The 117,694-nt window shown below is 62.8% G+C and overlaps 5 protein-coding genes across 10 annotated transcripts; 2 read left to right on the top strand and 3 right to left on the bottom strand.

Moving 5' to 3' along the window:
• Window positions 1-10,436: 10,436 nt before the first annotated feature.
• FAM76A (family with sequence similarity 76 member A) lies at window positions 10,437-25,559 on the bottom strand. 2 transcript variants are annotated; one of them, XM_068417783.1, is made up of 10 exons: window positions 25,465-25,559; window positions 24,205-24,269; window positions 23,335-23,389; window positions 22,624-22,776; window positions 21,580-21,737; window positions 20,997-21,083; window positions 20,211-20,342; window positions 15,537-15,672; window positions 14,972-15,073; window positions 10,437-12,489 (listed from the first exon to the last, which is right to left on the bottom strand). In XM_068417783.1, the coding sequence occupies exons 1-10, from the start codon at window positions 25,543-25,545 to the stop codon at window positions 12,403-12,405; spliced, it is 1,056 nt and encodes a 351-aa protein (XP_068273884.1). In that variant the 5' UTR covers window positions 25,546-25,559; the 3' UTR covers window positions 10,437-12,402. The 2 variants fall into 2 exon arrangements, with proteins under 2 accessions (XP_068273884.1, XP_068273885.1); XM_068417784.1 differs by lacking the exon at window positions 20,211-20,342.
• Window positions 25,560-31,670: 6,111 nt separating this feature from the next.
• On the bottom strand, window positions 31,671-36,632 carry LOC137673272 (digestive cysteine proteinase 1-like). Its single transcript, XM_068417985.1, has 11 exons — window positions 36,584-36,632; window positions 35,983-36,042; window positions 35,605-35,697; window positions 35,245-35,417; window positions 34,723-34,963; window positions 33,600-33,801; window positions 33,313-33,506; window positions 33,035-33,126; window positions 32,787-32,948; window positions 32,357-32,546; window positions 31,671-31,858 (listed from the first exon to the last, which is right to left on the bottom strand). Exons 1-11 carry the CDS (start codon window positions 36,630-36,632, stop codon window positions 31,671-31,673), a joined length of 1,644 nt encoding a protein of 547 aa, XP_068274086.1.
• A 1,447-nt stretch (window positions 36,633-38,079) lies between these two features.
• Window positions 38,080-45,933, bottom strand: LOC137673247 (digestive cysteine proteinase 1-like). Of its 2 annotated transcripts, none has more exons than XM_068417954.1 (12): window positions 45,867-45,933; window positions 45,394-45,483; window positions 42,204-42,263; window positions 41,914-42,006; window positions 41,624-41,796; window positions 40,723-40,966; window positions 40,451-40,646; window positions 40,136-40,329; window positions 39,653-39,744; window positions 39,405-39,566; window positions 38,633-38,822; window positions 38,080-38,446 (listed from the first exon to the last, which is right to left on the bottom strand). In XM_068417954.1, the coding sequence occupies exons 1-12, from the start codon at window positions 45,880-45,882 to the stop codon at window positions 38,259-38,261; spliced, it is 1,698 nt and encodes a 565-aa protein (XP_068274055.1). In that variant the 5' UTR covers window positions 45,883-45,933; the 3' UTR covers window positions 38,080-38,258. The 2 variants fall into 2 exon arrangements, with proteins under 2 accessions (XP_068274055.1, XP_068274056.1); XM_068417955.1 differs by having other exon boundaries at window positions 45,394-45,524; window positions 45,867-45,912.
• Window positions 45,934-46,020: 87 nt separating this feature from the next.
• Window positions 46,021-56,908, top strand: FGR (FGR proto-oncogene, Src family tyrosine kinase). 3 transcript variants are annotated; one of them, XM_068417772.1, is made up of 13 exons: window positions 46,021-46,213; window positions 50,376-50,436; window positions 50,704-50,941; window positions 51,024-51,126; window positions 51,371-51,469; window positions 51,854-51,957; window positions 52,036-52,185; window positions 52,779-52,943; window positions 54,129-54,308; window positions 54,439-54,515; window positions 54,591-54,744; window positions 55,775-55,906; window positions 56,114-56,908. In XM_068417772.1, the coding sequence occupies exons 3-13, from the start codon at window positions 50,716-50,718 to the stop codon at window positions 56,320-56,322; spliced, it is 1,599 nt and encodes a 532-aa protein (XP_068273873.1). In that variant the 5' UTR covers window positions 46,021-46,213; window positions 50,376-50,436; window positions 50,704-50,715; the 3' UTR covers window positions 56,323-56,908. The 3 variants fall into 3 exon arrangements, with proteins under 3 accessions (XP_068273873.1, XP_068273872.1, XP_068273871.1); XM_068417771.1 differs by lacking the exon at window positions 52,779-52,943 and adding an exon at window positions 53,318-53,473 and having other exon boundaries at window positions 50,376-50,941; XM_068417770.1 differs by having other exon boundaries at window positions 50,376-50,941.
• Window positions 56,909-61,836: 4,928 nt separating this feature from the next.
• AHDC1 (AT-hook DNA binding motif containing 1) lies at window positions 61,837-114,054 on the top strand. Of its 2 annotated transcripts, XM_068417963.1 has the most exons (7): window positions 61,837-61,855; window positions 62,182-62,302; window positions 105,336-105,498; window positions 106,414-106,454; window positions 106,850-111,925; window positions 112,041-112,662; window positions 113,454-114,054. In XM_068417963.1, the coding sequence occupies exon 5, from the start codon at window positions 106,927-106,929 to the stop codon at window positions 111,880-111,882; it is 4,956 nt and encodes a 1,651-aa protein (XP_068274064.1). In that variant the 5' UTR covers window positions 61,837-61,855; window positions 62,182-62,302; window positions 105,336-105,498; window positions 106,414-106,454; window positions 106,850-106,926; the 3' UTR covers window positions 111,883-111,925; window positions 112,041-112,662; window positions 113,454-114,054. The 2 variants fall into 2 exon arrangements, with proteins under 2 accessions (XP_068274064.1, XP_068274063.1); XM_068417962.1 differs by lacking the exon at window positions 61,837-61,855 and having other exon boundaries at window positions 62,127-62,302.
• Window positions 114,055-117,694: the final 3,640 nt, after the last annotated feature.

Below are 117,694 nucleotides of genomic sequence, written 5' to 3'. Positions count from 1 at the left end.
GCCACCAGTGGGACCAGCATGGTGGCACTGGAAGGGGCCATGGCCACCACCAGCATCAATACGGTGCCCGTGGTCCCTGCTAACCCCTCCCTGGGGCATAAAACACCAATAAAATCTCCACCAGGTTATTTTTTTCCTCCCCAAATCCGTTAACGGATTTGGGGAGGAAAAAAATAACCTGGTGGAGAAACGAGCCCCCCCGGTTCCAGGGTACCTGCTGCTCCCCACGCTCCAGGCACAGGGTTCAGCTCATTTTTTGACCCCCCCAAGCTCCATCTCCCCCCAGCTCCCCAGGGAAGAGCGTTTCCACACCGTATTTTCCCCAAGCAGATATTTTTCTCCTCTCTGCTGGCAGCTGGGGGCTGGCTGCACCCAACCGAGGTGCAATAACAGGGATGCCACAAGCAGGAGACCCCCCCAGAGCACACCAGGACCCTCCATGCCCATGGGGACCCCTCCCAAAGCCAGTCCCCAGAGCTGAAACGCTGCAGCAGAGCCCAAATCCTCCCCCCGTCCCACTTTTGCACCGCAGCATCCCACGAGGGGAAATTTCTCCTCTTGCATCACAGCAGCACCCACAGGTGCCAACCGCAGACAGGGCAGGGGTGGGGGGACACACAGCACCCAAAACACCTACAGAGAACCCAGAACCTGGTTTGGGGCTTGGAAAAAAAAGGGTGGAGAAGGGTTTGAGTGATCCCAGCCCTGGGAGGGAGGTGAGGGGAAGAGGGAAGGTGGTGCAGGGTCCCCCAAAAACCAGGGGGGAGCACGGAGATGGTGCAGCGGTGGCAGAAAGGGCGCTTGGCAGACGCCTGCCCACAGCTTTGCTTCCTCCAACCCACGCTTCAGATACAGGTGCTGGTGGCAGCACCCACTGCCCGGTGCTGGGAGGTGCTCAGGACCCCGGCTCCAGCGGGGGAAGCACCAGCCCCCTCTCCTCATGCCCTGCAGAAGTCCCCCCGGCTCCCTCCGTTAGCCGGGGTGTCACCTCGGCTTGGTCACCTCCACAGGGACTTGTGCGTGGGAGCTCAGCCCCAAATGTGCAGGCAGGATGCGAGCCCAGGGGCCGGGTCTGCGAGCCCAGGGGCCGGGCAGGCTCTGAGCACCCCCCGGGATGCCCACGACCACCCTGCTCCATCCCACGGCTGAACCGACCCAAGCGGGCGCAGCACCAGGGAGCACCTGCGAGGGGTCCCGTCACCAAGGCAAGTCCCAGTGACCCCCATTGCCCCCTCCCCGCATCACCGCCCTCCACCCACGGGTGACAAAGGCTCCCCGGGGTGGGCAGGGCACAGAGCCAGCGCGGGAAACCCACGGCATCAACCGTTAATGAGGGGGAAGCTCAAAGGGCAGCTCTGCCCCCAACCCTGCACCCCGTCCCTGTGCTCAGCACCCAGCACCACGCTCCCGGCCTCCTGCGACCCTGCGGCGAGGTGGCAGCGAGGGTCCTGCTGCTGGGAGTCACCGGTGGGAGATGGGACGTGCCCCAAAGGGATGGTGGCAGCAGGAGGAGGGTGCCCCAACACACACAACCGGGGGTGCTGGCAGCAGGATGGCACGTCCCACTCCCCAGCCGTGGGGCAACGGGGCAGGGAGCCACTTCTCCCAGGGGTCTTTTCCATGGTGCCCCAGGAAGGGATGAGCCCCAGGGCTGTCACCCAGTGTTACCGGGAGAGACCCCCGAGAGCTAGAGCCAGGCTCCAGCACCTTCTCCCGAGCAGGGATGGCACGAGGTGACCACGCAGCGGCTGCACCCACAGCTCCAGCTGCTCCGAGCACCCGGGATGCTCCTGCCCCGAGTCACCGCAGAAGCGAGATGGGGGGTGACAGTGGGAGCAGGCTGGTGCCAGCGCTGCTCCGGGTGCTGAGCTCAGCGTTGACTCACGGTTTGGGGAGAAAGAGCTGCTTTGGTGCTCCAAGAGGCTCCCCGGGAGGGGACAGCAACGGAGAGACCCCGGCAGGCCAAGCCAGGGGACGCAGACGGCGAGACTTCCAACGCGGTGACAGCTCAGGGTGACCTTTGAAGGTGCATTTTAATCATCCCTACGCAGAGGCTCGTCATGTTTTGCTGCATTAAGCAATTCTCAGGGGCACCGCAGTTAACCCTCGCCGCGCCGCCACCGGGCGGGGGATCACCTCCTGCTTCTGCTGATGGGGAAACTGAGGCACGGAGGCGACGCTCTGACCTGCGCCAGCCACGCAACCTGCTCCCAGGCTCCAGGCAGCACAGGGCGGGCGGAGGGGCTCAACGGAGACACTGGGAGAAGGAGTTAATCCCCCGGGAGGGGGAAGAGCGAGCCTCCCCCCTGCACTGGTGCCAGTGCTTAGTCAGGTGTTGGAAAACCATTCCCGATAAGGCGAGGTTAAACAAACACCACCGCAGCCGCCCGGCAGAGCGGGTTTGCCCCCCGTAACCGTGCCCCTGCCAAAAACCTGCTGGGAGGCTGTCCCGAGGGGCAAGAGCAGCGCCGGGGCTCGGCCCCGCTGACGCATGGAGCCGACACACGAGTGCCACCCCCTTGGCACAAACCATCCCCGCTGCAACCCCACAGCCCGACCCGCACCCCGAAAGCAAACCCGGGTGCCACCACGCTCCAGCAAGGAGGGCACCGGGATCCCCAGCTCCCCCCCTGCCTCCTCCTGCAAACCCGAAGGGGTTTTATGGAGAAGAGCGGAGCAAACCCCGCTGCCACAGCATGCAGGAACGAAGCCCGGGTGTAAAAAGAGTTTCAGTGGTACCTGCTAGACACCACTGACACCCCCACCACCGCCGTCCTTCCCCCAGCCTGCTTCCAAGCACCAGTTTCAGGCTCCAGCTCACGCCAGGACAAGCTCCCCCTCAGTGCAGCTCTCCGGGGTTTTTCCCAGCCGCCGTCTTGGGGTTTCCAGCTTCCAGCCCGTGTCAGGAGGAACCGTCCCCGCAGCTACGCCGAGGTGGCACAGCTATTTGGGGAGCCAGCAAGCAAAGCCCCAAGCTGCAGAGCAATCCCGCTGTCCCTGGGGAAAGCTGAGGGCAGGGGAGCGCAGGAGCAAGACGAAAAACTGCAAATGGGTTTTTTTCGGAGGGGAAAATAGGTCTTACAAATAGAGGCAATTCCCGACTTCTCAGGACATTGGGGGACTGGAGTTGCAGATGGGTGGGATTGCCTGGGAGGGACAGGGAGGTCCTGCAAAGCCCCACGGACAGCTCGGGACTCCGGTTTCACACGCTGGAGCCCAAACGCGAGAGGTTTCCCAGACCTCTGGGTTCACGGGGACATCACAGAGACCCCACGCCCGGCCCGGGAACGGCACTACGAGCCAAAGGACTGTACGGAGGCCCCCAGCCTCCTGCCAGCTCCGCAGCCACCCACCCCAGAGGGCACATCCCACCGCCAGCCCCTGCCTCAGTTTCCCTTCGCCTCCTGGCCCAGCTCCACAGGCAGGACCCCTGCCCGGCTCCCGCACACACCGCAGCTCCTGGAGGGCTCAGGAGACCCCAGGATCTCCCCATCCACCACCCCAGCGTCCCCTGCCAGGGCAGGGCCACCCCATCCCCAGCAGCCCTGGGTGTGGGGGGGCTCCCAGCACCCCAGCCTGCACCCACCCCCCAGCCCCCCGGCTTCCCCCCGCCCGGGGAGGGGGCAGCGATGCACACCGGGGGCTGCCGAGCCCCGAGCCCAGCCCTTACCTCGCCGCCCCGGCCCTCCCGCAGCCCCGGGAGCCCAGCACGGCAGCGAGGGGGCGGCCCCGGCCCCTCGGTCCCCCCCGCACCCCCCGGGCTCCGGCGCGGCCCCGCCGCCCCCCGCCTTCATAGCGCGGCGCCGGGAGGGAGGGGCCGGGGTAGCCCCGCCCCCGCACATTCTGGACCAATGGCAACGAGGGGGCGTGGCCAACGCCCATTCGTTAGCCAATAGGGAGCGGCGGCGCGGGGGCTGCTGGGGGTTGTAGTTCGCTGCGGATACGGGGGGGCTGCGCTGGGACCCCCGGGAGCGGGGCCGAGACCCCCCGGGCGGGACCCCCGGGAGCGGGGCCGAGACCCCCCGGGCGTGCAGCAGCGGGACCCCCCGCCCGCAGCCACGCACCCCGCGGGCGGTGCCGGCTCAGGGGAGCGCCGTGGGGGGGGTCCCACCCTCCGAGCATCCCCCACTCCAGGAGGGAGCCCGGGGTCCCTCTGCACAGCCCCGCTGCAGCACCGTCCCGACCCGTAACCGCTCACCCTCGGTAAGCAGGGGTACGGCGGTGGGGGGCACAGGAACGGGATCTCTCCCCCCAAGGGCACAAGGACTCACGGAAAACGTCCCCTGGGCCAAAGGGAACAGAAACCCGATGGCGAAGGCAGGCGAGGAGCCTGCACGCACTTACGGGCAGCGGCGTGGGTCCCAAATCACTGAGCTGCCCTGGGCTTCCCTCGTGCAGAGCCTGTCCCGTGGCTCCGTGTGCCCACGAGCAACCGCCGCGTCCCCCCTCTTGCCACCCCGCTGCACCCCGAGCCTCCCCCCAGCTTTGCAGGGAGCGGGTTGATTAACCCAGCACAGGAGAACCCAGAGAGCTGCAGAGCAGCTTTCCCCTCCCTTCCTCTGCACGGCGTACGGCCCTGTGCCCCTTTGAATAATAAACATCAAACCCAATAAAAGAAGGTGAAAAAAAACCCCACCCCACAAGCACGGGCGGCCCCAGACATCGGCGCTGCTGACAGCCGGGTGCTGCTGACAGCCTGCACGTGGCAAAGTCCAGCGAAGGGGAGTCGCTGCACACACAACTCGGCTTTTGCCTGGCACCAGCCTCATCCAGCTCCGGTCCTGAGCTCCCACCAGCTAAAAAAACACATCAGTGCACCTCGGCAGCGCAGTGCCGGCGGCACAGCCGAGGGCTGGCACACCACGGCACGCTCGCAGCTGCACCAGAGAGGACACAACGTGTTTTGAATGCCCCCCAATCAGCTGCTCCTTGTCCTTGTCCCCTTTCAGGGGTGTTTCGGAAGCTGTTTCAGCCCTTGTCACCCCAGCCCAGCTCCATCCCCTGCTCCTTCGGCCCCGTCACACCCCGCAGAGAGGCCCAGAGCTGCCTTACACGGGGCAAGAGCCGAGATGCTGCCTGGTCCCCGAGCAGCACCTGAGGCCAGAGCTCTGAGCACGTCAGCCTGGAGACAAAAAGCCGTCTCTTGCTTTGCAGCAGCGAAGGCAACACGGTGTAAGCAAAGCAGAGAGGGGAAAAATGCCTCTGTTCTCCCCTTTCTGCCCCCCAGGAAGCTCTGGGACAGGCTGAGGTGGAGCTGGGGACACCAGGGCTGTGGGTGTGCGCCAGGTGATGGTCCAGCTGGAAACATGGGCTGGAGATGCTGCTGCCAAATGGTTAATATAAAAATATCCCATCGCAGCCGGTTTGGGCTGTCACAGCATCTCCCCTCGCTGACACCAGCCCGGAGGTGACCCGCCACCACCCCGAGCTGCCAGGGGCTTGCACCCTCCCGTGCTGCGTGCCAGAAACGGGCGATACCAGGCAGTATCTCCAGCATCTCAAACCCTTTTGTCACACAAGCCTCACCCAAAAGCACTTGAGGTCTCACCTTTTGTCCTGGTTTGAGCTCAGCAGCACTCGGTCTTCCAGGGAATACAACTGCAGTCACAGGGGTTTACCTGGGCGCACAGCAGCGTTGGGGCCAGGCTCCTTACAATATTCATCAGAAAAAAAGGTGGCAAAGGATGTAGAAGAAGATAAATGATTTGCTTTGCTTTATGTTGAGATCAAAGACTTTAGGCCTAGATAAAAATTAATAAGGAAACAATCCCACAGGTGCTCAGAAAGTCTGAGAACCACATGGCAACCACAACGCTGCTCATTGAGCCCTTGTACAGCCCCCTCCAGGGCTGGCTTAAAACCCAGCTAAGTTAATCAGTAGTTTCTTAGAAATTTAGAGATAACAAAAGATAATTGTCTGGAAAATAAGGATTTATCAAAAGAGCATGAGACTATAGAGGTAGAAAACCGCTCAGCTTAGGCCTACATTGTGGTGTGTAATTAATAGAACATCCTGAAGCCTTCTTAAAATTCAAGGGTAAAACTATCTGCGTGTACAGAAGATGAACAAGGAGATAAGTGACCAAGGCCACCCTGAAGACTTCAAAGCCAGAATGATGAAGTGGAACAGAATGACAAGAACCAGCTGAGACAGGAGATTGTGGTGGATTTTTAACAAGACGAGAAGATTCTGGAAGCATTTGTGGAAAAGTACTAAAGACTTTATACCTTAGGTAATGCGTTATGAAAAGTATATAAGGTATAGAGGTTTTGTTAATCACCATTCACTGCAAACCTGGAGACCTGGACTCTGCCAATTTTCTTTAGCAAAGGAAAGGCAAAATTTCCTCGAGAGAAGAATCACAGAATCACAGAATCAACCAGGTTGGAAGAGCCCTCTGGGATCATCGAGTCCAACCATTGCCCTGACACCACCATGGCAACTAGACCAGGGCACTAAGTGCCATGTCCAGGCTTTCCTTAAACCCCTCCAGAGATGGTGACTCCACCACCTCCCTGGGCAGCCCCTTCCAATGGCTAATGACCCTTGCTGAGAAGAAATGCTTCCTAATGTCCAACCTGACCCTCCCCTGGCCAAGCTTGAGGCTGTGTCCTCTTGTCCTATCGCTGGTTGCCTGGGAGAAGAGGCCGACTCCCACCCCGCTACACCCTCCCTTCAGGTAGTTGTAGACTGCACTAAGGTCACCTCTGAGCCTCCTCTTCTCCAGGCTAAACACCCCCAGCTCCCTCAGCCGTTCCTCGGAGGTCAGACCCTCCAGACCCTTCACCACCTTGGTCGCCCTCCTCTGGACTCGCTCCAACACCTCACCTCAGGAAACCATGAGCTGAACTCAAACACCCCGTTTCCAGAAACACCAGTCCTGGGAAACATGGAACAGCTCAGTAATGATGTAGGGCTGGACAGTGCTCTCGTTATCAGGACGCTGACTGTGCAGTCTGCTGCTTTAGTAACGGTGTGCTGCAGAACAAGAAGGCAGGGCCGATCGCTTGTGATGCGTCATCTTAGAGCAAACAGCCTTCTCCGGCCGCCTGGTCCTCCCCAGCCCAGTTTTTTTGGCCCTGAGGACAAAGGGCAGCAGCACAGACCACACAGGGACTCTCTGCAGGGAGCCCCTGGGGCACCCGGAGCAGCCAAGACCTGCACTGGTGTTTGTTTCCTTTCCCTACACACTCCGCTCCTGTCCCAAGATCGGGGAGGTGGGTTGTCACCACGGCTGGTCACCCCACACCTCCCTGCTAACAGCCTCCAGTGGGAAAACCCTCCAGCACCTGGTCTTGGTGGGCTGGGAGAAGGAAGCCCGGCGTGTTTGTGGGGTGGAGACGGGAATCCCTCCGCGGAGGGCAGGTAATTCCCGACGTGGTCCTCAGCACTGCGGCACCTCGCGGGAGAAGAGGAGCTGCAAACGCTCAGCACCTCACTCCGTCGGGGGTTTGGGGCTTCAGCAGCATAAACATGTTAGAAACAATGGTTTGTACTGGTTTGTACTGGTGAATGATCCTCATTGTTCCGGAGCCTCTGGGAATAGCAGCAGGAGGGAGCTGCTACCCCTGTGTGCTCCAGCAGCAGGGACTGAACACTGGTCTGGCACTGGTAAGGGTGGGGGTTACAGCCACGCCGCCTTTGGACTCCTGGACCTTCAGGGATCTCCTCGGGCAAGCGAAGGGCAGCTGAGCTTCCTTCATGGAAACCTTGTGAAAAAGGGAAAAGCTCCACCCCAAAGGACCAGGTCTCACCCCCTTAGCCGGTGGCCGAGCTCAGCAGGCAACACTGAACATTTCCCACCCCTAAAACCCCCCGGGGCTCCCCGTTGCCTCCGAAGCCCCCACCGCTCTCCCCGCAGGTTGGCAAGGAGCCCGGTCTCCTGGTTTCACTTCCCAACCCAGCTCATCCTCCTGCCCTTCCTTCCCTCATCTCCCGAACACTCGTGCTCACCTCTCCTGGCTCAGCTACAAACACAAGCTACTAAAGCTTTAAAGGATTTTAAGATCCTTTGTGGTTTTGGGGTTGGTTTTTTTTTTTAAGACAATCTTCCAGCCTGCTGGCCCCAGGGCGTGGGGCCTGAGCCAGCGCTCCCAGCAAGCCCCAGCAATTAGGGAGGGATGGAGGGAGCGTGTTTGGGGGTAATTACCAGCTGGTGAAGTCGGTTCCCTTCTGCTGCGGGTACACGCCGTCAGGCTGCAGAAGAGTTTATAGTCATTTGCGTACTAAAGCTCCAGGTCGTGGCCAGGGGGCCTGCAAGTTTGGAAATGAGAGATTTAATTCAAGTAATTACTTAAAAAAAATAAATAAAATCTCATCTTCTTGGTTAGTAGATCTCAGGAAAGAGATTTTCATTTTGCCCTGAAAACCCAACCACCTCCAGCTCCCCAGGTGAGCACTGTGGAAACTCTGAGCTTCTGCATCTTGAGGAGGGATTGCTGCTGGAAGCAGGCAAGGGGCAGCCAAACATCTGCTCACCCAAAACGAGCGGGATGGGGAAAAACACTGACCAAAAATCTGCAAGTTTCATTTTTGACCTTGGTTTCAGTACTGGCAGGTGGCTGAGGTCAGTATGTAACATCCAAGTGCGTTCAGTTACTGTCAAAACCATATTTTCTTAACGATTTGAAATAGAAATAAAGCAATCACAACCCAAAATAAATTAAAAAAAAAAAAATATATATCCTTCTGCAAACATTCAAACTGCTTTCAAAGCAGTGGATAAACCACAGAGAGAAGGAAGGGTGTGCTGGCAAGATAAAGGCAGGAGCCAGATATTTTTTTACTCAAAATCTGGCTGGGAATTGCAAAAATTGCCCACAAGCCGTTTGAAATCCTCCCTGCAGCCCTGCCGGGGCAGAGCCCGAGCGGCCCCTCGGCGGCACAGGGGGTGGCACACGAAGCTCCCCGGCTGGCTCCGGCTCTACCCGCTGGGTCGAGCCCAGCCCTTGGCAGGTCAGCTCTGGTTTATCTCCCTCCCTGCTGTGAACGAGGACACTTGGGCCCGATCCAGGGCAGGGCAGGGTCTGTGCTGCGCTCAGCAGAGATAAAGCGCCCCATAAACGCTGAACGCCGCTGGCACGCCGGCGGCACCGGCAGGGGAAGAGGTGCCAAGCTCACCAAAGGCACGGGGCGAGCCTTGCACTTGGCAGGCTGCGAGCTTGAGATTTTAGGCGCCTTCATCTGAAAAGGAGCCTGAGGAGGAAAGACGAGGAGCTGCCCGAGGCCACAGCTGCAACGCTCAGCTCAGGGAGCCTCCACGCCAGCCGGCACCAAGGACACCACGCTGGTTTTGTGCCCTCTCCGTGGGCATCCCCAGCAGCCGGGGCCTGGGTGGAGGGGACTAGCGCAGATTTTTGGTCTGCCTCAGCACAGGCATCACCCTGAGCCGCAGAACCCAGCGAGGCTGCGATGGCTTCAGTGCTTCAAGCAGGACATCCCTCCCTCACCGGGGCTCTCAGGTGGGTCAGGGATGAAACCCCTGACCAGCGCACAGGGGTGAGGAGCCAGAGAGGCTGGAAGAATAACAAAGAGGTTGGAAGAATAACAAAGAAATTGGAAAAATAACAAAGAGGTTGGAAGAACAACACCAATGAAAAATATTTCATAGAAGCTGTTTTTCTTCCCCGCATTTAACCATGAATTTGGGTATTTGTCACAACCGAAGATTCCCAGAAAAATGGCTGTTTTCTATGTGCAACTCCAGGCTTTGAAAAATATAATATGGGAAGGTTATTCTGAGCTGGAAAAGGTGTTGTGGTGTTGTGGTTTGCCTTTTCCCAGCCTGCACGACAGGCAGCGCTCTGGGAACCGGCGTTCAAGGACACGGCAGGTCCTGTGCCCTGCGGGAGGGGAGCTCTGCACCCACAGCACCCGAGGAGAGCACGACACGCTCGACGAGGGCTCCCACGAGGACGGGGCGGCATTTCCAAATGGAAACCTCCAGAGAGTTTTTCCCTGCCAAATTTCTGCTGGAAAATTAGAAGCTTTAAAAAAAATTAAACTTGTTTTTCGGCCAGAGTCACAGCTGAGATAAGGGGAAGACTTCAGAGACACAAGTGGTGTTTACTCACCCCGTTTGCATCTGTATCTTAAAAGAAAGAACCCCCTTTATCCTCTCCTCTGTTTCCTGCCAAGAGCGGATTGTTTCTGTGCTCTGTCTTCATTCATGTGGTTGGGGAAGAAAAGAAAGAATAGATCTGGTCGGATACAGCCGGATGGGTCCTGGGAAGCTGGATGTAACCAAGGAACGAGGATCTTAGCAACAGGCTTGATTGGGAGGATTTAAAGATAGAAACAAAAGTAGGAGCGAAGCAACCAAGAGAAAAACACCATCTCCTTCCCAAAGCACCAGACCCCGAAGCGGCACAACCACTGCAGGCAGCTGCCAGCAGGAGATAAATCAGTTCCAGGCACAGAAAGATGCTTTGGTTGCTTATTTTTTTTTTCTCTCTAAGGCAAATAGAAAGTATCAGAGACAGATGTGAAATTTTTAAAACACTTTTTACAGTCGTCGGTTTTGTACAAATCAAAAGCATCCCTTTTAAAATCTCCATTATTACAAACATACAAAGGAACGATGTTATTACTACAAATCATCAGCTACTCAACTGCGTGATCAATTTATCACAATTAAAAAAAAAACGTTAATAGTATACACAGGGCCTTTCTCCCTCTGTTTATTTCTGTGTTTTGAGGGAAGCGAAAAAGCAAAGCCCTCAGTTAAAAAAAACATCCCACCAATGCACCTCATTTTCTAAAAACATGTGAAGTATAAAATTAGGTATTTTCCTGCTGTCACACCCTGGCAAAGTGTAACAACTTTTTTTTTTCCTTTTTCTTGTTTTCACGTCAGAAGTCTCTTAAAAAAAAGAAAAAAAGAACAAAAACCCCCACATGGCAGAGTGTCTGATGCTGCAGTGTGCTCCTTCCATGCTGGAAGCCAACATCATCAAAAAAAAGTGCCTTTGAGTAAAGTCATCTTTAGTAACAACAAAAAAAGGATGAAAAAAAAAATATCACAATCTCTAGTTAAAAGCTTAATAAAAACCCTGACAGAGCAGCCGGCCCTGCATCAAAAAGGACTATTTCTCCTCTTCCCTACCTACCTTCAGCGCAGCTCTAAGGTTGCACCCCTAAACTCCTCCGCCCCGAGGGTCTCCAAACCCTGAGATGTTTCTTCACGCCCTGGAGCTCGGTGTCGGGATGCCAAGGAGCTGCACTGCTGCCAGCCGGGAGCTGGGCGGTGTTTTCCTTCCCCCCTCGCAGCAGTCAAGTGGTTTTTATCCGTCCTCCTCACGCCAAAGCCTGAGCCTGGGGAGCGCCCAGCCCAGCCGGCCTCGCTGGAAGGGTCGGTGGTCTCGGTGCTGTTTCCGAGAAGCGCGTCCCTGTTACAGGGAACTTTCATAGCCCTTTTGTTCTGCTGGCTTTTCATCAGCAGTGAGAGATGTCCCTAGAGAGCCCCAAGAAACACTCCCTGGCTCGAGTTGCTGCCTGAGTAAGCGCTTCCCTGGAGCCAATCTGGCCCCTACTTGTGCCTCTGGAAGGCAGTTACGGGGCAGGGAAAGGGGGAGAAGAGGGCGAGCTCGATCCAGGGACTGAGGGGAGCAGAGGAAACAGCCAAGCCTTGAACTCTCCTCGTGTAAAGAAATGGAGTAAGAGACGCTTGGTCACACCAAGCTGCAGAAGTCATCAAAGTCCCAAAGGCCACCAAGTAACCAGGGCATAAGGGAGGGGGGGGATATGGGGTGGGTTTGGGTCTGTGTCATTACACTCTGGCTCCCAACCCAAAAGCTATCATAACAAAACAAGAAAACACAAAACCAGGCAGTTTGTTTTGCCAAGTTGACACAGAAAAGAAAAAGAATAAAAACAAAACAAAAAACTTCCAAGATAAATACATAGCCCCCATTCTGGAAGCATCTTCAAAAAGCTGGATCAACCGTTCTCAGCAGTGGCACAACCTTCCAGTAACATCTGTTGGGCTGGTGATTTATCGGCTTCCTTTTGAAGAGGGAACAGTTCAAGAAAAATCAGGCTCCCACCAGACGCAGCTCCCGCCTTATCTGCGTAACAACTGGCCACGGCTATTGCCTCACAGCAGCAGGCTGGGAACCAGCACGAAGTCTTTAATGCAGCAGGTTCCTGTTTGCTTATAGAAAGGGCTGGCAGTGGTAGGAACCGGTTAGGAAAAAACCTCTTCCAGAAAGCAGTGCTTCAGGGGGGGATTTGGGATGGCTGGGACCTCTCCCCGTGGCTCACCGTGACACAGAGCAGTATTCCATCGAGTCCACGGCGGTGGGGTAGCGACAACACTGAGGTTTTGGCTTCCAGCGAGCAGACAGGGCCTCCTAGAGTCCTTGGCTAACGCTGGGGAAAGCTCCCAGAGTGGGGGCTTGGTTTTAAGGGGAGGTTATTGCTCCCGACTTCTCAGGCTTTTTGCCCTTTGATAGGGCAGCTGCTTGCTTCAGGAGTTCTCTGTTCTTGGCCTGGAAACACAGTGAAAATGGGTATTTAATGGCACGGATCATCATCAGTTCTCGGGATCCTAGAATTGCCCAGAGAGAAGCTGCTGGCATCCTGCACGCAGAGGAAAAAGGTCAGTGTTGCTGTGCGGCAGCACAGCACGAGCTCCAGTCTGGCAGCTCATCTCTAACCCCCTAGAAAGGGCTCCTCCCATCCCGTCCCCCTCGTGTCCCCCCGCTGTAACCGAGAAGTGGGCTGAAAGTTAACAGCTTCCACGGCGAAAGGTGACAAACGTGCAACTCACACTAAACCAGCCAAGGACACCCCCAAGGTCAGCGGGACAGGCTTTCCTTCCTTCCCCTTCCACCAGCCGCCGTGCTTTGACAGCGGGAGAAGCGGCGGAGTAAAACTCTGCTGAGTCAAGCTCCCATCCTGACTCTTGTTTTAGCGAGTTGAAGACCAGCTTCCCCTACCCCACACTCCCACTGGTATCAAAAAAGCAGGGTGGAGCAGCTCAAGGTTCTCCAGCTTTCCTTCACCCTTGGTTTCTCCACATGCCACCCACATTTTACCAGGATTCAGCTCTGTACTGACCCTGCATCCCTACCAGGAGCTTTCCAAACCCATCAGAGCACCAACACGTAACAGCTTATAGTCTCCTCGGTTTGCATTGAATTAAAAATCATGGCAGCTTATGAACAAGGCTCTCTAGCGCCTTTTAGCAAACTTCTGAGCCCACTCTCCTCTGTAGTAAATCACACTACAGCAGTAGCATAAGGGGCAGAACCCCTGTGAAGCCAGACACAGCTCTTCTGCATTGGTTTCCCGTCAATTAATGAATATGCAAAAGGTTATTAGAGGAATTAAACCCTCTGCTCTAGTGCTGCTGGAAGAATACAGGCACCCCTGCTTCCCCCCATGAAAAGACAAGACAAAATAATAAAAACCAAGGGCACGTGCAAAGAGTGAATCAGATGAACACTTCAAGGCACCTACAATACACTGAGAAGATTGGAACTTTTATTTTGGAATCAGTGAAGGAAGTTTCCAGAGCCTCAGTCAATACCAGCTGAAGTAAAACACTTGGACACCAGAGAGAACGAGTTCAGGGCAGTCCCAGTTAAGTAGAGACCAGCACAGCGGGCGACTCTCCACCAGGAGAGGCAGGTGGCTGCGGGCAAACCCGCTCCTGGATCTGACCCTCTTTCTTTTCAGAACTGAGCAAGTTTAAGGCTGTTGGAAGACGTCTAACAGCATTCAAGGCAGACATTCGCCTTGAGCAGCAGCAGGGTACGCTGTTCCCAGGCACACCGAGTGTGCCCTGCCTTGGGAAACCACTGCAAGGAGCGGGGTCATCTCCCAGTTAGCCCTTGACCCCACGGCCAAGGCTGTCAAGGGAACTAAAAAAGCAGTGGTTTGTGCTAATGGAAAGTTGTCTGTTCAGAACTGGAGTAAACACCAGCTCATTCTCTGCAGGCACCCAAAGCTACGAGACAGAAACAGCGCTGGGCTGACACAGGCAGCGCGGGAGCACTAAAGCAGAGCAGGGACAGAAGGCTCTGGCTGTCATCAGTCCCTCAAACCCAAACCACCAGTGCCTCCGAGCTCACGAGGAGCGGGACGGGCACCCAGCCCTGGGCACACCACACACAGATATTCCAGCCTTCACACAGGCTTACAGCGCTAGAGGGTGTGCATTGGGAAGGGGATCTCACAGGCACCAGCTTTCTGACAGCAGCTGTGGTCTCCAAAACCTGTCTTCCACCCTGATAATTAACTTGGGTGTGTGCTGATGGAGGAGGGGCTGTTTTGAGAACAAGCCTTTTGTCTTGTCCCCTCCCATTTCTCATGGCTACAGCTTTAGATCATTATAAACCCCAGAGCCATTAAAGGGTGCAAAGTTCATTTCTGTGTCTGGTTTCTTCCCTGTAACCAGCTCCCCTCTGACCCGATCTCAGAGTGAATTCATGCTGATTGTCTGCCTGGCGTTTCCATGGCCATGACAAGAATCCTGCTCTCCCTGTTCCCTCGAGCTCAGGGCCTTCTTTATTTGGACTACAGAGATGCAGTGCTAAAGGAACTGCCAACTGTCTCTGGAGCTTTGTTCTCTCTGGTTACTGGTCACATAAATCACATTAAGAGCTACGTGGTGCAGGGAGCTGACAGAGGTTCTGCAGTCTGGAGAAAGGGGTTCAAACCTGATTTTGGCAGTAGGTAAAATGAACGTGATGGCTCCCGACTACTCCAACACAGCACTTCACAATACAGTAAGTCTGAGCCCGAGTAGAGAGCAGCAAGGAGGATACAAGTAGGGGTTTTGATGCACTGCAGCCTGGTGCAGAGCTGGGGAGGGGACTGCCTGGCAGAGCAGAGAGGCTGGAGGACAGGGCTGAGAAGCGTTAAGATCTGTGTGTGCAGAAGCTCACGGGGTGTTCTGATCAGGAGTGTCCTCAGTCACTCCTGGGTACAGCCCAGCTCAGCAAATTAAAACAAAAATGCTGTCACCTGTAACTGCTCCATGACCTCCTTGTGCATCTTCTCCATTTGGTTCATCTTTGCCCTCATCTGCGACTCCTGGTACTGCAGGTCAGCTTTCAGCTCGGTGATCTGCAGATAAACCAGCAAGGAGCAAGTGAACTGGAAGAAGAAATGAATGCCTTCACCCCAGATGCATCCTGCCACAGAAAATGCCTCTGCAGAAGTTGTGTGAGACTGGATGAGTTCAGGAATGTGCTGGGGTGTGAGCACAACGAGACCAGAACCGTCTCACTGAGCAGCACAGAGAAGCAGGAGAGGCCAGGGCTGTCTTTCTGCACAGAGCAGCGTGGTTTTTCTCAGTCTTGCCCCGACACGGAGGTCTCTGAGACAGTGGTCAGAAAACGACCCTTTCTGAAATGAGATCTCCTGGGCGGGTCCAGAAAGCCTCTGCAACTCTGGAAAGGAGGCAGCCTGGAAACAGCCAGAAACTCTCTTGCTCACTCCAAGATAAAAAGCCAAACTCTACTGGAGCGTGATCTGTGTGAACATGTCAGCATGCTGGGGAGGGAAGCAAGCAAGCCAAGGGCTGTACCTTCTTCTCCTTCTCCAAAATCATCTGATCTTTCTGGTGCAGCATCTTTTTTAAAGTAGCTACTTCCTCCTTCAGCTGGGCAATGATAACAAAGTGGTCAGTGCCAGGGGAGTCCAGGGCGAGGTCTGGAGAAAAACTGCAACAAAGAAGAGGGAAAGACTCTCATCATGACCCCTCCTCTTCACTGAGGCAGGGAAACTCCCACACAGATGGCACTCGAAGGAGAATAGGAATCATTTTGTGACACACAACGTGTCCTCCAAACACTCCTTGAATGCAGGTGTTACCTGTATCCCTGCCCTGGATGCCACAGGGAATTTGGGAAACACATGGTGTGACAGGCAACGGGGATTACGTGTGATATATCGAGGAGTGTTACTGCATGATCAGCACGGACACAGGACTCCTACGGGTGACCATCAGCAACCATTCAGACAGCAAGGATCCCTTTTTGAACCAAAGGGTCGAGGACAGCGATCAGAGAGCTAATGAAACTTCATACAACCACTTAGGAACTCTCTTTGCTCACAGGCAGTCTTTGGATGCACAGCAAAACTTTTCCCTAAATGTAAACAAACATTCTGGCAAGGAAGGAACACGAAACAAATAACCTCAAGTTAAACAAACAAAGCAAAGGCAGACACCTAGATTAAAGCCAGCACTGTGGTCAGCAGGGAAAAGGGGTAAAAAGACACACTGGATTTTTGTATTTTGATTCCACCATGATACAGCAATTTAGGAAGAAGCTTCATTACTACTTCAGAGCAAGAAAAACTCTCTCCAGGAAGACAGAGAACTAGCTGAGCACACCACCTGTACACCACCAGGTACTCTAAACCTAAGCAACCAGCTGAAAACCTAGCTGGACATAAGTCACTCCCCTGCACGGGTAATTCACAGAACTCCCTAAAAGACACCCAGTGATCTGGGCAGCCACGCACAGTCTTGCACTACAGGAATATTTCAGATCATAAGATACGATAAGCTGCAGCCACAGGCCCAGGGAGCTCACCTGATCTTTGCCTGCCTTCTGTTCCTCACCGCTGTAATGGTAACCTCAATTTTTATCTCTTGGTGCCAAAAGGGCAACACACTCCTGGCCACACACACCTGGAATTGCTGTATAAGAATTTAACAGTAATCAGGCAACAAAGCTTTAGCTAGAAGATTACGTCAAGTCTGGCTGTTATCAGACAGCACTGCTGCTATAAAGATAAATAGCCAGAGTTACCCAAAGCCTGACATTTTATTAAAGCCTCCAGAGTAGGTCAACACATGCCCTAAAGCCTGTGTTCAGCTCTAGAGCTGGGAGCTGCAGCAGACTGGGGAAGGCATGGTCTGAACTGGGATCACTGCCTCTCTCAAGTACGCTGCCACCTCCGTGCTTCCAGCCCCCCCTCCATACACTGAGGCAGAGGGTACCAGCTGCTCACCTCACACAGGCGTCTCCTCTAATGCCTGGAAATCATCAATTTTCTAATTAAAAGCACAGTCTGCATTGATTGGACTGGTTAGCAAGGGTGTGGTAGAAGAAAAGGTTCTTTCCACCACTGTGCTGGTGATCTACAGAGGGAAACTAAGCAGCGGCAGCTTCGCAGATCTGGAAGTCACAGGGTAGCCCTGCAGCACTGGGAGAGAAAGCCTGGCGAAGGAAAACTCAGAACGGGGGGTCTGCAGGAGACAGCCCGCAGTGGAAGAGTCGTGCTTGGTTAAAACATGCTGACAGCAGAGACCACACCAGGAGATGTGGCAGGTCTTTGGGTACACTGGATCTATTTGTCATGTTGGGCAGCTCTCGAGTGCAGAAGAGGTTCATACACGCACGATAGCGGAGAATACCTGCATTTAAAAACCATCTCCCCAGGTAGAGGCTGTGCAAGATGATGGTGGGTGCTCCAGCACCCTTCCGTGTGCTAGCATGTTATGAACAGTAGCTTTCATTTCCCACTCAGTGCAAATAAGCTGGGGAGGAGAGGAAAAAAAAAAAAGCAGCCTCCACAGAGAAAAAAAAGCTTCCTTACTGATTCCCTCTGGCTAAAAACAAACTCTGGCTTACACCACTCCTTTGTCCAGGCAAGCTTCCCTCCTGCCACGTCTAGGATTCCATGTCCTGGGGTGATAAAGAGTGCCAGGAGATGCTCACATTTCCCTGAGCTGCTCCAGCAGGAAAAACTCCCTCCTGGGCAGCTCCTGTTGCGAGCACACTGAGGAGCAGGGAAGGTGAGAGCTGGCCCTGCCACCCATGGGGGAGAGGGGACAGGAGGGCCACCAGCCTTCCAGGAGCCACTCTTGCACTCAGCAGAGCCATTCCCCGACCCCAGCGTTTCCTGGGCCTCCTCCTGCCCCTGGGATCTGCACCCACAAGTGGGGAACGGTGGGCTCAGAGTGCCCAGGCTTCCCCTCCTGTCAAGGACATGAGCACAGGCAGGTATTTTCCTGTCCAGTTGCTGCAAAATGCACCTTCAAAGGTGTCAAGGTGCTAATTAAAGAAGCAGCTTTTTTTTTTTCCCCTCTTCTAATTTTTTTTTGAGTGACAAGTTAGTAATGAAAGGTTTCTCTCTTTAACCCTGCACTAAGGAAGCAGCCTGAGACTCCAAAATTAGAAGGAAAACTGCCAAATACAAGTCGCTCCATTCCTTTAACAAACAGATGAAGAATTAAAACAACCAAGCAAACAAAAAAAAAAGCCATTTCCCCTACAAATAAACTCCACACCCAGGATCCCAGCCCCTTGGGACACGTCAGGGGGCCACGTGCTCTCCATGTCTGAGCAGCCTATGCCTCTAATTACAGAGGATTGATGAGCTCCTGATGCTTTCAATGGAGACAGAAGAAAACACAGAGCTCCTCCAAAGACACCTGCCTCTACTGAGTGGAAAAGAAACCAAAATGACTGCCTTAAACTCCTGTTAAATGGCTGAAATTAGGCAAAACAAATGGCAAGCTTAAAGATTTTGCTATTCAAGTCAGGCTAGCATAAGGAGGGACAAACCAGGCTGACCAAACCAGCAGCCAAGTTTCACCTTCGATAAAAATATCCCCCACGTGCAAAAATCCATCCAGACCAACAGGAACCAGCATCAGAACTTATACTTCCCCTACCACCACCTACAGCAGGCGCAGCTCAGCCCAAGGCCCAGCATTTTAAGCGTACGCCAGCTCCTCACAGACCTCACCCCGAACAAACCATTGAACGCCACCCATTAAGTGCCCACTGGAAATTGCTCAGTCTCCATATCACAGCCATTGGGAGCAACATCCACTCCAAAATATGTAATCAAAAATCATCCAGAGGGAACTCAGGAAGACATGGTAGAGGAATTCCTACTGTATCAACAAAGGAGCAACAATTTCAGAGCAGCTGGACCCTGGTGGGGGTGCTGCCAAAGTCAACCGAGTTCAGGAATGCCCAAATTTTGCCCAGCTGAAGGCTGGCCAGAGCCAAGACACGCTGTACAGAAAGCTGTGACTGATCTCAGCAGTAAAGAGGTGCTGGCTGGGTGTCACCCCACTCCAGACCACGCTGATGAGGAAAGCAAGCCTTGCATTGCAGCAGACCCTAACTCCACACTCAGGCTGTGACCCAGACTCTAGGTTGACTCTAGGGAGGACAATCTGGTAGAAAATGGTGCAAGAAGGGAGGTTTTGGGGGATTCATCCTCACAAAAAAAAACCCCAGCAACTCCAAAAACACACTTAATGAACCACCATTATTATTCTACTCAAGAAATGTAGCCATGTGTCTATTTAAGGTAGCTGCAGCTTGCTTTTTCTACAAGCACGTTGCTGGAGCTCTTCAGTACATGCTAAAATTACACACTGTTTGCTACTGGGATTTATCAAAAAAAAGTCTGTGGCAAGGACCACAGCCTCGGCAGGAGCCACACATCTGACACAAGGGCAGGCAGAAACGAAAGCATTTGATTCCCCTAATACATGCTTCCGTTTTGCAAACAAATGGCTGAGCAACTCATGCCAGAGCATGAACTTGTTGCTTCTTGGATAATTTCAAGCCAGCAGGAGTGTTACAATGAGTTGTTAGGTCTCAGCTCAGGCTTTTGTGAGAACATAAAAATACCTGGTACTGCCCTACAGCCCGGAGAGCAGCCTCAGGAGGTGAGCAGGAGCCTTAAGAGGGCTCCAGAGGGAAAGCTGCAGCAGTACTCATGGGCTGCACCAGTTCTAGCAGGGATCTGTCTCCAGTCTCTCCTCTGGCTCCACCAGCACTAAAGGCAGTCAGATGAATTCTCTGACCGCTCCGTGCTCTGCCACAAGCTCCCAAGCCACAGTTAATCCTTACATTTTCCCAACTTTTAACTGAAAACACCTTTCAGATGATAAATGGTCTTTTAGACCACTCTGTGGGAATCACTGCCTTACAAAATCATTTAAGTTCTATCTCCCATCGTAGCATTTCAGATACTATTGACACCTTGTCAATGTTTCTATAGGAGAGATGTGATCTGTGATCTCAAAGACATTCAAGGTAGATAGTGATCAATTAATTACCAGTGGCTTTAACAGACCCTGTGGCACTAATGAGCCTGCACTCTGCTCTGTGCTCCCAATTCACCACTGTTTGGAAAAAGATCCATGTACAGGGGACAGTTTCCATGTGTGAGGCAGGTCCCAGGGAGGGAGGGCAACAGGGGAGAAAACAACAGGTAATCTCACTTCAGGATGTCAGTGCCTTGAGAAACAGGACAATGGTGGGCACCGAGACTCTGTTGGGAAGCAACCCACTGCGCCAACGTGGACGGGGCACTCTGGGTAGGGGGACAAAGCATCTCGGGAGAGGAAGGAACGCTGAGAATCAGAGAGGAAAGGCAGGAATGAAAATATGCATGTACAAGACTGTCAAAAAATAAAAATCTATCTCAATCTGTTTCTGCTAGTGACTCCCATTCTGATACACATGCAGCTGGCGTAAAGATAATCCAGCACAAACTGTGACAGCAGAATGGGACTGGATGCTTTCAAGCAGAGCTGTCTGATTGCTTGTCCCTCCTGCAGAAGGCAGGAGGGGAAATGGGAGGTGGGTCTTGAGCCTCTCCTCTCAGGCTGTCTCCCTGCAGACCAGTCTGATAGCCCCAAAAGCACAAAACCTGCAGACCTCGACTCTACAGGGCAGCCAACAGCCCCCCTTCTCCCTGGAACTGCAGACAGGGGATAAAGCTGATCTGGCTGCAGTTTTTCTGACTGTTGGGGAGCTCAGCCAACAAGCAGATTCTACTCCAGCAGGTACAGGCACTAGGTATTATCTTCCTCTTCAAACCTCTCTCTAAATGCCAAGTAAGACTGGCCTGCGGGTTCTGGAAAGCTGCTAACGCAGCCCCTCAAGGTCCCAAATCCCTGCTCTAGCATAAGAGCTTCCTGCTACTCACACAGAACTCTGTCTTATATAAACTTAGCAAACAAGACTGCCCCCCCCCCGCCAATTGCCCCATGTCACAGGCTCACCTGTCACCATTGGCAGATATGGCATCAAACTTGGCTTTCTTCTTTGGGATTTCGTTCTGAATAGAAGAGGTGGATAAGGTTTTCTGGCTAGAAAAACGAGGAAATTGTATGTCAGACCCTGAATGACTTGCAGTCTGAGACAGAGAAGCAGATAAATCTTCCCACCCACTTTGAACCTATTAAAACAAGATTTCCTAGTGCAAGAATGATAAAAAATTCATTCCCTGAAGAGACTAAAAATAAACAGAAAACAATGCGTCAGTCAGAGCAGTAGGTGGGTGAACAACTCACCCTTAAAATCTACATTTCAATCATTACATTTTACAAACGCAATTTAGCTTTAATTGTGTACAAGTTCAGTAAGTCAAATCACTAAGAAGCACTGTTGGACTACAAGCCTACGCCACAACAGTGGGGTTTGCAAACTAGCAAAGCCTGACTTAGCCAGATTCTCTTGAACAACTGCCAAAACCCCTCACCAAGGTACCGAGGCCCCAGGCATTCCTCCCAGTTATTACACCTAAGGAGCGTGGAGCAGCCAGGCACCCTGTTTGCTCACCCTGCACAACAGGGTGCAGGTTACCTGTTGTAGTGGCTGCCGCTGCTGAGCCTGCTGTACTGTTCTTTCTCTTGCAGGCTTGCCCGGGAAGAGCTGCTCAGGTGTTTGCACTGCTCTTTGGTCTTCTGTAGGACCCGTTTATAGGATAACGTGCATAACCAGCACAGCAGCTTGCCATCCACCTGGAATACGAGTGAGAAAGAGAGGGGGAGAAGTTGTGGTCTTGCTTCCTGCCCACAAACCAAACACAGAGAAGACAAGAAGCACCTTCAGGCTTAAGATGACATATGAACAAGCAGCGACTCAAAAAGGATCCCTTGAATGCGTGGAAAGGGTAAGAAGTGCATCTGGCATGGCTGGTGCTCTGCAGACAGTACTTACGAATAGTAGCTGATCTATCCTAACTACAGCCTCTGCCAGGCTTTGCTCACAGACCATTTTATAGCACCCCTTCACCAGGCCAGGCTACCTCCAGCGGGGCTGCTGTCAAAGCAACACCAAGGAATGGTACGTGACAGGGTAGTAGTCACTGAAGACCAAAGCAGCAAGGGTCTCTGCTCGAGGAGGATCAGCAGGAGGACAGGGATTATCAGGGCAGCATCCCAAACGAACAATAGATGTTTAGAGCCTGCAGGAAGCAGGCCTTCGAACTACAGACCTCATGTTGTTTAAGCAAAGGGTGCGCAGAAGCCATGGAATGGGTTTCCTGGTGGACGTATGACACTTCCAGCTCCTCAGGCTACGGCACAAATATGCTTCCCCATCCCTCTCCCTGAGCAGGCACCTCACATTTCACTCGGAGGCCCCCTCTCCTTTGCCAGCCCACAAAAACCCTGAGGCCACAAAACCCAAGATCTTTCTCAATGGGTCTGGCAAAGGAGCAGAGGAGCTCAGAGATCAAGCAGCTCCAAAACACAGCTCCCAGAGCAAAGCTCAGCTCCAGAAAAAACCTTTATAACCACGAGACACCCCCTTTTGAAGTGCTAGAGAATACGTGAAGGAGATGGACGGACAATCACTGTAACCAGCCCTTTCACCTTCTCAGCCTCCTTTTACAGAGATACTCACCTTCTTTCTGTCATCCTTCCGGTCAAACGCACACTGCTGCTTGCACTGCTCACACGAGTGGGGGGGTCCATACTTCTTTTCAGAGTTTGTGCAACGCTGGCACTTGTTTCCAATAAACGCTGCTATAATGTTGCAGTACTGGCAGGGTTTGGGCTTTAAGAAACAAGAACAACTGATACAGCAGTGCCTTCTAAGTATGTTAATACTCTTTCCCCCTTTTCCCCATCACTTCCAAACTTTTATTTCCCCGTTCCAATCGTAATGCTGATCCAGGAGACACAACTACATTTGGACCCCTGGTCTCTAGTGAAGTGTATTTAGCCACGGCACCCAGACCACTTATCAAGTGCTATGGAATCTTCAGAAAATGTATAACACCAAAATAGAAACAATCAAAATCTCTTTTTCAGATTTCAGACAAGCAGGAAAGAAAGTTTTCTCACTGCTTCCTGCAGCAATCTGTTTGTGTAAGCATGCTCTTGTTTTGATTGGATAGTGAGCAGTTCGTTTCCTGGCCTAAAAGGATGCAGAGCTGCTCTTTTCTGTACTAAAAGAAAAGGTAAAAGCTTCATGCTTGAGGGACCCATGTATTATTGATCAGTCATGCTATTACAACAGAGCCAGCCCATAAACTGCTCTGGGATTCAGCAGGATAAAGACAAGAGAGATGAAAGGAAAAGAGGCTGGTGAGAACGAGCCCCACTCACTCACTGTGCCATAGAGCTTCACGTTCTGCGCACACTTCTTGCATATTGTGTTGGTTTTGCTGTTAAAAAGAAGCAGAGATCATTCTATTAACACTTCCCCGAAGAAAATTAAACCTCTGTGGTTAGGATCGTGTCTCCCCTAGGCTCCATCTCTACTGGCGAGACTGTATTCATCTTCACCAGGGACTCAGATATCAAAGTGCATTTCCTATCCCCAGCTGGTTGAGGATAATTTGCCAAAAAGTGGTATTACTAGGAGGGATCTTTTAATTAAGGCATTCCCAGGTGACACCATTTTTTTGTCCTCACAAATACAGGAGTCTGATCCCCGGCTAATTGGCAGCAGGCGTGATTCAGCACCGGTGACAGCCTCAGTTCTGGAGAAGGTCTGCTCTGGATGACGAGGTTAAGGCAGGTCAGGACAGAGGTGTATTTTTGTCCAACAAACACAGGGAAGAACAGCCCACACGATGCCCGCACGCACCTACCGGGTTTACCAACCCTTCCTCTGTAAGCTACATAACTTGCAAAAAGACAAAAGCACAGCTAAAGGAAACACACTAAGGAATGATTTTTGGATACTAGAAATCAGGTAAGAGAAAAACCCGTGGGAAGATGCACCCAGATCCTTCACTGGAAGATGCATCTGAGCACTGACGAAAAATAAAAGCCAAGCAAAAAGTACAAATATAAGGAGACTGCCAAGGCACATCAACTCGCCCAGCAGATGAAGAAGGGCAGAGGTCCCCCAAGTCTTCCACGGCAACAATCGACAGGTTAAGGCTCAGCCATCAAAGGTGTGGAAATGTTATAGTTCCCCCGGTGAGTCTGTTCTGAAGAAAACACTGGTGTCCCCAGCTCAGCGGGCATTTACCTTTCCTGCTGGAATTCGGTCCTGCAGTAAGTGCATTTAACGATGGGATGTGCAATCCGGCACTCCTGCAACAACAGAAGCCTTGGGTGAGATGTGGTGCTTCTCCCGCACACCGGTTCCCAAAATCCCAGATCACCTGCTGACCTCTGCTCCCACCACATGCACACACACCCGTCAAACTCCAAACATTTCTCCCCTGTACAGTCACGCTGCTCTTACAAGGGCCGAGAGCAGAGGAAGGGTGACAGGAATGGCATGTGTCACAGGTGACCCAGAAGGAAACTGAGATTCGTAACGAGGGTTTGTTTGTGCCCGACGCCCACAGACAAGGGTCACGGCAGTTAGCCTCACCTCCCAGGGGAGGAACACAGAGTCCTGCCACAGTTATTCACACCTCTGCCCTCCCCAAGCTTCCTGTGCCCAGAGTGCCTCCAGCCCTGCCCTCCTCTCACCCCACGCCTCGGAGGTTCCCCTGTGCTCACCTGCTTTGTCCCATCTGCCTCGGCAATCCCAAGCTACTCCATTTCTTGCCCCTCATTCCCCATCTCATCCCTGATCTCATTCTTATCCACCCAAACTACCCCACCCACCCAGACTGTCCCCCAAGACCCACCTCCCTCCTTCAGGATACCATAAGGCCTCCCCCAAACCCTCCCAAACACCCCAGCAGCCCCCAAACACCCCAGGCCTCTCCCCTTGCTCACAGCCTCCCTCACAAACAGCTCTTCAGTTGCCCTCAGGCCTTCCCTCATCAACAGCACCCACCTCCCCCCAATGGCCCCATGACTCCCTCTCCAACACCCTCCAAATACCCCCAGCTCCCCCCAAACAGCCTTCAGTGCCCCCAGGTCCCCCTGACAAACAGCTCCCCTATTACCCCCCCAACACCCAGGCTCTACCAGCTGCCCCCAGCCCCTCAAACCCCCCTAAATGCTCCCAGGACCTCACCCACACAGCCCTCAACTGCCCACCTCGTACCTTCAGGCCCCAAATAACCACCCCGAGGCCTCAGCCTCCCTAGATGCCCCTAGAGCCTCCCCATAAACAGCCCCCCAATTACTCCCAGTCCCCGGGAGTAATTTTAAGCCCCCAGCCCTATCCCAAACACCCCCTGCCCACCCTCCCTCCCTCACAAACCGCTCTCCGGTCAGCCCTTGCCCGCCTCACGCATCTCCCTCACAGACAGCCCCCCCCCCGCCCCAGGCCCCTTCCCCGAAGCGTCCCCGCCGGCTGCCCCGGGCCCCGCCGGCCGCCCCAGACCTTGCAGAGCTGCTGGCCCTGGCTGAGAGCCTCGAAGGGGAAGCGCTGGTGGCACTTGGTGCAGGCGTAGAGCGCCGCCATCCCGCCGCCCCGCTGACAGGCGCAGCCCAGCCCGCCCAAGCCGCCCGTCTCCGCCCCCTCCCGCCGCTCCGCTCTCCCCATTGGCCAGATGACGCGTCACTCACGCCTCGGTCGCTTCTCATTGATCAATGCAGCCGTCACTCCGGGGAGGGGGCGGAGCGGGGCCTCCCCCCCCCTCTCCGCGGGCGTTGGGGAAGCGTTGACGTCCGGCTGCGCGCGCCGCCGTGATGCACCCGCCCCCCCCGCGTGACGCGGCGCGGGGGCGCGCGAGATGGCGCAGGGCGGGGGCTGGCCCATAAGGCCTTGCGGGAGGGGACCCGGAAGTGGGGCCGGGCCTGGGCTAGGCCAGGCCTGGGAAAGGGGCCGAGCCGAGCCAGGCGGGGAAGGGGCTGGGGCTGAGCGGGGCCAGGCCAGGGGAAGGGGAAGGGGAAGGGGAAGACGACAGGAGAAGGGGCAAGGGAAGGGGCTGGGGCTGAGGCTGAGTTGGGCCAGGCCAGGCCTGGGCCGGAGGAGGGGGCTAAGTTAGGCCAGGCCAAGCCAGGCCAGGGGAAGGGGCTGAGCTGGGCTGGGCCAGGCCTGGGCTGAGGGAAGGGTAAAGGGGCTTAGCTGGGCTGGGCTGGGCCAGCGGAAGGGGCTGGGCTGGGCTGGGCTGGGCTGAGCCGGGGGAAGGGTAAAGGGGCTGGGCCAGGCCGGGGCCCGGGGGAAGAGGCTGGGCTGGGCTGGGCTGGGCAGGGCAGGGCAGGGCCAGGCCAGGAGGAAAGAGCTGAGCTGGGCCGGGCCAGGTCCGAGGGAAGGGCGAAGGAGGGGGATGGCTGGGCCAAGGCAGGGCAAGGTGGAAAGGAGATGGTGTGTGTTAGGGGAGGGCAGGGTGAGGAGGACGTGCAGGCCCGAGGAGGAGGAAGGGAGGCTGGGTTAAGGCAGGGCTCGGGGGCTGGGCTGGGGAGGTGAGGAGCTGGTGCAGGGAGGGGAAGGCCTCTGTGGAGGTGGGTGAAGGAGGGTCGGGTCTGGAGGAAGGAAGGGAGCGAGCAGAAGGCTGTGGGGAGGAGGGGGTGTTGCCGTCTTCAGAGTGGAGCTGGGGGAGAGCAGAGCCGCATGGGTGGGCTGGGAGGGATGGAGACAGCAGCAGGGCAGGGGCAGGGGGAAAGCTGTGCCTGAAAGGTGGAGGGAAAGAGAACTGGAGGAAAAGGAAGGGAGGCTGAGGTAGGAGGTGGTGTCTGCAGCGAAAGGGAAACGTTCACGGGAACTTATTTTCCCCCTTTGCTGCGACTCCAGCAGCTGCTGGCCCCGCTGCTAGGGCAGCTGCTCGTCCGCCAGTCCCAGGCACAGCCAGGACTGTGCTGTGCATGGGTGGATCTGCCTCTGCTGCGGGGCAGGGTCAGCACTGCAAATCACAGCTCACACTGTTTACACCAGAGCCTGGGTGCTGGCGTTTGTGGCTCCAGGTGCTGGGAAGGTCTTTTTTTTCCCCCCTTTCATTTCAGGTATGAGGTTGGACTGGAGTCACTGCAGCAAGGGCAGAGCGTACACTGCACACACACTGAGTAATTGCTCATTTTTCCTCATCAAGTACTTGTCATTTTTTACAGTGTGACACAGAACAGGTGCTGTGAGCTTACGTATGTGCTGCCTGCCCGAACAAATGGGGGAATTAAAGCACTTTGGAGTTAAAAGTTCACTCTGTAGATCCAAGATGGAGTGAACAAAAGGTGGCAACTACTCACAGTTGTGTTAATAAACCCACAGCAGTGTGACCCGCTCCCTTTTGTGCCTCTGTTGCCTGTGTTCTTACACCTTGCTCACTCTCACACCATCAGGGATACCTTGAAATCTTTGGGAAACTTCTTTCCCCACCTATTTTTTTTTTTTTTTTCCACACCAGCTGACAAGAGTATTCCCACTCGGAGCTTGTGCAAGTGGTAAAGCTGAAATCTGAGCTGCTCACTGCAGCGCTCAGTCTTCCCCAAGAAGGACCGGGGGAGTGTCTTGGGTTTTTAGTCAGGCTGCGTGGGTGTGCATATTAAACTGAAATTCTGCTGTGCTTGGCTACCTCGGGGACTAGTTATAATCACCGGGCAAATACAATGTGTGTAGGAGAAATACTTAATTTCATGAAATTCGTTGCATTGTGCTGGATGTGAGACTGTGATTGAGAAATACCGGTCGGTGAAAGCAGAAGGCAGAGCTTGGCAGAGGTGGCGGATGGCTTTAAACAAAACCCTCCTCGCTGCGCAGGGGATGCGGTGCTCCGAGGAGAGGCTCTGAGGGAAAACCAGGCGGGGGTGGAGGGTTGGGGCTGCCCGGCTCTCTGGGGTTTGACAGCGCACCTGGAAAACGCCGCGAGAAATAAAACCTCCTAAAAGCCGCGGGAGGGTGGGTTGCAAATCTCTGGAGCTGAAGGAAAAGGAGCGATTGCGTTTCAGAACGTGAACAACAAACCTGCCAGAGCAGTCACGGGCGCCAAGGGAAAAACATTTGGCTAAGGAAGAGCGTTTGTAAAGCTGCTACCGAAGGAAGTGTAATAAGAAACGTTTAAAAAGCCTCTGCCTCGGTGATTTTCCAGGGTAGCCTCGCTAGCAGTAAAGCAGTTTCTAGCTTTGCAGAGCTTGGAGGACCGTAGATCCTGTTGGATGTAACCTTTTGTACCCCAAAAAAGCTCCAGTTACCGTATTAAATAGCAGAAGCGAGATGGCCTCCCCCTGATTAGTCGTTGCCATCCTAAAACCTCAGGGCTCTGCACACATGTCCTTTCCCTCTGTGAACCACCCGGCTCTGTCCTAACCCAGACCCCCACGAGCCCCTTCCCCAGGGCAGGGTGTTGTTGGGAGCTCGTGATCAGCCCCTGCCAGGGTTGTCTGGAGCCTTTGGGAGCCAAGAAGTTGCCAAAACAAGTTTGCTTCAGCTGCTGTTCTTTGACACCGTCTGTGGTTCCCTGTAAATCACTAACAGATAATATTTTCATATTCTGGCTCTCTCCACGTCCCCTGCTTGCTGAATAATTACCTTGTTTTGTGCGAGCCGTAAGAGGTTTTCACAGATAATTCATCCAGCGCTGAAAGGCAGCCAGCTTTCGGGGCTGGAGCACATTTTCTGGCCACCTGGCATTGCTGTGCAGAGGTCTGGGCTGGAGCGCAGCTGCCTCCGGAGGGAAACGCCGTATCCAGGACAGCCGAGGGCAGGGCGAAAAAACCGAACCCAGCTGAAATCTCAGCCGCCTTTCCTCGGAGGAGAATTTAGCTTGGCAAACTCAGCCCACCCTGAACGTCTGGATGTGTGGACAGATTGATCCCACAGATCTGGATGCTCTCACCCACAGAAAGGCCGTTTCGCTGGCAACAAAACACCTCTTGGGAGCTGTTTGCGGCAGCGTGCTCTGTCTCAGCTCGCTCCCCATGTCCTGGCTGGCGCTGGGCTCTGCGAGGGTGGTGGGTTGGAGCCCAGCGTGGAGCCAGGATTGCCCCAAGGTTCCCAGCCCTGTCCCAAGGGCTGAGTTGCTCCAGGGCAGGCAGGAGGAGCGATCATCACTGTGCTGGTTTATCTCAGCGACTCCCAGAGCCAAGCCACCAAAGATGGTGGGTGATTGCTGGCGTCATGGTGCTGAGAGGTTTCAACGAGACATCAGCAGCCTTGGCCTACAGCCTCTGTCACCGCGATGGAGAGCGCCATGTCCTCATCTTTAGTACGGGCTGGGAGGGGCATCAGCATCTCCATCTTCACCATAGACCTTGTTGAGGTGGAAGTCATGGCTGGAGACACTCACCTGGGAGGTGATGACTTCAGTGGGCTTCTTCATGGATGAATTCTTAAAGAAGCATCAAGGGAGCATCAAGGCAGGACGGACGAGCTGTTTGGAGGCTCAGGAAAGCCCGCGAGGTGGCCAGATGGACTCCCACCTCCAGCATGAAAGCCACCATCAGCTTGAATGGCCTCTAAAGGGATCAGCTCGCAGGCAGAGGTTACCCGTGCCCCGTTTAAGCATCTGAGCACCAACCCCTTGGTTGGCAGATGCCAAGAAGGGGCGGCTGAACAAGGAGGAGACCCTGAAGGTAGCAGAGGACCATGAGAAATACCGAGTAGAGGACAGGGCGCAGGGCCACCAAGGACTACCTCCGGTGCTGTGCCTTCAGCGTGAAGCTGACCTCTGGAGACATCTTGAACTCCTTCACCCTGCAGATGAAGAAGATGAGATGCTCAATGGGGTGTACAGGAGGTAGGTGTCAAATCCTTTCAGCTTTCACTCTCCGGGCAGTGCTCGCTCCCCATAAAGCATCAGCCTCAGCTGATATTTCACCAACAAGGTATCAAATTTGGGGAGTTTCGTGCATAGCTGGCAAGCTGGAAATACAAGGTATGTAGGCAATGTGCCTCTTCCAAAGGAAACCTTAAATGCATCCCTTTAGGCCAGCTGTACTCTCAATCAAAAGCAGGGTTTGGGGTGGTTGTTCTTTGCTATGCTCAGCAAAACCTGGAGCGACTCCGAGGTTGGGGTGTCGAGGGAAGTCTGGAGGACAGAGCTCACCCGGGCTGGGAGCCAGAACCCAAGCCTGGCTCTGGCAACAGCAAAACCTCCCTTCAGGTGTATCCTTTCTTATTTTCTCCTTTTTCAAAAATAATAAATGGATTTTTTTTTTAAGTTCCCAGCCATCCTTAACTCCCCACGCTGGGAACTGCCATCCCTAATGCCCCAAATGCAAAATTTCAGGCTCCTGCTAAATATTTCCTGGGGGTACAAAACCCCTCCAAGCTCTCCAAGCCACCTGCGTGTTCAGCAGCACATTCAGAACATCACCCGTCCAAAGGGAGCCTGAAAGTCACGGTTCCCTGAAAGTCAAAGCGTGTTTTATTGACTGCAATCAAGAGAATCAAAGATCTGGAGACCTGGACTCCCACAGAATAAACCCCATCATTCCTGCGCCGCAATCGTTTCTCTCCCAGACATGGATTCGAGTCAGCGCTCCCGCTGAGAGTGATTAAAGACCACTGCAGAAATCAGGGCAGCAGATTGGGAAATAAGCAGGTGAACAAGGGAAAGAAAACAAGCAAATATTACGACCTGCCACCCTCAATCGGGAGCGATCCCGTCGCCTGGAAGGAAGAGCAGCAGCGAGGAAGGACGGTGGCTGAGCCCGGGTGTTTGCTGTGCAAAATAAGGGTGTAGCCATGGGGGAACATCGCTTCTCAGCTCCCAAAAACCCATTTTGGGGGAAGATGCACACACTGATACAAGCCTGGGCTGACTTTTCCCCTTTTATACACTCCCCACCTGCCTGGCTGCTAATTGGGCTCTCAAATTAAGAAGGCAGAGCCTGGCAGTGCCAACAGCTCTCACCTGGGAGCTCTGGGCTGCCCACCCGGCTCCATCCCCAGGGTGGGTGTGAGCAGGACACCAAAGCCCCAGTTATGAACCTTCACACCACGCTGATATCCAGCCTGGACACCCCAAGAGCGGCATCAGCCTTGCCAACCCCTTGGCTCTCAGTCAGGCTTCCCCATGGCCGTGCAGTTTTGGGGTAAGGGGAGATGAAAGGAGCACGACAGCTCTGGGGCAGCAGCTCCGAGCCCAGCTGCTCCCCAGGAGGTTGGACAACCCCCCCCCCCCCCCCCAAATTGTCCTGGATGAAATGAGCTGGGGCTTCTTTGGGTCCATTTGGGCTCCCTCCATCCCGAGGGCTGCTGGCAGCAGTGTGGAAACCCCCAGAAGCTCTGCTTTCCCCCTAAAGGGTGGGGAAACTGAGTCACCAAGCACTGACCCACGTAGGACCCAGATGTCCTGACAGGCAGCAGGCACTGGGGACTGCTCTCTCTGGCAGGAACCTGGGCTGAGCACTGGGTGAAACTCATCACACTGCAGAAGGGCTGCAGAAGGCAGTCACGGCAAGGGCTGTGGTTGGCAGGGGACGGGCTGGGGCTGGCAGAAGACACCCCAGCATGACAGACAGGATCATTTCTACAGGCTTTTATTGCCAAAATGGTAAAATCCCTCTCCAGAGGGCTGGGAGCATCCTCCAACCTCCCAGCTCCCTCTGCCCCACAACCACCTCCCCGCGTCCCTCTGCCAGCCCCCCCATCCATCTGGAGCTGCCCAGGGGGACGTGGAGGGGACAGGGCACACGTGGGGCTGTGTCCCATCAGGCCAGGATGGGGAAGGAGGCGGCGGTGGCCACGCCGCAGTTGTTCTCCTTCATGGCCATGAGGATGTAGCCGTCGTTGCCCCAGTATGTGGACCAGGAGTTCTTGATGAGCCAATAGCTCTTGCCGTGCAAGACCCCGTAGCCCACGGCCAGCACCGCGTGGTCCAGTGCCGACGTCTCGTTTCCTGGCCGGGAGGAGAGAAGGAAACTGAGTCACATCAGCACCCATCCCTTGGAGCTGGAGGCCATTCCTGATCACAGAATCACAGAACCACAGAATCACTCAGGTTGGAAGAGCCCTCTGGGATCATCGAGTCCAACCATTGCCCTGACACCACCATGTCAACTAGACCAGGGCACTAAGTGCCATGTCCAGGCTTTTCTTAAACCCCTCCAGAGATGGGGACTCCACCACCTCCCTGGGCAGCCCCTTCCAATGGCTAATGACCCTTGCTGAGAAGAAATGCTTCCTAATGTCCAACCTGAACCTCCCCTGGCCAAGCTTGAGGCTGTGTCCTCTTGTCCTGTTGCTGGTTGCCTGGGAGAAGAGGCCGACTCCCACTGCGCTACAACCTCCCTTCAGGCAGTTGTAGACTGCACTAAGGTCACCTCTGAGCCTCCTCTTCTCCAGGCTAAACACCCCCAGCTCCCTCAGCCGGAGCCTCTGGCGCGGATGGACTCACCGCAGTGGGCCTCCTCGTAGACACCGTTGGCGTAGAAGGTGAAGGACTTGTGCGAGGCGTCGATGTTGACGGCCACGGGGCCGTGCTTGACCAGCGCAGCCTTCAGCGCCGCGGCGCTGCCCGGCTCCACGCTGGCGTAGCCGGCGAGTTGGGCCACCAGCTCCGACTGGTTGCAGTGGCAGTAGCCGTTCTGGGGATGGCGGGGGGGAGGCTGAGGTGGCACCGGGGTCCCGGGGCAGGTGGGGGGGGGTCCGACCCACCCCGGCAAGGGGGAAGGAGGGAGTGGGGCGGCTCGGATGGAGCATCCATAAAGCAAAGTAAAGCTTCCAGCCGCAGCTGAAGGGGTGATGGTTGATTTGGGAGAGCCTGGAGGAAAGGATTGGGGAGGGGTGGCACTGCAGCCCCCCCCGAGCAGTGCTGCCACCCTCACCTGCCCCAGGTAGGGCCCGTAGGACTCGGTGCTGGCGATGCCGCCGTGCTTCATGATCCACTCATAGGCTCGCCACTCCTCGCCCCCGTCACACGCCTGGTTCCCGAAGCCCCAGGAGCAGTCGATGAGGACTTGTTGGGACAGGGGGGTCAGCACGCCGGTCTGCGGGGGGGGTCACGCTGTGGGGATGGGGACAGGCAGCCTCCAGGCGCCCCGGCCATCCCCGTGGGGCACGGCCCCGCTCTCACCTTGAGGAACAGGGCACCCTCCATCGCGCCCGTCGTAGCGAAGCTCCAGCAGGACCCGCAGACGGCCTGGTCCTTCACGGGGGTGACGGCACCTGGGGACAGCGGGGTGGGGGTGAGAGGCTGGGGTGGCAGCAGGGGGTGAGGGCAGGCGGAAGGGAAACTGAGGCAGGAGGTGGGGACAGCGGGATGGGGACACATCTAACAGAGCGGTGGGGGATGCTTGGCTGTCCCAACGTGCTCCGGGCTTGCACCGCCGGCGGCACCGGCTCCCTCCTCACCGTAGAGCCGCCAGTCGAGGCTCTCGGGCAGGACGAGGCCGGCGTAGAGCTCGGTGGGGAAGGGCTGCCCGGCGTTGGGAGCCCCGCTGCGGCGCCGGCCCCGCAGGGCGGCCAGTTCCTGGGGCGTGCGGTCGGCGAGGTGGTTCAGCGCCAGCGTGTAGGAGAGGGCGGCGCGGTTCCTCGAGTGCACGAACCTGCAGCAGAGCAGAGACGTTGCAAGAGGGGAGCGGGGGAACACACTGACCTCCCCGAGCCCCCCCCCAGCCCATCCCCATGGCATCCCGTACCGCATGTTATGGATGAAGACGTGCTTGCGATGCTCGTGCTCCTCCTCGCTGCCGTAGCTCTTCCCGAACCTCTCCTTGTAGCGGTGGAAGAGGCGATGGTGGACGTGCTCCGTCTCCGGCGCCCTCCCCACGAACTCCCGCATGGGGTTGGCCACGACGCGGTGCTCGGGGCCGGGCGCGGGCCACTGCTCGCACTGCACCCCTGCCACGGGGCGCGGGGGGCGGCTGGTGCCTCGGAGCGGGGATGGGCTCTCCCGGCCCCCCCAGCACAGCACGGTCACCCCAAAACCATTGGGGCTGTCCGCGCTGGGGGACCTGCACCCACACCCCAGCTGGCTTCTGAGGACCCAGCACCCGCATCACCCCAGCTATCAACATTAATTAACATTTCTCCTCTGCTTTTTTTTCCCAGCCAAATTCACCCAAATTAGAATCACAGAATCGTTTTGGGTGGAAAGGACCTTTAAGCTCATCAAGTCCAACCCTTAACCCAGCACTGCCAAGCCCACCACTAACCATGTCCCTCAGCACCACATCTACACGGCTTTTAGGTCCCTCCAGGGATGGGGACTCCACCACTGCCCTGGGCAGCCTGTGCCAGTGCTCCATCATCCTCCAAGTCACGAAGTTTTTCCTCATTTTCAGATGGAACTTCCCATGTTTCAGCTTGTGCCCGTTGCCCCTTGTCCTGTCACTGGGCTCCACTGAGAAGAGTCTGGCCCCATCCCCTTGACACCCCCCTAAGGTATCTGTAAGCATTGATAAGATCCCCCCTCAGTCTGCGCTTCTCCAGGCTGAACAGCCCCAGCTCCCTCAGCCTCTCCTCGTAAGGGAGATCACAGAATCATGGAATCATTTTGGTTGGAAAGGACCTTTAAGATCATCGAGTCCAACCATCAACCCAACACTACCAAGGCCACCATAACCCACGTCCCTCAGCACCACATCTACATGGCTTTTAAATCCCTCCAGGGATGGGGACTCCACCACTGCCCTGGGCAGCCTGTGCCAGTGCTTGACAACCCTTTGGGTGGTACAGGCTCTAAAAAAAACCCAAAACCCCAAAAAAAGGTGGGAGAGGTGCTGCATTTGGGGTGGCTGTGGGGTGGCCGGGGACACTCACCCTCGGGGAGCCGGAAGACGCTGGGGGGGAAGCGGTGGCTGAAGGAGAAGTAGTCGATCTCGTACTTGTCGTAGTGGGAGCCCAGGAGGCTGTTGAAGCCGCGCACCTCGTAGTGCAGGGGCACGGGGCCGCGGGCAGAGCCGCCCACCCGCAGCGTGTAGACGTTCTTCTTGCGGCCCCAGTAGGAGACGTTCTGCCAGACGGCGCAGGGCTGCCCGCGGAAGCGCTCCTCCCGCACGCGCTGGGCCATCGGGGACCGGGGTGTCCCGTCAGCACCGACCCCGGCACCGGCACTGCACCCCCCCGGTGAGCTGGGGCACCCGCGGTGACTGCACCCCATCCTGCATCACGCAACCCCTCCACCTCCATCACCCATGGCCGCGTCCATTTACCCGTTCCCAGACAGAGAAGGGTGCTCTGCCCTCACACAGAGGTAGCCATCAGTCACCCCGTACCCACGGGAGTCCCTCATCCCCTCCCCTGCCCCATCCCACATCCTGCAGGACCATGCTTGGAGCTCACCTTGAAGTTCTCCAGGCTGGGGAAGACGCTCTGCGGGGCGACGAGGTCCCCGTCGGTGCCGTTGATGCGGAAGCACTTGCGGACGTTGACCTCCGTCTCGGTGGTCTCGGGAGTCACCTTGAAGCTGGCGCCGAAGGGCTCGATGGAGCCAAACTGGTAGGTGACCACTTGGCCTGGAGATGGGGACAGCGCTGAGGTCAAGCCAAGCCCCTGGGTCCTGGGTTGGTGATGGCTCCCAGGGCTTTGCTGGGGCACCCGAAGGTCCTGGGGCACCCAAAAGTCCTGGGGCACCCAAAGGTCCTGGGGCAGAAGGATGGGGATGGTGAGGGGTCGGGGGCATGGCCCCCTTTCTGCACCCACCGCCGTAGTACTCGATGCGGCTCTTCCCCCCGGTGAGGTTGTACCAGGCTTCGAAGGGCTCCCTGATCTCCGCGTAGGGCAGGCTGATGACTCCTGCGGGCACGGAGGGGTCGGGCTCGGGGGGCTGCAGGGGGCCGAGCCCCAGGGACATCCCCCGCCCCCCTGCCCTGAGCCCGCAGGAGCATGGAGAAGGCAGGGAGCACGCTGGGGACCCCAGCATCACCCCCTGCTCCCACCCATGGCCACCGCCAGCAGCACCCCACGGCAGTGGTGGAATTGGAGCCTCCTCGGGTGGGAGCCGGTGGTTGGGGGTGTAGGACCCACCCTGGGCAGCACGTTGTCACTGTCCCAGAGGGATGCCCCGTCCCCGAGCGGTACCTGTGACATGGTAGATGTCCCCAAACGTGGGTGTCTCCAGAGGTGCTTTGCACTCTGCTCCTGGAAGAAAACCCCAACCCCAACCCCGTCACGCTGCTGATCACCCACCCCTCCGCGGCAGGGGCTGGCAGCGGGGCTCGTCCCTCCCTTGCTGTCCCACGGGAGAGGGGGACAGACCCGGGGGAGCCCGTGCTGGTGGCAGGGCTGGGAGGGGTCCCACCTGCCCAGGCAGGGCAGGGACCGGGGGTCCCCAAGCCGGTGGTCCCCTCTCCTCCCGCAGCCCTCCAGCTCACCCAGAGCCCCTGCCTGCACCCCTGCTCTCCTTGGGGTGCGGCCAGCTCGGGGACACCCCAAAACCCCCACGTACCCCCCAGGGCCTGAGGGGCAACCGTATGACCCCCTGTATACCCAGCCCACTGCCCCTGCTCTGCTCCGGGCATGGGGACAGGGACAGAGCAGCCCCCTCCCAGGGCGAGGACTCCCCCAGCAGCCCAGGACCCCCACAGTGCCCAGGCTAAGGGGCAGGATGGCATCACCCCAAGATGGGGACACGGCATCCACCCCCCCAAACACCCCGAGCTCAGCCAGGGCGGGTGCTCACCCAGCAGCACGGCAGCCCCCAGCACCAGCAGCCACCCCAGCCCCTCCATCCTGCGCCCACGCCACTGCCCCGCACCCACGGGTGGCTTAAATACCGCTGGTGGGTGGGCAGGGAGCTGCCGGCAGCCAACGGGCAAAGCCCCGTCCTGCCCTTGGCGGGGGCTAAACCGGGGGGGAGGCGTGGCTTTATGTTGCCCCCCTGGCCCACCGTGGGCACCCATGGGTGCCGTTCCCACCCGCAGCAGGGTGGGTGCCAATGTTGCGTGCTTGTGGGGCTTGGGGAGCAGGGTGGGACCCAGACCCCCCATGGGCACAGATACCCCATGGCAGGGCCGTGGGTTGGGTGGTGGGTGCTCGGGTGGGGGGTCCCTGCGCTCCCACCCACCCTGCGTGGCAGGGGAGCAGCTGCAGCACCCAGGGGCGAGGGGGTGCAGTGAGACCCTGCCAGGCACCCCCAAAACCCCTCTGGGTGCTCCCTGCCCTCCTGGGGTGGGAGCCAAGGTGTCCCCCCCCAAAGGCAGCACTGGGCAGTCGTGGGGAGATGGGGGCTGTTTGCATCCCTCCAGATACACCATCAGGGTGAGCCCAGGGCTGCACTTAGGGGGTTTTAATTGGAAAAAGGGGGAAGATGCAGATAAATTGCCAGGAGCTACATGGAAAAACAGAGCCAGGGAGGAGAGCGGCACCATCACCGCGGCAGAGTGGCCTTCGCCCCTCCTGCTTGTGGCACGTCCAGCTGGCCCCCAGCCCAAGGTGACAGCGAGCGCCCGAGCCCAAAACAAAGCTGATAAGGGCTTGGGGGGGGCTGATGCACCCCTGGGTGTCGGGGCTGGGCTGATGCACCCCTGGGTGTCGGGGCTGGGCACCCCATCCTGCAGCACCTCCCCAGGGACCACCACCACCATCGTGGCACCTCAGTGTCCAAGGTGCCTCCTGCCTTGGGGAGGTACCAGCCAAGATGGGAGGCCCCCAGGGTGAGGGCAGGGAGAGCTTCCCACCCTGTCTGCAGGACCCTCGTGCACCCACCCCCCTTCTCCCAGGAGGGCTCCAGTCCAACCCAGGAGCACCCAGGTGAGCCATGGTCACGGTGTGAAGCACCTTTCCCTGCAGGGGAGCAGCCCCGTGGGGAGAAGGGGCATCAGCAAACTCGCCGGTGACAGCCCTACCCGTAGCCACAACAGGGACACGGGCAGTGGGACAGAGGGTGATGCCTTCGCCCCCCTCCCCGCCACCCCCCGCCAGGAATGTCTCATCTCAGCAGAAATCCCTGGGGTTGTTTGTGCTCCAACGGGGCTGGAGAAGCCGCTCCCCTCGCCCCGGGTGTCTGGGACTGGCTGCCAGAGCCAGCTGGCTCTGCGAGACACGTCCTGTCCCCTCCTCAGAAGGCCCCTGGCACCCTGTGGGACAGGGAAAACAAGCGTGGGGACAGCGACCTGTGCAGGGGACAGATGAGTCCCACACTGGGCACTGGGGTGGGCAGCGATTCAATCCCTCCTGTATTTTCCCAGGGTCTTTATTGGCAAAGTCCCAGCTGGGTCCCCCACCCAGCCCCGTGACCAGCACCCCATGGTCCTGTCCCAGTGTCCCCAGTGTGACGTGTCACACCAAGGGGGCCCATCCAAGGATGGATGCCGAGAGCATCACCAAGGGCTCTCCCTGCAGAGCCCCGAGGTGGCTCAGGCCAGGATGGGGTAGGTTGCTTCGGTGGCCACGCCACAGTTGTTCTCCTTCATGGCCATGAGGATGTAGCCGTCGTTGCCCCAGTACGTGGACCAGGAGTTCTTGATGAGCCAGTAGGTTTCTCCTTGCAGGACCCCGTAGCCCACGGCCAGCACCGCGTGGTCCAGCGCTCCGGGCACGTTCGCTGCAGGGGATGACATGGGAGATGGCTTGTCTGGAGAGCGTCCCTGGCCCTGGAGAGCGTCCCTGGCCCCACGGCTGCAGGACCAGTTCCCTCTTCCACCCAAGATGCTCAACAACAAGGAGGACATCCCGGGTGTCCTGGCATCTCCCTGGGCACCCAGCTCCTCCCGTGCCCCACCCGACTCACCGCACTTGGGCTCATAGTAGATGCCGTTGGAGTAGAAGGAGAAGGTCCTGTGCGAGGCGTCGATGCTGACGGCCACGGGGCCATGCTTGTAGATGGCGGCTTTGACCGCCGTGATGTTGCCCGAGGTGACGTTGACGTAGCCCGTGATCTTGGCCAGCATCTCAGACTGGTTGTAGTGGCACAAGCCGTTCTGCGGCACCCAGAGGGGGGGACACCGCGTCATCTGGAGCCCCCCAGGTCCCCCCTCGCTGGGACCCTGCCCACCGTGGCTGCCCCCGTGGAGCTCTGCTCTGGTGCAGGGAGTGATGTGGGACTCGGGCTGTGACAGCCTCCTGCCTCTGGTCCCTCTGTCCCCCCTTGCCCCCATGGTGGGGACATTTTCCCAGCGTTGTCTCAGCACCCAGAGCCCTGGGGGGGCTGTTGCCTGCGTCTGGCAGCCAAGTCCCTGTCCCTGGGCAGCCCCAGGGTACGGAGCGACCCACGGCACCACCCATGGGTGGAGGAGCCCCGTCCCTGGGTTTTGCAAGAAGAGAAACTGAGGCACGCGGTGATGAAACCGCCCGGCTGAGCCCTGGGGCTTGGCTTGGGACCGTGCTTTGAACCAGAGCCACTGCGGTGCCTCGGGGACGAGGTGATGTCCCCATCTCCAGAGCCTGTCAGCACCCCTGACCCATCCTGGTCGCCCCACCATGACTTTAAAGCCAGGCTCAGGGTGGGGGGTGGACATCCCAAGACCTGGGGGACCCCGACAGGGACACGGGGCCACCCTCACCTGTCCCTTGTAGGTGCCGTAGGACTCGGTGCTGGAGATGCCACCATGTTTCTTGATCCACTCGTAGGCTCGCCACTCCTCGCCCCCATCGCAGGCGTAGTTCCCGAAGCCCCAGGAGCAGTCGATGAGGACTTGTTGGGACAGGGGGGTCAGCACGCCGGTCTGCGGGGGGGGACACGCTGTGGGGATAGGGACAGGCACCCTCCAGGCACCCCGGCCATCCCCGTGGGGCACGGCCCCGCTCTCACCTTGAGGAACAGGGCACCCTCCATCGCGCCCGTCGTAGCGAAGCTCCAGCAGGACCCGCAGACGGCCTGGTCCTTCACGGGGGTGACGGCGCCTGGGGACAGCGGGGTGGGGGTGAGAGGCTGGGGTGGCACCGGGGGGTGAGGGCAGGTGGGAGGGAAACTGAGGCAGGAGGTGGGGACTCTCTGTGCTCTCAGAGGCAGCGCAGCCAGGGCTTGGTGCTAATTGGGGGTGAACGCACCAGCAAACCTGCGGGACACCCGGGTTGGGACAAGCTCTGGGGGTGTCGCTCCCAGCTGATGGGGACATGAGGGGAAACCAGATGTGGCACCACTGCAACATCTGGGGCTCCAGAGTGAACAAGGGCCAAGTGGGGCCCGCAGGGGGATGCGGGTCCCAGGGGACAGCGCGGTGGCTCCGTTGGGCTCCCACCCTCTGCATCTCAGCTGATGAGACCCCCCTTGTCCCCCTGACCCCACACCTACCGTACATGCGCCAGTCGAGGCTCTCGGGCAGGATGAGGCCGGCGTAGAGCTCGGTGGGGAAGGGCTGCCCGGTGTTGGGAGCCCCGCTGTGGCGCCGGCCCCGCAGGGCGGCCAGTTCCTGGGGCGTGCGGTCGGCGAGGTGGTTCAGCGCCAGCGTGTAGGAGAGGGCGGCGCGGTTCCTCGAGTGCACAAACCTGCCGTGGCGACGGGGGTGACATCGGTGCCACCTCCCACCGCAGCAGAGGCGCAGACCCCAGCGATGGGGAGCACCCCTGGGGATGGGGTCAGCATCCCCCCCCCGCCATGGGCTCGTACCTCATGTTGTGCACGAAGATGCTCTGCCTGTGCTCCAGCTCCCGCGCCGAGCCGTACCGCCGGCCCAGCCGCCGCCGGTAGTGGTGGAAAACCTCATGGGCCCAAGGCTGGTGCCGTCCCACCAGGTCCTCCATGGGGTTCGCCAGCACCCGGTGCTCCGCCGCGCTCCCCGGCAGCACCCCGCACTTCTTCGTCTCTGGGGAGCACCAAAGGGATGCCATGAGCCTGTGCCCCGTGGGTGGGATGGGTGGGGGGGTCCCGACGCGACTCACCGTTGACGGGGAGGTCGAAGATGGAGGGGGGGAAGCTGTTGTCGAAGTCGGTGTAGGAGATCTCGTACTTGTCGTAGTGGGAGCCCAGCAGGCTGTTGTAGCCCCGCATCTCGTAGTGGACGGGGGCCACCCCGCAGCTGGAGTTGGTCACCCACAGCGTGTAGACGTTCTTCTTCTGCGCCCAACGGGTGACGTTCTGCCAGACGGCGCAGTACCGGCCCTGGTAGTACTCCTCCCGCATGAACTGGGGGGGGGATGGCATCAGGGAGGGGTGGGGACCCCGTGTCACCTCTTGCCCACCCAGCGCCTTCGCAGGACCCCGTTACAGCCCCTGGCACCACCCCGCACCGGGCTGGATCCAGCGGGACAAGGATTTGGGGTGCCACACAGGACAGACCCCTTGTCCGGCTCAGCGGTGCCCAGGGGACACCCCGCTGTGCACCCATAGCGGGGGGCCCTGGCTGCACCCCCCCTCCAAAAGGCTCCGGGTTTTCCCCGTGTGTTTCCAAGCTCTCGCCCCGCAGGCACGTGTCCGGCTCGGTGACACCTTGCTGTCCCCACCGCTCACTCGTGGCACCCATCCTGCTGCGCCCAGCCCCGCCGGAGCCCGGGGCCGGCAGGTGCTGAGCCGCCGTGCACCGACTTGCCCGAGCCATCCCAAAACAAACCCCATCCCATGTGGGCTGCGACACGTCCCAACACGGCTGCTGGGGTTGGGAAAGGAGCCGCGAGTCCGGCCCCGATCCAGGTGGAGAATGACCCTCCCTGCGCCCCGGGGCGCGGGGGCACGTCTTGGCCTGTCCCAGCACCCCGCACCCCCCAGCGTGGCGAGGAGCACCCCCAGCTGCCCCCTGCCATCAGGAGATGCTCCAGGTGGGATCCAGGCTCCAGCGTTTCTCACCTTGAAGCCGTTGATGCTGGGGAAGACGCTCTGAGCCCTCACCACGTCCTCCGCGGAGCCGGGCAGCTCGAAGCATCTCCTGGCGTTCACCTCCTTCTCGGTGGTCTCCGGGGTGATTTTGTACCTCATCCCATAAGGCTTCACCCCCGCCAGCTGGTAGGTGATCACCTGCCCTGTGCCAGCGGGAAGGGGAAACTGAGGCACGGTGGGCCTGCCTGCATCCTCCCCTTTGGGATGGGGCGGGCACAGGACGGGCAGAGCGCGGAGCAGGTGGGTGCCCGCCTGCTTACCCCCGTAGTACTGGATGCGGCTCTTGTTCCCCGTCAGGTTGTACCAGGCTTCGAAGGGCTCCTCGATCTCGGCGTAGGGCAGGTTGATGACACCTGCGAGGCCCCCGGCGCAGGACATGGGTCAGCCCCGTGGCCTCAGCACCCCGACATCCCTCCCCGAGCCCCCCCAGCACCCAAAGCCGACCAAGCTGCCGTCCCCATGGGTGCCAGGTCAGGGAGAGGCACCGGGCTGCGGGAACCTGCCCCAGTTTGGCACTGGGATGGCAAAAGGCTCTGCGGGGTCCCATTACCTCGGACGTGGTAGATGGAGCCGAACTGGGGGGGTGAGCGGGAGAGCCCCTGGTCCTGTCCTGGAGGGCAGAGAGGGACAGGGGTGAGCGGGGGCTGTCCCCTGCCATGGCCGAGCTGGGGACGGGGCGGTTGGGGCAGGAGGGTGCCCGAGCCAGGTGGCACCCATGCACTGACACCCTCCCAGGGCCAGATCCGGGGTCAGCACCATGCCACGACCTGCCGCCACGCCGGAGCGAGCCCTACGATGTCACGTCCCCAGGTGATGTTCCCCTGGGAGTCACTGTCACCCCCAGGGCTGGTGGCCGTGGCTTTGGCTGATGTTTCCAAGGAGGGGACACAGCCACGCTGTTCCCCAACCAGCAGGGCATGGGTGAGGGGTGCCAGGGAGCCGGCTGGTCCTGCCTGGCAGGTCCCGGTGACCTCCCCAACGTCCCTGCGGACTCCAGCTTGTGCAACCCCACGCCAGCACGCCCGCAGCACCCACAAACCGGGGCAGGCAGGGACCCGCCACCCCACTGCCTGCACCCCAGGCTGTCCCATGGGTGCCCATCGCACCCACAGACGGGGCGGGAGGAGCAGCGATGGCTCCAGCAGCCCCACAGCCCCACCCGGCAAAGGGGTCCTATGGGGGCACGGTCCCCTCCCTGCCACCCCAGTCCCCTCCTGCTGCTTCTGGTGACAACCTGCCAGGCTGCCCTGGGGGCAGCAAAGCCAGGGAAGGGCTCGGGTGCCCTTCAGACATGACCCCCCCCTCTTTGCCACCCCACCCCACCTCTCCTGTGACTTGGGGGAACTGCAAATTTGGGGACCCAACAAGCAAGAAATGACTTCCCCAGCCTGCCTGCCCCGGGCCCGGCAACGGCGGGGAGGCGACACCTGCCTGGGTGTCCCCAGCCCCTGTCCCCTGAGTGTTCCCAGCTCCTGACCCCTGGGTGTCCCCAGCCCCTGGATGTCCCCAGATCCCAGCCCCAGGGTGTCCCCAGCCCCTCTCCCCTGGGTGTCCCCTGGGTGTCCCCAGATCCCAGCCCCATGGTGTCCCAGTCTCCTGGGTGTCCTCAGCCCCCAGCCCGTGTCCCCTGGGTGTCCCGAGATCCCAGCCCCTGGGTGTCCCTGTCCCCATCCCGTGGGTGTCCCCAGCTCCCACACCCAGGGTGTCCCCAGCCCCTGTCCCCTGGGTGTCCCCAGATCCCAGCCCCACGGTGTCCCCAGCCCCTGGCCCCAGGGTGTCCCCAGCCATCAGCCCCAGGGTCTCTCCAACCCCTGGCCGTCCCCAGCAGGGACAGTGCCATGGGGGACAGACTCACCCTGGACGGCGACGCAGAGCACAGAGGCCACGAGCCAGCGCAGAGCCCCCATCCTCGCCCAGCACCAGCTCGCCCAGCACCAGCTCTCGCCCTCTGATCCGGAGCCGGCGGCGGTGAAACCCGTCAGAGCCGGCGCAGGAGCTGGGGCCCTCCCCGGAGGAGGGCAGGACCCGGCATCATGTGGTGCGTGGCGGGGTGCTGGGCACCCCGGGGTGCTCGGCGGGGCAAGCGGAGGGCGATGGGGCAATGCCGGCTGCTGCGGGGGGACGGGCAGGATGAGCCCCCCATGAGCAGCAGGGTGGGGGGGTCCCCACAACCTGGGGGGGGGGCAATGGTGTGCTTGGGGCTGTGCGTCCCCCCTTGTGCAGGGGGTGCAAGGGGGGAGCCCCCCCAGGGAGGTCTTCACCAGGCAGCCCTGATGCCAGGGTGATGGGCAGGAGGCAGTGCCCTATCAGGGGGCCAGGGCTGGGAGCGGCTCGGTGTTAACAAGCCAAACTGGGAACACTGGGAATCCTTTACTGGGGGGCTGGAAGGGAAGGAGGGCTCAGAGGAACGTGGGCACCCCACAGCCAGCCCCGAGGAGACAGGCTGAGCCCCCCCAGCCCCCCGGTTTGGGCAGAGGTGCATGTCACCCATTGCTGCTTGGCCTCGCTGACTGCAAGGAGGGAAACTGAGGCACGGGGTGGCAGCTGGGCTGAAAGGCATCCCCCTCCTCCTCATGCCAGGCAGTGACCCCCAGGGATGGGGGTCCCCATGGCAGCCCCTCTCCCCACGCTTTGCCAGACTCACCCCTCCGCATGCTGCCTGCTCCCAGGGGTGCTCAGCACCTCTGACACCCCCAGACCTGCCCTGTCCCCTCTGTGGTGCCCGCACCTGCCCTGTGCCACAGCACCCTGTTGGGGTGTGGGCAGCTGGGGGAGGGATGGGGGGGCTCTGGCAGCTCTTTTCAAGGCGGAGGGCGAGGGCCCTCCCTGGGGCTGAAGCCAACCAGAAGCACCTGGGACTGTCCCTGCTGTGCCCTGTCCCCTCCCGGGGATGCTGGCAGGGCTGGCTCCAGCCCCAGTGGGGCCTGAATAACCCACCCAGCAAGCCAGGAGAGCCCCAAAACCCTCAAAGCCAGGACTAAAGGGGGGCTGTGACCCACACCGTCCCCAGGATGAGTTGGGGAGGGACAAGGCGAGTGCGGCATCAGCCCAGGGGACAGGTCGTTGTCCTGGTGGGGACCCATGACTTCTGCCAGCCCTGTCCCCCCCCCACCCTGTGAGAACAGGAACCACCAGAGCTGGACTCAGCATCACACAGGAAAGCGGTCAGCTGCGAGGGGTAACCGCAGGGTGAGGAGGAGAAGGAGGAGGAAGGCTCCGGGGAGGTGGGGAAGGACCCCCACCCACCAGCATGCGACCCAGCCTGGGGGGTGGCTGAGCCAGGATGTGACCAGGGCGGGATCAGGACCACAGCCCCCTGCCCTCCCCGTGCATCGTCACCCCCGCGGCGGGGGGGACACAACAATGTCCCCTCGCTGCCACTGTCCCCTGCAGCAGGACGGTGGGGGGGGTGGGCAGGGGGGCTGTGCAGGATGAGGCCTGGGTGGTGCTGGGGAGGGTGTTTCCAGGCAGGGAGGTTTTGCTTTGGAGGGGAGGCCACCCCGCAGCCCAGATTTGCACGGGGGGGCTCCCCCAGTGAGGGACCCCCACCGAGACCCCCTGGATCCGGGGGTCAAGGGTGCTGAAAGCTTGAGGTGCTCTCGGCAGGGTGGGTGCCCCAGCACCCTGGGCTTGGGAGCACAGGCAGGGTGTGGGGGGGCTCAGGGTGCTGGGGGGGCTCAGGCAGGGTGCGGGGGGCTCAGGCAGGGTGCAGGGGGTCTCACCCCTCTCCCAGGGCTCACCAGTCTGTGGGTCGGTGTCACCAAAGTCAAATCCTGGCATCGTCCCACCAGCAGCTTTATCTGGACAAGGATAAGCGCGGGGTCCGGTACCTGGTGGATTATCGACGGCCACAGCAACTGCTTGAGGTGACCTGGGGGGACACACGGGACCCCCCCAAACACAGTCCCAAGCTGTGGCCACCAGCTGCTCGCCCCCTCCCCACCTCTGCCCTGCCCCAAGGTCCCCCTGTCCCAGCAGAGCCGTGCCGGGAGGACGGTGGCTGCCATCGGAGGGTCACCTTGCTCCTGCCCCTCGCAGGTCACAGCCCCCTGTGCTGTCCCCTGCCCGGGGATGGGGGCTCGGGGGGGCGATGCCAGGCTCTGGATCCCCCAGGGCCACCCGCCCCCACGCACACCCCATAAATCCCACCCTGGGGGGACCCGTGGCAGCGTCCCCCCGTGCCACTGGGGACCGGGGACCCCCTGATGCCAACCTGGTGCCACCTCCATGGCCTCGGCGAGCAATCCTGGGGGGTGACCCCGCAGCCACCCCAGCTGGGCTGACTGGTCCAACGCACCATTGCTGGGAGCGCTGGGAGGAAAGGGGGGGTGAGGGGAGGGGAAGCTCCTGCTCAGCTGCGAGAGCCACCGAAGAGACGGGGGAGACACAGGCACGGGCGCTCCCGCTCCCCCTGCGGCACCCGCCTTGTCCCCACCCTGCCCTGGCACCCACTTTGGTACCCCGGGCGGGTCGGGGGGCGGCGGTGGCCCCCCAGTCCTCGGCAGCGTGGGAGCGGGGGGTCCGTGGGGGTCCATGCGAGCCGGAGCAGGAGGGCTGACGGTAAGAGGGGCTGTGTGGGGTGGGGGGGGTATCTGCCCCCTGGAATGGGGGGGGGGGGTCTTGCAATCCCCTTGCTGTGTGCTGGGGGGATGCTGGGAGCTGCCCCCCCATGCGTGGGGTGGCTCTGGGTGCGGGGAGGGATGGGGCACTGAGCTGTGGGGATGGAGGGTCCTGTGCTCCTCGTGGGGGGGGTCCCCTCTGGGCAATGCCAGCCTCTTCAATGAGCCTGGGGGGGCAGGAGACCCCCATCCTCCCCGTCCTGGGGGGCAGCAGCCCACGGCCCCAGCGTGGGGAGGGCTGGGGGCAGCCCCCAGCCCCAGCTCGCCCTCCTGGCACTCATGGGGGGTGACATGGCACTGGGGAGGCTGTGGAGATAACTGGTGCCTTGGCCCCCAGCGCTGGGGCAGGGGCAGGTCACAGCCCCCCCGGGGGACACCGGGATGGTGGGGGGGGTCGAGCAGGTGCCCCCCATGGCGTGTCACCCCACCGAGCGCTCGCGGGGCGATGCCAGGGCTGGGGGTGGCTGTGGGGGGTCAGGCCCTGCTCCCCCCCCGCCCCAGCTCTGCCCTGTCCCCACTCCTTGGTGTGTCCCGAGGAGGGGCAGGAACCCGCCGCTTCCTGCCCTGCACAATTCCCTCCTCCCGGGACATTGTACTTGGGGCCCTGGCCGCCCCCTCCGCCCCGCAGCCCCTCGGATCCGGGAATTGCTCCTCTTCCAGCGGAAATCCTGCTCTCCGGGCCAGCGCCGGGACCAGGAGGGCTGCGGGGGTCCCTCCGCCCTGGGCATCTCCTCGCAGGGTCAGGGTGGGGGTGAGGGGACACCCCCTGCCCTGCGCCTGGCCGCTGGCGGGTGGGTTTGTGGGGGGCAGATGGTTTTGGGGGGTGGTGAGTCCTTCTTCTTCTGCCCCAGGGTGACACTTGGGGGTATTGTCACCTCCTGGGGCTGGCACAGGGGCGATGCTCCGTGGCTGGCTGGACCATGGCTGATTTGGGGGCCAGCAGCCCCCTTGAACCCCCTTTGAAGGGGTTGCCTGGCCATCTTGTGGGCACCATTGCTGGAGGGTGCCCGGAGATATCACCGTGCCACCACCGTGCCACCAACGGGTACAGCCAGGGCTTCCAGCCCACTACGTGCCCCAACCAGGGTGGGACACCCCGCCGGGAGACCCACACTCGGGGGATCCTCTTGCTGTGACCCCCTCTGCGTGTTCCTGGTGGGATGTTACATCCCACCCTGCCGCCTCCACCAGTGTCTCCCGTGGTCACTCGCTCGTGGTGGGGGTCTGTGGCTGTGGCAGGACCCTCCCTGCCCCTCCTTGCACCCTCTTGTCCTCAGGAACCTGCTCCCACCCTGGCTGAGCTGGGCCAGAAGCTGCTGGGGGCTGCTGGGAGCTGCAGGGGACTCGCCAGGCACTGGGTGAACTGGGAGGACTGGAGCAGGGGCAGGGCTCTGCCCCACGGTGGCAGGGCTGGTCTTGGGGCTGGTGGCAGCGGGGCAGGAGCAGGGACACCATCTGCCACCATGCCGGGCTGAGGAGCGGGTGGTGGAGATGGCTTCTTGTCCCCTCCCCGGGTCTGGGGGGGTCCTGGGCATGGATGGGGACACGGCTCAGGGCCGTGTGTCCTAAGGAGCCACCTAAATGAGACACTTTCTCCTCCCGCACTGTGTCGTGCCTCAGTTTCCCCCGGGACCGGGGGGTCTGGGGCCGTGGGGCGATGGCGGGCTGCGGGCTGGGCTGTGTGGCAGTGTCGGTTCCTCTTCCCCCAGGGAGGTGGTGGCAGGGCGGTGAGAGCCACCCGGGTGCCGGGCCACACGCGAAGGACGGGGGATGCAGGGGTAGGGTGAGGGGACGAGGCATGGCGGGGGGCACAGGGCACCCGAGGGGCCGCAGCCACTGCTCAGCCCCGCTGCGGTCCCTGCCCGGCCCCCCCAGCTGCCACCGTCCCCATGGCCTGGGATCCTGCCAGCCCTGAGGTTCCCCTTGGTGGCCACCATCCTCTTCCTCCCTTGGTGGCCACCAACCTCTTCCTTGCCCTCCCGCTGTGAAGGTGCTGGCCGGGTTCCTGTGTCAGCTGCTCCCCTGGGTGCCCACCTTCCTCCTGGCAAATGCCACCCTACCTTGTCCCCATGGCACCAGCAGCCCCCTGTGCTGCTCCATCCCCCCCAGACCCTGACCCCTCCATCAGAGAGGGATGGGGGCGATCCCCGAGGGGTGACACACGGGGTGACACCGGTGTGCGTGGGGACATCGCGCTCCGGCTCGGGGCTGAGGATGGGGCTGAGCTGCCCCACGTCCCGGGGGGCGTTGGGGAGCAGATGGTGCCCGGCGAGGCGGGGGACAGCGGCGGGGGGTGACGAGTTGGCCGGATCTCAGCGCGGGGTGGGAGCTGGCAGCTCGGCCGGTGCCGGTGGGGCCGGTGTGGGAAGGGCTCGGTTGCCATCTGCTCCCGGGCTCTGAGCGGCTCCTTTTCGGCAGAGCCGGGGCCAGACACCAGCGCGGAGCCAGAGGACGCGGGGCCACCTGCGTCCCCTCCCCGAGCACGACGCGAGGGGACAGTTCTGGTGGGAGGGAGGTGGCAGGGACCCGCTTGGCACCCGAATTCACCGAAACGGGAAGTTTCTGAGCGCGGTGCCGGCAGCGGGGCGGGTGATCCCCACCCGGGGGGGTTCTGGGAACCGGGGACATTCGTCGGCTGAAATTATTGTCAGCAGAAATAAACCCCCCGACCAGCCCCTGTGGCAACATCCGCGCTGGCCGCGGCCTTGCCACACCGCTGGTGTCGAAAGCGGAGGTGGGAGGGGGAGAGCGGGGCCCTTCCCACCCCGTGGTGGGGGAAAACCAGCTCCTCTGCCCCAAAACCTCCGTCCCCTCTGCCCCAAACCTCTGTCCCCCTCCCCGCGGCACAGGGGACAGGACGTGGCTGCCACAGCCACCGCACCAGCTCGGGCTCTGCCCTATCGCCCTTAACCGGAAAGCTCTGCCCAGTCCAAACTGGGCAGACTGGTGCGAGTTGGGTGGCTGTCACCTCGGGGAGGTGACAGGGCTGGGGACAGAAATGCCTCCTCGCAGCCATGGTGGCAGAGGTCCCCTCCCCTCCTCCTCCTCCTCTGCCCTTCCTCCCCCAAGACACCAGTTCCCCTGCCTGGCCGAGGGGACGGGGACAGGGACGGGGACACTTGGAGGGCTCCTTTCCACCCAGCCTGGCTCCCTCCAGCCGTGGGGCAGCCGGGGGAAGTGTCTCCTCCTTGGAGGGAGGTGATGGGTTTGGTGAGGGCACAGTGGGATAAAAAAACGGCTCCAGGATGTGGTTTCAGCCCGTACAGGGGTGTTGCAGCCCTTGACGGGGTGTTGCAGCCTGTGCAGAGGTATTGCAGAGGTGTTACAGCCTGTGCAGGGGGGTTACAGCCCTTGGAGGGGGTTCTAAGCCCATGGCAGGGGTGTTGCAATGCGTGCAGGGGTACTGCAGCCCTTGGCGGGGTGTTGCAGCCCTCGGAGGGGTGTTACAGCCCATGGAGGAGTGTTACAGCCCATGGCAGGGGTGTTACAGCCTGTGCAAGGGTATTGCAGCCCATGGCAGAGATGTTGCACCCTTGGCAGGGGTGTTTCAGCACTTGGAGGGGTGATACAGCCTGTGCAGGGGTGTTACAGCCCGTACAGGGCTGTTTCAGCCCTTGGCAGGGGTGTTGCAGCCTTTGGAGGGGTGTTGTAGCCTGTGGCAGAGGGGTTTCAGCCCTTGGAGGGGTGTTGCAGCCCATGAAGGGGTGTTGCAGCCCATGGCAGGAGTGTTTGAGCCCTTGGCAGGGTGTTGCAGCCTGTGCAGGGTTGTTGCACCCTGTGCAGGGGTGTTGCAGCCCTCAGAGGGGTGTTGTAGCCCATGCAGGGGTGTTACAGCCCATGGAGGGGTGTTGTAGCCCATGCAGGGGTGTTACAGCCCATGGAGGGGTCTTGCAGCCCTCAGAGGGTGCTACAGCCCTTTGTGGGGTGTTACAGCCCTTGGCAGGGTGTTGCAGCCCATGCAGGGGTGTTGCAGCCCATGCAGGGGTGTTGCAGCCCATGCAGGGGTGTTATAGCCCATGAAGGGGTGTTTCAGCCTTTTTCGGGGTGTTACAGCCCGTGACGGGGCTCTCGCCCTCCGCCTGATGCCCTCCCCATGCCCACAGGTGCCTCTTCTCCTCCCGGAGGTGACATGGAGCAGCTGAAGTGACCCGCGGAGCGGTCGCAGTGAGTGGGGTCGCCGTGAACGAGAGCCCCCGTGGGTGCCAGGGGTGATGCGGGGTGCCCCCGGGGCAGCACTGCCCCCCTCGCAGCCCCATGGCAGTGCCCACTGGGACCCTGGTGTCCCCACGTCACCCCACAGGCACCCAGCGTGCTGTGCCGGGGGGGTGGCAGGACCCCACTCCTCCGAGGGCTGGGGTGGGGTGGGCAGGGGGCACCCCAGTGCCTCTAACGGAGCCGGGGGTGGCTCAGGGTCCCTCTGTCCTCCCCCAGGCCGTGCCCACGATGGGCTGCGTGCACTGCAAAGAGAAGGGGTCCGGCAAAGGGCAGGCGGGGGGGGACGTGGGGCCGCCCCCCAGCTCCCAGTACGACCCCGACCCCACGCAACCGGGCACCGTCTTCACCCGCATCCCCGACTTCAACAACTTCCACGTGCCCTCGGCGCCGTCCGGCGCGGGGCCGGGGGGCTTCGCTGCCAACACGCTGCCGCTGCGGAGCGGGGGCATCACAGGTCAGTGTGGGGGGGTACCGGGGTGGGGGTGTTGGGGGTGGACCCAGGGGGGTCTCACCGTGGTGCCCTCCGCGTGCCGCAGGCGGCGGCGTGACGCTCTTCGTTGCCCTGTACGACTACGAGGCGAGGACGGAGGATGACCTGAGCTTCCACAAAGGGGAGAAGTTCCACATCATCAACAACACGTGAGCCCCCCCAAACCCCCCCAGTGTCCCCGTGCCACCCCGGGGAGGTGCCTCTGTGCCACGGGTACCCGGGCTGGGGACCCAACTCTGCCTCATTGCTGGGTGCCCGCAAGAGAGCCGAGGCCACACGTGTCATGAGTTGGGTGTCCTCGGTGGTGGGGGAGAGCTGGGTCTGGGGGTGCAGAGGAGGTGCCAGGTCTGTCCGTCTGTCCCTCCTCCTCACTCTCCGGTCCTCTGTCCCCAGGGAGGGGGACTGGTGGGAGGCCAGGTCGCTGAGCTCGGGTGCCACGGGCTACCTCCCCAGCAACTACGTGGCCCCCGTGGACTCTATCCAGGCAGAAGAGTGAGTATGGGGGGGGGACAGGGATGGAGGGGGACGAGGATGGAGGGGACAGGGATGGAGGGGGACGGGGATGGAGGGGACAGGGATGGAGGGGGACGGGGATGGAGGGGGCAGGGATGGAGGGGACAGGGATGGGAGGGGACAGGGATGGAGGGGGACAGGGATGGAGGGGACAGGGATGGAGGAGGACAGGGATGGAGGGGACAGGGATGGAGGGGGACAGGAATGGAAGGGGACAGGGATGGAGGACCCCCACCCCACCTGCCTCGAGCCCAGGTGTTGGCACCCCGGCGGCGCCGCGGTGCTGGCAAGGGGCCGTGGCACGGGGTCCCCGTGGGTGCCACCGGCGGTGCCATCCCGGCGCTGAGCCCGGCCCCGCCGCAGGTGGTACTTCGGGAAGATCGGGCGCAAGGACGCGGAGCGGCAGCTCCTGTGCCACGGCAACTGCAGGGGCACCTTCCTCATCCGGGAGAGCGAGACCACGAAAGGTGACGGGGACGGGGACGGGGATGGGGACACCCGGGGCTGCACCCCGCGCCCCACCCTGACCCGTGTCCCCCACGCAGGCGCCTACTCCCTCTCCATCAGGGACTGGGACGAGGCCAAGGGCGACCACGTGAAGCACTATAAGATTCGGAAACTGGACAACGGGGGCTACTACATCACCACCCGCGCCCAGTTCGACACCGTCCAGCAACTGGTCCAGCACTATATAGGTAGGGTGGGATGGGGGGCACGGGGATGGGTGGGGAAAGCCTGGGCTAACTGGGTTTAACTGGAGAAGGAGGGGGCTGTTCTGGTGGTGGCATTAGGGGACCCCCTGAGGGTCCCCCCCTCTTCTGCGTCCTTGGTGCAGGGAGCACCCAGAGAAGGTAAATAACCCCTGGGTGTAGGTGGGCATCAGCCCCTCCCCGGGCACAGCCGGGGGGGGGGATTGGGGGGGTCCCAGGCAGCCCGAGGGGGTGTGGGACCATCGCTGGGGGAGGCAGAGCGGGGGGCACCCTGTTGATGTGGGTGCATGCTGGGGGTGGCTGGACCACCCAAGAGCCTGGGTGATGCCCGGGGTAGGGGGTGGGGGCAAAGGGCTGGCAGGGTCTGTGCCCAGGCTGGTGGCCATCCCCATGGGGGTCCTTGCCCAGGTTGGTGGCCATCCCCATGGGGGTCCGTGCCCAGGTTGGTGGCCATCCCCATGGGGGTCCATGCCCAGGCTGATCCCTGTCCCCATGGGGGTCCGTGCCCGGGCTGATCCCTGTCCCCATGGGGGTCCATGCCCAGGCTGACGCCTGTCCCCCCGCCCCCGGTGCCGCAGAGCGGGCGGCCGGGCTGTGCTGCCGCCTGGCCGTGCCGTGCCCGAAGGGAACGCCCAAGCTGGCCGACCTCTCGGTCAAAACCAAAGACGTGTGGGAGATCCCTCGCGAATCCCTCCAGCTCCTCAAGAAACTGGGCAACGGGCAGTTCGGGGAAGTGTGGATGGGTAGGGCCAGGCGGGCAAGCTGGGGCGAGCGGTGGGGGGGCGATGGGGGCACCCCCAGGCCTGGCACCCCCCAGGGAAGGGCTCCCACCTGCCTGTCCACCTGAGCGACACCAGTTTGCCGACACGGGGAAATGTCCCATGTCCTGCTTTGGCGTCACAGCGGGTACCCCAGGATGCCCCATGACACCCCTGCGTGGGCAAGCAGCCCCCCCATTCCAGATGGGGCCACAAGCAGGAGACAAGACCAGGCCGGGGGGTCCCCTCTTCGTCATCCTCTTCCTCCGGCGCCCCGTGCTCCCCCCGCTCGGCGTGCATGCTGCATTCATCCCATCGCACCCCCCATCTCCCCACCCCGATCCCCCCCCACCCCGCAGAGTATAACGATGGGTTGTGCCATCTGCTCACCCGCCCGTGCCCCGCTGTGAAGCCCCAGACCCTGGGCTTAGCTAAGGACGCCTGGGAGATAGCGCGGGAGTCCGTCAGCCTCGACAAGAAACTCGGCATGGGATGTTTCGGAGACGTGTGGATGGGTAAGGCTGGCCCAGCCGGCCGGGGCAGGGGGCACGGGGGGCACGAGCAGGCCGGTTCTGCCCCAACAGGCAGCATTGCGGGGTGCCAGGTGGTGCCCACTGCTGTGGGGTGATCACAGAATCGACCAGGTTGGAAGAGCCCTCTGGGATCGCTGAGTCCAACCATTGCCCTGACACCACCACGGCAACTAGACCAGGGCACTAAGGGCCATGTCCAGGCTTTTCTTAAACCCCTCCAGAGATGGTGACTCCACCACCTCCCTGGGCAGCCCCTTCCAATGGCTAATGACCCTTGCTGAGAAGAAATGCTTCCTAATGTCCAACCTGAACCTCCCCTGGCAGCTTGGCATGGGCTCCCCCATGGAGGGATGGGGAATGGGGTAAGGTTGGAGTTAGGAGATGAGCTCATGGGTGTCTTGTCCCCATGCCATGGGTGGGTACAGTGATGTCATGCCCCTTCCTTGACCTGCCCTAACTTCCTTGCTCCATCATCCATCCATCCATCCATCCATCCATCCATCCATCCATCCATCCATCCCTCCACCCATGTAAGCACGCACCCATGCACCCCTCCATCCACGCACCCCTCCATCCTGGCCCTGCTGGGATCCACTGTCCCCTGGGCTCGTGGTGACCCCATGTCCCCTGGCCCCAGGCACGTGGAATGGCACCACGAAGGTGGCGGTGAAGACGCTGAAGCCGGGCACCATGTCGCCCGAGGCTTTCCTGGAGGAGGCTCAGATCATGAAGCGCCTGCGGCACGACAAGCTGGTGCAGCTCTACGCCGTGGTGTCCGAGGAGCCCATCTACATCGTCACCGAGTTCATGAGCCAGGGTGAGCTTCTCCCTACCTGGGCATGGCCAGGGTGGGCAGGGAGCTGGTCCCAGGGCTGGGGGCTTGCAGGACACCCTTGAGTGGGCACAGCTGGCTCTCGGGTGCTCTGACTGGCACCCTCTGCCCGCAGGCAGCTTGCTGGACTTCCTAAAGGACGGGGACGGTCGCTACCTGAAGCTGCCCCAGCTGGTGGACATGGCTGCCCAGGTACTGGGGAGGCTGGCACGGGGCGGGGTGGGTGCATCACAGGGGGTCCTCACTGCGTGCCCCCCCCCACCCCAGATCGCAGCGGGCATGGCCTACATCGAGCGGATGAACTACATCCACCGGGACCTGCGCGCTGCCAACATCCTGGTGGGAGACAACCTGGTGTGCAAGATCGCCGACTTCGGCCTCGCTCGCCTCATCGAGGACAACGAGTACACGGCGCGCCAGGGTGAGCCCCCGCGGTGCCCCGTGGCTGGGGGGACAGCTGCCCTGGCCCCTCCGTGCTGCGTCCCACCCCGGACCTGGGCACGGTCAGCCCCAAAGCTGGGTGTCCTGGACGATGGGTGCCCCAGGTGATGGGTACCCCAGGGAATGGGTAACCTGGGTGATGGGTGTCCCAAGGGATGGGTGCCCTTGATGATGGGTACCCCAGGGAATAGGTAACCTGGGTGATGGGTACCCCAGATGATGGGTACCCTGGGTGATGGGTGCCCCAGGTGATGGGTACCCCAGGTGATGGGTACCCCAGGGAATGGGTAACCTGGGTGATGGGTGTCCCAAGGGATGGGTGCCCTTGATGATGGGTACCCCAGGGAATAGGTAACCTGGGTGATGGGTACCCCAGGGAATAGGTACCCTGGGTGATGGGTACCCCAGATGATGGGTACCCTGGGTGATAGGTGCCCCAGGTGATGGGTACCCCAGGGAATGGGTACCCCAGGGAATAAGTAACCTGGGTGATGGGTACCCCAGATGATGTGTACCCTGAGTGATGGGTGTCCCAGTTGCAGGGTGCCCCAGGTGATGGGTACCCCTGGGAATGGGTATCCTGGATGATGAGTACCCCAGGGGGTGGGTACACTGGGTGATGGGTACCCCAGAGAATGGTATCCTGGATGATGGGTACCCTGGGTGATGGGTGTCCCAGGGGATGTGTGCCCCAGGTGATGGGTACCCCAGGGAATGGGTATCCTGGATGATGGGTACCCCAGGGTGTGGGTGCCCCAGGTGATGGATACCCCAGGTGCAGGGTGCTCCTAGCGCAGGGTGCCTTGGTGCTGGGTGCCCTATGTGTGGGGTACCCCAGGCAGAGGATGCCCTGGGTGCTGGGTGCCCCTGGTGCCTGGTGTCCCGGCGCAGGATCCTCCCAGTGCAGGGTGCTCCAGGTGCTGGGGTACCCCAGGTGTGGGGTACCCGGGGTGTGGGCGCAGCGGGGTGCCCCGGCCGTGGCCCAGCGGCCTCCCCTTGCCCCGCCGCAGGTGCCAAGTTCCCCATCAAGTGGACGGCCCCGGAGGCCGCGCTCTTCGGCAAGTTCACCATCAAGTCGGACGTCTGGTCCTTCGGCATCCTCCTGACCGAGCTGGTGACCAAAGGGCGGGTGCCCTACCCAGGTACGGGGCAGGGGCACCCTTGGGGCGGGCTGGGCAGCGGGGTGCAGGGGCTGCCCCTCCCCAGCACAGCAATCCTTGCCCTGTGCCTCAGTTTCCCCATGAGAAACACCAGCGCTAAGCACCCCGTGCCTCAGTTTCCCCACTGGCTTGTCCCGTGGGGGTGCTGGTTGCTGAGGGGTGTGTTTGGGGGGGGCTTTTGCCACATAGGGATGAACAACCGGGAGGTACTGGAGCAGGTGGAGCGGGGCTACCGCATGCAGTGCCCGGGCAACTGCCCCCCGTCCCTGCACGAGGTGATGGTGCAGTGCTGGAAGCGGGACCCCGAGGAGCGCCCCACCTTCGAGTACCTCCAGGCCTTCCTCGAGGACTACTTCACCGCCACCGAGCCCCAGTACCAGCCGGGGGACAACCAGTGACCCGGCGCTGGCACCCCCAGAACCCCTGTCGGAGAACAGGGGGGGCTTTGCACAAGGAGTTTGGACTCAGAGAGGGGGCAAAACTGTGCCCCCCCACCCCAGTCCCCCCTTATCCCCCCCCAGCCCCTCTCTCGTTGCCTTCACACCAGCTTTGAACCTGAGAAGTGCTTGGGGGGGGGGGGGGAGGAGGGGGGGTACCCCATTGTGCCCCCCCAGACACCCCTACCCTGCAGTTGAGGTCTCAGGGGGTGGGGGGGGGGGGTCTCCCCGTGCCAAGCCCAATCTCCTCTCCCCCTGCTCAGCTCTGCACATCTGGGGGGCTTCAGCCCCCCCCCAAATCCTGGCACTGACCGGGGAAGGTCACCTCACCCCCCCCCCCCTCTTTATATCATCTTTAATTTATAAGGTTTTATACCCCCCACCCTGACAGCCCTCTCACCCCCAGGGACCCCTGGAATTGGGGGGATCCCCTTGACCCCCCCCCCCTTTTATCTCCTCTCCTAGTAGGGCCAAATCCTGAAAGCCATAAACCTGTGCTTGCACTGGGGGGGGGGGTGACAAGGGGTCCTGGGGGGTGACAAGGGATCCTGGGGGGTGACAAGGGGTCCTGGGGGGGGATAAGGGGTCCTGGGGGGGCCCAGGCTATGGGGTCACCCCCACAGCACTTTGGGGGGGGGTCCTGGCTGCAGCTTGGCTCAACCCCCTGCGACAAGCATTAATGGGGCTGGGGGGGGGCTCGGGGCACAATGTGAGTGGGGTGGCAGTGGGGAGGGGGACGCCAGCTGGTGGGGTGCCCCCCCTGGGTACCCCCTTTCTTTGAGGGGGGTGTTTGTAGTCCCAGGCTTGGCCTCAGCCCTGCTCCCCTCAGCCAAGACCCCCCCCTGCACCCATGGGGCAGGGCTGTGGGTGGGCAGGGCCGTCCTGGGGGGGGTGAGGAAAGGGACGGGGGGGGTCTTGGTGTTTATTTTTGTTAAAAATCCTGTAAATAGAAATAAAACCTTTCTAACAAGCGGGGGGAGCGTGGGTCCTTCTGCCCCTCCTCCTCTGCTCCGCAGAGCCCCTGCGTCCCCCGGCACCCCCCCAGCCCACCCTGGGGTGCCACCAGCCAGGAGCGACGGGGAGCAGGGGGGAAGGAGGCTGGGACCCCTCCCCAAAGGTGCTGCAGGGCTTATTTTCACTGCATGTCCCCAAGCCCTCTAGCACGTCCCCAAACCTCTTGTCATGTCCCCAACACCCCTGGCATGTCCCCAAACCCCCTAGCATGTCCCCAAGCCCCCTGGCATGTCCCCAAACCCCCTAGCATGTCCCCAAGACCCCTGGCATGTCCCCAAACCCCCCAGCATGTCCCCAAGCCCTTTGCATGTCCCCAGACCCACTAGCATGTCCCCAAGCCCCCTAGCATGTCCCCAACACCCTTGGCATGTCCCCAAGCCCCCTAGCACGTCCCCAAACACCTTGGCATGTCCCCAAGCCCTCTAGCATGTCCCCAAACCCCTTGGGTTGGGTGCTCGAGGGCTGTGAGTGCTGGGGAGGGCAACGCTCCGCATCCAGCCCCGGGTGGGCGGCTCTGGGGTGGCCCCATCCCCTCCTTCAGCGCCACAGAGCTGCGCCCTGGCAGCAGCATCCTCTGGAGAGGAGGCCAGGGCAGCTCAGCACCACGTCCCCTGCCCAGGGCTGCAGGATCTGGACCACCAATGCTCCCCAGGACCCCCATCACCATCCTGCCCTGCTCCCGCCTGCAAACCCTGCCCGTGGTGGGCTCGCTCTGGCTGGCTGCTCTGCCCACGCCGTGCCAGCCCCGGGCCGTGCGGGGGGTCCTGGACCTCGCGTGCCCACCCGGTGCCAAGCGCGCTGTGGGCGCAGGTGCGAGACCACCGCAGATGGCCGGCGCTGCAGACCCTGGCACGAGGGAGCCGTGGCACTGCCACCCTCCCCTCACCCAGAGCCAGGTCACGAGGCCGGGAAGGAGCCCATCCCCACCCAAACCAGGCCTGGGGACGGGGTCTGTCCCTGTCCCCGTCAGCCCAAGCTCCCCAGGGGCTGGCAGAGCCCGCAGAGCTCAGGGTCGTGGCTCAGAGCCGCGTCCCCACGGCGGCGATGGCCAGACAACAGTGGACGGTGGCCAAAAATGTGGCTTTAGGCTTGACCAGGCTTGGGACTGCTGGGTCTGCAGGGACTGTGTCCCCACGGGGGAAACTGAGGCATGGAGGGACTTTATCCGCAGTCACACAAGCAGCTCAGCACCAGTCACTGGGAGGGGACACATTTTTCCATGACAAAAACAACGGAGGTTGGGGAAGAGCCACAGCAGCGACCGGGGAGCAGCGGAAGCTGGGGACAGAGGGTCCTCGGGTGAAGCGAGGGGACAGTGGGGTCACAGCACGGACGTACGGGGTTGGGGAGGGGGCACAGGAGCCTTGCTCTGCCCGGGACACGGTGGTGCTCAGAAATGGTGGCACTGGGGAGAAATCCAGGATGGTTTTGCTGCTGGGGGTGGATTTCAGGGCTGAGTGAGTCTCTTCTGCTGCAGTTACAGTTATTGGGGTAAAATCTGGCTGGCCCCAGGAGAGGAAGGAAACCCCCAACCCCAACGGGGGTCTCTGGACCGCGCACCCCACAGAGGCAGCTCCCGCGTCCCAGCGATGCACCGAGCACCTCCTGCGGTCCCCTCGCCTCCCTGTGCCCCCGCACCCCAGCTCTCCCCGCAGCACCCCGCTGCTTCCATCCCCCCTGCTCCCACCCCCGGGTGCCCGCTGCCACCACCCCCAGCCAAGCCAAGCCGAGCTCTTGGGGACAAACCCAGGTGGGTCACCCGCTGGCTTAGTCCTGGCAAGAGTGATGGCGAGGTGGGGGGGCACCTTAACACACACCCCCCACGCCGGGTTTGGGGACAAGGAGGGGGGTGGGCTCCCGGGAGAGCCACCCGCCGGGCGCAGGGACAGAGCTGGGGACAGCGGTGGCCCCGGCTCGGCGGAGCAGCCACTAGATGGTAGCGTAAGCCCACGCCAACGCTGCTGACACAGCACTGGGAGAGGGGACAGGGTGTCCGGGTGACCCGGGTGGCCCTGGGGACCCGCCTCCGCCACCCCCCTCCCTTGGTAAAAGGAGATATCGGCGAGGCTGAGCACTGGCCAGGTTGTGACACGGGTGGCGTGGGCATGGTGCCCCCCACCCCAGCGCCGCCTGCCATGGCCCAGAGCCACCCACGCTCACCAGTGGAGCTCTGAACTGGGGCAGGGGGGCGAGGGGAGGACCCCGCTCCCAAACCCATCGCATCCATCTCCCCACCTCCACCCCAAGCCCAAATCCCCCTGACTTAATGGGGGGGGGACACAAACCCCGGCCTGGGGACAAGCAGGGTGACCCACCAGGCACTCAGCTCAGCGTGGGGGTGCTGGGCACCCGTGGGAGCGTGGGTGCCCCTGCGCAGGGACCCCGCTTTGCTCCCCGTCCCCGCTCCCAGCCCCGCCGGGGGCTCCGTGCCAGCTGATATATATATTTTATGATGACTATAGAGACGGGCTTCAAACCTGACGAAGGACTTTGACAGGTTTAAGCATCTCTTTGATTAATACACGACCTTCTAATGCTTCGGATTAAATTAATAAATCTTTTACACCCTAACCCGTTCCGCTCGCAATGTGATGTTTTTTGGCACGACCTCCTCCTCTCCCTGCCCCTGCGAGGCAGCTGACCCGTCCCTCCGTCCCGCTCCTCCGCGGGCACGGCCACACGTGGGCTTGCAATATTCATAGGGCGCAAAGGCGAGAACGGAGGGATCCTCCTCGGTGGGTTTTTTTTCGAACCATCCCTAAAAATAGCAAGAAAATTCAAAGCTGACATTCAGGGCGAGGGGACGAGGGAGCCTGCAAAGTTGCTCACTCAGCCACCAGCGACTGCAGCGATCCTGTCTGCGTGTGCAGATTCCTCTGCTGACCGGGCTGGAGCCCAGGCCTCCTCCCCGCGCCGCTCCCAGGAGCGATGCCCACCGGTCCCCACCCTTGGCCGGGCTGTACGGAGCCCAGCCGGTCCCCAACCCATCCCCACTGGGGTGCGCGGAGCGTGGGGACGGAGCTGCCAGCTTTCGGGGTGCCATAGGTCCGTGCTGGAAGCCAACTCTCCGCTTGACCCCAGTTTATCCCAGTCTGATGGCAAAACCGGGGTGCCCAGCGTGTATCCTGAGCTTCTTGCTGCCTGTTGATCCAGAGCCACGCGTCAAACCCCGACGTGCCCCGCGAGGGCTGCGCTGGAGCCAGGTGCCGTGTCTCTCCCTGCACCCATGTGTTGTTTCATCCGTGACTCACGTGTTATTAGCAGCCGAGCGATATTCCCCAATTCCCCCGAGTTAACCCTTCGCTCGTCACTCACAAAAACACGATGTCATAACAAAACATCAGCGGTATTATCTACTTTAATTATATTTTATCTACCCGGCTCTGGGAACATTAACATCGGCGGAGGCTCGGAGGGAAGGAGCTGAAGAAGCAGCTGGATGGAGGGAGGTCACAGGGTGCTCAGGGAGCTGGGGGGGGGCAGCTCCCTGCTGTCCCAAGGGGCTTTGGTCACCACTTGGCCCTCCTGGGACGTGGCCCGGAGGGGACACAGTGTTGTACCCTGCAGAAAGCGGAGGAGCAGCGCGTTACCGAGCAGCGGGGAAGTTTCCAGGCTCCAGACAGAGCTTTTGCTTTAAAAAAAAAATAATTAAAAAAAGGCGAGGGGGGTGCTTGGGTGGCTCCCGAGATGGAGACGGTGATGAAGTACACCTCGGACTGGGGGGGGGGGGCTGCAGGGGGCTGTTCTCCCCCCACCCCACACCCCTGCATCCTCGGGGAGAGGGGAGAGGGGGGGTGCGCAGTGCGGGTGTAACCCAGGAGAGGGCAGCAATGCCCCGCGCATCCCTTTGGGGGGGGGGGGGCAGCTCGGGGGGGTGGCAAACCACCGGGGGGGGTGGCAAACCACCGGGAGGGGTGCCCCCTCCCCTCGTTATAAGTCTCCCCCTCCCCAAGAAGCGCGCACCGGTTGCGCACCCGTTTGCGCTCCTCCCTGCGCGCTTCGCAGCAACGGGGAGGAGAGAAAAAAAAAGAAGGGGGGGGAAAGGAAAGGAAGGAGGGGAAAAAAAAGGGAGGGAGGGGGAGGAAAGGAAGGACTACAAGGCCCGGCATGCCCCGGTGGTGCTGCACGGCTCCCCGGGGTGCCGGATGCTGGTCGTGCCGCTGACAGCGGAACGGAGCGGAGCCCTCGGTCCCCGCCGTGAACCGGAGAGAGGAGACGGGAGAGAGGGGCAGGGCGGCTCTGCTTCCCCCCCCCTCCCCGCCACCCCCTCCCCGCCTTTCATCCCAGCCCCCACAAAGCCAGGAGCGGCAGAAGGCAAGAGAGAGGGAGGAGGAGGTGGAGGAGGAGGAGGAGGGAGGGAGGAGGAGGAGGAGGAGGAGGAGGAGGAAGGGGGGGAGGCAGCAGCAAGCCAGGGCTCTGCTGCGCTGTGTCTTTTCTTTTGCTTTCCGCAGGCGGCGAGCGGCGGAGGCGCAGAGGGGAGGTCGGTTCCCCCTCCGCCTCCCGCTCCGCTGCCTTTTGTGTGTGTGTGTGTGTGTGTGAGAGGGGAGGAAAAAAAAAAAAAAGGGAAAAAAAAAAAGAGGAGGGGGGGAAAAAAAATAGAAGGTGGGGGGGGAAGGAGGAAAAAAAAAAAAAGCTAAGAGGCAAAAGGGAGAGAAAAGGCCGGAAAAAAAATATAAAATAGAGGGGTGGAGGGTGGGGGGGGAGAGGAAAGAGCAGGCAGGGGACGGAGGAGGGGGCGGGCTGGCAGGAGCGGAGTTGCCTGGGGGAGAATGTGAGCAGGAGGCGCTGGAAATGCTCTCGTTGAAGGTGGCGAACGGTACCGAAGGCTCCGGGAGTCCCGTGGCCGGGCAGGAGGTAGCCCCGCCGGACGGCAGGAGCCTCCCCAAACGGGTGGGTTCCGAGGGGCTGGGAGAGCGGCAGCCGGTGGGTGAGTACCGGGGACCCCCCCCGGGGGTGGGTGGGTGGGGGGGGGGACATGGGACACCCCCAGAGCGTGGTGGGGTTGGGGGGAGGGGGGTAAAGGAGGCGGCGTGTCCCCCCCCCCCCCGCGCCGTCCCCTCCGCTGAAGTTGCGCGGTGAGTTGCTGCCAAATTGCAGGAGTTTAATGGCACTTGGGGCGGGGAGGGGCGTGCGGGGGGGCCGGGGCGAGCCCCCAGGTGGGGGGGCTGCGGTCTGCGTGAGTTTGGCTGAATCCCCTTGGTGTCCCCCCCCCCAACACCCCCCCCGTCGGGGCTGTGAGCGCTGAGTGACAGCTGTCAGAGCGCGGCGCGGAGCGTTTGGGGGTTAACTCGGCTTCTCGGGGGACATGGGGGGGGTCAAAACATCCCCCCCCCCCTTCCCCTGGCAGCCAGGCCTCGGGGGGGCAGCGGGCTGGCCCGTGGGGGGCAGCCCCGGGGGAGGGGGGGGGTGGTGGGGTATAGGTGGGGAGAGGGGGGGGGGTCTCACCCCAGCCCCGCCGGCGAAGTTGCGTGGTGCGCGGCGAGCGGTTGTCACTTCGGTGCCTGTCATCCCCCCTCTGATTTGTTTTTATCGATCAGCTGATTTAAATCCACCCCCCGGCGCGGCCCCTCGGTGCTTGCGCGGTGTCGGGGACCGCAGGGGACCGGGGGGGGGCTTTGGCAGGGGGGCTGGTGTCACCCGTGGGGTCACGCTAACGCCGGACCCTCTGCCCAGCCCCGGGGGAGGCGTTCGGTGTCCCCAAGGCCGGGGCAGGTGGGCGCACCTGGGTCACCGCTTGTTTATGTGCTGGGGGGGGAGGCGGTGGCCCCAGCCGTGCCCAGGTGGCCTCGTGTATCCAGCCCCCTCCAGAACGGCCACCGAAAGCCCCGGGCTGAGCTCATTGTGTGCCGTGGCGAGAGCCCCGGCGCGCGGTGGAGTCGCTCCAGATTTATCCTGGCGTGACAGAGAGCAGAAGCGAACCCCCGGGGGCGACGGGCACCGATCCTGCCCGCTCGCTTTGCACCCAAGGCGCTGGCTGGCGCTGGGGGCGCGTGGTCTGGATCGGGGGGGGCCCCCCTCAGGTCCCCCCCCCTCCCCTCTTCTTCCTCACCCCCCCAGGTGTCCCCTTACACTGGCTTCTCCTGCTGGGCTGAGGAATTTGCAGGGGAGGGTGGTGGTGGGGATGGAGGGGGGGGGGAGGAAGAGGAGGGTGGAGGGGGGGGCTGGAGAAGGGATGGCGCGGCGCCAAATTCCGCTCTGCCATGTCTCTGTAACCTGAATAGGCCAACTCCATCCCCGGTGCGAGTCCCCCGGGGCTCCGCCGCGCTCCGATGCAGTCAGGCGGGAGGTGGCTTTCGCCCTGCTGCCAGCCTCCCACCTCCCCCCACCCCCACCACCACCTACACCACCCCTTTCCCCACCCCATACACCCCAGTCCGGTTCCCTCCCTCCGCCGTCCGGCGAGCGGCCACCGGCCCAAGCCACCGCGCGCCCGCCGAAGCCACCGCGTGCCCGTCGGGAACGGAGCCGGCAAGAGGTGGAGAGAGATGGTTGGGGGTGTTTTTTTTGGTGGTGTGGGGGGAAAGCGAAGGGTTGGCACCGTGGTGAGGACGCGGGGTAGCCAAGGACGTGCCAGGAGCGGGGTGACCGGCGGCGGAGAAGCGCTGGAAGCCCGTGGAAGGTTATGGGCAGCCTGGGGGGGCTGGTGGTGCCCCGGCCTCCTTGGAGGAGACGGCAGAGACCCGGGGCAGGGCTATTTCTGCTGAGATCCCAAGGAAAGCTCTGGGAGAATTGTGGGCTTCTATAAATAGTGTGTGTCAGCCGAGTGGAAACAGGGCCTTGAAATGCTCCTGCTATTCTCCCGAGTGCTTGGAACCAGCTCTTGGTAAACAGGGCAGCGCTGGGGAGGGCTGTTTCCTTCTTCCGGGCTCGTTAGCGGGAGCGTGGTAGGGGGGAGAGGGCCAAACTGGGGGGGGGGGGATTTGTGCTTGGCAATAGGGCAGCGTTCCCCCCCTCCGTGGGGCCGGCTGGCTGGATGCTGGGCTGCAGCCGGGCTGCCCGGATGCGGGATGGCCCCTGAATGCGTCGCAGATGTGTGTGTCCCCCCCCTCGCTGTCCCCTCCCTGGACCCGCCGAGCTTCGGGGCTGGGACGTGCCGCGCGGTGCGGCCGCGCTCCTCGGGGAGCCGGCGATGCTGGGGGCTGTTTTTGGGGTGCAAGGGCTCGGCCGGCTGGGGGGTGCTTGGTGAGCCCCCCCCTCCTCTCGCCGGCGTGGGGGTCCGCGGGGTCGCAGCCTGGTTCCCACCGTCCGTCTGTCTGGCGTTGTCCCCGCTGTGCCTCGGCCCCGCGCGTGTGCCGGAGGGTCCCGTGGGCCCTTCCCCAGCTGCACCCGCACACTGGGGACCCCCTCCCGAGGTGGGGGGAGCTTTGCACGCAGAGGGGACGCGGTGACACGTGCCCGGGGGGTTTGCGTGGCTCCGGGGTGCATCCCCATGGTCCCACGAGGACCCGGCATCGCGCGCGGCGTCACCTCCCCTCGCACCCTGATCTTTACCCTGCGCCGCACGCGGTGGCTCAAAACCTGCATCATTATTATTATTATTATTATTATTATTATTATTATTATTATTATTTTTACTTCAAAATAACACAGAGGGGAAGCAAACGGGGGTGCCACTAAGGTGCCCAACGCGAATTTTTTAAGGCGATGCCCGTGGCGAGAGGGACCCGGTGGGATTCGCCATCGGGAGTTCGCCGGCGTGTCGCGGGGCTGGGGATCTCTCCATCTTTTTTTTTTATTTATATTTTTTTCCCCTTTTTTTCCTTTTTTTTTTAATTTTTTTAAATTTTTTTTTGTTTCCCCCCCCCCCCTTCCCTCTCTGTGGGTTGAGCGTTGGAGCGACAGACAGGGAAAGTCTGAGCAATGGTCTGGGGCGCTCGGTGCTGTCTTCAATCACCGCGTCCCAGAATCCCTCGCTCTGGGCCTTCTAGGCACAAGGGCTCGCAGCGAAAACCGGCAGCTGCAGCTGCGAGTGAAAAAGCACAAGAGCCCGGCTGGGTCTTTGGCATCGGCAGGAGAGCAAAAAGCTGGGGGAGGCGAGGAAGGGGAGAAAAAAAAAAAGAAAGGGAGCGCGGGTTGTGGGGGGGGGAAATGTGCCCTGTGGGTTTTTTTTTTCCAGGGTTGTGTTTCAGAGCATCGGTTCCCGGGCGCGGGGAGAGGCAGGAGGGGAGGGGGGTGCAGAGCGATGCCTCCGGGGAGCTCATTAAAATCCGTCGCCTCACCCCCCCCCTCCCCAGTTTTCGACGGAGGGGAAGGAGGGGGGAGTGCTGGGGAGGGACGTGCCTGCGAAGCGGCGGATGCTGGGGACAGTTCCCGGCCCAGGCAGGATCGGTGCCCCAGGGGGGACTCACCTGTCAGGGCACGCTGGGCACCCGCGTGCCAGCGGGGCCATGACAAGGGGGGGTCCCTCTGCGGCAGGGACATGTGTCACCCCGCTCCCCGGGGACACCGAGCTGGGTTGGGAGGTGGGATGAGCTGCAGTGGTGTGGGGGTGCGATGGGGGGGTCAGTGGGGTGCAGCAGGAGGGGGTGTTAGCGGGAGGCGTCGGCACGTGCGCGGGGATGGGGCTGGCGTGGGGAGCTGGGGGGTGAAGGGGGGTCTGGGCAGGGGACGTGGTACTGTGGCACAAACGCCTCTTTCCCCTTCTCAGTGAAGGGGACGGGGACAGAGAGCGGCAGGGACGCCCCCACCCCGTGCCAAAGCCCACCCCGTGCATGTGCTGGTGCAGCCGGGCCTGGCGCGATGCGGGGAGGCGGGGGGGAGCGGCGAAATGTGGTATTGATCCTCGTAGGGGGAGAGCGAAGCGGTTCTGGCATCCGCCGGCTCCAACCTCTGCCCTTCCCGCTGCTAAACAAGCTCCAGGCGGAGGGAGCAGCATCCCACCCCATCCCATCCACCCTGTCCCATCCCATCCCACCCCATCTCATCCACCCTGTCCCATCCCACCCCATCCATCCCTTCCCACCCCATCTCATCCACCCTGTCCTATCCCACCCCATCCATCCCATCCCATCCCATCCCACCCCATCCCATCCACCCTGTCCCATCCCATCCCACCCCATCCCATCCACCCTGTCCCATCCTATCCATCCCATCCCATCCACCGTGCCCCATCCCATCCATCCCATCCCATCCATCCCTTCCCATCCCACCCCATCCACATCTACCCTGTCCCATCCCATCCACCCTGTCCCATCCTATCCATCCCACCCCATCCACCCCATCCCATCCATCCCGTCCTGTCCCATCCCATCCATCCTGTCCCACCGTGTCCCATCCCATTCATCCCATCCATCCTGTTCTGTCTCATCCCCTCCCATCCCATCCTGTCCCATCCCATCCTCGTGCTGCTGCCGCCCCCGGGGCCCCGAGCCCTGCGCACGCTCTTCGTCTCCTGCTGACTTCAGCGCGTCGGCTTGGGCTCGGCGCCTGTAACATTCCTCCCAAAACCTGGGCCTAAAATATCTGGAGGAGGACGGAGCGCCTTGGGCGAGGGAGATGAGCTCTTCAGCTGCGGGAGAGAGGGAGGCTGCAGGGCTGGAGGCAGCGGGGCCGCCCCGCTGGCCCCCCCTGGGAATTTGCTGGGAATAAATCTCAGCCGGCGAACGCGGTGGCTTGGCTTGGGAGGGCTGTGCCGGAGCAGGGGCAGGGGCAGGAGGGGAGCGCGGCACCCCGGGCATCGCCGGATGGGTGGCGTGGGGAGCGGGGTGGAGCAGAGCAAGGTGTCAGGGGAAGAAGGTGACAGGGGAGCAGGATGGCAGGGAGTGGGGTGACGGGTGACGGGCGAGCAGGGTGGCAGGATGGTGTGGGGAGCAAGGTGGCATGGGGAGCAGGGTGACAGGGGAGTAGGATGGCAGGGAGTGGGGTGACGGGTGACAGGGGAGCAGGGTGGCAGGATGGTGTGGGGAGCAAGGTGGCATGGGGAGCAGGGTGACAGGGGAGCAGGATGGCAGGGAGTGGGGTGACGGGTGACAGGGGAGCAGGGTGGCAGGATGGTGTGGGGAGCAAGGTGGCATGGGGAGCAGGGTGACGGGAGTAGGATGGCAGGGAGTGGGGTGACAGGGAGCAGGGGAGTAGGGTAGCATGGGGAGCAAGGGAGTGAGGTGGCATGGGGAGCAGGGTGATGGGAGCAGGATGGCAGGGGAGGAGGGTGATGGGAGCAGGATTTCAGGGAGTGGGGTGACGGGGAGCAGGGGAGCAGGGTGGCAGGATGGCATGGGGAGCAAGGTGGCATGGGGAGCAGGGTGATGGGAGCAGGGTGATGAGAGTGGGGTGACGGGGAGCAGGGGAGCAGGGTGGCAGGATGGCATGGGGAGCAAGGTGGCATGGGGAGCAGGGTGATGGGAGCAGGGTGATGAGAGTGGGGTGACGGGGAGCAGGGGAGTAGGGTGGCATGGGGAGCAGGGTGGTATGGAGCAAGGTGGCCGGGAAGGAGGGTGATAGGAGCAGGATTTCAGGGAGTGGGGTGACGGGTAGCAGGGTGGCATGGGGAGCAAGGTGGCACAGAGCAAGGTGGAAGGGGAAGAGGGTGAGAGGGGAGTGGGGTGGCAGGGAGCGGGGTGGCACAGAGCAAGCTGGGACTGGGTGGCTGAGGAGGGGACAATTAACCGCCGAGAGGGAGGCGCTGGGCGGGAGCTGTGTGAGAACCAGTTTGCGAGGTCCAGATTGGCAGCAGATCCTGAACCAGGAGGAGCTGAGCATCCACACGGCCCCTGCCGAGATCAGACGAGACGACAGCGACTCGGTTCGGGGGAAGAAATTGGAGGCGGGGGAAAGCTTTTTTTTCTTTTTTTTTTTCTTTTTTTTATTTGCTGAAATGAAATTTGAACCCCAAAGTGGGAGGGAAGTGGAGGTGGGGGGCACGGCTCGCTCCACATGGTTATTACTGCTGTTTTCCACCCAGCTGAAAGGAGAATGTAGCTTAATATGGACCCGCGGGGAGGAGAAGCGATCAGGAACGGGGATTTGTCAGGAGGGAGCTGGGAAGAGGTGAGAGTGGCCGGTGCGTTGCCCAGGGAGGTGTTTGCAGCTGGGGTAGGAGAGGACGGAGCTCTAGAACAAGGCACTATTGTTCTTGGCGAGCGGGGGGCCGGCCCGCGGCCCCCCCAGACCCGCAGAGCTGGCGCGGATGTGGGGAAGGGTTTTTTTTTTTTTGGAGACTGGTTTTCCCGGCGGATTGTTGGCTTGGGGAGTGGGATGAGCTCACGGGGTTGGGGTGCACCGAAGGGACCGGCTGAGATGACGGGGGGCGGCGGAGCTGGGGGCTTGGCAGCCAGGGGATGGCGTGGGGATGGGGCCGTGGGGATGGGGCCATGGCAATGGGGCCGTGGTGATGGGGCCATGGGGACAGGGCCATGGGGATGGGGTTGTGGGGACGGGGCCGTGCAAGTGGTGGCGGTTCCTCCTCGACGCGTGCGTGGGGCTGGGGAGGGTGAACCGAAGGGGCTTCTCCCCTTGCTGGCCCGGGGACCCCCATCACCCCGCGACCTGGGTCCTGCTGCGGTCCCCTCGGGGCTGTTGGCATCCCTCCGGCAGCCCCCAGCCCGTCACCGCTGTCCCGCGTGTCCCCTCGCCCCAGTGCCTGCCATCGCCGCCCTGGGCACGTCGCCGCTGCCGGTGGCGTCGCGCTTTCTGTCCCCCGTATCAGGCGTGGAGGCGTTGGCAAGAGCTGCCAGCTGCTGGCTGTCCCCCGGGGCCACCCTGGTGCTTGGGGACACCTCAGGGTGCCTGCGAGTGGGAACCCAGGGACAGCCCAGGGTGCCTGCGAGGGGGAGTGCAGGGCTGGAGGAGGAGGAGGAGGAGAAGGAGAAAGAGGAGGAGGAGGGAGAGACCCCATGGGGTCTGGGGGCTGTGGAGGAGGAGGAGGTGACAGGGACCAGCCTTTGCATGGCTCGGGACGAAGCACAGCGTGTCCCAGCCCCCCTGGGCTCCCTGTGCTGTGCCGGGGGCCCAGCCTTGCCCCCCCCCAGCCTTGCTGCAGAGACCCCCCCCACCCTCCCAGTTCAGCGCTGGCATTTGCTCCCCCATCCCCTCCCCACCTCCCACCCCCCCGACGCCCTCGAGGCAGCAGAAGCACCTTGGCGAGCGCACGCTGAATATCTGAGCGCGCGTGGATGGCTTTGGGCTCGCTGCTGCTCTCGCCCTTCCCCAGCCCCTTCCCCAGCCCCTTCCCTGGTGTCTCCTCCTCTGGAACCCCCCAATTTGGGGGGTACCCACAGGGGCTGCTCCTCCCCTCCAGGCCAGGGGGGTGACATTCGCTCAGCGGCTCTTGCTCTGAATTATTACGTCTGCCCCGACCGAGCCAGCGCGGTGCTCGCCGTGGCCGTGCCACCCCGGGTGCGTGTCACCCTCTGTCCCCTCCGTCCCCAGCCCCTGGCCACATATAGTGGTACCACGGCATCTGCATCCCCATCCTTCATCCCCACGTCCTCTCCTCCTCTTCCTCCCAGCCCCGACACCCCGCAGCCGGGCCGGGTGCCCGTCAGGGCGGCAGCAGGGGGGGGAGCAGCGTTCCCCTCCCCTCCCCGGCATTCCTCGGGAGTGAAACACAAGAGCTGGCAGGGCACTCCTGCCTTCGCTGGCCTCCTCCGCTCCGCCGGTGCCTGAACAAAGCCCTCCTGCCTCTCCCAAAAACCCGGGGAGAGGCGGCTGGTGCTGCGTGGCGAGGCGAAACGTCTTCCCCCCACCCTATTTTGGGGGTTTTAGGGTGGGTGGGGGATAAAAGGTGGGCACGGAGCTGCCCCCCGTGGATACCGTGCCCACCCCGTGGCATCTGGGCGCTGGCACAGGGCTGGCCGCTGGCCCTTGGCTGGGCTTTGCATCCCCGGCATCTCGCCGCCATCGCATTGCTATGGAAACTAAGCCCCCGTCGAGGCCTGGTTCAACCCCAGTTTGGCCCCAGTTTGGTCCCAGTTTGATTCCAGCTCAATCCAGCCGTAGCGATGCGGGTCGGTGTATCCATCCCGGCTTCGTCCCGCGACGTGGGGTGATGCATCCCAAAGGGCTCGTGGGCTCCATCCCAAAATCCAACCCCCCCCTTCCCTTTGCAGAACAACCCCCCCCCTCCCCACACACCTCCCCACCACCCCCGGTGAAGCGAACCCCCGTCGGAGCGCAGTCCCCGACAGCGAAGGTTATTTTAATGGATGCATTACTTTAAACGAACCCTCCGCCATCTGTTCCACCCCCTAATTACGCATGCAAAAAAAAAAAAAAAATTAAAAAAAAAAAAAGCCCATCTCACAGCCAGCGCCGGAGAAAGTAAAGATATAAGTGATTTAAATGCGTGTATCCGCAGCTCCGCCGGCAGCTGGGCTGGGCTGGGCTCCTCGCCTTCCTCCCCGGTGCCAAGTGACTGGCAAGAAGGTGACAAGGAATGGCGACTGTCCTGGGGCTGGCCGCTGCCGGCACCGCGGGAGGGTGGTGGTGGTGTTCCGTGCCTCAGTTTCCCCTCCTGGGGACAGGGTGGGTGTGCGGGGCTGGGGGTTGAGGCTCGTGTTGGCCCCCCCAGGTGCAGGCAGGGGAGGGGGTTTGGGGGCTGCGTCCTCCCTCTGCCCCACTGCATCTCCCCCCCCTCTAAGGTTGCTCTTCACCTCTTCAGGGGGTCCCCAGGGTGCCAGCGCTGGGTGTGTGCAGCCTTCCCCCCCCCCCAAGGTGACACTGGGGTCCTTGTCCCCTTGGAGAGGGGCTGAGGTGGGGGGGGGCTCTGCCCCCAGGCTGTGCTCGGGGCTGCGGGGCTGGTTCCCAAGCAGCAGCTGCGTTTCCATGAGCCCCCCCTCCCCTGGGTGCCCCCCCGCGAGTGACCCTGGGGGTCTGTCCTTGGAGGGTGAGCGCGGGGTGGCAGAGCCCAGAGGGGGTTGGAAGAAAACCCATTTTTAAGTCACCCCCCTGGTTTGGGGAGTCCCAGCACCAGGGTGCACAGGGGGGGCTGCGTCGGGCCACCCTCCCCGGGGGCTGCCCCGCCGTGACTCAGTTTCCCCCATCGCCAACACAAACCCTCTCCTTGTGCCACCACCCGTGGGGCTGGGGTGGCTTTGGGTGACAACACAGCCCCACGACCACCCTAGTGGGGTCACCGCTTGGCGCCGGAGCCGACGGCAATGCTGGGTGCTGGCGTGTCCCCCCCCTCCCTTTCCCTCTCCCTCTCCCCGTGCCTGACTGCAGCAGATGCGCCAGCTCTGCAGGAAGAGAGAATTAAGTTGGGCTGGAGGAATTTTAAAGCTCACTGCAGGCCTGAGGGTCTCGGATCCCCCCGCGGAGCTGGGCAGTCATGCAGAATTAATCCTATCGGCAGCCTGGCTCGGGCGCGAAGCTCCGGGAGAGCGCGAGGGGGGACGCGGGGGGCGATGCCGGGGGCGGCTCAGCGAACCCCGGCGCCTCTCGGCATCCCTGGGAAATTAATAATGAAAAATTAAAAACTCCAGCTCAGCCTTTTCCACCCCCCCTCCCACCACCTTTCCCAGCCCGGAGGTGGGAGGATTCGGTAAAGCTGAAGGAAAAACCTGTTTGTGGGAGCGAAGGGGGGAGGAAGCGCCGGGGCCGCATCCTGCTCGGGGTGGCACGGCTGAGGTCTGCCCTGTGCCACGGGGGGTGACAGGGTGTGGGGTGGGGGCACCCCTTCGCTGGCCATCACCCAAACCCACCTGTGAGGGTGGTGGCAGCTTGGGGATGTCCCCAGCCGCGCGCCACATCCAAGGGGACACCAGGGTGGCATGTGGGGATGTCTGCCAGCCCCATGGGTGACCTTGTCCCCGTTGTCCCTCCTGGTCACCGGGGCTGTGGTGCCACCGTGCCAGCAGGCTCGGTGGCTGCATGACGCGGGGCAGGGTGGCCCGCGAGGGCTCTGCAGCTGCCGCTGAGCCCTTTGCTCCTCCGGTTTATAAATAATGCAGCGCCCGCGGCCCTGGCATGGCCCCGGTGGGCGCTTGGGGTGCCATCACCCCGTCTGGGTGCCACCACCCCACGCCGTCCCGGTGGGGAGGAGGCAGAGCCCGGTGTCCCCGCGCTCCCCACGCCGTCCCGCAGCCCCACGCGCCCCAGGTGGTGGCGGTGGCGGGTGGGTGCCCGTGGTGACCCCACGCGCGGGGACGTCCCCGCGCCTCGTGGCGGTGGCGCCGGTGGCGGCGCGCGGCTTGCACGGTTGCCATGGCGATGTGCCGGCGCTAACGAACCCGAGTAAACATTAACGAGGGAGAGCCCCACGCGGGGTGGGGGGGTGGGTGGGTGTGGGGTCCCTGGTGTCCTGCGGGACTGGGTGCTGGGGGGGGGGTCAGGGGATCTTGGGGTGCACCTGGGAACATCGCTCTGGGGTCCCCTCGAGGCGCTGCATGAGGCTGGGCTTTAATGGGCAGACTGGGAGCGCTGGGTGCTGGGCGAGGGCCTTGGGGGCAGGACATCGGGGTCCCCTTCCCAGCTGGGGGGCACCCATGGTGGGAAGGTCCCGACCCCGAGGACCCAGGGGTCCTGTCCCACCTCCACGCGGTGCGTGGCACTGCAGTCGGCACTGGCCACCGTCGCCCTCTCCGCGCAGCACCCATGGGTGCCCCCGGGGCTGGCGGGGGGCTCGGGGTGTTCCCTGCCACCGCCGCTGCCTGCAGTTGTCACCGTGACTCCCCCCCGTGGTTTGGGTGGGGGTCAGGGTGGGGGTCACCCTTCCCCACCCTCCCCAAGGTCCCCTCCGGCGTTTCCTGGCGCCGCAGCTCATTAAACGGGGGTGCAGGTGCCCTGGGTACCATCCTCCTCCCGGAGGGCTCTTAATGAGCGGCTGCTAACGAGCGCCTGCGCTCCCCGCTCGCCTCCCCAGCCCCGGCTGGGCCAGAGCAGGCGCCCGGGAGCGGCACACGGGCTCCTGTCGGGGGCTTTAAGGGGTCACTCGACCCCTTTGCCGTGCCACGGATGTGTCCCACATCACCGTCACCGTATGGGCCCCTGTGGTCATGGGCACCAGGTGCCCCGTGCCTCAGTTTCCCCTCCTGGGGACACAGGGCACTGGGGGCAGGGTGGGCATGCGGGGACGTGGGTTGAGGCTCATGTTGGTCCCCCCCAAGCCCCATTTCTGTCCCCATAGTCATGTTGTACAAAGCCACCCGACCTCCTTGGGTCTGTCTGCGCGGGGGGCTCCGAGGGGGGGGTCAGTCGAGGGTCCGTGGCACCCGTGTACCCCAAAAACAACCCTGTGGCACTGATGGGTCTGTGGGTGCCCCGGAGGAGATGGGCTGGGGGCTGCCTGGCTGGGGTTGGGGGGGGGAGACACCCTTAGGTTCGTCTTTTATTGGGGTATAATTAAAAGCTGACGGGAGGGGAAAAATCACGGGGATGGTGAAGGGAGAGGGACGGAGCCACCCGAAGGTCTCTGTGCCCCCCTAAGGCATCCGCCCCGCCAGCCCCCCGGCCCCGACCGCAGCGGTCCTGGCAGGGCCGGAGGCAGCGAGGTGCTGGGCTGGCGGAGGAAATCCCAGCTCGGCCCCTATGAAAGGGGCTTTGTGTGCCCGGGAAGGAGCAGCCCTCCTCCTTTTTCTCCTCCTCCTCCTCCTCCCTGCCCACGGGGCTGCTTTGCTGCCCAGGGGTGGCCTCGCAGTGGGTGCCGGAGGGAAACTGAGGCACGGGGCAGCCCTGTGGCCTCCTGGCCTACTTGGGATCCCACAAGGGGTTTTCTCCATCGCTTGCGCCCGTGGCATCAGTGGGGACCACGCGCTGCGGGTCAGCGGGTCCTTGGGGACGTGGTGGGCTCACCCATGGGTGCCCCAGGCAGTGCCGTCCCTGCAGGGTCCCTGGGGTGGGACCCTGGGTGCTGGCCAAGGCTGCGGGCGTGGGGAAGGACCTGTGGGGACAGAGGGACATCACGGGGACGGAGGGACATTTCCCCCCGTCCTCTTCACGTCACCGTGATTGCCCTTTCCCCAGTGCCGCCGCCTGCCTCAGTTTCCCTTTCCCCCCCTGTGAGCGCCCGTGCGGCGTGGCAGCACCCGGGTTGCCCTGGGGGGGGGTTCAACCCACATCGGGGACCCCGTGGCCGTGGCTGAGGTCCCCTGGGAAGGGGACACGTTGCAGCACCTCCCCGGGGCAGATCTCTCTGGAACGTCCCTCCCGTGCCCCTGGGGTCCCATTGCAGGGGGGAGGGTGGGTGCAGGGAGGGTGCCCCCGGCTGGGTGCTGGCCCCGGCGGGCGGCGGGGGGCTTGTTCTCCGCCTGGACAGGAAGACGAATGAATTCCATTACGGGATCGCGGTTTTATTCCACGTGTCAGGGAGCCCGAGATTAACTTGCTCACCGGGCTGTGACAAACCCCGGCGCCCGCCTGCGCGCGGGGGCTTCGCACGCTCGCCGGGCACGGAACCGCCCGAGACCCCGCTGTGCCCCCCCTTGGTCCCCGCTGCCACCGGTTTGGAGCCCTCCTGGCACATGGGGAGGGTGGCAGCGGCCGAGGTGGGGACATGGCGCTGCCACCGTGTTGTCCCCTGTCCTAGAGGTCCTTCGGGCACCCGAGGATGCAGGGCTGGCAGCTGAAGCATCCTCGTGGTGCAGCTCGGCACGTGCTGCCAGGAACTGGGCTGGGGGGAAGGGGGGAGGGGGGACGTGGGGGTCTGGGGGCGCTTGGGTGGCCTGTCACGGTGGTGGGGACACAGCGAGGCCAGGGGACCGCTCTCGTGTCACCCCAGAGCGTCTGCCTGCCCGGGGAGAGCGGGTCAGGGCCAAGCATCCACGTCGGGGCTGCGCACTGGTGTGCGTGGAGCTGTGCCGTGCTGTGCCATACCATGCCGTGCCATACCATGCCGTGCCATGCCGTTCTGTGCCGTACCATGCTGTACCGTACCATGCCGTACCGTACCATGCCGTACCGTACCGTGTCGTGCCATACTGTGCTGTGCCATACCATGCCATGCCATGCCATGCCATGCCATGCCGTGCCATACCATGCCATGCCGTGCCATACCGTGCCATGCCATACTGTTCTGTGCCATACCATGCTGTGCCATACCGTGCCATGCCATACTGTGCCGTGCCGTACCATGCTGTGCCATACCGTGCCATGCCATACTGTGCCATGCCGTACCATGCCATGCCATGCCATGCTGCCATACTGTGCTGTACCGTACCATGCCATACTGTACCATGCCATGCCATGCCATGTCGTGCTGTGCTGTGCCATACCACGCCGTGCCATACTGTGCCATGCCATATCACACTGTGCCATACCGTGCTGTACCGTACCACGCCGTACCGTACCACACCATGCCATGTCGTGCCATACCGTGCCACGTCGTGCCGTGCTGTGCCGTACCGTGCCGTGCCGCACCATGCCGCGCCGTGGGGCCGCCTGCTCTCCCCTCGCCGCCCCCCCTGCCCGGCGCAGGCAGCTGGCTCTGTTTGCTGGAGGCTTTTGCGCATTCCAGTTCGTGGGTCACTCGCCTTCGAAACCTCTCCGGGGACGGAGGCAGTTGGGAGCCGTAACAAACAACCCAAGGGCTCCAATGACGCCCGCGCCCGGCGCTGCCTGCCAGCACCCGGGGAGGGGGGGACCTGGGGGACGGCCCCCGGCTCCCCTGGGGTGCAGAAAGGAGGGTTGGGGTGGTGCTGGGAGGTCCCAGTAAAAGTAACTGGCGAGGGACACTCTGAGTGGGTCTTGTTGGAGGACGTGGGAGTTTTGGGGGCGTGCGGGAGGATGCTGCGGTCCCCTCTGCTATGGGGTGCCAGGGCTGGGGTGCGGAGGGGGGTGCTGGCAGCGGGGCATCGCCCGGGATCCGTATGGGGAGGGATTGGGGAGGCAGCGGGGCACGGTGCGGGCAAGTGAGCTTGGGGTGGCCGAGCTGGGGCTTGCTCAGGGCTGGTTAATGTGTCCTGGAATGTGCGTGGCGGGGAGCCGGAGGGTCCGGGGGGCTGCGGGAAGGGTGGGCGGCGCGGGGAAGGTCAGCCTTGGCCAGATGCAGCCACTCCACCCTCCTCCAGCGCTTTGCACATTAATGCAAATGCACTGGCCTGAGTGGTTCATTAGCAGCATGTGGAATGGAATAATGCATCCGCATCCCATTAGCCTAATGAAAAAAAGGGAGCCGGCACCTGGAACAAAGCTGCCGACTCTTGGCTAGTGCTCTGGCTCGGCCATGCTGGGCTGGGGGCCCCCCCTTCCCTTCCCCTCCCTTCCCATCCCTTCCCTCCACCACCATCCCCTGCCCGATCCTCCCAGCATCCTCGCGCCCGGCGCTGCAGGAGGTGACACCACCTCCAAGATGTCCCCATGGTGGGGCACAGCCTCAGGGGGACCCCAGGGTGGGCAGAGCCAGTCCCAGCATCACCCCACTGCGTCCCGGGGTGAGGTGGAGGGACCCCAGGGAGGGCAGAGCCAGTCCCAGCATCACCCTGCTGCATCCCAGGGTGGGGTGGTGGGACCCCAGGGTGGGCAGAGCATCCTGGGGTGGGGTGGAGGGACCCCAGGGTGGGCAGAGCCAGTCCCAGTGTCGCCCCGCTGCATCCCGGGGTGGGGTGGTGGGACCCCAGGGTGGGCAGAGCCAGTCCCAGTATCACCCCGCTGCATCCCGGAGTGGGGGGGAGCCCGAGCCAGCCGTGCCGCAGAGGCGCTGGCCGGGTGACGGTGCCGGGTGGCGAGATGTCCCCGTGTCCCTGGGGCTGGGAGCTGGGAGCCTGAAGGATTAGAGGAAACATTGCCAAACAAACCAGGCTGTGCCGGAACCAATTAGCCTCCAGCAGGCAGAGTTTCAGATGCTGTTATTTCTGCCTCTTCTCTTTTCTCTCCCTCCTTCTGTCTCCCCCTTTCCCCCCTTTCCCAGCCCCTCCTGCCCGCCCCCAACATCTCTGCTCTCGCCATTCCTCTCCGTGTCGGAGCTTGTTTTGGGCCCCGGCTCTGCCGTGACTCACTGCCGCGCGCGTAGGGGATTTTAAAAGCTTTCTGCTGTCGCTGGGAAGCCGGTTTGGGCTGCTCCGACACTGGGGGTGGAGCGCAGTGCCTCGCAGACAACCCTTCGTCTGGGGAACCCCAAAAAAAACCCACCCCCAACACAAACCCCCGCCTTGGCACCCCTAAACCCCTCGGGGTCCCACGGGTCCCTTCGGGGTCCCCTCGCGGTGCCTTGGCTCGGTCAGCCGAGGGGTTGAGTCACCGGCGAAGCGTCGGGGCGGTTGGCGGGGCCCCTTGGCGAGGATGTGGGCTGCGGGGTGTCGAGCCCCACGGGGCGGTTACCCCGGCCCCGGCCCGAGCAGCACGCAGGCGCGGGCGGCTGGAGGTTGAAGCGTGGGAGATTTTTTCCCCCCCCTCCTCCATCGCCGCCTCCGCCAGCCAAGCCCGAGGTGGGGGGGAGCCCTTCGGCGTGATCTGCAGCTGGCCCCACATCCCCTGCCCGCCTCCTCGCCTTCATCCTCCTCCTCCTCCTCCTCGCCTTGAGCTGTGCTGCTGAGGGACTGCAGCTCCCGTGGATCAGGAGGAGATTTAGGTCAAGCGCTCGACTGAGTCGAAACAGCCCATCTGTGTGCCGAGGAAAACCGGCCACCCGGAGCCCCCCGGCGCGGCTGGGCCTGGCATCGCCACCACCGCCCGGACCCCGCGCCCGGGCACGCAGGCTGCCTTTGTCCCCAGCAAGGAGAAACCCCCCCCACAACGAATAAATAAATGAGGGGGGGAGAAAAATCCCCCTGCCCACCCGTTCCGTCACCCCCGCGGGCATCGCCGCCGCCGGGAGGTTCGGCCGCGGCACCGCGCCAAGGTCGCCCTGACACGCCGCGGGAAGGTGCGCGCCGGGGATGTGGGTGCCGAGGGCCGAGAGGCGGCCCCGGGCGCGGGCAGGAGGGAGGCGCAGGCGCTGGCTGCCTGCCCGGAGCGCTGGGTTCCTGCAGGAACAGGGTGGAGCGGGACGAGGCCCGGGAGCTGGTGTCATCCCGGCCGTGGCGGGTGGGGAGGGGACCGTTTCCCACCCCAATGCTGGGGGGGATCCACCCTCGGGGGTTTCCTTCCCCATGGTGGGGGGTTCTGTGCGGAGCTGCCGCCGTGCCTCAGTTTCCCCAATTGCTTGTGAGGCAGCTCAGTGCTGGCGGCACAACCAGGCGCCCCGGCGAGGCGAGGGAGCCCCGGGTGCCCCTTTGTGCCCCGCGGCCCCTCCTGCTCTCCCCACCTGCTGACTTCTTCTCGCTTTCTCCGTTTCCTTCCGGAGCCTTTTTATTTTTCATTCGCTCACCGGTGTGTCTGTCGCTGCGCCTGTGCACACACACACGGGAGGAAACGCGGCCGGGGCCAAGGGCTGGCGCGCGCCGGACGGGACTTCCCCACCCGTGTGACGAGTTGTGCGTGGTCTCGATCCGGAGCCCGCCTGGGCGTGGGGATGCTCCCTGGTCCCTCGTCCCATCCGGGGATGCTCCCCGGTCCCTCGTCCCATCCGCTGCCCGCCCGGTGCCCTGCCCACGCCCCGCAGGAGCCCATCGACCAGCCCGCCGTGCGTGGTAAGGAGCTTTGCCCGCAGCCCGTTTACACGGTAATCCCGGGGGGATTAGGAGTGGGGAGAGCTGTGGGGGACCCGGCGCACCCCGGGGCTGTGCAGGCATCGGGGTCTCCCTCGGCGCAGCGGGTTTTGGCCTGGAGGGTGACAGGGGCATCCTCGTGCCGGAGCGGGTCCCGTTGACCGGTGACCACCGTTTGCCCCCTGGCTCGCCCAGGCAGGAGCCCCGTGTCCCCGCAGAGCCTCAGCAGGCCGGGGGCTGGCAGCCCTGTGCCAGGGCTGGGGCTGGTGCGTCCCTCTGGCATCCTTCGCCTGCATCCCTGGCTCCCCGCCGCGTGCCGGCACGCGCGAGCGGGAGGTGTCGGGTGTGGGGCCGAGGGAGCTGGGCTTGGGGATGGGCCCCGAGCGGGGGGTCCCATCCTGGCTTCCCCACAGGGGTTCGGAGGGGGCTGGGGGATGCCGGGAGCTCGGCAGCTCTTTATGGTCTCAGAGGGCTCCATTAATTCTTTAAATATCCAGCCTTTCCAGGTGGGTTTTGTTGAAAATTAATTTCCGGAGCTATTTTAATTTTGCTGTATTTAATTTGCTGTTTATTTTAATTAATTAACGTCGGGAAAATCTCTTCTCCCGAGCATCCTGCAGCCGGCTAAGGGTGGCTGCGCCCGGGAGGTGACAACAAAGGGGGGGGTGTCACGGGTGCGAGGGACACCAGCGAGGAGGGTGCCCGGCCCCCGCGGTGCCCACCCTGCTCCAGGCTGTTGGCACCAGGCTGATGGGTGCGGGGAGGCGGCGAGGTGGGGCTCTTCCCAGCTCCGTACCTGGCTCCGGGGCTCATCCCGGGATGGATCTTGTGGCTGGGAGGTGGCTTGGGTACCGCTTGCACCCACCTTCTTCCTCCTCCTCGCCCCGATGAAGTCTGGGACCTGGGGGTCCGGCATCCGTGGGGATGCTGTGTGCGGTGGTTCGGCTTTGCCGTGCCACGCCATGCTGTGCCGAGCGGCAGAGCCCCGCTTTAAAAGCCCAGCATGAAGCCATTTCGACCCACGCCCACGCAGGGGGATGCGGGGCTGAGCTCAGCCTCGCGCTCCCATCCCCACGTCCCCCCCAGGGCTCCATGCTCCAGCCCCCGGGGCTGGCCGGAGCCCTGCGAGGGGGTCCCTGGGGGGAGGCTGGCGAGGAAGGGATGGAGCCGCCTTCCTCCAGATCAAGGCCTCTGCTCCCTCGCCTGTCTAGACGCTGCCACACACACCTAATGTGGTTCTTGGCAGGAGCCGCCGCTGCTCTCTCGAGGTTAATTGCCGCGCACAGAGCTCTGCAGACAGAGAGCCCAGCACTGCGCTGCCCCCGGGACGCCCGCCTCGCCCAGCCCCTGCCTTGGCTGCAGCCCCCCGGGGATGCTCAGACCCCTCCAGGGGTGCTCAGACCTTCCCAGGGATGCTCAGACCCTCTCAGGGATTGTCGGACCCCTCAGGGATGCTCAAACCCCCCAGGGATGCTCGGACCCCCTCAGGGATGCTCATACTCCCCCAGGGATGCTCGGACCCTCTCCGGGATCCTCGGGCCTCCCAGGGATGCTCAGACCCCCCAGAAATGCTCAGACCCTCCCGGGATGCTCGGACCCCCTCAGGGATGGTCAGACCCCCCTGGGATGCTCAGACCCCCCCCAGGGATTCTCGGACCCCCCCAGGGATGCTCGGACCCCCTCAGGGATGCTCATACCCACCCTGGGACGGGCTGGATGAGCCCATTTCCAGTGGCTGCTCTTGCAAAGGAGTCCAGAGGCGGCCAGGACCCACGGGGAGCTCAGGGCAGCCGGACACCGGCACCTTCCCGGGAGCACCGCGGGCGAACGCTGCCGTAACGCCGCGCTCGGAGCCACCGGCACCGTGTGCCTGGTCCCTGTATGGCCCCGTGCGTAGGGACCGGCTTCCCCAGGGCAAACCAGCGCCTTGCTGGGTCCGTCACTGGCTCCCACGTGCCACCATCGTGCAGAGCAGGGCTGGATGTGGCGCCTCCTGAGATGGGAAACCCGTTGGGTCACCAGAGCGAGATCCCCAAAGCACGACGTCCCCTCGCACATGGGATCCAGGCTCGGTCCCGTGTCCCGGGGCTGCGTGGGGGTGAGCCCCAGCCCCGGGACCTGCCCCGCGTGGGATCCCCGGGGGAATTGCGCGAAGGTTTCGGTCTGAGCTGTGTTTTGGTTTGGGGTTTCATCATGTTTTCATGGCAGGGAATTTCCGTTCCTGACCAAAGGCAAGAGAAAAAAAACAAAAGAAAAAACCAAAACCAAAAAAAAAACCAACCCTGCGCTGAATTTTTGCCAAAAAAATGGGATGTTTCCATTCTTGTTTTGGCTTTTGGCAGCCCCAAACTGCAGCCAATGGAAGAAAATATCTGTGTGGAAACGCTGCTGGCCTCCTCCGCGCAGCGCCAGGGCTGTTGCGGGGCCGATGGGGCTCAGAGCTCCGGGTGCATTCGGGGGGTTTTTGGGTTCAGGGGAACCTTTGGCACGGGGAAAAAAAATCGTGGAGAGTGTGAGAAGGAGCGTGGCCCCCCAGGTCCTGCCATCCCCGCGCCGCAGAGGACATTGCCAGGAGAACGTGCGCAGTGGGGACGGGGAGCATCGGCTCCAAGGACACCGGTGGCACCCGGAGCTCGCGGTTCCCTCTTGTCCTTGCAGCCGGTCGCTCCTCCCTGGCTGGTGCACATCACCCTCCTCCTGGCATCACCCAACCTCCTGCTTCACCCCCCCCCCCAGCTTTTGGGGCACCCTCTTTGGGGCCGGGCTGTTGCAGCAGAGTGGGATTGGGAGAAGTGGCTGCTGCAAAATGAGGTTGGGGGGGTTTTTTCTCCACCCCCCGCCAGCTCCAGTCCGTGCTAGGCAGAATTACAGTCGCCCAGGCATCTGTTCTGGCAGAGCCGAGCTAAAGAGCTTGTCCTGGGCTTGGCAAACGAGCCGGCGCAGCCGACAGCTCTGCCAAGGGCAGCCTTGGCGGATGCCGAGCGGCAGGTTGACATTGCAGGGAGAGGAGCCCTGCGCCGCAGGCACCGGCCCCGTGCCCCCCTGCTCCTGCCCGGGTGGGGGGTCCTGTGTGGAGGATGGGTTGCAGGATGCTGCAAACCCCCCTCCCCAAAAGCAGTGTCCTCTGGCAGGTCTTTGTTCGGTGTCAGCGCATCCCAGGCGCCTTGTCCCCGGGCAGGGAGGACGCGTGGCACCCCGCACCCCATGGGACGGAGGCAGGATCAGTCCCAGCGTGCCCAGGGGAGCAGGTTGCAGAGCCATACAAGGGACCAACACCAAAAAACCCCCGTTAGCTGCTCCTCACGTGTGTCCCTCAGCGTCCCCAAGCTGTCCCCCGTCACTGCCACCCCGTCCCCGCTGGGCGCTGCCCACCCCGCAGCTGCCCCACGGGTCCCGCTGTCACCCACCGTCCCCGTGAGCGCCGCGGGTGGGTACGGCGGTGGCACTGGGAGATGCCAGGAGCACGGTGTGCATGGCTGGGGGGCTCAGCCGCCCCTCGTGCCTCCCCCAGCCCCGCCGTGCCCTCATCCTGCCCAGGCCTGGAAGTGCAGCCGCGGGGCGGGTAATTAGCAGTAAATCTCCGTCTGCGTCTCATCAGCTCGTGGGAGCCGGGCTTGGCACGGCCGGTGAGGAGGATGCTGGTTGAAGGCACCTTTGCAGCCGCCCTCCCTGCCGGCACCCGGCACGGCGCCGTATCGGTGCCGCAGACCAGCACCATGCGCGGGGCCGTACCCGTGTGCCCCACGGCGAACCGGTGCGGCTGGGTGGGGAGGTGGGGGAGCGCTGCCGGAGCTGGAGCTGGAGCGTGTCAGGCACAGATGGGATCGTTAGTGCTGGTAAAAATTATCCAGCCCCTCTTCAAAACCCAGGCGCAGCGACTCGACCCCGCGGGCTCCGTTACCGTCCATCCCCGGGCCGGGATACGGAGTCACAGCCGCCCTTCACGTGCCACCACATCCCCGCCGCCTGGTCCCGGGTGAGGTGACCCCCTCGCCTGATGTGACCCCCCTGCCTGAGGTGACCCCCTCTCCTGAGGTGACCCCCTCTCCTTCCCCTCTGCTCCTTCCCCCAGCCCCGGCGATGGGCACCCTTATCCCGCACCCATCGCGGTGCCGCCGGCGCTGGGCGATCCCCGTCCCCGCAGGCACCCCCCAATCCGCTCCGTGGGATTTCCTATTTCTTTCTGAACGCGCCCAAACCTCCCGTTTGCTTTTTTAGCTGCAGTAACCACAAGAGGGAAGTTTCGGAGCCGTACGAGCCCCAGCTCCGCCGGGAAGGGAAAGCCACCGCGACGCTGCGGCCCGTCACCGCGACACGGGGCTGCGCCGCCATGCTCCGGGAGGTGGTGGCAGTTGTGCTCTCCATCTCCCTGCCCTTCATCCCCAACCCCTTTTCTCTTCGAAGCGGTGAATGGGGGGCTGGTTCAGCGTCGCCGAAGGGATTCGGGGCCCCCCCGGTGCCGATCGATCTCTCTGCTCGCTCCCGCTCGCTGCTTTTTTTTTTTCCCCCGTTTGTTTGCAGCCGCTTGAGGGCCCTTGTGATGAATCCAGCCTGGACAGATTTCAAGAACAGCTGAAACGCAGCCCGGGGTGGGGGTGGGAGTGGGAGGGCAGCGGGGCCGGCCAGCACCAGCATGCAAAATGGTGCAGCGGGCAGAGCCAGGACGGGCTCGAGGAGCGGAGAGGGATGGGGGAGTGATGGCAGCGCTGCCCCAAAGCTCTGGGCTCTGTGGGGTTCAGTGGGGTCAGGGATGTGGGGTGTGGGCTCCAAGCCAGCCCCTAATTGTGCCGCGAAGGGCCGGTCCCGCTGGCCTGGCACGGCCGGGGCTCGGGGTCGCACCTGCGAGGGGTTGGGGGGGCCGCGCAGCACCAGGTGCCGTCCGTCCCCGCGCGGCCCCGGGGCCTGGCCTCGCAGTGCTGTGAAATGGCGGCTTTGTAATGAAAAAGGAAACCCTCCCCCAAAACCTCCCGCAAAACCTCCCCAAAAACCTCCCCAAAACCCTCCCCAAAAACCCCAGCGCGAGGAGGGGGGTGAGCACCTCCCTGCACCTCAGCCCCGGGCCCACCAGCTGTGCCCAGGGAGGGTGACGGTGGCAAAAGGAGGGGACAAAAACACGGGGGGCAGGAGGAGAACCAGAGCGTCAGAGCAAATCTCCCGCGTCTGAGGTGGTGCCGGTGGGCACGGCGGTGGCTGCCGTGGTGGTGGATGCTGGGGTTGGGTGGGATTTCGGAGCCGTGACCCCCGGAGAGAGCGGGACACGCGTGTGCGTACGGAGGGATGACTAGGCCTTCCTGCGGCGCTTCTCGCTCAAAGTGCTTTTTAAAAGCCTCCATTCATTAGTCTTCACGGCTCCCCCGAGGTGTCGTGTCCTGGTTCTCTTCCCCACCTTCCTCGGAGCAATCGGGGATCCGGAGCCGGGGACGGGGAGGGTGACGCTGCCGGCACATGCTGGGTCCTCGTAAAACCCGGGGACGTGGCAGCGGGGCTTTTGGAGACCGTCCCGGCGTTCCCCGTCCCGGCGTTCCCCGTCCCGGCGGGGCTGATGGGGCGTCGTGGGCATCGTTGGGAAGTTCCCGTCGAGGCTGAGCTGTGCCGGGGAGGAGAGCGGGGTGGCAGGGAAGGGCCGTGGGACCCACCGCCGCCGTCTGTACCCGGGGCAAGCGGTGCCCCTCACCGTGGTGCCAGGGCGCGGCACGGCGGTGCTGGTTTCCGAATGACCCAGCGTGTGCCGGGCTCCCAGGGGTCACCAGGAGGAAGGACCGAGGATGCTGGAGGGTGCCGGTGCCGCTCAGCCCCCCGATCCCGAGCGTCGCCACCGGGGGAGTGAGCGGGTGGGTGCCGGGGTGCGTGCCCCCGGCGGGGCGCGGAGGCGGGCGAGGGCCCCCTCTGCAAACCCTAACCTTATTTTCCCAGGTCCGACGCCAGTTTCCATGGAAACAGCCGGGAGCAGAAACGGGAACCAGAATCCAGAAACGCGAAGCCTCGAGCTCCCGTTTGCCTTCCTGGATTCCTGCTCCCCGCGGCCCCCAGGGATGCCGGCTGGGTGCTGGCCACGGGGCACCCATGCTGCTCGCGCTGTGCCGGGGTGCGGGGCTGGCCCATCTGGGCACCCCACGGGGTTGGGGTGCTCCTGTGTCCTTGCACGCTGCAGCACCCGTGTGTGGCGCGTGGCGTATGGGGATGTGCACGGCGGTGTTGGGCAGGGGGTACCGTGAGCAGGGGGTACTGCAGGCAGGGGGTACTGTGGGCAGGGGGTACTGTGGGCAGGGGGTATCACAAGCAGCACGATGCATGGGTGAGTTCAGGCAACATCTGCCCACATCTGTGCGTCTGGAAGGTGCACGAGGGCGGGTGGGTGATGTACACGTCTGCGCTCGCGCACGGAGACCTGCGCTGTGTAGGTACAAGGCGGTGTAGGCACAGCGTGTATCCATAACGTACGGTCTGTGTGTTCAGTGTTACTGGTGGGCACTGGGAGGACCCCAGTATGTTTCCCAGTCCCGTCCCTGCCCTGACATCCCAGTGCCCAGGACATGGAGGGGACAGGGGACCCCAGCAGCCTGGACAGGGGCAGCACCAGCCACCCCTGCCCACGGGGACCTGGGTGCTGCGCTGTGTGTGTGGCTGTGGGGGGGAGGCCCTGCTCAGCCCCCCCCAGGGCTGGGACCCCCAGAGTGCTCTGGGGACAGTGTGGTCCCCCCCAGCCAAAGCGGAGCCTCGTGGGCCACATTTGCGTCCCGCACAGACGAGCCCCTGCGCTGTGCCATGTCCGTCCAGCCTGCGCCTTCCCCGCTGCCTGCCGGCCTCCCGTGTGCATGCACTCGCCTTGCACACGCGTGTGCAAGCCTCACCCCGCCGTCCCTCGGGTGCACGGCGCGTGAGCTCGTAGGAGCTGCCATCAGTGTCCATGGGGTGGGACATCGGTGTCCCCCAGCACCTCCCCACTGGTGACGGGGATCACTCAGCACCGTCCCAGCGCCCGCTGACCCCCACCCTCCCCACAAACCGATTCCACCCCGCTCCCAGAGCCCGGCTCCCAGCACCCATCCCTTATCCCCAACACCGCACCCCGGGGGTGACGACAACATGCCTTCCCCCCGCTCCGTGCCGCGGGTACGGGCACCGCCGGCGTGGCGTGCGCGCCCCGTAATGCATCATCGACAGACGGACAGGTATTAAGATACATTATGGATAACGCGCGGAGAGAGACGCTATTAATAATACAGACACATACAGAGGGAAGGAAAGTGCACACTTGATTTCCATGTTGCTACCAGGAGTTGTGAGGCTGGCTCTGGCTGCCTCTTCCCACACGTGACTGCAACACAGTGGGTAGCTGACAGCCCAGAGAGCCTGGCTTGGGGCCAGGAAAAAAGCAGAAAACACAATGTCTGTGCATATCCTCTCTCTTAAAATAACACTCCAACACCGTCTGAGACGAATTAAAATAAGATCAGGAGCGGTCTCGCGAAGAGAGGAAGACGAAGAGGGGGAAAAGCAAAGCAGGGGGACGGCCGGGGTTGGTGACTTCAGGAGGGAAGGAAGGGGTTTTGTGGGGTTAGAGTTGAAAATAAAATTAAAAATGAAGCTGAAGGAGAGAAAAAAAAGGCGAAGAGGGAGAAGCGAATCCCCTCGGCGGGGAGGGGAGCGATGCCGGCGGCGGTGCTGGCTGTCCAGCACATGGCTTGTCCTTTGGAGGGGAGCCGCGGCAGGGCGGGGGATGCGAGCGCAGGCTGCATGATGGAGAGCATCAGGAATTTCCTGCAGCTGAGGAACACACCAAATACCAGAATGCGAGAGAGAGCGAGCGGAGGAGAGCAGGGTGCCGGGGAGGGGATGAAATAACCGGGACGGGATGGGGAGAGCAGCGAGGGCAGGGGGCGAGCGGGGTGGGGGGCACCGGGAAGGGGAAATCTGGGGCTTTTGGGGCTTTTTCCAGCTCTTTGCTTGGATTTTTGGGCTGTTTTTTGTTTGAAGGAGGTGCCCCATGGTTCTGCCTGCGCCCCGCGGTGCCGCCTGCGCCCGCAGCCCCTCTACCTCCTGCCCGCTCCCTGCCCCAGCCGGGGTTTGGTGTATTTTGGGGAGGGTTTTACATCTTTCCTCCCTTCTTTTCCCCCTCCCCGGTTATCTGGCGCAGCGCCGGGGAACGCAGGGGTCGGTGACAGCGGGGCGTGGGGTCCCGCAGACCCCCTCTGCCTCTCCCGTGGGGCTGGGACCGGGCTGGGGACCAGGCACATCCCTGCGGGACGGTGTCGCGGGAGAGTGGGGGGCCTTTGGGGGTGACCCACCGTGCAGGCAGCGAGGGCAAACGCCTCCCACACATGCAACGAGTTTGCCAGGCGCCCTTTGGCCACGCTCCTGCTTCTCCCCGGGCCAGGCTGGGTTAAACACAACAACAACCCTAAAATCCCCAGGCAAGCTGCGAGCTCCCCGAGGCCGAAGCTGCATCCAGGTGCAGCCCGACCTCTCCCTCCTCCTCCTCGGCCACCCCCCCCTTTGCATCCAGCTCCTGGCTGCATCCAGCCCCAGCTCCCCCGGGGCTGCTGGGGGGCCGGAGGGGAGGGGGGGGAGATCAGAGGGGGCATCTTGCAGTGCTGGATCCAGGTAGCCAGAAGGTCGCACTGAAAAGCTGGAAGTGGAGTTTGGAGCTCAGCAGAGCGGTGAGATCCGGCTCGCTTTAGGGCAGAGAGGAAGAGGAGGAGGAGGGAGAAAGATGCAGTGAAGGGAGAAGGAGGGAGAGGGGCTGTGTGTCCCCACCTTGGGGTGCTGGGTGTCCCCATCTTGGGGTGCTGGGTGTCCCCAGGTAGATGCAGGGGCTCTTGGCGAGCATCCCAGCGGTGTCGGGAGCGTTTTGGGGGGGACTAAAGGGGGATGAAGAGGAGGCAGCAGACCCCGAGCGAGCGCTGGAGCACGGCCAGGCGATGCCGAAGGCTTCGTAGCCCCCGTCCCCTCCCGTTTGCAGCGATTCCAGGCCGCGGCGGCGGTGACCCACACCTGCCGGGGGGCCCGGGGATGCTGGGGAAGGGCTGAGCTCATTAGCGGGCTCCAGCCTCCCCAGCCCGGGGGGTCAGGGAGCAGCAGCCTGGGGCTGGGGGGGGGGGAACGCGGCCGGAGGAGCTTTGTGTGGGCGGGTGGCCCCCGCCATCCCACTTGCCAGCCCCCCATGAGCCATCCCGGCTCCTGTGATGCTTGTCCCCAAGGCTGGGGGTGCGGTGTCACCGGATGGGGATGCAGCAGGCGCGGTGGAGGCAGTGGAGGGGGGTCCCCAGGGACCCCACCCCCACTGTGGTTTTTTCTCTCTCCCACCCCAAAGCACCCGGGTTTCTCCATTGCAGACTATGTGCCCTTGATGTGGGTGCAGGGTGGGTGGGTGCCCGTGCCCCCTCGGTGTGCCGGTGCCCCGTCCCCCCCTGCCCGGCACGGAGCGGGGTGTCTCCCGGATGATTGCGTGCCGGGAATCCCTGCTGGCCCCGCTCGAGGCCCTTTGATCTCCAGCCCTGCCGGTGCAGGAGGGCGAGAGGGGCCCAGCCTGGGCGCAGAGAGATGGGGGGCTGCAGGCTGGGGGGGATTCAGGCACCCTGGGACACCCCCCCTGGATAACAAACCTGGGGACATGCCTGGTGTCACCCTGCCTGGGCACAGGATGAGGTGCCTGCGCTCACCCCAAGGTTAAGGGGTTTCTCATTAGGTATCATCTGCTAATTGGCCCCTCTGCAAAGCTGTGCGATGTTGGGCGGGGGTCCCTTCCCCCAGATCTGCCCCATCCCTGGCACAGGGTAGGGTCCACCATCATTTTGGGGGGGAGTGCCTGGCAGAAATGCCCCATGGGCTGCCCACGGGGGACGTGGCACCTTCGCTTGCACCCCGGGCTCCAGGCACGCTCCCCCACAGCCCTGTTGGCCGGAGGGTGCCAGGAGGGGACACACGGGGTGCCGGTACCTGCCCTCGGGGTGGGGACAGGGTGGGATGTCACCGTGCACAACCCCACCAGCAGATCACAGGGTGCTCTGGGCTCCCCTTGCCCACCCTGAACCCCCCCCGCCGCTGCCTGCACATGCCTTTGCTTGGGGGTGGCCGGTGGCTGCGGGGGCAGGAGGCAGGCGATGGCGGGGACGGGGTGATACTGGCTGGAGCAAGTCTGAACCTGGCATCTGTCGAATGTCACCTTACCCAGACAGTCTGTGCTTCCCTGTCTCCATATCAACCGTTCTGCTCCAGCCACCTGCGGGGGGGTGGCAAGGAGAGCCTTTGGGGAGGAGGAGAGCTCGCTTGCCGCTCGCTTGCCGCTCGCTCACCACAACCTCCCTTTCCCTTCCCTGCTCATCCCCGGGGTGCGAAGCCCCTGGGCTAGAAATCGTGGCTAGAAATGCTCCTCCAGCCACCTGGGACGTGACTGGGAGATAAGGGGTGAGCCCGGCGCTGGCGGCTCGCGCAACCCCAAATCGCATCGTCTGGCTCCGCCGTGCCTCAGTTTCCCCTCGCCACAGCAGAGCCCCTACCTGGGCTCCCCAGCTGCGGCGCAGGAGGGATGCTGGAGCTCGCTCCACCCCGGCCTCGGCGTCGAGGGCCTCTTCCAGCAGCTCTGCGCGTTTCCCCGCGCTGTCCCTCTTCCCTGCGACCAGATGTTCTCGCCTTCCTCCCCCCTGGCCAGCCCGCCGCGGCCGCGCCGGGACGGTCACCGCCTGCCAGCATCCCTCCTCCTGCCCCGCACCTGGACAGCAGCCGGGGACAGGGGGACCAGTGTCCTGGCTCCCAGTGCTCCCCAGTATCATTGTGCCATCCCAGTCAGGCTGTGACAACCCCAAATGCGGCGGGGAGCTGAGCCTGGACGGGGGTCCTCGGTCCCGTGGGTGCGTGGGGCGGTGCGTCGGGGATGGGGTTGCAGCGCCAGGACTTTGTATTTGGGGGGTGCTGGAGCATTTTGGGGGATGCTGGAGTATTTGGGGGTGCTGGAGTATATTTGGGGGGGATGCTGGTGTATTTGGGGGATGCTGGAGCATTTTGGGAGGATGCTGGAGCATTAGGGGAGAAGCTGGAGCATTTAAGGAGATGCTGGAGTATTTGGGGGGATGCTGGAGTATTTGGGGTGGGGGTGCTGGAGCATTTTTGGGAGATGCTGGAGCATTTTTGGGAGATACTGGAGCATTTTGGGGGGATGCTGGAGTATTTTGGGGGGATGCCGGAGCATTCTGAGACATGCTGGAGTATTTAAGGAGATGCTGGAGTATTTGGGTGGATGCTGGAGTATTTGGGGTGGGGGTGCTGGAGCATTAGGGAGGCTGCTGGAGTATTTGGGGAGGTGCTTAAACATTTGGGGTGGGGGTGCTGGAGCATTGCGGGGGGTTGCTGGAGCATTTGGGATGGGGCTGCTGGGGCACTAGAGGCTCCTCGCAGGCACATGTGTGACACATGTGTCGAGCCACGCCGGGTGACACGGACACCGCTGGCGAGGCCACATGGATGCTGCTGGCGCTCTGGTGGGATCGTGCTGCCAGGGCACCGCGGGAAGGCACAGAACAGCCCAGGATGGACATGGCCCCCGCTCCCTCCTCTCCCAACCGTGCGGAATTTCCCCACAGTGCCTAAAGGAGGGACAGGAGTAAATTGACCTTTTAACCCGTTTTTCCTACCAGGGGGATTATAGCCTGTTTCCTGTTAAAGCTCTCCAAGAACTGGCTCCATCCTGCTCACGGAGCGGGGAGAGGACACCCAAAGGGGCTTTAATTTCCCTCCCCACCCAGCACCCAGCTGGCCTTTCCCATCCCATCTCCCATCATCTCCCATCTCCCATCATCTCCCATATCCCATCATCTCCAATCATCTCCCATCTCCCATCATCTCCCATCATCTCCCATCTCCCATCTCCCATCATCTCCCATCACCTCCCATCATCTCCCATCATCTCCCATCTCCCACCATCTCCCATCATCTCCCATCATCTCCCATCATCTCCCATCACCTCCCATCATCTCCCATCATCTTCCATCTCCCACCATCTCCCATTATCTCCCACCATCTCCCATCATCTCCCATCTCCCATCATCTCCCATCTCCCACCATCTCCCACCACCACCATCTCTTCCCATTCAAATTTTAGGGTGTGGGGATGTTTTGCTTTCACCAACCCCAGGAAAAAAAAAAAACCAACAAACCCCCAACGTTGGAAAAAAATGGCTGGGAGGAAAGAACCGAAGGCGGAAAGAGTGATAAATATTGAAAGGGTGGGATTTCGATGGAGGCTGCAACAGCTGTGCCGGTTCCAGTGTCACACTATCTCTCCACAGGTTTACTGACCCATTTCCATTCACACGGCTGCCAGTATCTTAGCAACTGCAACAGTCCCCCAAGAACAGGCGTATCGCCTGCTATTAGGGACTGCTGCAACTGTGTCAAGGTTAGCTCGCTCCCTCCGAGCCCTCCCGGGTTTGTTTGTCACCCAAAGCCAGCGCAGGCTGGTCGGTGACATGTCCCCCCCTGCCGCCGCCACCCATCGTCTTGGGTGTTGGGTGTTGATCGCCACCGTAAAAAACGCCGACGGGGTTGGTGGGGTGATGGGTGGAGTGTGGGGTTGGGTGGGGGGATGAAGGGGTGGGGGTGGCGTGGGTGCATGGTGCGTCCCCAAAATAGGAGTGATGGCACCCGGGTGGGTGTCACCGTCGCCCCGGCGCAGCACCGAGCCCTGGGAAGTCTCCCAGAGGTGGTTGATGCCACCTGGGGTGTCACGAGCGGGGCCAGCCTCAGCCTGCGCCCTCGGTGGCTCAGCGCTGGGTGGTCCCGTGGCTGGGCATGGGCAAGGGGATGGCACATGGCCCTGGGGGCTGCGGTGGCACCGGCGAGGCTTGGAGGGGGAGGCACACGTCCGTCTGTGCTGGCGAAGCCTGGCGCCACCGTGCACCGGCTGGGGACAGCGGTGCCACGTCGGTGCCATCCACGGTCACCACGAGTGGGCACAGCCTTGGCGAGGGTCCCCCTGTGCCATGGTTCCCCCCACAGCCCCAGCGCTGCTGCCAAGGGCTCATCCCACCGGGGCTGTGCCTTGTGGGGAAACTGAGGCACGCGGTGCGAGGGCAGAGTGCCAACGGGGTGCTGTGCCCACCGCATCCAGCCCTGTGGGGTGGGGGTGCAGAGCCAGAAAGGACTTGTGCTCCCTCAGTGTCCCCCAAACACGGCGATATTGGGGTGCAGAGCAGGGAGAGGCGCGTCCCTACAGCAGCCCGTGCAGGCGGGGAAACTGAGGCACGGGCAGAGCACCCCATCACCCAGCTCCTGGGTGGGTGCTGGGTTTACTGGGGCCTCGCAGCCATCTCGGAGCTTCACCCAGGGGTGAGGAGCAGCGAGGTGGGTGCTGGGGGGAGCAGGATGAGTCCTGGCCACCCCCCCCGGCAGCGCCGCAGACAGCAGGCTCCACACCGGCACGGCCGCGGGGCCGGCTGAGAGCGAAGCCACAAAAATGATTTAAGGGGCTGGCGGGATTGATTTATTAAGAACAATTAAAAGCGCTAAATACGCTTAGCTCAGCCAGACGCCGAGCGAGGGAGCCTGGATGGGGAGGGGGGGGGAGACCTGGCTGCTGGATCCGGAGGGCGAGGCTGGCAGCGGGGGGGACCTGCGGCACTGGGGGGGGACACGGGGTGGCACCGGGCCGGGCTGGGGCAGCGGGGTGGGAGAGGGGGGCTGGGGCTTGGTGGAGAGACGGTGTAGTGGGGTGCAGTGCCCTGCGACCGGGTTGGCACCCAGGGGTGGGTTTGCAACCAGGGGTAAATTTGCACCCAGGAGTAAATTTGCGCCCAGGAGTAAATTTGCACCCAGGGATGGGTTTTCAACTAGGGGTGGGTTTGTACCTGGAGTAAATTTGCACCCAGGGGTAAATTTGCAGCCAGGGGTGGGTTTGCACCCAGGGGTGGGTTTGCATCTGGGGTAAATTTGCATCAGGGGTGAGTTTCCCCCCCCCAGCTGGCGGGCGCGCGGTGGGACGCCGGGGCACAGGAGGTCCCCAGGCAGTGCTACAACTGGAGGAGCTGCTTAGGGCCGGTGCCAGCTGCAGGATGCCCCAGTATGACCAGTAAGCCATACTGGGCAGGGTGGTGTTGCTGGTGCTCACCCAGCACCGACGGCGTGCGGGGACAGGTGTTCGGCAAAGGGACACTCACCAATGGGTGCCCCTGGGGTCCCCGGTGCTGTCACCCTGCGGGGTGGCAGTTCGGTGTCCCCACGGTGTTGCTGCGGTGCTGGGATGCTGGGGTGGGGGGCAGTGGGTTGTGACCCGCGTCCTTCCAGTCCCTGTGGCTGTCTGTAGTGGGAGCACTGGTTTTGTAGCCATTCCCCGGGGCTCAGCAGGCTGGGGAGGCACTGGGGGGGCACTGACCAGGGATGGAGGTGACTGGGGATTGAGGTGACCACGGATGGAGGTGACCAGGGATGGAGGTTGACCGGGGATGGAGGTGACCACGGATGGAGGTGACCAGGGATGGAGGTGACCAAGGATGGAGGTGACCAGGGATGGAGGTGACCGGGGATGGAGGTGGCCGGGGATGGAGGTGACCAGGGATGGAGGTGACCAGGGATGGAGGTGACCGGGGATGGAGGTGGCCAGGGATGGAGGTGACCACGGATGGAGGTGACCAGGGATGGAGGTGTCTGGGGATGGAGGTGACCGGGGATGGAGGTGGCCGGGGATGGAGGTGGCCAGGGATGGAGGTGACCAGGGATGGAGGTGACCGGGGATGGAGCACTGGGGCGGCATCTGGGGACCCAGGTGGTGCTCAGGGCCGTGGGGCTGGGGAGCCGTGCTGCCTTCCTCCCCTCGCCCCCTCCCTCCTCCCCATCCCAGCGCTCTCTGGGGTGTCATTTTGGGGGGTTCGGGTTCAGATCCCCCACACAGAGCAGCTGCCACTCCCCCCCCCGGTCACCCCACCTTGGGACACGAAGCGCCCACATCCCCATCACCGCATGGGTGCCTGGTGCCGTGAACCATGCTGGGCACCTCCTGCTCACCATGGTACTGGGGGGGTGACCCTGCCCTGGCCCCCCCGCCCCAGAGGGGAGCTGGGAAAGCTGCTGAGTGGGAACGAACTGTCCGTGGGTTGGCTGGAGGCTTTGTGCTGACCCTGCTCCGGCCGCCCCGGCCTCCCCCCGCCGCCCCCACCCGCTCCTGCCCACGTCAGCGCTTCCCGGCAGCGCTCCCAGGTAGAGGAGCCGGCCGGGAGGTGGAGAAGCCCTTTGTGCCTCTGCCAGCCATGGCAAAAGCCTCCCAGGGCAGGGTGGGTGCTCGTGCCTCGTCCCCGAGCGTCACCGCGGGGCCACACGCCCTTTTCCCATGGGGATGGAGCTGTGGCGAGGTGTGGAGGAGAGGCTGGGTGACCACGGCGTGGGTGCTGTGTCCTCCTGTGCCTCTGCCTGCACCCTGCTGTGCTCACCAGTGTGGGGACAGTGGCCAGGGATGAAGGTGACCGGGGTGGAGGTGGCTGGGGATGGAGGTGACCGGGGATGGAGGTGACCGGGGATGGAGGTGGCCAGGGATGGAGGTGGCCAGGGATGGAGGTGACCGGGGATGGAGGTGACCAGGGATGGAGGTGGCCGGGGATGGAGGTGGCCGGGGATGGAAGCGGCCGGGGATGGAGGTGGCCAGGGATGGAGGTGACCAAGGATGGAGGTGGCCAAGGATGGAGGTGGCCAAGGATGGAGGTGACCGGGGATGGAGGTGGCCGGGGATGGAGGTGACCGGGGATGGAGGTGGCCGGGGATGGAGGTGGCCGGGGATGGAAGCGGCCAGGGATGGAGGTGGCCGGGGATGGAGGTGGCCATGCCCTGGTGGCCCTGGCACTGCCAGCATTTGCCTCCACGCTCCCGCTTAGCCAAGGGCTATCACAACCACAGGCAGTGGCGGCAAAGCCGGAGCCCGTGGGGCAAGGAGAGGGGCTGCCACGGCGTCACCCCGCTGGCTGTGGTCACCAGCTGGGATGCACTGGGGTCCCAGTAGCCGCACGGGGGGAAGGTGGGTGCCGGAGCAGCGCAGTGACTTGCCCAGGGCCATGTGGCAGAGGTGGCACTGCCCCAGGGTGCTGGGCAGCGGGTCCCTGGGTGCGCCCGCCGCCGGCTGCCCAAGGGTTAACGAGAGTTTGCTGCTCCTGCAGACAATTAGTGACATCTTTGCTGACAACGCCACACTGAGCCCTCGCCGCCTCCCCGGCAGCACCAGCCCGGCCGCCCCCGCATCGCCCCATGGCCCCGCCAGCAGCCCCTCGCCTCGCCCCGGCGGCTTTGGTGGCGGCACGATCGCGATGTGGCGCGGAGCAGCCGGCTCCCCTCGCTGCCCCCTGACCCGCTGTTGCTGTGGAAACTGCATCCCACGTAGGATTACGGAGCCGGAATCCGCAGGCTCCAAAGTCCCCTCGAAATCCAGACGGTCACCAGGGTGTCCCCTCCCTGACCCCCCTGCCCGCGGTGCTGCCCGTGGGGTGCCTGCCTGTGCCCCCCGTCCCCGCAGGAGGTGCCAGCGTCACTCCTGGGTCTCCTCGGTTGCACCCACCGGCTGGTGACGCTGCCAAAGGTGCCGCGGTGTCACCGTGAGGCCATCGCTGACCCCTCCTCTGCTCCTCCATGCCGTCGCCTGAGCATCATCTCCCATCCCTGCATCGCGGAGGGGTGTGGGGTGCCAGCAGGACCCCCCGCCCCATCCCCACAACCAGCACCTCAGGGAGGTGGGTCCACCCCAAGGACCCATCCCCAAGCCGCTGAGCACCCACCATACCCCAAACCAGCACCCACCACCTGTGGGGCCACAGCAGGAGCCGGGCACCCACCGAAGCCCCCCGCCACGTCCCCGGGGACAGGCAGTGTGGGTCCCCCCAGGCCTGGGTGGGCGCGGGGGAGAGCGGAGCCCGTTTGGGGAGCTCTGTGGGCTGGGTTTGTGGCTCAGCATCTCTCCCTGCCACCCGGGGAGGCAGGAGCTGAATTAATCGCGATCAATTAGCGCTGCTCGCAGTCCCTGGCTCCCTCCCTGCACCAGCTTTGTGCCGTCGCACCCAGCGAGGGGGGTCCAGCACCCCCTGGCAGCACCCACGTGCCATTGGGGGACCGCAGCCCCTCCAGACCCCCTGGGCTGGGGACAGGGGACAAGCGGGGTGTCCCCTCCGCCCACATGGGCACCCATGGCCATAACCAACATCCACATCATAAAATTTGGCAGCGGGGACGGGGAGGGGCCGCGTGAGCCCCTCTGAAGGTTGATGGGGGGGGGGTCCGGAGCGAGGGGCCGCATCCTGCAGCCTACTGCAGCAAACCCATCTGCATCCGAACGAATCCCACCTTCCTTCCCCCCCCCTCCACACTCCACCCGCACCCCGCAACGTGCTGCCCTGGGCTACAGCTAATCTATTGTGCGCTGGGCTGCAGCCAGCGCGAGCTGCAATACAGTAAATCCTTCTGCAGCATCCTGCGAGGGGGCCCGGCGCCCAGCCGCAGCCGCCCGCCGCACAAAGCCGGGGTGCGGGGACCCACGTGGGGATACTGGCACCCCCGGCGTCGTGCCGGTGAAGCTGGGAGGGTGCAAGTCCCTTGGCCAGGGTGGGATGTTCCCCGCGGAGTTTTGGGTCCCCCTCGCCACCCCAAATGCCCACCGTGGGCTGGGGGATGCTCCGTCCTCTGCCCCGCTGAGCGTGGGGTTGGCCCTAAACCTTGTCACCACCGTGGTCCCCTCCGGGATCTCAATGGTTTAGGAAGCATTTCTTCTCAGAAAGGGTTATTGGGCGTTGGAAGGGGCTGCCCAGGGAGGTGGTGGGGTCACCATCTCTGGGGGGATCTAAAAGCTGTGTAGATGTGGTGCTGAGGGACATGGGTTAGTGGTGGCCTTGGCAGTGTTGGGTTCATGGTTGGACTCGATGGTCTTAAAGGTCCTTTCCACCCAAAAGCTCCTTTCCAAGCATTTCTTCTCAGCAAGGGTCATTAGCCATTGGAAGGGGCTGCCCAGGGAGGTGGTGGAGTCACCATCTCTGGAGGGGTTTAAGAAAAGACTGGACATGGCACTTAGTGCCCTGGTCTAGTTGCCATGGTGGTGTCAGGGCGATGGTTGGACTCGATGATCCCAGAGGGCTCTTCCAACCTCATTGATTCTGGGATTCTGTGCTGTGACACAGGTTTGCATCCCTGCCCTTTCCCCTCCCTCGTGCCTCAGTTTCCCCACCGCCAAGCACCTCATCCCCCTCCCGCAAGCGGGCTCCAGCGCACGCGAGCCCCGCTGCCCTTTGCCGAGGGATATCACCCAGATACCGTTATTATCGTTATTATTACTATTCTAATTATTATTATTGGGATATCGGTGGGGTTCTGCGGCTCTGCCGGACCCGGCTTTGGCGAGCAAGGCATCCTTCAAAGGGAAGGCTCCCCGTCACCGCCCCCCAGCAGCTGCGTTCTCCTCAATTAGAAGAGGTAATGAAGCAATTTATGGGCATCTACAAAGTGATGTGTGAGTGACAGGCTGTGTACGAGCCGCGCCGGGGCTCTGCCGGAGAGTTGCGTTCTTCCAATTTTAATGGAAAGCTCCCTGGTGAGTGGGGGGGGAGGAAAAAAATCGGTGTGTCTATAGGTGTGTGTGCTCTGAGTGGCAGCGGGGTGGGTGCCCTGATCCCCTGGGACGCGCCGTGCCCCAGCCTGGCCCAGCAGCGGGTGTAACCGGAGCTGGGAGGGCAGCTGGGGGGGAGCGGGGGGCCGGGACCTCGGGGAGAGTTGGCTGCAGCTCCCTGCTTCCATGTGCACCCCGGGCACAGCCCGCCCCGCTCCCTGCCTCAGTTTCCCCACGTGTACCCCTATCGCTGCCAGGGCTGGGGGGGTGCGTGTCGGTGCGGTGGGTGCGATCCTGCATGTGCGTGTGTGTGCACGTGTGTGTGTACCTGTGTGCACCCATCCGTGTGCGTGCTCTGTACCCAGGTGTGCACCCGCACCCGTGTAGGTGTGTGCATATACCTGTCCCCGGGCTTGTCTGCGTGGGTGCACCCACGTGTGCACGCCGGTGCACGTGTGTGTTCTGTACCCGTGTGTGCACCCACGTGTGCACCCATCCATGTGCACGCCGGTGCCCAGGCGTGTTCCCATACCCGTGTGTGTGTGTGCACCTGCACCCATGTAGGTGCACGCGTGCACCTGGATCCGTGCTTGTGTGCGTGCGTGCACCCATGTGTGCACAGTCCTCCCTCCATGGGTGCACCCACATGTGCACAATCCTCTCCCCATGGGTGCACCCCTGGGTGCACAATCCCCCCTGGCACGGATACACCCCTCGGTGCAGAATCCTCTCCATGGGTGCACCCTGGGTACACAATCCTCTCCATGGATACACCCCTGGGTGCACAATCCTCTCCATGGGTGCACCACCTACATGTGCACAATCCTTCCCCCGATGGGTGCACAATCCTCCCTGCCATGGGTGCACCCCTGGGTGCCCAATCCTCCCCCCCACGTGTGTACCTTGTGCACCCGCACCCCGGGCACACCCGTCCCTCTCGGTGGGTGCACCCTCTCCGCACCCACCTCAGTGTGGGGTGCCACAAAGTGGGGCTGCCCCCCTCCCCCTCCTCCCCGCGCCCCTGCCCCGCCACGCCGGCGCTGGCATCGTCCCCAGCGGCTCCCACACCCCAGCTCGGCCCTGCATCTCCCAGGAAACAGGAGCCGCAGCCAGGAGTTTCCGCTCAGCTCGTGTGTGTGCCTCCCACAGGGGAAAAAAGAAGAAAAAAGGGGAAAAAAAGAAAAAAAAATAAATAAAACAACTCCACACACACCCCCCCGCCGCCACCAGCCCGGCTGTAAATCCTGCCCGGCCCATTCTGCTTTTCTTGTCCAGCCAGTTTCTAAAATTGGCCAAGGGAGGCAACTGGTTGCCCTCCCCCTGCCCAGACCCCCCCCAAAATGTCCTCCCAGCGCGGCGTTGGCACCCAAGGGGTGCAGCGGTGGTGCCGTGGGCCCCATTGCCACCGTTCCCTGCAGTGGGGTGCGAGCGACGGTGGTGTCCGGCGTGGGTGGGGGGGGTGTGGGTGGGTGCTGGGTGACCCAGGACCCCCCTGTGGGCGCACGGTCAGCATCCCCGCATCCCGGCGGGTGCCCCTTTGCTCCTCTGGGCAGCCCCCCAGCCCCAGCGCCCGGGGAGGGGGGGGAGCGTGGCTGTGCCGAGTGAGCCTTCGGCACGGGCACGCGTCCATCTGGCGCCTTCCAAATGTTACTGGCCTCGCAGGAGCCCGGCGTTAACCCGCAGAGCACCGCGGCGACGGCGGGGAGCCGAGCGTCGCCTCCGCGACCCACCCAGGGGTCCCTCAGCGGGGTGTCGGGGGGGGTGTGACACCACTGTGGGTGCCACATGCTGCGGGCAAGGGGACGAAGCCCCTCTGGTCGCCGGGGCGGCCGCGGGTGTTCCGTGACCCGGCGTGGCCGGCGCTGGGCAGGGACGCAGCGGGGCTGTGACTCATGCTGTGGCTATAAGAGGGAGCCCGGAGAGGGGGGCTGCGGCCATCTGCGCAGCCTCAGGCCTGCCAATGCTTGTGGGTGGGTGTGGGGAGGGGTCCCTGGAGGGGGGACACTCACCACCCTGCGGCACCGCCGTGCAGAAATGGCACCCCGAGGAGCCCCTGGCACCCTGAGGAGCCCCCGGCACCCTGAGGGCTGGGTGCTGGGGTGTCCCCCTCGTCCCCCCCCCAGCAGGGAGAGGGCAGGGGAGGGGGCCAGGCCGGCTGCTCGCCTCCCGCGCCGGCTCGGCGGGGCGGGGGAACAAAGCTGGCACCGAGGGAAGCGGCTAAATTTAGCCCGTTTCCCTGCTCGCTCCGAACTGCGGCGCTGGGCTCCAGCCGGCCGAGGTGCCACCGTCGCTGCGGTCCATCTGTCGAGCGGTTTCACCTCCCCCAGTGTCCCCCACTGCCACCTCCTGTCCCCCCCCCCCCCACCCCAGCCAAGGAGCGGGGGGTTAGACCCCCTCTGGGGCCAAGGGGGTTGGGGTGGGAGAGGGGGCTCGGCCGTGCTGGACGATGCCGCTGGGGCTGGGGGGGTTTAGGCACGGAGGGGAGCGTGTCCCCCACAGCTGTGTCCCCTGCAGACGTGTCCCTGGGCGGCTGCGGCCACCCAGGCCTGTGGCGTCAGGGGAGAGGGGCCGTGTGTGGGGTTTCTTGTAGGGGGAGATGGTTGCAGGGGAAAATGGTCGTTGTAGGGGAGATGGTTGTTGTAAGGGAGGTGGTTGTTGTAAGGGAGACTCTTGTAGGGGAGATGGTTGTTGTAGGGGAGGTGATTGTAGGGGAGATGTTTGTAAGGGAGGTGGTTGTTGTAGGGGAGATGGTCATTGTAGGGGAGATGGTCGTAGGGGAGGTGGTTGTTGTAGAGGGGAGATGGTTGTTATGGGGGGATGGTCATTGTAGGGGAGGTGTTTGTAAGGGAGGTGGTTGTAGGGGGATGGTGGTTGTAGGAGAGGTGGTTGTTGCAGGGGAGATTGTTGTTGTAGTGGAGGTGGCTGTTGTAGGGGAGGTGGCTGTTGTAGGGGAGATGGTTGTTGTAGGGGAGGTGGCTGTTGTAGGGGAGATGGTTGTTGTAGGGGAGGTGGCTGTTGTAGGGGAGATGGTTGTTGTAGGGGAGGTGGCTGTTGTAGGGGAGGTGGCTGTTGTAGGGGAGATGGTTGTTGTAGGGGAGGTGGCTGTTGTAGGGGAGGTGGCTGTTGTAGGGGAGATGGTTGTTGTAGGGGAGGTGGCTGTTGTAGGGGAGGTGGCTGTTGTAGGGGAGATGGTTGTTGTAGGGGAGATGGTTGTTGTAAGGGGGGTGGTTGTTGTAAGGGAGATGGTTGTTGTAAGGGAGATGGTTGTTGCAGGGGAGATGGTTGTTGTAAGGGAGATGGTTGTTGTAAGGGAGATGGTTTCTTGCCACAGAGGGAACAGGGGCCCATCCGGGCACCCCCACCCCTGCCCACCTCAAGGGCACTGCGACACGTTACAGGGCTGAGGGCTGAACCCCTCGAGGGTCCCACCAGCTCCGGGACCACCAGGCCCGCGGGATGTCACCAGCCGGGCTGGGGGCTGCGCTGCAGGACCCCCCGATGGCAGCAGCACAGTTGGGGCCTGGCCCAAGAGAAGGGCTGTGTCCCCGACTCAGCATCGTCCCCAGCAGCGGGGGGGCATCGGTGTCCCCGGGGTCCCCCCTTCCAGGGCCAGCCGGGATTTCAGAGCTGTTTTGGCGAGGAGTCCCCCCCCCCGCCTTGCTGGGGGACGCCAAGGACCTGCAGGAACCCCCTGCTATAGCCCAGGGGTCCCAGAGCCCCCTCCCCAGTGCCAGGGCGGGACGTGGCACCCCGGCATGCCATGGGAAGGTGGCCACCAGCCCAGCTCTCCCTCGGGGCCACGGCTCCCAGGTGCGTTGGCCCCACGTGCCAACCAAGCCCTTCCCGGCAGCACCGTCCCCTCCCGCACCAGCGCCGCGTCCTGGCACCGCGCTGGGGGGGGGACACGTTCCCTCGCCAGCCCCCTCCTCGGTGGGACACCCCAAAAAACCTCTGCGAAGGGACCCAGCGCCCGAGCCTGCGACCTAAGATGAAACCCCGGCGCCGTCTGCTCCGTCCCCTAATTACCAGGGCGGTGTGGGGACATGGTGACATCTGGGTTCGAACCGTGGCGGGAGTGGGGTGACACCGAAGGAGGGGACAGGGCTGCCTGCCAGCACCCCCAGCACCCATGGGTGCCCACCCCTCCGGACCCCCGGCTCTTGCCCCGCTCCCGACCCATGCGCCGGCGGCGTTGTGGGTCCCCAAGGCGGGTGGGTGCCCCGGGAGGGTTTCTAGGAAGGCTCCCAAGCCCCCCCACCCAGGTGCTGATGGGTGCCCCCGTTTAGGGGACAGGGTGGTGGCAGGGGATGCCCGGGGTGGGGGGTATAGGCATGGAGGAAGAGGAGGGAGGAGGATCTGTGTGCTTTGGGGTTGGGGCTGCAATGCCAAGGGGGACGCGGTGGTGGGGACAAAGGTGGGGGGTCCTCCTGCCTGCTGCCCCCCCGCAGGGCGCAGGGAGGTGGCCGGGGTGGGGGGGGTCTGGCTGGGGAACACGGAAACCCTGGGCCAGCGCCTGCCAGGAAGCTGTCACCGGAGGGGATTTTCCATCGGTGTGGGCAGGCGCGGGACGGGCGCCGGGGGGGACTCGTGGAGTGTGGGGGGCGGGTGGGTGAGCAAAGGGGGTGTACGAGGAGGGGAGGGGTACAAGGAGGGGGGGGTACAAGGAGGGCACCTCCCCAGTGCCCCAGGCGTGTGTGTGTGAGGATGCTGCACCCCAGTTGTGTCCCCACATGTGCGTGTGCAAGGGGCTGACACCTCTGCAGTGCCCCAGATGTGCGGGGGGACACACACACGACACACACACACACCCTGCAGTGCCCCCAGATGTGAGCGTGCAAGGGGGGGACACCCCAGATGTGCATGTGCAAGGGGGGGACACCTCTGCGTGCCCCAGATGTGCGTGTGCAAGGGGGGGACATCCCTGCAGTGCCCCAGACGTGTGCGTGCACACGCAAGGGACAGCGGTGACAGCTGTGCACGCCAAACACGGGTGATGGGGGCATCCAGAGACCCCGCCACACCCCCATGGGGGCATTTAGGGCCACCCCGACCCCTCCTGCGGTGCCCAGGGCCCTGGGAGGTGGCGGGGCGATGGGGAGGACCCCCCCGTGTCCCTGGCAGAGCGGGAGGCGGCAGGCCGGCGTGTCCCCATCTGTGTGGCGGCTGGGTCCCCGCCGCCTGCCTGTCTCCCGGTGGTGGCATCTCCGGCCCCACCCTGACGTCTGGGTGGCCTCAAAAGCCGGGCACCAAACCACGGCCAGCCGTGTCTTGCGGGGCCATCCCCCCGCCGCGAGCTGCCGCCACGCCGGTGCCAAGCGACCCCTTCTGCGTCCCCCCCCCACCCCAGCCAGCGCTGGGGGCTGGTGCCAAGCGACCCCTTCTGCGTCCCCCCCACCCCAGCCAGCGCTGGGGGCTGGTGCCAAGTGACCCCTTCTATGTCCCCCCGCACTCCATCCAGGGCTGGGGGCTGGTGCCAAGCGCCAGCAGCCTCAGGGGCCTTAGGGGGGGACAGCAGCCCCCCACGCCTTCCCGGTGCCACCTCTCCTGCCCCGCGGCACCCACGCCACCCAAGTGGAAGCCCTGTCTTGGAGGGTGGGTGATGAGGGGGGGCCACGGCGCTCGCCGCCAACCTCTGTCAAAGCCTGAAACCGTTAAACTAATTAAAGCTTTGCAGCAGCAGGATTAAGCCGGGGCAGGGGAGGTGGCGAGCCCAGGTAGTCGATTAGTTCACCAGGCGAAGGATATTGGATTTCTGCGAGGCGAGTCAGCAGTCTTCGGGGGCTGTTATCTTTGCAGGGCGGCGGGGTCAGGAGGTGGGGAGCGGAGGTGGCTGCAATCTCACCCGCTCCCCCCCCCCCCCACCCACCCCAGCACCCGCCGCAGCACCCAGCCTCGTCGCCTTCCCCCCCCGCCCACGGCGCCCCGGCTATCTCTTGCTCCCTCTCGGTTTCGTTCTCTCCATCCTTCTTCGCTTGTGTGGTCTCTCGGCTGGTGTTTTGTAACCAGCGAGGAGGAAAAAATTAAAAAAAAAATTAAAAAAAAAAAATTTAAAGAAAAAAAAAAGAAGGAAAAAGGCCCTACCCCTGGCGAGGGAGCCAGGAACGGCGAGGGCCGGAGCGCCTAATGCGAAACATGTGGCGGCTGCCTGGGGCTGAGCGGGGAGGTGAAAGTGAGCGCGGCGGCACGGCCAGCACCCCGCGGCCCCCCGCAGCCCCCGCCCCACCGCCCCAGCGCCCCGGCCTGCGCCCCGTGGGGTGGGGGTGGTGGGTGGGGGTGTGGGGACGGTGGGTGATGGTGTGGGGATGGTGGGTGGTGGTGTGGGGATGGAGGGTACTGCCCGTCCCCGCGGTGTGGAGGGTGCTGGGTGGTGGTGTGGGGATGGTGGGTGGAGGTGTAGGGATGGTGGGTGGTGGTGTGGGGATGGTGGGTGATGGTGTGGGGATGGTGGGTGCTGCCCGTCCTCATGGTGTGGTGGGTGCTGGGTGGTGGTGTAGGGATGATGGGTGATGGTGTGGGGATGGTGGGTGGTGGTGTGGGGATGGTGGGTGCTGCCCGTCCCCACACCGTGGAGGGTGCTGGGTGGGGGGCGCGCAGGTGGTCCCCGCCGTGGGGGGCGGCTGGATGGTGGCGGTTTGGCTGGGGTAAGGGAGGAGCGCTGGCATGGCGTGTGTCCCCTGCCTTGTCACAGGCCACGTGACCCTGCCAGGACCAGGAGCAGGTCCGAGGGCAGGAGCCTGACGCCGGCCAGTGTTGGGTAAGGTCCGAGGGCAGGGCAGGGGGGACGTGCCCGGTGCCGCTGGCACCCGTGGGTGCACACCAGTGGGTGCCATGCACCCCATTGGTGAGCCCATGGGCTACCCACATCTCTGGATACTGGAGGGGGGGGATGCTGGCACAGAGATGGGGGGGCCGCATCCTGCACCCCCACCGCCCCGGTCCTCCCCGCCGAGCCGTGCGCAGCGTGTGCGGCAGCGACCGGCTCTCAGCGGCTGTTCTGGAAAACCTCCCGTTTGCTTCCTTCCTGCCTGCCTCCCCTCCAGCAGCTCTCCGGGCACATTAGCAGCTTCAGCACAGCTTAGACCGGTCTTTCTAGCACATATTTTCCCCTTCCACATTGCCCTCGGTGTAACTTTACACCGTCCAGGCAACACGGACGGCAGCGGCGGTGGCCAGAGAGGTGCCCCGGCATCTTCTCGGTGCCAAACGCTGCGCCCGCAAGCTGGCGAGGAGGAGACGGGGAGGGGAGGGCTGCGGCTGGACTGACAGGTTTGAATTCTCCTTCCCTGCCTTGTTGATAAGTTGTCACGTTAATCCAGACACCGGGAAGAGCCTGGATCACGCCGAGCGGCTGCGTGTGTGTGTCTGCGGGTGTGCGCTGGGGGAGGGAGCCAGCAGGCAGGGATTCACACACGGCTCAGGCTGGGGAGGGGATTGGGGGGGACAAGCAGGCACGAGGGGACTGAGATGGGTGGGGGTCTCCGCTGTGCCCCCCTGTGCTGGATAAGCAGCTGCCTTGGGTGCCTGGACCCCCAGCACGCCGGTGTCACAGAAGGGAGCACACATGCACACGCGTGTGCAACACGCACGTCCGCGTGGACACGCACACACGTGTGCCCACAGCCTCGCGGGGGGATGCCCTGCCTCGGGTGGGCACAAAGGCACGGCCACGGCGGGGAGGAAAGGGGTGTCCTGCCCCAAAATGCCACCCCACACCCGGGCATCCCATGATGGGCTCCATCCTGTGGGGTGGAGGGGACAGCGTGGGTCCCTTGGGTGTCCCCATGGGTCCCTGGGTGGGCTGTGGCTTCAAGGGGAGGTGTGAACGGGGGGGCACAGAGCGTGCCCAGCCCTGTGGGCCCCCACGCCAGCCCGGGCCAGGGGGTGCTCCTTGGGGAGGGGGCTGTAGGGCTGACCCGCGGGGGTCTCTGTGCTTGCTCGAGCAGATGGGAGCTCGGTCGCGTGCCAGCCCGTCGCACTGGAGAACGGTGCCAGCCCGCCAGCAGAGTGGTTCCCGCGCGCCCAGGGCTCCGGCCCCCGCCAGCCTGGCACCGACGGCGACGGCAGGAGCTTCCCAGTGAACCTGCACTGCAAACACCCCCGGCCCAGGTACCCCAAGAACTGGGAGTGGGGGCTGCACTGGGGGTGAGAATTGGGGGGGTTGGCAGCAAATCTTGCTGTGCCCGTCCCTGCCTTGGCAGGAGTGGGGGGCTGCAAAGCATCCCTGGAGGGGAGGGGGGTGCCTGGGGCTTTGCAAAGCCCTTGGCTTGGGGAGGGGGGGGCAAATCGGGGTGCTGCAGCCCCCATGGGGTGCAGGGTGGGCTGTGCAGGGGATGCGTGGGCTCCGTGCTGGGTGCTGGGCACCCCTGCCCACCCCTGGGTTCCATTGCCAGCGAGGGGAAACTGAGGCAGGCGCGATGCCGGGGACCCCGGGGGGCTGCTGGCACCGGGCAGCGTCACCTCGGGGGGGGTGTCCACGGGGGGGTGGGGGAAGGCGGAACACGCTGAGCCACCTCGGCGGGCAAAGAGCCCGCCCCGTCCCCGTCCCCGGTGTGGCGGGTGGGGGGGGGGGCGGCGGGGGCCGGGCCGGGGCGGCGGGCGCGCGCGCGGCTCACCGGGGCCACCTAGCGGCAGCGCGGCCGTAGGGCCCCCGCCTCGCCCCCTCCCACCCACCCCGGACCCCCCCGCCCCAGCGCCCCGGCCCCGGGGAGGGGTTGGTGGAGGGGGTAGACCTGTCCTCTCTTGGTGGGGTGGGGTAGACCTGTCCCCTCTGTCCCCCAGACTGGAGGCAGCCTTCCCCTCCTTCCCCTCCCTCCCCCTTTCCCCATCCCCACCCACCCGCAGCCCCGACGCCAGGGGGATGGGCGGGTGCTGCCCCCTCGCCTGGGGGTGCCCAGGAGGATGGGCCCCCTGTATGGTCCTTGAAGGGGCTGGTGCTGCGAAGCCCTGGGCGCGGTGGGCACCCATGGCCTGTCCCCCCATCCCCCGGCTCAGGGCTAACCCTCCACACCCTTTCCTTTGCAGAGAGCTCAAGTGCAATAGCAGGAGCAGCAGCAAAGCCGAGGGTAAGTAAGTCCCAGCCCTGTGACACCCCCCAGCCCTGCCCCATGGGGGGACGGGGCAGCCCAGACCCCCACGGGCACCAGCCACCCCGCTTCCCCTTTGGAGGTGGCTCTGCGCCGCAGCGAGCCGGGGGCTCGTATGGGTGGTCCTGCTGTGGGAAGGGTGTCCAGCCCCCCCGAGCAGGGGAGGGGGCCAGACCCCATTTCCCCACCACTGCGATGGGCAAGGGAGGAGCCTCGGGGTGGTGGGGGCAGGTTCCCGCGGTGCCAGCCGGGTCCTTGCTGGTGATGGGACAGGGATGGCAAACGCGGGCAGCAGGGATGGAGCAGGCACCACTGGCTGCCTTCGGCCAGCGTTGCCCTCGGAGCCTCACTGTCCCCCTCTCTGCCCCACGCAGGTCCCGGTCCCACCTTCCCCGACCCCCATGTCAGCAACTGCTCGGCCAAGCGGCACGCGGGGGAGGAGGAGGTCAGGATGCGCGTGAAGCCCCCGGGCCCAGTGGTAACGACCAGCGTTGTGCGTGGCTCGCCCGACTACGTCCGAGAGCCCAAGTTCTACCCAGCGGGGCACCCGGCGCAGCGGCCCCCGGCCTGCCCGGCGGAAAAGGCCTTATCCTGCAGCGTGCTGAGCTTCCCTGAGGGCTCGTGCCCCGCGCTCGGCCGGGAGCACCAGGCAGGCTCGCTGCTGCACGGCGACCCGGCCGACCGGTGCCAGAGCGTGCACGGGGGCACCAAGGCGGCGGAGGACTTGCTGGGCTGCGCCGGCGAGCCCCGGATCCTGGGGGGTAGCGCGGAGGAGGCAGCCGCCCGCGATCGGGCGCCTCAAACCTTCCCCAACGCGACGCTGGCCTCGGGCCGCTGCAACGTTGACAGCATCCTCGCCTTGCTCCGGAGCAAGTGCGGCAACGGGCACATCAACCTCCACCCCGTGGTGCAGCTCATCGACATCATGAAGGACCTCAACCGCCTTTCCGAGGACCTCAAGAGCAGCGGGGTGCACCTGGACTGCGGCAGCCTCCGCGGCGGCGGCGGCGGCGGTGGCGGTGGCCACGAGGACAGCCGCCTCCTGCCCGCCGACCGCGACCTCCAGTACAGCTTCTTCTCCTCGCCCTCCCTGGCCAACAGCATCCGCAGCCCCGAGGAACGAGGGGTGCTCTGCAAAACCGAGCCGCCGCGGCACCCCCGGCCCCCGGCCCGTGACGGAGAAGCCGACGGCGGCGGGGGGAGCGCCCCGCAGCCCCCTGGCCACAGCGGGGGTGTGGGGGGGACCTCCAAAGGGGAGGAAGCTGGTTGCTCGCAGCCTGATGCCGGTGACTACTCGGAGCTGGCCGAGGCGGACATCCTGAACGAACTGGCCTCCCTGGCGTGCCCGGGGACGCAGCTGCTGGAGTCACAGGCGATGGAGCCGCAGCCCCAGTTGCTGCCAGCCCAAGAGTTGGACTCCCAGTCCCGGCTGCTGGATTCCCAGTCCCTCGAGTCACAACCTCAGCTGCTCGATTCACAGAGCCTGGAACCGCTGCCTGAATCGCTGGAGCTGCAAAACCTGGAGCCGTTGGGGCTGCAGTCGCTGGAGCCGCTCTCCGAGTCGCTGGAGCTGCAGTCGCTGGAGCCCTTGTCCGAGTCGCTGGAGCTGCAGTCGCTGGAGCCGCTGGCGGAGCCGCTGGGGCTGCAGACGCTGGAGCCGCTGCCCGGGGCCCTGGAGCCGCCGCTGCTGGATGCCCGGACCCCGCTGCTGCCCGCCGAGCCCTCGCTGCTGGAGCCGCAGCCCCTGGGCCCTGTGTCGGAGCTGCTGGAGGCACAGCCGGGCGCTGGGGACCCGCTGCGGCCCCACGGGCTGCAGCCGCGGCTCGGGGGGTGTCCCCTGGGCGGTGTGGTGAAGCGGGGTCCCTGTGGGGGCCGGGGGGCCGGGCGGTGCGGCGAGGACCACCGCAAGTACGCCCTGCGCCGGACAGACAAGCCAAAGATGCTGTGCCGCAGGAGGAGGGCAGGGCGAGGGCGCCGGGTGGACGTCACCCCCGAGAGCCGCGTCTTGTCCCCCCTCGCCCTGCCCGCCGAGGTGCCCCCCGGGCCCGAGGAGCCCAGCGCCCCGCTGCTGGCCCCCCCACCGCCACCCCCAGCCACCCTGGACCCCGACGAGATGCCCAAGGCCCCCGCAACAGGGAAGAAGAGCAAGTGCCGGGGGGTGAGGAAGATGGTGGTGAAGATGGCCAAGATCCCCGTGTCCCTGGGGAGGAGGAACAAGACCACCTACAAGGTGTCATCGCTCAGCAGCAACCTGAACCTGGAGGGCAAGGAGCTGGCGGCCAGCAGCTCCATGGAGCCCACGCCACTGCTCAAGATGAAGAACAATGGGCGCAACGTGGTGGTGGTCTTTCCCCCAGGCGAGATGCCCATCATCTTGAAGCGCAAGCGGGGCAGACCCCCCAAGAACCTGCTGCTGGGCCAAGCCAAGCCCAAGGAGCCTGCCCCGGAGGTGAAGAAGAGGAGGAGGAGGAAGCAGAAGCTGGCTTCACCCCAGCCTTCCTACATCGCCGACACCAACGACAGCAAGGCCGACTACTCGGACGTGCTGGCCAAGCTGGCCTTCCTCAACCGGCAGAGCCAGTGCTCAGGGCGCTGCTCGCCGCCCCGCTGCTGGACCCCCAGCGAGCCCGAGTCCATCCACCAAGCCCCCGACACCCAGAGCATCTCCCACTTCCTACACCGCGTCCAGGGCTTCCGCCGGCGCGGCGGCAAAGCGGGGGGCTTCGGCGGGCGCGGGGGTGGCCACGCGGCCCGCGCCGCCCGCTGTTCCTTCAGCGATTTCTTCGAGGGCATCGGGAAGAAGAAGAAAAGCCCCGCCGCCCTCCACGCCGACACCGTGCACCCGCGCAAGCGGGGCCGGCCGGAGCCCGACCCCGTGGGCAAACCCAAGCGAAAGCGCCGGGCCCGCAAGAACGGGGCTCTCTTCCCCGAGCCCAACCCCGGGCAGAGCTTCGGCGACGGCCCCGCCGAGTGGGCCGGGGGCGAGAAGGGCAGCCCCTGGGCTCCCCACCACGGACACCCTGGTAGCCAAGCTGGCCGCAATGGTGGCTACCAAGGGGCCGAGGCGAGGCCCTTCCATGCCGCCGGGCTGGAGTCAGGCTCCTCCGGCCGGGCCGGCTTCTACGCCGGGAGCGCGCCGTCGTCGCAGGCGGAGGCCGGCCCGGAGAGGCACAGCCTCTTCACCGGCTACTTCCGCTCCTTGCTGGACTCGGACGACTCCTCTGACCTGCTGGACTTCGCCCTCTCGGCCTCCCGCTCCGAGGCCCGCAAGTCAGCGGCCGCCTACACGGCCCCTCCGGCCACCTTGCCGGGCCAGCGGGGTTTGGCCGCCTACCCAGCCCGGGGTGGCAAGCTGGCGGCCGCAACCCCCGGTGCCGAGGCTGCCTTCCACGCGGCGATGCAGGGCAGGCCGGCCTTCCCTCCCGGCCGCGCCGCCGCCGGCTACGGGGTGACCCAAGCGTCATCGGAGTGCCGGGGGGCCGAGGCTTTCGCCAAGCTGGCACCACCCTCGGCTGTCTCCCGGTCGCCCACGGCTCACCCGGCGGCCAGCGGCACCCCCGGCTACTCCCCGTATGGCAGCTACGGTGCCGGGCAGAGCGTGGCACCCGCCAGCGTCTTCCCACCGGGGAAGCAGTACCCGTCGGCACAGGATTGCCCCAACAGCAAGGACTGCAGCTTCGCCTACGGCAGCGGCAGCAGCCTCCCGTCGTCCCCCAGCAGCGCCCACAGCGCCGGTTACGCGCCGCAGACGGCCGGTCCCAGCCTGCCGCTCGGCAAAGCCGCCTTCTTCAACAGCGCCGAGCAAGGGGGGCAGTTCTCCAGCGCGGCACACACCCCCTTGCGCTGCGACAGCCGGGCCAGCACCGTCTCGCCCGGCGGCTACATGGTGCCCAAGGGCTCGGCCTCCTTCCAACCCTCGCCCGAAAATTGCCGGCAGTTCCCCAGCGCCGCGCCGTGGGCTTTCCGGCAAGGCTACGGCGGGCTGGACTGGAGCTCGGAGGCCTTCAGCCAGCTCTACAACCCGGGCTTCGAGTGCCACCTCAACGAGCCCAACGTCATCCTGGACATCTCCAACTACACCCCGCAGAAAGCCAAGCAGCAGACGGTCTCGGAGACCTTCTCCGAATCCTCCTCCGACAGCACCCAGTTCAACCAGCCGGCCGGCTACCGGCGCGCCAACAGCGAAGCCTCCTCCAGCGAGGGCCAGTCCAGCCTCTCCAGCCTGGAGAAGCTGATGATGGACTGGAACGAGGCGTCCTCCGCCCCGGGCTACAACTGGAACCAGAGCGTCCTCTTCCAGAGCAACTCCAAGCCCGGTCGAGGCCGACGGAAGAAGGTGGACATGTTTGACACCTCCCACCTGAACTTCTCCTCCTCTTCCTCCTCCTCCTCTGTGTACCCCTCCAAGAGGAGCACAGGACCCCGGCAGCCCCGGGGTTCCCGGGGGGCTTGTGCCTCCAAGAAGGAGAGGGGGACGGGCAAGGCCAAGTTCCCCACCAAGTCGCAGGCGGTCAACCCCCTCTTCCAGGAGAGCACGGACCTGGGCTTGGACTACTACAGCGGGGACAGCAGCATGTCCCCCCTGCCCTCCCAATCCCGGGGCTTCGGGGTGGGCGAGCGGGATCCCTGCGACTACGCCGGCCCCTACTCCATGAACCCTTCCACCCCCTCGGACGGGACCTTCGTCCAAGGTTTTCAGAGCGACTCCCCCGGTTTGGGGCAGGCGGATTTGGAGAGCAAACACTTCCCTGCCCTCCCGCACCAGCTGGCAGCCGCCGGCCAGCAGACTGTCTTCGAGGCCGGCTTGCAGAAAGCCTTCTCGCCCAACTGCTCCCCGACCTTGGCCTTCAAGGAGGACCTACGGGCGGGCGACATCCGTAAGCTGCCCGCCTGCGACTCGCTCAAACACAGCATGCAGGGGGGGGCCCTGCCGCACGCCCCCCACCTCGCTTGCCGCGATCTCCCCATGCCTCAACCGCACTACGACTCCCCCAGTTGCAAAAACCCCCCTTACTGGTATTCCCCCAACGCCAGCACCCGTAGCCCTTCGTACGACGGCAAAGCGGGGGCCGGGATGCTCGTAGACTTCATGGGTAGGACGGACCCCCAGTGTCTCAACCCCCACTTGAGCAGCCCGAGCGGCACCCACCCCTCCAAGGGTGAGAAGGAACCCTTGGAGATGTCCCGGGCTCATCACCGAGGACCCTACGCTTGTCCCTTGATCAATGACTTGAACATCTCCCCCGTACCGAGAGACTCAATGCTGCAGCTGCAGGACAACTACAGGTACCCCAGTTTTGCACCCCAAGGGCACCCCGTCATGGCCCCCACCCAGAAGAGCGGGTTTTTGGGACCCATGATAGAGCAACAACACCCCGAGGACACTTTTACAGTCACCTCATTGTAGTGTCTGCTGACGTGCCAACCGGACAACGAGGTTTTGTTACAGGGTAGGTGGGGGAACCCCTCGGGGCGAGGGGACGGGGGTGGCAGGGGAGGGGGACGGGGCACCCCCGGGCCCTTCTCATCGTGTCCCCCCCTCTCCGTGTTGTGTTTCTCTTGCAGAGGTAATTTAGCCAGCACTTTTTTTCTGGAACACTTTTCAAGTTCTGTATTTAACTGGGATTGGAACCGTTTGTTTGTTTTCTAAAAAAAAAAAAAAGAAAAAAGAAAAAAAAGGAAAAAAAAGGAGAAAAAAAAGGAAAAAAAAGTTAAAAAATAAGCGAAACGAAAGGAAAAAGAAAATAATAACGGACGAAGAGAGAAAACCCCCGTTTTTTTCCCCCTCCGCTCTCAACCCCGCTCCGCCTGCCTGGCTCTGCTTTCCGGACTGCCGCCCCCCCCTCGCCCCGCAGCAGGACAATCGGACGGACGGATGGACAGACGGACAGCCCCGGCCCCCCCCCGAGCCCAGGGCAGGGGCGCAGGCAGGGGGGGCAGGCGGCAGCCGTGGGGGGCGGCTGGGTGCCCCTCACCGCAGCCCAGCCGGGGGGCGAGGGCAGCCCCCTCGGCTGCCCCTGGGGGGTCTGCTGGGGGGTGGGTTTGTTTTTTCTGTGCCCTCCCCACCCGGTCGCTCGCCGGGGGCGTTTTTCTTGCCGGCTGGATGGCGATGGGTGCTCGGGAGGGCTGACCCCCACCACGCTCTGGCAGCTTCGCCGGCGGGGCTTGGAGATGCCACCGTCACCCGGTAAGTGCCACCCAAGCCCTCTCGCTGCCTGTCCCCTGGGAGGGTGGTGCAGGATGGGACCCTGGGGGGCAGCAGGGGGGTGCTGGGTGCTCTGTGCTTCCTGGGGGGGGTTTGTAACCCAAATGCACCCAGTGAGGCTCACCCACTGGGTGCCCTCGACCCCTTCTGGGCTGCAGGCACTTGCCCTGGGTGTTGCCCCATGGCCAAGCATCAAACCGGGGACCCCCCTGTGCCCCAGCGGCTGCGGGGGGCTGGAGCCTGGGGTGTGGGGTGCCAGAGCCCGGGGTGGTGGGGGGCTGGACCCCGAGGTGGTGGGGTGCAAGAGCCTGGGGTGGGCAAGACCTGGGGGGGTGTGGGGTGCCCCAGAGCACTGGATGTGTGGGTACCAGACTGGGGGTGGGCAGGACCCCAGACCCCTGGTTATGTGGGTGCCAGATGGAGGGTGGGCAGGACCCCAGACCCCTGGGTATATGGGTGCCAGACCCCTGGGGATGTGGGTGCCAGATGAGGGGTGGGCAGGACCCCAGACCCCTGGGGATGTGGGTGCCAGATGGAGGGTGGGCAGGACCCCAAACCCCTGGGTATATGGGTGCCAGACCCCTGGGTGGGCAGGACCCCAGACCCCTGGGTGTGTGGGTGCCAGATGGGGGGTGGGCAGGACCCCAGCCCCCTGGGGATGTGGGTGCTGGATGGGGGGTGGGCAGGACCCAACCTCCCGCCCGACACCCCCAACCAGGACGAGGTGCCGCGCTGGTGGGACCCTCACCCCTCTCTCGCCTCTCCCCCCCCAGCCTGCCCGTCACCCCCAGCACCCTCGGCCCTGCGCCCCCCACCCGTCCCGGCCACCGGAGCAGAGAGGAGAGGAGGGGGCTGCCGTCGGTGGGGTGCCCCGGCCCCGTCGCCCCCCGCTTCGCTCGCCGGCCCTCGCCTCGGCCGTGGCGCCGGCGCCGCGTTCTCTTTCCTCCTCCCAGCCAGAAGCAGAGGGACTCTTTGAATTTTTATTTTTTATTTGATTAATTTTCATTTTCTGCACAAAACCAGCAATTGTAAATACTTTTGAAGAAAAGAAGTTAAAAAAAAAAAAAAAAAAGGTTTAAGGAAAAAAAAAAAAATTTAAAAAAGAGGAAAATTCACAAAAAAAATAATTAAGAAAGAGCCACGCACCGGAGGGAGAATCAAAAAGTGATGGAGAACAGAGACCTAAAGCGCCCGAGAGGTGAATATGCAGGAGAGAAGAGCAAAAACCCACCCGTATGCACTGAGAAAAATTTATTTACAGATCGACCGACAAAAAAAAAAAACAAAAAAAAAATAGAAAAGGAAAAAAAAAAGTAACAATAACCTATTTATTGTATATAATGTTTTATTATAAATCGTGTCTTGTATATTGCATTCTGTACATCTGCTGTGGTTTTGTGGTGTGCAACTTCCGCATGGGTTCCTTGGGTTTCCGTTGCCTTTTTTTAACGACGACGACGACGATTTTGAGTTTTATTTTTATTATGATGCAGAAGAACGAGGCGGGGATTTGATTTTTTTTTGGTTTTTTTTTTTTGGCAGTACACACCCAAAGATCCGAATTTGTATTAAAAAAAAAAAGGAGTTTAAAAAAAAAAATTAAAAAAAGAGAAATTAATTATATACACTCGTGGTGGGGATGGGGGGCTGGGGGAAAGGGGGGGTTACTGGTGATGAGCTCAGGGTGTGGGTGTGTATGTGGGTGCCTGGGGGGGGCTTTGGGCTCCTTTTCTCACCCCACACACACACAAGGGTCTGGAAACTTCTGTACAGCTTTGGGGGTTGGGGGAAAAAAGAAAAAACAAACAAAAAAGAGAAAAACCACCCTGAAATGAACAAAAAAATAAGGCAAAATGCAAAAAAAAAAAGTAAAGGGCTAAAAAACAAACCAACCCCACCTGCTTGTGCTGCCCTGGTGGGAATTGCAGCGAGAAAGGTGAATTTTGGTGCGAATCGGGGTGAGAAATGGCGTGGGGGGGTCCCCCTGCTGCTCCACCCCAGGGTGGGGGGGTAAGGGGGTGCCACAGGGGACATTGCCGGTGGCATTTGGGGACCCGCTGCCCTCCCTGCTCGCCTCAGGGCTGGGGGTGCGGGGGTTATTGCTGGGGGGGGTTTGGCTTTGCTAGGCAGGGTGGGTGCCCACCCCTCCCTGGCACCCCATGGGGTGGTGCCCAAGGTGGGGGGGGGGGGACAGGGGTGCAGGCAGGTTCATGGGGGTGGATGGGGAAGGTGACGGTGGTGTAAAAAAGTGAAAGGGAAAAAAATAAGGGGAAAAAAAGAAGGAGATTAAAAAAAAAAAGAAAAAAAAAAGGAAATTAAAAAAAAGAAAATTAAAAAAGAAATTAAAAAAGGGAAATTTAAAAAAAATTAAAAGGAAATTAAAAATAAGAAAATTAAAAATAAGAAAATTAAAAATAAGAAAATTAAAAATAAGAAAATTAAAAAAAATTTAAAAAGAAAATTACAAAAAAAAGAAAAATAAAAAAAGAAGAAAATAAAAAAAAGAAAATTAAAAAAAGAAAATAAAAAAAATAAGAAAAAAAATAAAATTAAAAAAAAAATCCACCAACATACAGGGCTGGGAAGATGAAGGCTGAAGCATCCTCCGGGTGAGGAGGATGGGGGGGTCTGGGGGGGACCCAGCAGGTACCTGTGGGTGGGAGAGGTCAGGGGTGCCGGCGGGGTCAGGGCTGCTGCAGCGAAGGGCTTGTGCGGCGCTGGGGGGCCGGGGGGGGCGGCAGGAGGTTGCTATGGAGAGGGACAGGCGGTGCATACTGATGGCTGGGGGGGACACGGGGGGGGACACGGGACTGGCAGCGCTGCCACAGCCTGGGGAGATGCTGGTGCTGTGTGGGGAGAGCGGGGGGGGGATGCTGGGGGACCCCCCCCTCTTGCTGGGCTGGGGGGGCAGCAAAGCCCCCCTGGGTGGCACCAAGGGAGCCTGGTTCAGTGCAGCCCCCCCCCCCTCCCCCAAGCCCACCATTATAGGGTGCGAGGGGCACCCAGCTGGGCTCATGGGACCCCCCCAGGGTGCTGGAAGGGAGGGGGGGGGCGGTTGCCCATCCCTGTGCCCCAGGTGAAGGCGGTTGGGCATTGGGAGGGGGCTGTATTTCCATCCCCCCTCACCCCAGGGCACTACAAGTGCCCCCGAGCACCCCAGGGTGGGGGCTCTGGGTGCTGGTGGGTCATGGACCCTCCCCAAATCTGGCTGGGGGGGTGCATGGGGTGTCCCCACTGGGGTGAGATGGGTCCCACCATGCAACTGGGGGGGCTAAACTGGGGGGGGCATTGCTCCTTTGTGCCCCCCACCCCAGTATGGGGCAGGGTCCTCAGAGTAAGCTGGGGTGATGGTAAGGGCTGGGGGGGGGTCTGCTGGCACAGGGGACCCTGCAGAGGATGCTGCCCCCCCACCCTGGGGTCCTGTGGGTGCCTGGGGAGCACCCTGGTGCTGGGGGGATTTGGGGGGGGCACTTGCACCCCTAATGCCCCACGCTGGAGCTTCACCCAGCGAGGTCCGTCTGCTCCCCGCGGGCTGGTTTGGGGTGGGGGGGGCTGCTGGGCACCTGCTGGCCCCATCCAGGCCAAACATCCCCCAACTGTGCCCCTGCTCAATGGGGAAACTGAGGCACGGGAGGGGGGAGAACAGCCTTCCCCCCTGCCCACGCCACGGCTGTGCCCACATCCCGCACCCATCCCACAAGCGTTGACCCCCTGGGATGCCACTCCAGGGGGGTCTTCTGGGGGTTCCACCTCAGCTCCACCGTGATGCTTCCCACAAGCACCAAATTTGCTTTTTTTCCCCCCATTTTTTCCTATTTTTTCATTTCAGGTCACAAAAAAGCAGCACCGAAGGACGATGAGACCCGTTGTGCCCTGATTAGCACCCTAAGGTGGGCACAAATAAATGTGAGACCAACCTGGGGTGAGCAGGGAGAGAAATCCCCCCCCCGAGAGGTAAATCCCCCCTCAGCCTCACCGGGCACAGGCGGCTGCTCAGAGCACAGCTTGATTTTATTTATTTTATTTTATTTTTAAATTTATTTTATTTTTTATTTTATTTTTTTTATTTTTTATTTTTTATTTATTTTATTTTTAATTTTTATTTTTTTTTAATGACTCAATTAAATCTCTCAAGCAGTGTGCAGCCATTTCTAAGGTTGAAAAAACCCCTCGTGACTGGGCTGATTGCTGGGGGTTTATCAGCACAGCCTGGCATCGCCCCGCTCTCGCCTGGGTTTTGCCAAGCAAAGGGCTGGAGGGCAGGGAGGGGAAGAAGAAAAACCTTCAAAATTTGGGGGGGAAATGGTAGTTTTTGCGACTTTTTTTATTTGTAAGGCATGTGTTTGTCGAAGGGTTCTGGGAGGTGCTTGTGGGGGCACCCGGGGCAAGCCTGGCATGGCCACGGTGTGCCCAGGGGATGTGGGGTGAGCAAAGCCTGGTCCCCAGCTGTACCTGCTCAGCCCTGCCACCTCCTCGGGATGGAAAGGATTATTTTAATTAAATAATTTTAATTAAATAATTAAAATATATATTTTTTTTATTTTAAATTTTATAAACCTCCTTTGCTGGGAGGAGGTTTCTGGCCTCTCGTCGCACTAACGATGCTGGTGAAGGGGATGGTGCTGGGAGCTTGAGGTTGCTGCAGGATGGGGGGATGAGGGATGCGGGATGCTCCATGCCCCGGGTGCTGGCAGAGGGGGCCAGGGCTGAGCCCGGGGTGCCCGTGCCCAGCGCTGGGATCACCCCGGTACCAGCACCTGGCTCAGATGCTGCGGGGGGCCACGGCCACGGCACCCACCCCAACCCTGCGGTGGGGTCTGGGGGTGCAGCAGCGGGACCCGGCCTTCGCCCCACAGCGCCCGGGGCCAGCGGGGCTGCCTGGAGGTGCCCGGGGAGGTTTGGACACCCCCTTTCTCCTTCAAATTAATGGCTGTGCCGGGAAGAAAATTGAAGCCATTATTCTTAGCTCGCATCCTTTATCCCCACCAACTTCAACCACTTGACATGCTAATCA

This window comes from Nyctibius grandis, chromosome 24 (assembly GCF_013368605.1).
Source record: "Nyctibius grandis isolate bNycGra1 chromosome 24, bNycGra1.pri, whole genome shotgun sequence".
NCBI lineage: Eukaryota > Metazoa > Chordata > Aves > Nyctibiiformes > Nyctibiidae > Nyctibius > Nyctibius grandis.
This window is presented reverse-complemented; position numbering and strand designations above follow the sequence as displayed.

Bases quoted from the DNA above. Each gene is read 5' to 3' on its own strand.
- LOC137673247 (XM_068417954.1), bottom strand. The intron at 41,797-41,913 runs GTAAGCAGGCGG...CCGCTGGCACAG, and splicing joins CCGCATCCAGTACTACGGGG to GGCAGGTGATCACCTACCAG. The intron at 39,567-39,652 runs GTGAGAGCGGGG...CCCCCCCCGCAG, and splicing joins AGGGTGCCCTGTTCCTCAAG to ACCGGCGTGCTGACCCCCCT.
- FGR (XM_068417770.1), top strand. From the start codon at position 50,527: ATGGCAGTGCCCACTGGGACCCTGGTGTCCCCACGTCACCCCACAGGC. The intron at 51,470-51,853 runs GTGAGTATGGGG...GCCCCGCCGCAG, and splicing joins GACTCTATCCAGGCAGAAGA to GTGGTACTTCGGGAAGATCG. The intron at 55,907-56,113 runs GTACGGGGCAGG...TTTGCCACATAG, and splicing joins AGGGCGGGTGCCCTACCCAG to GGATGAACAACCGGGAGGTA.
- FAM76A (XM_068417783.1), bottom strand. From the start codon at position 25,545: ATGGCGGCGCTCTACGCCTGCACCAAGTGCCACCAGCGCTTCCCCTTC. The intron at 23,390-24,204 runs GTAAATGCCCGC...TCTTTTTAACAG, and splicing joins ACCGAATTCCAGCAGGAAAG to CAAAACCAACACAATATGCA. The intron at 21,084-21,579 runs GTAACCTGCACC...TCGTTTTTCTAG, and splicing joins AGCGGCAGCCACTACAACAG to CCAGAAAACCTTATCCACCT.
- AHDC1 (XM_068417962.1), top strand. From the start codon at position 62,167: ATGCTCTCGTTGAAGGTGGCGAACGGTACCGAAGGCTCCGGGAGTCCC. The intron at 105,499-106,413 runs GTACCCCAAGAA...TTTCCTTTGCAG, and splicing joins TGCAAACACCCCCGGCCCAG to AGAGCTCAAGTGCAATAGCA. The intron at 106,455-106,849 runs GTAAGTAAGTCC...TGCCCCACGCAG, and splicing joins GAGCAGCAGCAAAGCCGAGG to GTCCCGGTCCCACCTTCCCC.
- LOC137673272 (XM_068417985.1), bottom strand. From the start codon at position 36,632: ATGGAGGGGCTGGGGTGGCTGCTGGTGCTGGGGGCTGCCGTGCTGCTG. The intron at 35,698-35,982 runs GTACCGCTCGGG...CCGTGCCCGCAG, and splicing joins GGACATCTACCATGTCACAG to GAGTCATCAGCCTGCCCTAC. The intron at 32,949-33,034 runs GTGAGAGCGGGG...CCCCCCCCGCAG, and splicing joins AGGGTGCCCTGTTCCTCAAG to ACCGGCGTGCTGACCCCCCT.